The sequence below is a fragment of the Diospyros lotus genome, chromosome 2, assembly GCF_014633365.1.
Source record: "Diospyros lotus cultivar Yz01 chromosome 2, ASM1463336v1, whole genome shotgun sequence".
In the NCBI taxonomy this organism is placed as follows: domain Eukaryota; kingdom Viridiplantae; phylum Streptophyta; class Magnoliopsida; order Ericales; family Ebenaceae; genus Diospyros; species Diospyros lotus.
Window position 1 is genome coordinate 11,753,702 of NC_068339.1, and position 144,179 is coordinate 11,897,880.

Here is a 144,179-nt window from a genome sequence, read left to right on the forward strand (position 1 = left end):
TAATTTAAAATAAATATGAGATTTGTTGGGATTTTATTTGAGGTGCGCCTACGTAGGATTTTAGATGGTTAAATTATTTATATTACATGGTTAGATTTAATTAATGCCAGCCAGGATTTTATTAATCGCTATTAAACGTTTTACTTCATAGCGGGAGTGCAAGAAATGCAAGAAACGACCGTATAAATGTAAGCTCCTAACATTCTCTTCGTGTTCTTCAATTCTCGTGAAAGACCCTGTGATTTCTCGTATTTTATCATCCCCCTTACTTTAATTCGGCGCCTAGTCTTATTTGTTGAATTATTGTTTATTTGTTTTAAGTTAAATTAAATTCGAGATTTCTAGAGTTTTATTTGTTGAGTGCCTACGGGGGTTTGTATCGCCCCCATTCTTTTCGGAATGATGCTAGACCCAGATTGGGGGACTAGGTTCTTAGACGTGTGAGTTTATTCACTATTTTTTTTGGATTTATTTATGGTCCGGTTAGAGCTATTGAGCAGTAGGGCAGGGGTCGGTTGTTGGTGACGTTGGAGTACACTATTGTACGGCCCTGAAGTGGACCGTCGAGTGGACACTCCTAGTCACTGACCGTTGACCGGTGCCGGACACTGCTGACTAGCTCTACCAGTATGTGATTTATTGCACGTTTAGATTTATTATATTACTGTTCATGATTTGATATGCACATGGGTTTGGGCTGCATGTTGGGATATTCATTTATTGAGTATGCTTGGACACGGACATTCTAGCTTGGTCAGGTTGCATCCAGCACGGGCATATGCATCGCGTGTGGTTTACTATGTGGGCGGAGCATGACCTGATGCCTGGATGTATGGGCACCGGTGTATCACGTTGATGCTCACTATACCATTACATTATTATGTGCATTGCATGGTTACCGGTAGTTATTAGTTCTCGGACAAGAGTACCATTCCGAGGGAGCCTATGGCTCGAGTGTTGGGAGTACCGACATGGACGGGTGACGAGAGTATCGTCCCGAGATGGCGCACACGGATTTGCTGGAGGTATTTGTTATCGTCTAGGGCAGCAACAAGTTGGTATGAGTTTTGGGTGCCAAGTGTCTTATGTGGGCCCCAAGGACCGGTATATGTTTTTATTATACTATACAATTGTGTTATAGCATCTCATGGCTTGTGTGTATTTGGGGGTTGGTGTTCTGGGAGAAGTTTATTGGCTTTGTGCAGCCTTCAGCCTTTCTTGTCTTATGCTTGCTGAGTCTTTTGACTCACCTTATTTTTCCATCATTCCAGGTAGTGGCAGCGTGGACCATGGCAAGGGAGTCAGTGCCTAGTGGCAGAGTCGGTATGGTGTACAGGCAGTCCTGTCATGTCCCTGTCAACTCTGATGGTTGAGTAGGATTTACTTTATTATTTTGTACTGTGCCAGGTCTTTCCTCGAGTCTCGTGTATGTCGGCACAGGAGTCTGTGTTTATTTATTTATCATGTGACTGCTGTGATAGTAGGGTACCCGTAGTGCATGCATGTGTTTAGCTTTGTTTCCACTATTCTTATTTTTGTGTATATATGCCAGGGTGATTTTTGGTCATGTGTCTCATTCTTTTTCCCTTCTGTAGACGCTCCCGTTCGGGTAGTCCGGGTGGTTGAGAAATTCGGGCGGGGTGCTTACAATATTTATTTTGAGTTTACATTTTTGCCCTTCAACTAATCTTTTGGTTTAAAAAATTTTGAAGGCTTAGGTTATTACAGTAATTTTACTTATAATTCCAATTCATCCTAAATATCTTCTTTCTCTCTTCTCACGTTGTTTAACCCTTTCTCCATTTCTATTTTTTCCTGTCTACTTTATTTCTTCTCTTTGTCTCCCAAATTTCTTTGGTATTTCATTTTTATCTCTTAAATTTTGTTAACAAATTAAGGAGTATTGAAAATAGGTTTTTAATTTTCTTAGTTTTAATGAATATTTTTCTTAATTACAGGTAAAATCCTCTTCTTACTTTTTATTTTTATTTTTGACATTTTGATGGTTTTAAAATAGATTAAAAGTGATTTAGCTTAGTTTCCTAATTTTAATTTGTTGATTAATGATGTGAATTGTAGATTAAAAATGATTTTGATTTCTACTTATCTTGGTCTCATGGCTCATAGTTTGTTTTTATAATTTATGTGTCTAGACAGATGAAATTTAAATCAATTAGTGGAGTTCAATTAAACAAATTGAACTATATCATTCAATTCTGAAGATGATCTATTAAAGTTGCCGCTTTTTGATTATTCACCTTCTGACTTTATTGAATTTGTTGTAAGTACATTATTTATGCTTTTGAAACTAAATAATTTTTTTGAGAAACATGTGTTCGAGTTTATGTAAAAGTACTATAATAATGTTTGATATAATATATTTTGATGTTATATTACAATATATTTTTTTTTTATCAATGTAGATAATTGTTATATAACTTTAAGTTTTGTTTTTTTTTTTTCATTATTGTTTGCCCTCGTTACTTAAATATCTTGGCTCTGCCTCTATGCTCACCCTTTTGAACTGTGCGTGATTTCATGTGTGGTATTGATTGGATAATGAAGTGCATGATGAGTCCAAAATTCAGACTTCAAGTGTGTAAGGTCCCTTCGAAGTTTAGGGGCACAAATAGTTAAAAGCCCCAAGTTCAAGGGCACAAATGTGTCTTATGCCGTAGGTAAATAAGAAAAAAATACTTTAATTTGATAGAAAATGTATCAAATAGTGTATTTCTCACATTAATTTGTTTTAATACTCCTTACCCAATCTAGAACAATATAAAAATAAAAAATGAGAGTGGATAGTTATGATCATTGGTGGTGTGAACAATCTAAATTGATAAATAAATCTAGAGTTATAATTAGACAAACTATTATTATGTTATATTTGTAAATTAAATTTATTATAATCTATTTTCTTTCCCAGAAGATAAAATATATAGTTTTTAATAAATTCTAATTTATATACTCCATCCATCATATGATAGGTTTAATTTGACTTTTGGTGAAAATAAATCTAATCTATCTATAGATCTGAATCTACTATTCATATAACACCCAATTTAGTTAATGTGTTTTCATAATTTAAAGAAATATTTTTTAAATTTTAAATTTTTTTAAAATTAAAAATTTTAAAAGAAATTATAACCATAGAAATAAAAATACCATTTATGATAGTAAATTTTATAAAAAGATAAATTCTTTTCTAAATGTATGGATAGGTACACAATACTACTAACCATTTCTATTACTATAGTTTCAGAAAAAAGATTTTTTAAAAAAAATTAAAATTAATAAAATTTTATTTATGTTCAATTATGTCATAAAAAATTAAATAATTTGATTATATTATTAATTAAAAAAATTATATTATAAACTTGAATATAAAAATTTAATCAATAATGTTGTATCTCAAAAAATAAGAAAAATAAATTTTTAATAATTTTTATTAATAAAAGACCTCTAAAATAATTATAAGCCCACTTAATCTTCAGTCAGCCCTGCGTATGTACAAATACATTTCTTTATAGGATGCCATGTTTACTATCCTAAACATATGTTTTTGTCTTTGGAACTCGTGTTGCTGCTCATAGAGCTTTCCAATTATCGAACGGGGGAGCACAAAAGTTTGTCCTGAAAAGGTATATTTTCTATAATTAATAGGTATATTCTCTATAATTAATAATTATGTAGGACTTCTTAGAGATGTCCGAACTTCGGTACATTCTAAGACAAAAATTACAATGCTCTGGAACACTCCAATTTGGCTCATTCTTAAGACGGCTAATTTACTTTCATTGTCTAGTAATTAGGTCATGTCATGTCAAGCATACAAAGCATTGACTATTGACTCCGTATTCCTAAGGTTATAATTCCATTGGTTAGTAGTGCAATACTCTGGAAAAGAAAGCATTGGTATCATCAAAGCAAGTTATTATATAATTAGCTGAAAGCCAGCATAAAATTTAGTCGGATCAAAATATGAATTCTAGACAAACTATTTATTGGGATGTAACTCACATAAAAGTCTAGAATTTATGTAGCCAACCCCACATAGTGGGATAACGGCTGGATATGTTGTTGTTTGCTGCTCTGAATGGAGTCTCATTGTTCAAGATTCTTGCTATTCTTTCTATTCAATTCTCTAATCAAGTCCTTCACCATCACCTCCGGTGATCCATCAGCCTTCATAAAATGTTATTGTTCAGAAGCTGGTAACTATACCATTGGTAGTCCTTTCAAGGAAAACCTCAATCTTGCGCTCTCCTACCTGCCATCAAACACCAGTTTAAATAATGGCTTTTACAATGTCTCAGTTGGCCAAACTTCTGATATAGTTTATGCAATCTCCTATTGCAGAGGAGATGTGTTATCGGATATCTGCAGGAGCTGTGTTTATGATTCTGTTCAAGAGATCTTCCACTGTTGTCCCAACCAGATGGAGGCTTTGGGATTTTATGATTACTGCATGTTAAGATACTCAAATCGCTACATATTTGGTGTCTTAGAGACTCAACCACGTTTTAATTGGAGCTCTGAAGTAATTGTCAACAGCACAAATCAGTTTGAACAGGAACTGGAAAGCTTGCTGAATCGTTTGGTTGCAGAAGCAGCATGGCAATCTCAAGGAAAGAAGTTTGCTGTCGGACAATTAGATATGACATATGCTCTTGTGCAGTGCAGTGAGGATTTATCATCACTAAATTGCAGCGTATGCTTGGACTCGGCAACTAATGATATCTTAAATTTGTATGGATGGGAGACAGGAGCACAAATTCACATGCCCAGCTGCAATATAAGGTTTGAGGTTTATAAATTCTACAATTCTACCCCAGGTGGACCAGCCATCCGACCTCCCAGCAATGCACCCCCGCCGCCTCCAACAAATTTTAATAACTCAACTGGTATGTTTTGTTTATGAAATACCTAGCTAGCTACCAAATGCATGTTGATTGGGACTTTTGATTGAACTTAGATCTCCTGATTCCAGTTTGCCTCAAATTATGCTTTTGTAAATCAAATGAAAAATTAAAAAACACACCTGCTAAAGATCACTGTCTTTCTAGCTCTAATTATACAGTTACTGTACTAGGATAGGGAACCTAATTATATAATCGATCAAAATGAAGTTAATTTTTGGCACACATCATATTAGTGCAAGAACATGACATGATGGAAAACAACATCATGTTAATTAAGTTTGAAATACTTCCCTTAAATGGGGAAAGAAAAAAAGACATATTTTCTTGTTGGAATTTTAGTAATTGATGGAAAGGTTTAAAGGAAAAGAAGTTGGATTGAAGTAGTTTAAGGTTTCAGAAATGAAAAATTAATTGTATTAATGGAAGTGATATTACAATGGTTGGGTTGAAGCCCTTGTCTCCAAAATTAGAAAGATGGTAGAGAATTTTGGTAGGAAGTTTTGGGAGGCGATTGGTTTGTAGTTTTTATTTTTATTTTCTGGCTTGCCTTATGTATGGCCCCCATGGTTGTTTCACCAATTTTCTTGAGAATTTTTCATTTTTCTTAGATAATAATTCTTAGTTAGTTTTAAATCTAGATATTTTCTTAGGTCTTTCTAAATTTCTACTTAAAGGAAAAACTAGTAGTTTCTAGACTTTTCTTTACTTTTGTATGGATATTTTCCTCCAAGTCTCTCTAGATTTCTCTCTTGAAATTATCTTCTCTTAATTTCTAGAATGTACATCAATTTTCAACATTTTAATTAGATGTTTTTTGGTTTAGTAAAATATAGTCATTAGACATTGGACTCCCATTAGCATGGACAATGTGCAAAGCACGATGCTTTTGTTTTGCAACAATAGATAAAATATTGGGCTAACTAATTTGAGCTTTTGTTCCTTTCATAGCAAGCAGCAGAATAGTTTCCAAGTCATTTGATATCAAGTATGAATACCACAAATGTGTTTCTCATGTTAGTTCACAGACTGTTTCTATTTTTATTTTCTGATGTTGGACATTGAAATGGTAAACTTCTAGGATATCCAATATCAAGCAACTTTCTTCATTTAGCTCTTAAATGTACTAAATGTTTCATGGTTGTTGCAGGAAAGGGGGGAAGCAAGATTTTGGTTAAGGTAGCTATTGGTGTTGGTGCTTGTGCTGGTGCTGGAGGTCTACTAGCAGTACTTATTCTTGTTCGGTCACGTATCCGACCTTGCATCAATAAGATGATGAAACCAATCCAACCTTGTATCAATAAGATGATGAAACCAAAAAAGAAAGCATTAAGTAAGTAAACTGACGTTTCTTCTTGTTTTCAGACAAAAAAAAAAAAAAAAAGAAAAAAAGAAAAAAAAGAAGAAGAAGAACCTTTATTTTATACAAAATATCCCAACAGAGATAACATCATTGTTTCCTTGTTTGTTCTTTTTTGCTAAAGCAGGAGACAATAGTATCGATCTAATTGCCCGAACCGAATATGGAAACATTAGTTCTCCATTCACAAATATTGAAAGTCCTGAAGCTAATGGGTCAGGTCGTGGTTCAGAAGCCCAGTTATATGATGATAATGCCATTATTGGTGCCGAGGCAAATCCACCTTCTGAGCCTGATGAAGTTGGTAAAGTTCTAGAAGCCCAGCCATCTGGAAATCATGTTATTGCTGGGGAAATTAAACGATTCCAACTTTCCAGTATTAAGGCTGCCACAAATGATTTTGCTCAGGCTAATGTTCTTGGTCGAGGTGCATATGGTGTTGTTTATAAGGTAATAGAACATCCTCGTAAAGCAAATAATGATATTTGGAAGCAACAAAATTATTGAAAGAAAATGTGAATTTCCAGCTAGCCTTTAATAATGTGTTTAAATTTAGAGTCCTCTTTGAGGTGGTTTTGACTTGTCTTGAATTAATGATTCTATCCAATACATCTTCTTCAGGCTACACTTCCAGATGGACAAGAAATTGCAGTGAAGCGGCTGAAGCTAAGTTCCTGCAATGATGATGAATTCAAAAATGAGTTGTCAGTACTGGCGAAGCTTGAGCACGAAAATCTGGTGAAATTTCTTGGTTTCTGCTTGGAAGGAACGGAAAAAATCCTTGTTTTTGAATTTGTGAAAAATGGAAGTTTAGATAAGTTCATATTCGGTAAGTTCTCGTTGCCTCTATTCGTGAATGAGGTTCATATTAAAGTTTTATATAGAAAATTTACATCCTTAAATGATAATTTAAGGCACATTGATAATTTTTTTGATTAATTCAAGAGTTATCTTAATTAGACATTGAAACGTGAATGAGTTGCTTAATTTGATTTTAGTAAAGTTGAAATCGGACTGCAAATGAAAAAAATTATATAAATGAGTGGTCAAATCACCACTTTAGGAACCTATTTAAGAATATAATTTCACTCTACTCTTTAAGAATTCATAAAAAAAAATATATATAAAAGAAATCTTAGAAAGAATACTTATTATTTTATTTAAATTGATAATAAAATTATTACATAATATCTTTATTTATATAAGTCTATTATAAATTAAAAAAAATTCTAATGAAAATAGAAATTCAACTTCAAATAATAATAAGAATCTGAAAAAAAAAAAAAAATTACCCCACATGGTTGCCCAGCGGTGGTTGGGGGAGATGGACTAGTTTGGGTATTCAAGTTCGAATCCTTCCCTAGTGTAATTGTTGGTGGATCAAATTCGGGTTAAACTTTTCGTCACAAAAAGGGACATCGTGGTTAGACGTTTGTAAAGGGATGTGATCCAAAAAATTTTAAAAAAATTAAGAATCCTAAAGAAAGAAAAATATAATATATTTTTTAAATAATTAAAAATTTTAAACCGTATCAATGTCGAATATGCATGATAACTTGTCTTGATTTGTTTGATCGTGTAGAGAGAGGACATCGACAGTGGGAGAGACTTCACAGTTTCATACTGGGAATCGTTGGAGGACTTCTTTATCTGCACAGGGATTTCGGAACTCGCATAATCCACCGCGACATAAAACCAGCCAACATACTTTTAAGTGAAAGTATGGAACCTAAAATTGCAGACTTTGGGATGGCTAAATTGTTCAGAGACGACCAAACTCATTGTGAATCAAGCAAAATTAAAGGAACATTGTGAGTATGAACCTTAAATCTCTTTCTGTTTAGGACCTTGATTCATTTAACTCTTTTTAAGTTAAAAAGTGATTTAATTAATGGGTGAAGTGAAACGATACAGTGGATATTTGGCTCCTGAATATGCCAATTGCCGGCGTTTCTCAGCACGGTCAGATGTATATAGTTTCGGTGTGCTGGTACTGGAAATTGTGAGCGGTCGAAGGAACAATTCTGCTGATCCTGGGGTTCACTTGCTTAGCTGCGTAAGTATTTTTTCTCATATACCAAAATTACACAAATTATCTTTTTTCCTCTCTCTCTCTCTCTCTCTCTCTCTCTATATATATATGTATAGTGACTTGACTTCTGCTAATTTCTCGTAGGCATGGATAAGTTTGATGAGGAATGACAGAGTTTCAGATCTCTACGATCCATCAATATTGGGAAGTAACCCATCAGGAGCTATTGATCAAATAAAGAGATGCATCCACATTGGGTTGTTGTGTGTTCAAGCAAATGAAGCTCTCAGACCAGAAATGGAGGAAATCGATACATGGCTCAAGGACTCCTCTATCCAACTACCACCACCTTTGAAGCCACCTTTTTTTGTGCCAAGTGATTCTGAGATGCAAATGTCTGTGCCAATTGTTGGTTCATCCACATCGTCGTCAACATCGGGCTATCAATCACTACCCAGCCATACCTCTGGTAGTAGCTAGTTAAGTATATTTGTATTTATATATATATATATATACGTATATGCCTAATGTGTATGCATGCATGACGGTTGCTGAGACCCAGCAAGTAGTTAATTCATAGTTGTTTCGATACAATTCTTGCATTGTTGAAGATGTTTGGAAAAGCTAGCTAAGATATATGCAATTTCAATTTGAGACATATTTTCAGTAGTTAATCCGTTCGTATAATCTCGCTGTGTGTTTATTTCTTGTGTTACGTGCTATATATTTTTTATTATAATTTTGAAATAAAAGTAATGTGATTATTTGTAATACATTTATTCTCACTTTCGCAATTTTGTTCGAAAAACTAGAGTCACTCACTTTACTCCAATATGCAGTAGACCGTTTCTTTTGCATAACAATTTTGTCACTGGCTGACTTTAGAAGGTTGGTCTAGTTTGTTCCTTCACTTATTTATATTTTTAATTTTTAAGGAGGTAAATAAGCTTTCAATACCTTTCCAGTAAGGTGTGAAATCATTCCATACATGCACGTACAAACAATGATATTGGTTTTGGATTGAGAGGCAGAAAACACAAAAAAAAAAAAAAAAGTCAAAAAACTCCCTTGTTTGTGAAAACCAAAGTGTGTTCGATGATTTTGCAATCGGTTTCCCTGTTCGGCCTTGCAGTTTGGAAACAATATCACTGTCTTTATTGTTTGTTGTTCTTGATCTGGAGAAACTATGAAATATATAGGAGGAATGTTGGAAGAAAAACATGCAAAATCAATAACTTATAAGAATGTTTGAGTATTTTGTTCTCTTTCTTGTGTGAATCAGTAGAAGTTAAATGAGTAAATAGAGAATAATATGAAATATGTGCAGCAATCACTTAATCACAAGAATATTAAAATTTCGCGTGAAAACTTCTACTATCAAACAAATAATGAGAATATATCAAAGTCTTCTCTAATTGTCAATAACTAGAGGCATATAACAATATATCTTCACGAATAATTACTTTTAAAAACTAAATAACTGCAACCAGAAATAAGAAAGATCTTACTAAGTAGAAACTTGAAAACTGTTGCAAAAACCTATTAACAGAGAACTATAAAACTGTTTTTCACTGTTTAGATTGTAGACCCATGTGTTGTGAACACGTTGATCAAATTTTAGCGAAATGGGACCATAGATCGAACACCAAACTGCCTCCTGATCAAAATTAGATAAAATTAGACTGCAACAACAACTACTGCAAAAACCTGTAAACGAAGAGTTCCAAAATTGATCTCCACCGATCATATTGAAAATCCGTGCGTCATGAAAATGCTGACAGAATTTCAGAAAATCAGACCACAGATTTTACCCCAAACAGCCTCTTGATCAAAACTGGACAGCACCTCTTATATTCAATTTTTTGCACTTTTCTTCTCTCCTTTTTCTTCTTGTACGGCTGCAACTTAGAGGGGTTTAAAGCCCTTTTATATTTTATACTTTATACTTTTAGGATAAAAATACCCCTAGTCTTCCACATATAAACCCTAAACTCATATGGGCTTTAAAATAATGGGCATCTTCAGAAAGGAGGAAAACTAGCCCAACAAAGAATTCATTGAGGCTTCAGAAAGAAGGAGGGAACATGGAGAGCCTCGTTAAAGATATATGCATCCATTACTGTTGATTTATCAATAACTACAACCCAATATCATGATCTCAACTTAACAAGATAACACATTTCTTTTAATATCCACACCTTAATCTTATATTGATCACAAATTCATTTCTATTCTAGCCAACCACAAGGATCATAAGCAACACAACAAACAATCAACTATCATTTTTGCACTCTACCGGAAAACGGGACCCCTAAGCAATGCTGGAAAATGTCTTTGTCAGAATTTAGGGGTTGACCAAGAAACCCACCCACTAAGAGAATATGTTATTGCAGAATAGGTAATGATAAGAACAAGTGATAAGTAGATATTTGATAATTGATACCTGTTAGTATTCAAGGCCATTGATACTCTGTATTATGCAAAAAGTGTGACATAAATGGTGTATTGGACAATATAAAGGGTATATTATACATATGAAATGTCTCTACATGCATGGTAGTATATAATAAACTTTTTGTGTAAAATGTACTTATTCTAGGTATATATTACACCATTTGCATTGTACATGATATTTGTATCCATACCCGTAAGTACCATAGAATATCCCCTGGTGGAGTTAACTAAAACACCATTTTTTTAATAGGAAACAAAGTAACATTAGTAGCAGATAGATTAAAACTAAACTTTGTTTTGAGATAAATTAACGAAGCCCATGCAAAAACAAACAGTGCAAAGTTTGAGAAATAAGACAACTCTCTGATGCATTCTTAACTTAAGACGGCTAATTTACTTAATCTAGTGATTTGGCCACATCAGAACAATGAAACATCGACAAATTGACTATTGCAATGTTCTAGAAAACAAATGGTTGGTATCAACGAAGCAAGGTATTAAATATATAGGATCGATTATAAGGTCTATTGTGACAATAATATAATCCATAAGCCTAGATTTATTGCCTGGTAACTCGAACATTGGCTCGAGGCATTTTCAGGCAGGCGGTTATCAGGATGTAGTCAAGGAAGTAGGCTTAGAACCTGATATTTCCTTCATTCTTCCTCTATGTTGTTTACGAAGTCGGCATTAGCCCCGTTGTTGGAGGAAGAAGCCTTAAGACAAGCACACAACCTTAGTTTTCTCATCATTTTCTATGGGGTTTAATTCTGGAAACAGATTATTGCTATTACTTCTATCCATTTCTCTAACAATCTCCTTCACCATCACCTCCGGTGATCGACGATACTTCATAAGAAACTTTTGTTCGGAAAGTGGGAACTATACCCTTGACAGTCCATTCAGGAAAAACCTCAAGCTTGCCCTCTCCAACCTCCCATCAAACACCAGTTCCAACTACGGCTACTACAATGTCTCAGTTGGCCAGGCGTCTGATAAAGTCTATGCAATCTCTTATTGTAGAGGAGATGTATCCCCGGATACCTGCAAGAGCTGTGTTGATGACTCTATTCAAGAGATCTTCCAGTGCTGTCCCAATCAGATCGAGGCCCTTGGATTCTACGACTATTGCTTGCTACGGTACTCAAATCGCAGCATGTTTGGCCTCCTGGAGACTCTGCCGAGTTTTAATTGGACCTCAAAGATAGTTGTCAACATCACGTATCAGTTTAAACAAGAACCAGAGAATTTGTTGAATCTTTTGGTGACACAAGCAGCCTGGCAATCTCCCAAACATAATTTACGAAAATTTTAAAATTAAAATTAATAAAATGTTATTTATGTTCAATTATGTCATAAAAATGATTAAGTAATTTAGTTATATTGTCAATTATTTTTTTTTTATAAAAATTTGAATCCAAAAATTTAATTAATGATTTTTTATCTCAAAAAATAAAAAAAATCATTTTTGAATAATATTTATTATTTATCTATATTAATAGAGAAACTCTAAAATAATTATCACTTACGGCTTACCTAATCTTCAGCTGGCCCTGCGTATGTACAGATACATTTCCTTATTGGACGCCATGTTTACTATCCTAAACATATTTTTTTGTCTTTGAACTTGTGTCGCTATGCTCATAGATGCTTTCCAATTATTGAATGGGGGAGCACAAAAGTTTGTCCTCAAAAGGTATATTTTTTATAATTAATAGGTATATAATATTCTCTATAATTAATAATTATACAGGACTTTTTAGAGATGGTTTCTGTTTGGAAGGAACAGAAAAAATCCTTGTCTTTGAATTTGAGAAATGGAAGTTTAGATAAGTTCATATTTGGTAAGTTCTCGTTGCCTCTATTCGTGAATGAGATTCATATTAAAGTTTTATATAGAAAATTTACATCCTTAGATGATAATTTAAGGCAAGTTGATAATTTTTTATGATTAATTCAAGAGTTATCTTAGATATTGAAACATGAATGAATTGCTTAATCTAATTTTATCAAAGTTGAAACCCCACTGCGAATGTAAAAAATTGTGTAAATGAGTGATCAAATCACCATCGTGGTAAGCCATTTAAGGATACAATTTCACTCTACTCTTTAAGAATCCAGAAAAAAGAATATATAAAAGAAATCTTTTTATAAAGAATACTTATTATTTTATTTAAATTGATAATAAAACTATTACATAACATCTCTATTTATATAAGTCAGTTATAAATTAAAAAAATTCTAATGAAAATAGAAATTCAACTTCAAGTAATAATAAGAATCTAAAAAAAAAGAATCCTAAAGAAAAAAAATATAATATATTTTTTAAACAATTAAAAATTTTAAACCGTATCAGTCTCGAAGATGCATGATAATTTGTCTTAATTTGTTTGATCATGTAGAGAGAGGACATCGACAGTGGGAGAAACTTCACAGTTTCATACTGGGAATCGTTGGAGGACTTCTTTATCTGCACAGGGATTTCGGAACTTGCATAATCAACCTCGACATAAAACCGGCCAACATACTTTTAAGTGAAAGTATGAAACCTAAAATTGCAGACTTTGGGATGGCTAAATTGTCCAGAGACGACCAAACTCATTGTGAATCAAGCAAAATTAAAGGAACATTGTGAGTATGAACCTTAAATCTCTTTCTGTTTAGGACCTTGATTCATTTAACTCTTTTAAGTTAAAAAGTGATTTAATTAATGGGTGAAGTGAAACGATACAATAGATATTTGGCCCAACCACATGGGAAGAGTAATCTCCCTAAAGGCAATATCATCACACCAACACATTCACATAACATAGTCCTAGCTTAAGAGGGGTAAAGTCAATGCATCTTCCCGACACCTCGGGAACAATCGTTAATTATTACTTTCGGCACAGGAGGGTTAACATCAACGCAGAAACTCGGCTAATCATAATTATGTCAAGAATTAAGTTCCAATTGAAAAGCATTTCAGAAACATTACCCATTCCCAACTTATATCTCACATGAACAACCGATTGTCCTAGTGTAACTTCTCTAGTCATATGGTCCGGCACGGAAATCTAGGCGACTATCCCGACATGCACACCAGCACAAGATACCCCTATACGTTATTCTGGCACACCCTTGAGGCATTATGACTACACTATCTAGACAACATGCTAGACTGATATCCCATATGAACAACACAAAACGCATGACAATGCCATATGTCACGACTCAATGCATCATATAAACATATTTTATGAACACCATTTATTGCATAAAATACAATGCACATGTACAAAACGTTTTGAGACGAACCTTCCACATGAAACCAATCGTCATCGGTTACCGTTTGCATGCAACAAAACTATTTTCCATGAAATCATAACACGTTTATATAGAAAAAATATCAATTTTTTAGGGTAGGAACACTCACTTTGAACGTATTTAGATTGCCTTGATTCTCATGCACGATCTCAATTTGCGTGCCAAACCTCAAACACTTATACTTATACTCAACCTCGAGCCACAACACTCCCTAAACATCATATTTATTTAAGAGAACATCAAAATCCATTTTTTCTTAATTTTTCACAATTTATTTTATTTTTTTCTTATTTTTTACCTCGATAATTCAAAAATAATTATCTCCTCAAGTATTTTTTCAAATTTCTCAACACAATAATTTCTAAAATAATTTTAAAAAATATTAAAATTAATTTCAGAAAATTCCCTTGGCCCATGCACCTTCACGCGCCCAACGTGTGTCTACGAGTAAAGGGTGGTGTATGCAATTCACGTGTCGATCTTCTTTCTCACTTCCAATCATCAGTAGCTGCTTCGATGCCTAATCTGATCACACTCCCTTGAAGCTCTTTCTCAGTCGATCCTAATGGCATGCTTGGTTACTCAAAACATCATCTGAAAAAGCCTCAAAAGGCCAGTTGCAGGTCTGACCCCAACGTCCACATCGCATTTTCCAGCCAAGCTTCGAACCAGCTTTAAACCTACTCCAAAATGCACCAAAATCTCCAAAATTCCTCCTTTTGATGCAAGGATCAAAAGCCCTTTAACCACTTATTCAAAAAACTCAAAAACATGGCCAATTTGTGTGCTAAGTTTTGGCCAAAACCCTTGCTATTTATAGGCGAAATACGACCATTCTTCAACCAATCAGAGCCCAAGGCTTGGACCCCAAGCTTCCCTCGTCGAATACGACATTCCCCAGCCCTCCCTTGACCGTCCTATAGCCGAAAATGGCCGCAAGAAAGTTGGTTGACGATTTTGCAGGTTTCACACATATTTTTACTTTATTACACTTTGACCTCCTTGATTCTTTCAAATGCTATTTTGACCATTTTCCATAAAATTCTTGATTTTTCCAATACTACCATTAAAGCCCACAAGTTTTGTACTTTTGATTTGATCCTTGAAATTTTTGAAAAACTATCTTTTTGACCTCCCTCAGGCAAAATTGGCAAATTACACTTAAGCCCGATTAATTAATTTGACCCTAAGTCCTTTCATTTCAACCCGATATCACTTAAGGGCGTTGTTCCACATATAAAATATAGGTTCTTAGGACACTCAGTTGAGTTTTCGGAAGTTTCCTACGTCGATTCAGTTTCTCAGCCTGATCCACAACTGTATCGAAAACTGTTCCCGATCTAATTTCTTTTGACACTTAAAATCATGCCTCGAATCACTTGTCAATACTATATTATTTTTTCTTAAATATCTAGGGTTCAGGACATTCCTTAAGGTCGATTCGGTCATTTAGAACTGTGATAATATATCCTATAGTGATATTCTTCCAAAAATTTTACTTATACCCTTTGTAAAATTTTATTTATAACCTCAAGAATTTTTCGAGTATTAGAGTATCTGTGCCAATTATTGGTTCATCCACATTGTCGTCAACATCAGGCTATCAATCACTACCCAGTCGTACCTCTGGTAGTAGCTAGTGAAGTATATTTGTATATACACACACATATATGCATAATGTATACGGTTGCTGAGACCCAGAAATTAAGTAGTTAATTCATAGTTGTTTTGATACAACTCTTGCATTGTTCAAGATGCTTCGGAAAAGCTAGTTAAGATTTATACAATTTCAATTTGAGACATATTTTCAGTAGTTAATCCGTTCGTATAATCTCACTGTGTATTTATTTTTTGTGTTACGAGCTATATATTTTTATATATAATTTTGATATAAAAGTAATGTGAGTATTTGTAATCCATTTATTCTCACTTTTGCGATTTTGTTTGAAAACCTAGATCGAGTCACTCACTTCATTTACTCCTCCAATATGCAGTAGAGTGTTTCTTTTTCATAACAATTTTGTCACAGGCTGATTTTAGAAGGTACGTTGCTCTAGTTCGTTCCTTCACTTATTTATTTTTTTAATTTTTGAGGAGGAGAATAAGCTCTCAATACCTTCCCAGTAAGGCGTGAAATCTGTTGGAAGAGTTTGATGAGCCCCAAACAAAACTCAAAGTAAATTCACTCAAATAGGATTGGAATTTAAGGGAAGAAAATTGTTTACTCAACTTCTTTTCTATGGATCATGAAACTACAGATGAGCAACCCTTTTCATGCCACATTTGGTACATAATAATTAATTGCTAATACATGAAGTTGTATAAAATTTAAGGATAATGCTATTTGTACAGTAACACTTTAACATGTGGGTTTACAGAATGATAATATCACGATAAATTGAGGACTTCTCGCGATAAATTTACGATATTATCTTTTCTTCTCTCCTCTCTCCCCTTCAACACTACCTCTGACAACCTTCATCTCGTCGCTGCCTCTGCCCTGCCGCCTGTTGCTGCCTCACCCTCATCGCTAGCCACCGCTACTGTCTCACACTCACTGCCCGACGCCCGTTGCTGCCTCACCTGGCCGACGACCACCGCCTCTCCTATCGCCTGCTTTATCGCTACCGCCCCGCCTCTCGCCCGTCCGACCGTTGCCGCCTTGCCTCTCGCCTAGCTAATCGCTGCCTCGCCTCTTGCGGCGGCAGTTGGCCAAGCGAGAGGCAAGGCAGGGACCGATGGCGAGCGACGAGAGGCGAGGGTGAGGCAAGCGTTGGCGAGCAGTGCTAAAGAGGAAGAATATGAGAGAAAGGAGAAGAGATGAGGGGGGAGAGAGATGATAGAAAGGGGTAAAATGGTCATTGAGATATTGTCATAATTTACGAAAATTTATGAAATTAAAATTAATAAAATGTTATTTATATTCAATTATGTCATTAAAAAAGATTAAGTAATTTAGTTATATTGTCAATTAATTTTTTTTATAAAAATTTGAATCCAAAAATTTAATTAATGATTTTTTATCTCAAAAAATACAAAATCATTTTTGAATAATATTTATTATTTATTTATATTAATAAAGGACCTCTAAAATAATTATCACTTACGGCTCACCTAAGCTTCAGCTGGCCCTGCGTATGTACAGATACATTTCCTTATTGGACGCCATGTTTAGTATCCTAAACATATTTTTTTGTCTTTGAACTTGTGTCGCTACGCTCATAGATGCTTTCCAATTATTGAATGGGGGAGCACAAAAGTTTGTCCTCAAAAGGTATATTTTCTATAATTAATAGGTATATAATATTCTCTGTAATTAATAATTATGTAGGACTTTTTAGAGATGTCCGAACTTCGGTACGTACATTCTAAGACAAAAATTACAAGAAACGAAATTTTATGTTTTTTTATAAAATACTTGATGAATCACATACAGAATCAGAAGGCAAAGCATTGACTATTGACTCCGTATTCCTAAGGTTATAATTCCATTGGTTACTAGTGCAATGCTCTGCAAAAGAAAATGTTGGTATCATCAAAGCAAGTTATTATATAGTTAACCCAGCACAAGAACATTTTCTCATCAGTGCTGCTCTGTATGGAGTCTCATTGTTCAAGATTCTTGCTATTCTTTCTATTCAATTCTCTAATCAAGTCCTTCACCATCACCTCCGGTGATCCAGTAGCCTTCATAAAATGTTATTGTTCAGAAGCTGGTAACTATACCATTGGTAGTCCTTTCAAGGAAAACCTCAATCTTGCGCTCTCCTACCTGCCATCAAACACCAGTTTAAATAATGGCTTTTACAATGTCTCAGTTGGCCAAACTTCTGATATAGTTTATGCAATCTCCTATTGCAGAGGAGATGTGTTATCGGATAGCTGCACGAGATGTGTTCATGATTCTGTTCAAGAGATCTTCCATTGTTGTCCCAACCAGATGGAGGCTTTGGGAATTTATGATTACTGCATGTTAAGATACTCAAATCGCTACATATTTGGTGTCCTAGAGACTCAACCACGTTTTAATTGGAGCTCTGAAGTAATTGTCAACAGCACAAATCAGTTTGAACAGGAACTGGAAAGCTTGCTGAATCGTTTGGTTGCAGAAGCAGCATGGCAATCTCAAGGAAAGAAGTTTGCTGTCGGACAATTAGATATGACATATGCTCTTGTGCAGTGCAGTGAGGATTTATCATCACTAAATTGCAGCGTATGCTTGGACTCGGCAACTAATGATATCTTAAATTTGTATGGATGGGAGACAGGAGCACAAATTCACATGCCCAGCTGCAATATAAGGTTTGAGGTTTATAAATTCTACAATTCTACCCCAGGTGGACCAGCCATCCCACCTCCCAGCAGTGCACCCCCGCCGCCTCCAACAAATTTTAATAACTCAACTGGTATGTTTTCTTTATGAAATACCTAGCTAGCTAGCTACCAAGTGCATGTTGATTGGGACTTTTGATTGAACTTAGATCTCCTCATTCCAGTTTGCCTCAAATTATGCTTTTGTAAATCAAATGAAAAATTAAAAAACACACCTGCTAAAGAATAAAGATCACTGTCTTTCTATCTCTAATTGTACAGTTACTGTACTAGGATAGGGAACCTAATTATATAATCGATCAAAATAAAGTTAATTTTTGGCACACATCATATTAGTGCAAGAACATGACATGTTGGAGAACAATATCATACTAATTAAGTCTGACATACTTCCCTTAAATGGGGAAAGAAAAAAAGACATTTTATGTTGAAATTTTAGTAATTGATGGAAAGGTTTAGAGGAAAAGAAGTTGGATTGAAGTAGTTTAAGGTTTTAGAAATGAAAAATTAATTGTATTAATGGAAGTGATATTACAATGGTCCTTGTCCCCAAAATTAGAAAGATGGTAGAGAATTTTGGTAGAAAGTTTGGGAGGCAATTGGTTTGTAGTTTTTATTTTTATTTTCTGGCTTGCCTTATGTATGGCCCCCCCATGGTTGTTTCACCAATTTTCTTGAGAATTTTTCATTTTTCTTAGATAATAATTCTTAGTTAGTTTTAAATCTAGATATTTTCTTAGGTCTTTCTAGATTTCTACTTAAACGGAAAAACTAGTAGTTTCTAGACTTTTCTTTACTTTTGTATGGATATTTTCCTCCAAGTCTCTCTAGATTTCTCTCTAGAAATTATCTTCTCTTAATTTCTAAAATGCACATCAATTTTCAACATTTTAATTAGATGTTTTTTGGTTTAGTAAAATATAGTCATTAGACATTGGACTCCCATTAGCATGGACAATGTGCAAAGCACGATGCTTTTGTTTTGCAACAATAGATAAAATATTGGGCTAACTAATTTGAGCTTTTGTCCCTTTCATAGCAAGCAGCAGCATAGTTTCCAAGTCATTTGATATCAAGTATGAATACCACAAATGTGTTTCTCATGTTAGTTCACAGACTGTTTCTATTTTTATTTTCTGATGTTGGACATTGAAATGGTAAACTTCTAGGATATCCAATATCAAGCAACTTTCTTCATTTAGCTCTTAAATGTACTACATGTTTCATGGTTGTTGCAGGAAAGGGGGGAAGCAAGATTTTGGTTAAGGTAGCTATTGGTGTTTGTGCTTGTGCTGGTGCTGGAGGTCTACTAGCAGTACTACTTATTCTTGTTCGGTCACGTATCCGATCTTGCATCAATAACATGATGACAGCATTAAGTAAGTAAACTGACGTTTCTTCTTGATTTCAGACCAAAAAAAAAAAGAAAAAAAAGAGGAAGAACCTTTATTTTATGCAAAATATCCCAACAGAGATAACATCATTGTTTCCTTGTTTGTTCTTTTTTGCCAAAGCAGCAGACAGTAGTATCGATCTAGTAGCCCGACCAATCGAATATCGAAACATTAGTTCTCCATTCACAAATATTGAAAGTCCTGAAGCTAATGGGATCCCTCTTGATTTAGGACTCCGATCATATCAAAATGGCCCGGCAAATCCATCCTCTGAAGCTAATGGGTCAGGTCGTGGTTCAGAAGCCCAGTTATATGACAATGCCATTATTGGTGCCGAGGCAAATCCACCTTCTGAGCCTGACAGAGCCGGCCCTGGGCCAGGGCTACCAGGGCCACAGCCCAGGGCCCACAAGTGAGGGGGCACAATTTTTTTTTAAACTTACGTATATATGTGTATAAAAAATTAAAAAAAAAATTAACAAAAGAACTTGCCACCTACACCCTGTCAAAAAAGAATTCATTATTATTTTTATTTTATTGGTACATGTGATGATTGTTTTTAGTTCGATTAATTGTGGAGAATAAAAGTAGTGGTGTCAATGATTCGGATTGATCTGATTTTATAAAAATCTAGTAACTGAACCATTACATATATAAACCAAACCATGACCAATCTGACACACCGGACCGATTCCGGTTCGATTTCGATTATCTCTAATTAACATTTAACTTCTAAATATTTTCGCGAAATATGAAATTACAAACAAATTTGTTAATTAAAATAAACTCATAACTTCATTAATGTTTCAAGTCTTGAAGTAAAAGTAAAACAAAATAATTCATAAACTATCTCATCAAATGAGATTACATCAACTATTCAGTATAGTAATAGTGCATAAAAAGTTAGAAATAAAAGAGTTTATGAATCTTGCTAGTTTCCTAAGAAGTGATACTATTTATACATATCTATATATATATATACTTAAAAAATTATAATATATATATATAAGTATAATATCGGTTCCGGTTCGGTTCGAACTATGGTTTGAAAAAAAAAAATCACTAACTAAACTAAATATATTGGTTCTTAATTTTTTAGAACCAGGACCTAACCATTGAATCTTAGAACCAATCTAAAAGGCATGGTTCGGTCCGGTTTGGTCCAGTTCATCAATTTTTGGATATTTTTTGACAACCCTAGATGAAAGGAAGATTGATCAAATCAAGAAATGCTTACGAAGATTTGAGAGGAAGTATGTAGAATCAAATATGTTGTTTTCGTTTTTTAATACAATATTTACAATACAAGATACTCTTTTTCGTTCATTTGAGGTTTTGTCCCATTGGATTTTTCTCAAATAAGGTTTTATTGAGCCCCAAATTATTTTTTCTTATTTTTTTGTAAATTCTTATAATTTTAATAAAATTAATTAATTGATAATTTTTATTTTTTTTATTTAATTTATATAAAGGGCATACTTGAAAAAATTTATCCCGACCTCTGAAAACCCAGGACCGACTTTGTGTGCCACAAATGATTTTGCTTAGGCTATGGTGTTGTTTACAAGGTAATAGAACATCCTCGTAATGCAAATAATGATATTTGGAAGCAACAAAATTATTGAAAGAAAATGTAAATTTCCAGCCTTTAATAATGTGTTTAAATTTAGAGTCCTCTTTGAGGTGGTTTTGAGTTGTTTTTGTTGAGTTCTAACTTAGTCAAGAGGGGGGGTGAATTGACACATTTTAAAACTTTAATGCAAAACTTATGCACGTATATATATGAGAAAACAAATTTAATATAAACCAAAATTGTAGTTGAGAGTACGGGAGCACTTAAATACTAGATGGATAATATGATATCCGCCAGCTGTGCTAGTATGTGCTTAGATCCAATATACTCTTCAAATTACAACTTGGTGAAAAATATGTGATTTGAACAATAACAAGACTTTAAATAAACCAAATGGAATATTGAATGAGTACAAAGAATGATCAATTAAAGCAAATCAGAATATAATAGCCAACAAGAATGTAGGCCTTAGGATTTGGCCACACAAAAGCAAAAACAAACAAGTATAATCAAGCAAGAATAAGTAAAGAGTGAAGAGAAGAAGGACACAGCGATTTATAGTGGTTCGGCCCTTATGGCTTACATCCACTACCTAAGGATTCCCTTCCTTAGGATTTTCAATCAAATCCACTATATGAAACTTTTCTTACAACCACCAAAGCCTTCACTTGGCTTCACCACCACCAAACTATTTCTGGAGTCTCACACTCACTAGTTTGGATTTTGTACGCTCTTTACAAGATAGTAGAGATTGAGAAATAGGGTTCTCTCAAAAATAATACAATGAAGTGTAGAGAACTCTCTTAGTTTTCTCTCAAGAAGATAGAGGAAAAGAAAGACTTGGAGAGAATGAAAATCTTGGCTAATGATGTCAAAAATGATAGGGCTTCCAAAAGTTGTTCCAAAGCCTTCAAGAGACCCTTTTATATAGTGCTAGAGTAGGCTTTCCTTGATCAATCTCAGCCCTCCATGTGTCAAGTCTTCAAGCCAATCTCAGCCCTCCATGTGTCAAGTCTTCAAGCCAATCTCAGCCCTTCATTTGAATTCTTGATTTACCTTCCATAATCAGCTAACTTGATTGATCATCAAGATCTTTGACTTTTGTTGATCTCCAATCAGCCTTAAATGAGCAAATCAATTCCAATAATGCATGACTGATTTTAAGGATTAAAATATCATCAAAATCCTTCATAATTCGTGAAAAATCGACCATAAATAAGAAATAATAAATTCTGACTTCTAGTTGAATCTTCAATCACCTTTGATTGTGTAATTGGCTCCTTAGCTTCCATAACAAGCATAGCTAATTTGAAATTTGAATTTAAACCTCCAAATGGTGGAAAATCCATCCAAATATTCTCAAATAATGAAGCAAATTTGTCCAACAATGAAGATATCAATCATAACTTCAAAAGCCCTTAATTAATCAAGTTTCCATACTAAAAATGTTGATAATAAGAAGAGAATCAATTGGTGTAGTTGAATATATGCAAGATATCTTTAGAATATTCTCCCATAATGAAGATTTCAATTAGCTATAATGAGGATATCAATTATTCATAATGAGTAGGATAATTGATTCCATGATTTGAGTAGAGGATCCTTTTAATGAGATAGAATCAGCAATAAAGGAAAGTAATATCAATCAAGGTTTAACTTTCAAACCTTAATTTCCTCCATTAATGTTGAATAATAGGGCTGAATCTTTAACTTCTCCATTTGAATGCAATTCAAAAATTCTTCCATATTTAACTAAGTAAAGAAACTTCTAAGAACCTTTAAATTTACTCCATGATTCTCTTACCATATTTAGACCAACGAGAAGATGTAACCTTGATGAGTGTGCTCCACGTGGCTGCCATGTCAACAAAATGCCACATTAACAATGCCATGTCGCCAAGTTACATATATGGCAACTCCATATAGTGGACTACTCCAATCTCCTCAAAAACTTCCATATATATCTTTTGAACTTCCCATATATGAACAAGGATTCAATATATCTTCTAGACTTTCCATTCTAAGAAGAACTTTCCATTCATAGCTCAAATACTCAAATTTCTAGAAAGCTCTCTAAAAACTTGTTTCCATATATAATGAAATCTCTATATAAGTATAAGAAGTTTCCATATATAACCTGTGTCATGAAATCACTAAAGAATAGTTTTGTAAGCCTTATGAAGGCTTCATGCTTTGTTAGAACATAAAATATAAATTCACATTCACACATGCCAATCATCAATCATCAAAATCTACATTCAACAGTTTTGAATAGGGGTGAGCACAACTTCGGTTAAACCGAAGTAATTGAACCGAACCGACAAGTTTGGTCAGTTCGGTTCGGTTATTTTTTTTCAAAATTTCGGTTCGGTTAAATTTTTTGAAAAGTTCGATTTTCGGTGTTCGGTTCGATTTTTTATTTGAAATAACCGAAATAATCAGAACCGAACCGAACCGAACTTCCAAAAACGACACAGTTTTGGGTTTACAATAAAAGCAAATGAATATATCCCCAACCCCAAGTGACAAACAGAGACTCAGAGGAGAGGAGATAAGACCCGATTAGAAGGCGGAAGAATCGACCTTTCCGTTCGCTCCACTCTCTTCCTTCCATCTTCTTCGATGCTCTGGCACCGTGGCACGGCTGGACCATTGCCCCCTTCGATGCCGAGGTCGACGCCGCAACACCTGATGTAGAGACTCGCTCACCTGGGAACTGGAAGGCTGGACCGAGATGGATGCGAGACTCCAAGAGAGACCAAGACCGATACAGAGAGAGACCCTTCTCTGTCGCCTCCACCTTCGATGCCTTTCCTTTTGCCGTCAGCAGTCGGCTGGCCCCAGCCTTTCCCTTTGCCGATCGTCGTCCCTTTCGTCGAACCCAGACCGACGCCTTTCCCTTGGCCGATCGCTATCCCCTTCGTCTCATTGTTTCTTCTTTTCCTTGTACTTGGATGATCAACTCATACCAACATGATCGGCCGTTAGATAGAGGTTAGTATGACGTTAGGTTAGGGTTTTAATTTTTCAATTTTTTTATAGAGGTTAGTATGACGTTAGGTTAGGGTTTTAATTTTTCAATTTTTTTGACTTTCAGTGAGGTTAGTTTCTTGATATATCTTCGTTTGCATTATGGGTTTTTTGTTTGTATTTCTTTCTTTTGCACAAATTGATTCGTGATATCTCAATCTCTAAATAATTTTGCATTTTTCTGTATCAATGGATGTTGTTCTATACTGATTTTGCACAAATTGATTTGATTTTCAGTGAGGTTTGTATTTCATTTTTGCAAATCGGTTTGTTTCTATACTGATTTTGCACAATCGGTTATCGGTTCGGTTAATTTAGTTTAGATTTCGGTTAGTTCGGTTTTGGTTAGTTAGAATTAATCGGTCGATTCGGTTCGGTTATTACATGCGATTCGGTTCGGTTCGGTTCGGTTAGTATTTTTTGATCAGTTTGGTTCGGTTATAACCGATTGCACATCCCTAGTCTTGAATTAATGATTCTATCTGATACATCTTCAGGCTACAGTTCCAGATGGACAAGAAATTGCAGTGAAGCGGCTGAAGCCAAGTTCCTGCAATGATGATGAATTAAAAAATGAGGGTAAATCACACTAAAGGTCACAAAACTTTGGTATTATTTTCAATTTGATCACTAAACTTCAATTTTTTGCAAAGTGATAATAAAACTTTAAAATGTTTTACAATGTGGTCACTAAAGTGATTTTTTTATGATTTTTAGCCGAAAATACTGGTGTGGCGATGATGTGGCCATTGCCACGTCAGCAATTTTGGTGACAAATTATCCAAAAATCATTTTAGTGACTATATTGCAAAACATTTTAAAGTTTTGTTATCACCTTATAAGGAATTGAAGTTTAGTGACTAAATTAAAAAGGATGTCAAAGTTTTTGTGAAATTTAGTGTAATTTACCCCCAAAAATAAGTTGTCCGGCGAAGCTTCAGCACGAAAATCTGGTGAAATTTCTTGGTTTCTGCTTGGAAGGAACAGAAAAAATCCTTGTCTTTGAATTTGTGAAAAATGGAAGTTTAGATAAGTTCATATTCGGTAAGTTCTCGTTGCCTCTATTCGTGAATGAGGTTCTTATTAAAGTTTTATATAGAAAATTTACATCCTTAAATGATAATTTAAGGCACATTGATAATTTTTTTTGATTAATTCAAGAGTTATCTTAATTAAAGATCAAAACGTGAATGAGTTGCTTAATTTAATTTTAGTAAAGTTGAAATCGACTGCGAATGAAAAAAATTATATAAATGAATGGTCAAATCACCACTTTAGGAAGCTATTTAAGAATACAATGTCACTCTACTCTTTAAGAATCCAGAAAAAAATATATATATAAAAGAAATCTTTCTATAAAGAATACTTATTATTTTATTTAAATTGATAATAAAATTATTACATAATATCTTTATTTATATAAGTCTATTATAAATTAAAAAAAATTCTAATGAAAATAGAAATTCAACTTCAAGTAATAATAAGAATCAAAACAAAATTAAGAATCCTAAAGAAAGAAAAATATAATATATTTTTTAAACAATTAGAAATTTTAAACCGTACCAATCTCGAAGATCTTGTCTTAATTTGTTTGATCATGCAGAGAGAGGACATCGACAGTGAGAGAAACTTCACGGTTTCTTTCATACTGGAAATTGTTGGAGGACTTCTTTATTTGCACAGGGATTTCGGAACTCGCATAATCCACCGCGACATAAAACCAGCCAACATACTTTTAAGTGAAAGTATGGAGCCTAAAATTGCAGACTTTGGGATGGCTAAATTGTTCAGAGACGACCAAACTCATTGTGAATCAAGCAAAATTAAAGGAACATTGTGAGTATGAACCTTAAATCTCTTTCTGTTTAGGACCTTGATTCATTTAACTCTTTTTAAGTTAAAAAATGATTTAATTAATGGGTAAAGTGAAACGATACAGTGGATATTTGGCTCCTGAATATGCCAATTGCCGGCGTTTCTCAGCACGGTCAGATGTATATAGTTTCGATGTGCTGGTACTGGAAATTGTGAGCGGTCGAAGGAACAATTCTGTTGATCGCGGGGTTCACTTGCTTAGCTGCGTAAGTATTTTTTCTCGTATACCAAAATTACACAAATTATCTTTTTTCCTCTCTCTCTCTCTCTCTCTATCTATATATGTATATGTATAGTGACTTGACTTCTGCTAATTTCTCGTAGGCATGGATAAGTTTGATGAGGAATGACAGAGTTTCAGATCTCTACGATCCATCAATATTGGGAAGTAACCCATCCGGAGCTATTGATCAAATAAAGAGATGCATCCACATTGGGTTGTTGTGTGTTCAAGCAAATGAAGCTCTCAGACCAGAAATGGAGGAAATCGATACATGGCTCAAGGACTCCTCTATCCAACTACCACCACCTTTGAAGCCACCTTTTTTTGTGCCAAGTGATTCTGAGATGCAAATGTCTGTGCCAATTGTTGGTTCATCCACATCGTCGTCAACATCGGGCTATCAATCACTACCCAGCCATACCTCTGGTAGTAGCTAGTAATTAAGTATATTTGTATTTATATATATATATATATACGTATATGCCTAATGTGTATGCATGCATGACGGTTGCTGAGACCCAGCAAGTAGTTAATTCATAGTTGTTTCGATACAACTCTTAAATTTTTCAAGATGTTTCGAAAAGCTAGCTAAGATATATACAATTTCAATTTGAGACATATTTTCAGTAGTTAATCCATTCGTATAATCTTACTTATTTATTTCTTGCTATTTTTGTATATAATTTTGGAATAAAAGTAATGTAATTATTTGTAATCCATTTATTCTCACTTTCGCAATTTTGTTCGAAAAACTAGAGTCACTCACTTTACTCCAATATGCAACAGAGCGTTTCTTTTGCATAACAATTGTCACTGACTGATTTTAATTAGAAGGTTGGTCTAGTTCGTTCCTTCACTTATTTATATTTTTAATTTTTGAGGAGCTGAATAAGCTTTCAATACCATTCCAGTAAGGTGTGAAATCATTCCATATATATATGCACGTACAAACAATGATATTAGTTTTGGATTGAGAGGCACACACACACACACACACACACACAAAGATAAAAAAACACCCTTGTTTGTGAAAACCAAAGCGTGTGTTCGATGATTTTGCACAGTCGGTTTCCTGTTCGGCCTTGCAGTTTGGAAACAATATCATCATCTTTATTGTTTGTTGTTCTTGATCTGGGAGAAACTCTCAAATACATAGAAGGAATGTTGGGAGAAAAACAGTCAAATCAATAACTTATAAGAATGCTTTTAAGTATTTTGTTCACTCATTTCTTGTGTGAATCTAAGAAAAGTTAAATCAAGCAGATATAAAATAATATGAAATAAGTGCAACAATCACTCAATTATAAGAACGTCAAAATTTTACGTGAAAAATCCTCCACAATGTGAAGAATAAAAATCACGAAATTGGAATCTACTCAAAACTTTCACTATCAAATAAATAATGAGAACATATGAAAATCTTTTCTAATTATCAATAACTAGATACATATAATAATATTTCTTCAAGAATAACCACTTTTGAAACCAAATAATTGCAACAAAAAATATGAAAGATCTTACTATGTAGAAATTCAAAAACTGCTATAGAAATCTATTAATAGAAAACTTTAAAACTAATCAAATAAATAATGAGAACACGTGAAAATCTTTTCTAATTGTCAATAAGTAGAGGCATATAATAATATTTCTTCAAAAATAACCACTTTTGAAACCAAATAAATGCAACAAGAAATAGGAAAGATCTTATTATGTAGAAATTCAAAAACTGCTATAAAAACCTATTAATAGAAAACTTTAAAACTAATCTTCACCGTTCAAATTGTAGACTCGTGTTTTGTGAGCACGCCGATCAAATTTCAACGAAATTAGACTATAGAAATGGAACCCCAATTTCCCTTTTGATCAAAATTGGACAAAACTGGACTGCAAGGACAACTAATGCAAAAACTTACAAACAGAGAACTCTAAAATTGATCTCCACAGTACATATTGTAAATCCGCGCGTCATGAACATGCTGACCGAATTTCAGAAAAATCATACCATAGATTTTACCCCAAACATCCTTTTGATCAAAACTGGACAGCACCTTAATTCCAATTTTCTGCACTTTCCGTCTCCCCTTTCTCTTCTTGTACGGCTGCAACTTAGAAGGGTTTAAAGCCCTTTTATATTTTATACTTTTAGGATAAAAATACCCCTAGTCTTCTACATGTAAACCCTAAACTCATGTGGGCTTTAAAATAATAGGCATTTTCACGAAGGAGGAAAACCAGCCCAACAAGGAATTCATTGAGGCTTCAGAAAGGAGAAGGGGATATGGAGAGCCTCGTTAAAGATATATGCATCCATTACTGTTGGTTTATCAATAACTACAACCCAGTATCATGATCTCAACTTAACAAGATAACACATTTCGTTTTCCGATAGAGTACAAAAATGATAGTTGATTGTTTGTTGTGTTGTTTATGGTCCTTGTGATTGGCTAGAATAGAAATGAATTTGTGATCAATATAAGATTAAGGTGTGGATTAGAATATGTTAGTGCAGAATACCAACAGGTATCAATTATCAAATATCTACTTATCACTTGTTCTTAGTGGGTGGGTTTCTTGGTCAATCCCTAAATTCTGACGAAGACATTTTCCAGCAGTGCTTGGGCAATTGATACTCTGTATTATGCAAAAAGTGTGACATAAATGGTGTATTGGACAATATAAAGGGTATATTATACATATGAAATGTCTCTACATGCATGATAGGTATATAATAAACTTTTTGTGTAAAATGTACTTATTCTAGGTATATATTACACCATTTGCATTGTACACGATATTTGTATCCATACCCATAAGTACCATAGAATATCCCCTGGTGGAGTTAACTAAAACACCATTTTTTTAATAGGAAACAAAGTAACATTAGTAGCAGAGCTACCTAACAAAGCTGTTGGAACGTAACTTCGTTGTTTTATGAATATTTTGAAGTCTTTTTTTAAAGGATGTCCGTGAAAACACCACCATATTTTGTATGTATTTTGTTGTTCTTAATCCAAATTGGTGAATATTGAGGTGGCTTTACAAAATGAACTACAAAAAACTAAACTTTGTTTTGAGATAAATTAACGAAGCCCATGCAAAAACAAACAGTGCAAAGTTTGAGAAATAAGACAACTCTCTGATGCATTCTTAACTTAAGACGGCTAATTTACTTAATCTAGTGATTTGGCCACATCAGAACAATAAAACATCGACAAATTGACTATTGCAATGTTCTAGAAAACAAATGGTTGGTATCAACGAAGCAAGGTATTAAATATATAGGATCGATTATAAGGTCTATTGCGACAATAATATAATCCATAAGCCTAGATTTATTGCCTGGTAACTCGAACATTGGCTCGAGGCATTTTCAGGCAGGCGGTTATCAGGATGTAGTCAAGGAAGTAGGCTTAGAACCTGATATTCCCTTCATTCTTCCTCTATGTTGTTTACGGAGTCGGCATTAGCCCCGTTGTTGGAGGAAGAAGCCTTAAGACAAGCACACAACCTTAGTTTTCTCATCCTTTTCTATGGGGTTTAATTCTGGAAACAGATTATTGCTATTACTTCTATCCATTTCTCTAACAATCTCCTTCACCATCACCTCCGGTGATCGACGATACTTCATAAGAAACTTTTGTTCGGAAAGTGGGAACTATACCCTTGACAGTCCATTCAGGAAAAACCTCAAGCTTGCCCTCTCCAACCTCCCATCAAACACCAGTTCCAACTACGGCTACTACAATGTCTCAGTTGGCCAGGCGTCTGATAAAGTCTATGCAATCTCTTATTGTAGAGGAGATGTATCCCCGGATACCTGCAAGAGCTGTGTTGATGACTCTATTCAAGAGATCTTCCAGTGCTGTCCCAATCAGATCGAGGCCCTTGGATTCTACGACTATTGCTTGCTACGGTACTCAAATCACAGCATGTTTGGCCTCCTGGAGACTCTGCCGAGTTTTAATTGGACCTCAAAGATAGTTGTCAACAACACGTATCAGTTTAAACATGAACTGGAGAGTTTGTTGAATCGATTGGTGACACAAGCAGCCTGGCAATCTCCCAAACAGAAGTTTGCTGTTGGAGAATCGGATGTGATCTATGCTCTTGTGCAGTGCAGTGAGGACTTATCATCGTTAAATTGCAGCATATGCTTGGACTTCGCAACTAATAATATTTTAGATTGTTGTGGATCGAATACAGGAGCACAGTTTCACATCCCCAGCTGCAATGTAAGGTTTGAGGTTTACAAATTCTATGATTCTACCCCAGGAGGACAAGCAATACCTCCTCAAAGCAATGGTATGTCGATTCTTATCGTGCTTTCTCTTATGACGCACTAGCATAGATGTTCCTATTTAAAATAGAAAAACAGAACAGCTAGGCCTGAGAACAAAAAGGGCCCTGCTCTAGAGGATCATGAATCTTGATATATCCTGTTTTTGTCCTTTGATTGAATGAAATTTTCACTTAGGACAAAGAAAATCAAAATGAAGCTGATTAAGTTTTTCCTCTTATATAAGACTAACTCGTTGCAATTTCAATTCATGGTTATTCCTTCTATCATTTAGCATGGTTGTCTAAACTTTTGGCATCAAGTCTGACTAATGATCACAAATGTCTTTCTCATGTTAGTTCACAGATTCTCTTGTTTAGTACTGAATCTAACTTATATGATGTCAATAAGCCTTTTCATTTAGCTTTAACAAGTACTAATGCATGTTTCACGGCTGTTGCAGGGGAGGGAGGAATTTCAATTGGCATTAAAGTTGGATTTGGCATCGGAGGTTTACTATTTATTGTTATTTTGTTAACTGTCATTGGATATTGTATCCATAAGAAGTGTCGAAAGAGGACAACATTAAGTAAGGAAAATGACGTTTCTTCTTGTTTTCAGGATCAAAAAAAACTTAGAGCAGTAGTTGCTCTAACATATGTATCCCCACGCAAATAACATCGTTAATTGCTTGCTTGCTTGTTTGTTCTTTGCTCAAGCAGAAGATGATAGTATCAATCTAGTAACCCGACAAACTGAATATCAAACAATTAGTGCTCCATCCGCAAATATTGAAAATTCTGAAGCCCATGAGATCCATCAAAATGGCATTATTGATGCTAAGGCAAGTCGGCATTCTGAAGTTCATGAGGCTGGTAATGGTTTGGAAGTCCAACAATTTGAAAATCGTGTTGTTATTGAAGAGACAACTCAAAGATTCCAACTTTTTACTATTAGAGCTGCGACAAATGAATTTGATGTAGCTAATGTTCTTGGCCGGGGAGCATATGGTGTGGTTTACAAGGTAGGATCCTCATAAAGCAAATTAAGCTATAAAGTGGCAGCAAAATTACTGAAAGAAAAATGAGCATTTTCAACTTTTAAAAGAGTTTCATTTAGAGTTTTTTCCCAACTTGTTTTGAATTAATCGTGGAATGATTCTTTAGGCTATACTTCCGGGTGGAGAAGAAGTTGCTGTGAAGAGGCTGAAGACACAATATTCCTGTAACGAAGATGAATTCAAGAAGGAGCTGTCAGTACTGGCCAAGCTTGAGCACATTAATCTGGTGAAATTCCTTGGTTTTTGCTTGGAAGAAACTGAAAAAATCCTTGTCTTTGAATTTCTGAGAAATGGAAGCTTAGATCGCTTCATATTCGGTAGGTCACATATACAGATTGTGATCCTTCTTTGTAGCTAACTACTCACTTTGAAAATTAATCTTTTTTATGCATAATGAGGCCAATAATTTAATTTTATTGCATACAACTAAATATTAATTCAGGAGAGCTCTCTCTTTCTCTCTCTCATAAAAACCCTGATATAATTGTTTGGTATTTAATTCCCGTAGATAGTGCACATCGACCGCAGTGGGAGACACTTTACAGTTTCATATTGGGAATCGTTCAAGGTCTTCTTTATCTTCATCGGGATTCTGGACTTAGTATTATTCACCGGGACATTAAGCCTGCCAACATACTTTTAGATGAAAACATGATACCTAAAATTGCAGACTTTGGAATGGCAAAGTTGTTTGGAGAGGACCAAACTCACTGTGAATCAAGCAAGATTAAGGGAACACTGTAAGTTTGTATGAGCTTTAATTAGTGTATATATTGTTTTAACTTTTAACTATGTAAGTTGGAAAGTGATTAATGAATGGGGTGAAACAATGCAGACGATATTTGGCGCCAGAATATGCCAATTGTCGGCGTTGCTCAAGAAGGTCGGACGTATATAGTTTCGGTGTGGTGCTTCTGGAAATTGTGAGTGGTCGAAGGAACAATTCTGCTGATCCCGGTGTCCACTTGCTTAGTTGTGTAAGTGTGTGTGTGTGTGTGTGTGTGTGTGTGTGTGTGTATGCACGAGGTTTTGCTTAATTAATGGGTTTGGATTCTCATGTACCAAAACACGAATCTTTTTTTCCTATGTAGGCATGGACAAGCTTGATGAATGATAGAGTTTCAGATGTGTTTCATCCATCGATGTTATTAGAAAGCAGCCCATTAGCCATTGATCAAATAAAGGGATGCATCCACATCGGGTTGCTATGTGTTCAAGCAAATGAAGCGCAGAGACCAAAAATGGAGGAAATCGATGCATGGCTCCAGGACTATTCCATCCAACTTCCACCGCCTTCACAGCCTCCATACTTCGTGCAAAGTGACTCTGATGTGCAAATTGCTGCGCCGATGATTGTCGTCACTTCATCGACAACTTCGTCAACATCGGGCTATCAATCATTAACTAGCCAATAGGCCATAGCAGCCATATATATGGCTCAGGTGGTGGCTAGCTATTCATGTATAAAGCAGATTATAGAGACCAAGAAACTGCTGATTCAATAAAGTTTTTGGTGATATAACTCTTGCATGGATAAAGATGTTAGAGTGCTGCTAGATGCACTTACACTTTGTGAGACATGTTTAATAGTGATTGAGGCGGTAGCTTAGTGGTATTCATTTAGGAGATCTTGCTTTTGAATCATTTATATGCTTGAATGAATTATCAATACACCCCCCCTCACTTAAATCATTTAAGTGAGGGGGGTGTATTGATAATTGATTAATGGGGTGTTAATATAAGTGTCAATCTAGATGTGCAAGTAACATTATTCATTATAATAAATATGACTCAAAAATTTAATTGATTTATGATTGGATTTTCTAATTTGACCTAGATTAGGACTTCCAATTTAATTATAATTATAATGTTGTTAAATTCAATTTTAAGTGAGATTTATCTCATCTGGAGAAATATTCTCTTGAATTGTCTTCTGATTAGAATATGATTTCTTATACACATTTATAAATGATTTTAGTTCTATAAATAGGTGTCTAATATCTTAAAATTAATTTCAGTTATATCACTATTATTGTATTAATTAATATCAGATTAGTGATATTTTATTCTTTCTTTAATAGTTATTTTTTTTTCTGATTTGAGTTTTTCATTTTAAATTTTGTGTTCATGTGTGTGGTTGATGGTTTGTTTGTGGTTTGTTTTTGAGACAAATTCACATATTATTATCGTTGATTTTAAATGGTGAAAAAACTTATAATACTGTTGCTAAAATATGGCAAGAAATGCTGTCTGCTCGTTAAATAACACTTGGTGCAGCCTAAATTAGTCCTTTTGAGCCTTAGACTTGCTCAATATTTTGCACAAATATCTCTCATTGTTTAGACAGTTTAAAAAAAGGGATAAATTTCATATACACTTCCTGTGGTTTAATGTATTTTTTAGTTAAAAAATAATTAAAAATTAAAAATAAATTTAGCTAAAATTATAAAAACAAAAACTAACATAAGAAACTAGAAAAAGAAAAGGGCTATTGGATTGTTCACCATCGCTGGAAGTTGATGGTTCCAGCATTATTGTTTCTGATAATAATGCAAAAGAATGATCAAAGAAGAAGATGGACTGAAAAAGAAGAAGATGGATTGAAAAAGCAAAAGAATGATCAACGAAAAAGATGGATCGAACCTAGATGAGTTCGTTCCAAAGGGGTTCGAATTGAACCCGACCCATCTTCTAACATTGGAGAGAGAGAGAGAGAGAGAGCGAAGAAGAAGAAGAATCGATTTCTACTGTCATTAATCATCATCTTCATCTCTTAGCCTCCATTGTTGCTCTGCTTTGCCATCTCACTAATCTAAAGGGAAGTAAAATCCGAGTTCGTTTTAGGTTGTTCCAATTATCTATATAAAACGAACTCAGATGAATTTGAAGATCTATACTAAATTCATTCTAAATTTGGAACGAGTTAATTCTTACGGAGTTAGTATCGAAAGGAGTGTCTTCGCCCAAAGATTAACTATGAAAACTAGTAAAAATATTTCAAATTACAGGAGATATCTTGACTATAAAGGGGTCTGGGTGCATTTTACCTCTAATTAAATATATGTCACCAAGTTGCATGAGTTAAAAAATATATATCATATATGTCTCTATTTAAAGGGTGACTCAAGCGGTAACTAATACCATATGAAATGTAAGATTGTGAATTGAAACATTTTCATGTCCTTTTACATGAATATTAAAAATGGTTTTTCATGTATTAAAAAGCACCATATGTAAATATATACTTTGATTTATTAGAATGCTACTTTAATTCCATCACTATTTAACGGTTTTGGGGATGCGAATAAATTTCCAATTGCCTACAAAAAAAAGAAGTTTCCAATTCCTATATATAATCCGTATCCTCATTCTTTAAGTGGGATGTGGGATAATTATGTGCATATATATATATATATGTCTACACTTTTTATACAAAAGTGGTGTCAGTGCTATGTGAATTGTGGGCCTATTAAGTTATAGTAAGTTTTGAATGATGCTAATTAATTTGTTATTGACCTTATAGCAATGGAAAGGTTAAAAATACAGCATTGAATTTGAAGTAGGTTTGAATCTGCAGGGCATCTGATTTATGTGGTTGGGAGGAGTTGTAGCCAGTGCATGTAAAAGGAGGCAATTTTCATGAAAAAATTATTATCTCAATAGAGAGAGAGAGAGAGAGAAGAGAAAAGGACTTACACTGTGAATAACAATAAATGGACAGCAATCCAATCAGCAATGCGATGGATGTACGTGGGCAGCGGAATGAATGGGCAATGAGGTGGATCAGCATTTGGAACAGTAACCACTGTCGAGGGAGGGAGGGTGTTTTTGGGATTGAAGGCTAGCTGCTGCTGTTGTTTCTGATTGCATGGTCAAGTAAGTATGTCCGTGGGCGTGGCAGTTTTTCTAATTTTTCATTTTTTATTTTTTATTTTTTTCAAATAGCAGAGCTCATTTATAATTTTTATTCTTCAATCTAATCATTCTTTGGCCTACTAAATATATCCATATGAATTGCACCACATATTGTTGCACGACAATAATGGTAGTTAAAATTCATCATATGTAATAAATAGTTCCAACTTGATCTACATAAGTGGGATATGCTTTCCATATCCCACATATAGTTGTTAAAAACGTTGCTCAGAGCAGTCTCATGAAACAATTCCTATTGGTTTTCAAAGCAATGAGGTGAGGAGAGAGGAGAGGAGAGGAGAGGAATATGTATGTGGCTTGGAAAAGAGTAGTAGATCAGTGGTGGTTATGTTTATGTATGTTGGTTTCTATCAACCATTACTGAAGAGGAGGTTATGAGCAACGTATGGATCCCACAGATCAATTCTAATACGCAAATTGATGATATATGTCTAGCATAACTACTAATCTAGCTACTTTAAATTCAAATTCTTTTATATAATTCTGGAGGCATGAGGCAATTACTTGGTTACATTCTCAACTCTGTTCAAAGCCTCACCATTCAGCATGGAAGTGTTATTTTCGTTTTCGCAGAAACTGACATGACCCACAAATTAAACTTACCTTTAATTAATTCATTAAAAGATAAAAGTGATGGCCAAACTCCTCTATTTCAATTGCAGGGCATGCATGTGAAGACAAAAGTGTTTGTTTGAATATTAATTAGTTGGTCAGTGAGTGATGAGTTTTATGTTGCACCGGTGTTGGCTTCTTAATTATTCTGTTGACAGACAGAAACTTCAGAAGTTGATATCAAAACTCAGCTTCTAACTTCTCTTTTATTCATTAAAATCAGCTTTTTTATCAGAGAAAATGTTCTTATTCTCTGTTTCTTTTCCTTTAATTTTTCATTCTTGGTTCTTATGTAAAGTTAAAACTTTTCACGTGACGTGACAATGGATACCTTATTCTATTGTAATGGCTATTATGTAATGTTTTATGGGTATTCGTTAATTAAAACTCTCTTAAATAAAAAATGTTTAAATATTAACAAAATATTAATGAAAAGGTTACAAAATATTAAAAATACTCCCTGAGTCTGGGTAGGTGGCAGGGATGGATGGAGTCCAATTCTCCACTCCCCCCCCCCCCCCCCCCCAAACTCTCCCACATGTATAAGTATGGAAATGAAAATTTTAATAAAATAGCTTAAGAGAACGAGTATGAGTACAAAAACAAAAACAAAAATAAAAATAAAAATTCCGAATACAAAACCAAGATTAAGAAATCTTCCTACCCTAGTGAGAACCTACCTACATATATATATATATATATATAGTGCTGCCAAATTAAAGACCTCTCATTGACATTCCGATCATCAGTTTAGTAGTATCTCTTATATATGAAAATAGCCAAAATTATTCATTTCATGCCATTCAACCAATGTAGACATTTACAGTAACATTTGAAAGTGCCGCAAAGATTAGACTGCCAACAGCCAAAACATGACAAAGTATCTGGTGGGATTTGAAAGATGCTGCTATTCATTAGAAAAGACTTGTTGTTACATAACTTTTTGAATTTAAATAAAAATAAACTCATTTGATAAATTCAATTCAATTTAAAAAGGAGATGAATTCTTTTAGTAATTTAATTTAGCGTAAGTAAATAATAAAGGGAAGGGACACACTTATTACTAACTGAGTTAATTTCTGCTACAAACCATATATAATTAAATATATAAGTTTACATGACATATAATCAAGTTTCTATTTCTTAATTTATTCAGTTATATATATATATGCTTGTGTCATCCGATCCTCCTTATAAATTAGTTACTTGTTCATGTAAACAAGTAATTGCAGCAATATTTTTCTTCCAATATATTAATTAAGGTTGTCTGAAACGGAAGAAGACACACAACTTATATAATTTGGGCTTGGTCAAATGATGATAAAGAGACTAGATCTGCAGTATTAATTAGTCTGTTATAATTAAGTTTTAACTTTTTAAATAATTTTTTGTATAGTTATTATTTTAGGGTTATTGAGTATATATATATTTGCTTGCTTATTTACTTGTTACCCGGCCCCATGTCTCATGTATGTATGGTTTTAAGACAAAATTAAAGGTTGGTGGGCAGTGGATCCTAGCCGTCCATGTAGACCGACAGATGAAGGTGGCTGGCGGCGGGCATCTAACGTTGAGAGGAGAGAGGCGTCGTCCGATGGCTGACCAACCGTCTCGCTCTTGCGTGCGCACGAACAGCTTTGCTTTGTCACATACGAGACCAAGTCAAGTGGCCACTATTATTATTATTATTATTAATTAAAACATAACTCTCTCGATCTGGCTAGTCTCTAACCCCCTAATTATTTGATTAATTTAGCACTGTTACTTGTCATTGAAAATTTATTATTTCATTACATAATTAATGATTCAATTTATTTAACACCTAAATAAGTGTTATTTTTAAACAACATATATATAGAATTCAAAATACCATCATTTAAAATCACTATATATATATATTTTTTGTAACTCTCTTGTGAATTCTCTGATTTGCCCTTACAGCCATCTATCTGCCCCTGCGTTGGAGTGTTTGGAAACACTCCAGCTGTCTTAGTGCACCCTAGTTGGGGCGGATTGGGTTTGGTGAGATTGCATTAGGTTGATTTGAATGTTGTGTATTTTGTTAATAAATTTTAATTAATTAGAAAACAATGTATGAGTCATAAATTTTTATTTATTTTATAATTTTAACTCATCTTGGCTCATGAATTGAGCAAACTAATTAAACTCACATCGACTTAAGACAAAATCTATATTAAAAAATTATTATTATATTATTGTGTGCACTTTCAAATATTTAATATTGAGTAATGTTATTCATCTCCAATATAAATAAACAATATTGACGTGACAGTTTATGCGAAAGTATTCAATAGGCATTATACATCTATTTAAAAAATAAAATCTATAAAGTATCGTTTTATCTTCTCTAGATAAATATTTTTACATGCACTATTATCACATCTCTACTAGAGACGAATAACATTATTTTTTGAGGCTTAATTAATTGCAACACCATCTTAATTTAACTATTCTTAGGTGGGATTGTTTTAATTAAAAACAAATCTTTTAAAGATAGCAATTTAATTATAATTTCATAGTTGTAGGGAAATTAAAGAAAAAAGATGGCAGTCGGCGGCCGGGATCCGAAACTTACTTACATGGGAAATGCGGCTACATGTCTGGGCTTGACTTTTCAATTGCTTGCTTGTTTCGGTATAATGTTCTTGTTTGTTAGCGATTCCAATCTCGATCGATCACAAAGGACAGCAAAACAACATGGAAACAAATTAAGGGACCGGAGGACATGCAGAGAATTAAAACACATATTAAAATATATATGACAAACAGTTTAAGAGCAATTGTTTATTTTTACATGTGGGATTTATATAAATTATCACCAGGTCAAAGAAGTATTCCTTTTAATTTGATTGGAGTTCAAAGAACTATTCCGATTAATTAAGTAAATTATTGCGGGTTTTTAAGACCCTTTCTCTTGCTCGTTGTTGCGCATGGAGAAGAGTTGTTTTCTGTGAAAAAGTCAGCGTCTCTCTCTCTCTCTCTCTCTCTCTGTTTGTTTCTCCGGAAACAAGCACCGATTTCAACCAAAAACTTGCTTATATATGCATTTTCTTGGTCTTTCTTTTCTTGATCATTAGTTCCCCTACAATTTAAAGCTTTCAAATCAAAGGGTCTATTCTCTTTCTTCTTCCAAAGTATGTGTAGCTACTTTCAGCATAGAATGGAGAATCATCAAGGTGATTTAACTGACATAGTCCGAGCCGCCGCCTCCGCTGCAGCTGCCGGTGGCGGTTCCCTTTCGATACCCACCACAAACTGGCAGTTTCCGGTCGATCCAATCATTTCTCCTTCCGGGTTGGAAGAATTACTGCCGGAAGATTTTGGCAATCCTTTCTCTAACATGAGAGATCCGATTCTTCAAGGAGTTGATCTAGCAAGCTCAGGCTTACTGAACAATATAAGTTCCGAAGATTCAGAAAGTTTTGGCTGTGGCGGCGGTTTTCTTTCTGAGAAGATTAAGTTGCCTGTCCCGCCGCGGGACATGCCGGTGCCGCCGAGGGGGATTACGGCTTCTCCGGTGCTTCCTAATAGCACGATTGGCAGTAACACGACAAAAACTCGCCTGGTTCAAAGTACTGACTTTCAGATCTCATCTCCGCCAATTACGGGTGCAAAAAGAAGGTGAGATTTTTGTTTTTAGTTTATTTTTCTCTTTTATGCTAAGAAGAAGGTGAGATTTTGTTTGAATTGACCGTGAAAAGGATTATTCTCAGAATGATTTGAACTGATATTATCTTTCAATCTAGTATTTGCAATTAGAATCGCGGAAATGATCAGTTGCCTTCATGGTTAAACCATAAGCATTAATGGTGAATATTATAGGTGTAAATTGAAACAACTTTAGGGTTTTAGGTACAGAGTTTATGTGTAAACTGAAACGAGGAACCACGCATTCTTCGTAAAGCAGGCATATTATTTTGCACCATTGACAAAAATTTGACGAATTCATCAGAAAAATGTAGGAAGTGCTTTGGCTTCTGATTTCGAAATGTGGGCAGGAAGAACCAGGCGAAGAAGGTGGTGTGTGTACCAGCGCCAGCGCCAGCGCCAGCACCAGCACACAACAGGCCAGGTGGAGAAGTGGTTCCATCTGATCTCTGGGCATGGAGAAAGTATGGTCAGAAACCCATCAAAGGTTCTCCCTACCCAAGGTATACTATACAAATTTAATCAAGTGTTCTCATGTACCCATAATTAATTGGATGAAGTTTTATCCATAATTGATCAAACCCCGGCCATTTCATTTGCATGCTGATCATAAGCACTATTATATATTCCACTTAGATTCCAAGCTACAGCCAGTGTTGCCTGCTGCACAGAAGATGGACTAGAAGCCCTGCAGGAATTCTCCACACTGAGTACTCAACCCAACATAGTTTTCTCTACATTGCATGATCAAAATCGACAATCTCCCCTGTGTGTGTGTGATTAGGGTGTTGATAATTTGAGACTGTTTAAAGTACCAACAAAATCAACTATATATATATATATAAATATATAGATTATGCCATGTGTTTAAAGAATAAGTTTTAATACCAATGAATTTATTAAAATGAGTTTGATTCGACACCATCTAATTCATTGATGGAGAGGATTTAAATCCCACTTTGTATACCCATCACCATTAGTTAGTGCATAGGCATATATGGTTTTGTTTCTTTGCTTTTTTTTAAAAAAAAAAAAAAATCTTCCTACATAAATGTTTTAGATAAGTACTAAGGAATCTTCATGTGTAACATGAGCCCAACTCGTTTCCCACCTTCGAGGGAAGGTATTGTGTGATGCTAATTTAACATTTTGTTGCTCTTGTTACAAAAAATAAAAAAACATCTAAGACACTGAGAAACCCTTGCTAAACCCTATACAAGAATCCCATCAACCCTTTTCACCCTTACTTTAAGATGTGTACGGAAAATCACCAACAAGGCATCTTGATCTTACGACCTTCGATTCGAGAACACGCTAATACTCTATTCTAGTTGGGCTATTACTCTCGTGATCATAAGCAATAGATTTCACATACTATACTCCTGGTGCACATACACACTTAACTTAAACTTTCAACATGAAAAATGCATTGTAATGGTCTCATAGAGATCTAAATATTAATTAGAATGAAGATTTTTTTCTCTTTGTTGGTTCATCTGTTTGCATTCTTCAAATTTTCAGGGGCTACTACAGATGCAGCAGCTCCAAGGGTTGCTCAGCAAGGAAGCAAGTGGAGCGGAGCCGGACAGATCCAAACATGCTAGTCATCACCTACACTTCGGAGCACAATCATCCATGGCCAACCCAGAGAAACGTTCTGGCAGGCTCCACTCGATCCCAACCAGCCAAAAGCAATGCAGCTTCCAAGAATTTACCAGGTTCTGTTAACAAATACAACATTTCCTTTTATACGTACATATTCTCCTATGTTTTGTATATATATTTTCTATATTAAAATAGAATCCCGTAATTAATAAATGTGGACAATTCCATATTCTAATGTATGTTTTCCTATGAATTTGTGTATGTTTTCTTTATTTTCATTATTAAAATCCATGTATATTTAGTTGAAGGTATTAAAAATATACATTCTTCAATGTATTTATTTCCACAGGTTCTGAAGGAACAGGCTGCACCAAGGAAGAAGAAAAGGAAAGCAACAATGATAACATGTCATGCTCGCCTTCCATTATCACCGAAAGCTCAACAACAAATGTGAAGGAGGAGATGGAAGAGCTTGAAGCCCAAATGGACATGGATGATGAAGGTGGATTCAGTGGAGGGTTTAACCCATTATTTGAAGGGCCTGCTAATCATTTGCAGTGTGAGGATTTCTTTGCGGATTTGGGCGAGCTGTTAGAGGTTGAACCAGTAAATCTCTTGTTCGGCCAGCAGGGATTCTCAGAAGACGAGGAGAGGGAGAACAAGAGCTTGGACCCAAGCAATATCTATTGCGGCTGGAAAAGTAGCAACTACACAGCATTTGGCGATCAACCTGGGACTGGGAGGGGTCTATAACAGGACCTTCAATGCAAAAAATCAAAATTGCCACGGAGTTAATTGCTTGCTCATGCTGCAATTTCATTCACTCAAGTTCATGTTGAAAACCTTGCCTAGCTAGCTATTCTGGTAATAATACTTCTCCGCTTAGTGAAAAATGATTTCTTCTTTAACGTCTTATTGGTATAGTGTATGTGTCTTGACCTCAGTAAACTTGTAATTTGTATGTATAAGTTTACATGTGTAAAGCACCATCAAATCACAAAAGATCTAAAAAGAGTTGCGTACAAGACTTTAACAATGTGATTTTTTTTTTTTTTTGACAAACAAATCCAACCATATACCACGTAACCTACCACCTGGCATTTTTTGTGAACCAATTTCTCGATTTTTTTACCTGAAAATCAGGAATATGAGAAAAGCAAGTAGGAAGCGAGAGCATGGTTTCTTGAGGGGAGGGAACGATGGGTGTCTTGTTCCTTTGCGGAATGGGAATTGGTGGATGGGACAGAAAGCTGGGGGAACAGAAGCTGCAACAGTATAAGCAAGCACATCTATCGGACATGAATTGAAAGCTCATGGAGGAGATTGATGTAATAGATGGGACTCTTTTTATCATGTTTCAGAGTGGGAAAAATTATTTATTCATCACTGGGCCCCCTGTCATGTTTGTTCATTTCAAACCAACAAAATGTTTTTTGGGATGCCCAACTTGCCGGCATTTGCTGTTCGGTTTTATAATTTTTATTAGGAAAGATAAATTTAAATTTAATTTATAATAATTATGAAAGAAATAAATTCGAATTTGAGAATTCAGATCAGCCATCAGCCACCAGCCACCAGATCTTATTGACCATTGAGACAACCTATGACACAACCTAAGAGACGACAAAATGTTGTGTGCTCTCTGACTTAGTGTGTTCATTAGCTAAGAAAAGTGCCATGCATGAGTAATTACAGGCAATAAGCACCTCTGTAGTTAAGGTTTCTTATTTTTTCTTTTCACTTTTAGTTATATATATTATCAACTAATTAATTAGGTAAAGAATTCCTCCACAATTAATTAGGTCGGTAATCTATAATCTTCGATAAGCATATATCAACTTATTCATGGCACCATATAGCAAACTGAAGTGTTATTCTATATAGCACCTTTTTCTAATTCATGAGATAAATTTTGAATTTTATATTTATGGACAATGATATTCAGGTTGATCGAGTTGCCATAAATAATCAGCTTTATTGTCATTGTTGTTTATTTTTATTTCTGAAAGCAAAGAGATCAATACAATTTTTTTATTAAACATTTGGATCCTGTTATTTTTGAAGCCAAAGAAAAATAAATGGAGATTGGATTATTGCTTAAATATATATAAATCATATTACGCTGGTAACTAATTATACAAGTTCAATCATCTTACTGGAACTTGTATTTCAAATGGGTCTGGTGGGATTGTTGTTGTATTGGTGTTATTTCGTTAATTATTTATCTAATTTCTTGTTGGCTTTGTTGTTTATCATTTTAGCGCCAATTTATCGTCGGTTTTGGGTAATTGTATTTTTATCTGTGCTTTAGTCAATTATATTTTAATGACTTTATTTAATGGAGTAATTAGTCGTGTTTTATTGGATTGTAATGTACTGCATCATGTAGTATAAAAAGAAAAGAATCAATTCATACATATTAATTTCCTAAGACATGGGAGAATATTCGAAATTTCAAAACCAAAAATTGTTGCGACAATTAATAATGGGTTTATTCCAATCATGACCCATTTTAAGGTATAGTAATGACACGTGTTATGATGGCCTCACATCATGAACATATATATATACACACACCCACACTCACAAATAACTTACTTGGATAGAACAGTGAACCTAATTAATATTTCTGCCAAAACCATAGATAGATAGATTGATAGATCCCGCTGTCTCTGTTAAAACATTTTCACACACCGTTGAATTGTAGCCACCTGTTTTGGAGCTAATGGGGGATGGGGTTCCTCATCTTTGATTGATGGAACTAGCTTAGCTAGGAGCCATTATACATATACAACTGAGTTTGTTGGACGCACTGTAGTTTATGATTTGGAATAAGAAAGAAGAATTAATTGGGCAACAGAGAACAAAATTACGTACGTGACAGATGGCCTCCCAAAGCAAACAGTGGGTAGAAAATGTTAAAAGGGCATTTCATACCCCCAACTTAGTTTAATTTGATTATCTAGTCATGACCTAGCTATATATTAATTGGGTTGGTGTGCACTATATATAATATAATTTTGGATATATATAGTCTGTTTATATTCATATGTCAGGATGGTCTCATGCAATTAAATATAGATATATTTTTTTGGTCTTCTGATTAAGAAAAGAAATACTTTATTCAAATTAATTAATTAAATGAAGCCTCGAAATAGCAGCATTTGCTTTGCGTCTATGCTTTTTTAAGCTGCAATAATTCTTTTGTTTTTGGTTCTTGGCATCTTAATTAATTTCCAATAAAAACAGTTGATGTTGAGTGTCTGGTCAAAAGCTAATCATAAGTGGGGTTCCAAAATTCATGTTACCACATTATCCACTGGACTTCTAGTGCTCTTAATTTGTTCTCGAATCTTAATTGGCTTTAGGGATCCCTTACTGTCATGTGAAAATTATATATTTGTATTCTTCTTCTGGATATATATATATATAGGTTTGGAAACAAATTAAGAAAGATTTGGTAGCAGTTTTCTACTCTCCTCATCACTTAAGGCTGGCATATATTACTGTGTCCATAAACTGTTATTTGAGGGAGGCGGGTGGTTAGGCAGAAAATATTTAATGTAACAGTGATTTAACTTCCCAATAATAATAATAATAAAAATAATAATATTTTGCATATCCACAAATTAAAATGATTTTTAAAATAAATTAATCATCTAGAATTTTTTGATAAATTTCAAAAATAAAAATAGAGAAGTTGAGCCTACAGTTTGTGTACTCTCCATCTCCATAAATGCGTTATTACTAAGATTAGTACAACTAAACTGTCTTTCAAAATTAATTTAATTAGAAATAGAATTTATCTCTTTACTTATTTTCGTTTATTGGTGATTTGTTCACATGAAAAATATTATTAAACTATGATATATCCATCTGGGATTCATTTTCCTGTTGAGGATTGGGAGATGGCGTTGGATTTGGGCCCATAGCCCATCAGATCTATGTTGTTGTGCTTGGTCACAACTCAAGTGGCCCTTATGGCCCAATATCTTTTGATCTGATTTGATGGCAACGAATGAAAATTGAAAAGATGTCCATTTTATGATGCCCATTTTTCACCAGAGCCCATGGCTACAGTAAGGCCCATAACTTCTCTCTCTCTCTCTCTACGTGTATATATATATATATATATATATATATTAAATGCTAATTATGATGTGTAATAAAAATATATGGATTTGTATTTTTGTTTTTTTTTTTTTTTTGGTTGAGTTTGCTAGGTATGGATTAATTGGTGGGACACACAAGTATAGGGGGCAAAGTTGCAACGGGCATATGTGAAATGAATGCGGGACACACGAGAGAGGCAGGTGGTGGCGCATGTGGAAGGTTTGGCAATGCGACAAAGATTTGCGCGTTCACATAATATATATCACCCTCCAACTTAAGTCTCAGGCCCACCGCCACAATCACCCAAACCGTTAATCAGCGGCGCCGACTCGCCTGCTCCTCCATCCTCCCCCTCCCCTCCACAATTATTGTTTCATACGCTACACAATGAAAAAGAAAAATGTTATTTGAATAATAGTTTCATATTTTTAATGATTATGTTAATGTATTATATTTTATATCATATTTATATATGCGTGTTATTAAAAGTGTCGTTCGATTAATTTCATCAAAGTTTTAGGACAGACTTATTGATGTAAGTATAAATCCTATATGGATAAGGATTTTGCACAATCCAACATATGTAATTCATCCATAATTAGCTATACATGCCCCCACTGATTAGTGGTTAATTTTGTAAAAATTTTGTTATAATTATAACATTCTTTTGATCTTAAAAATTGCTTAAAGTAGATATTAATATATATTTTATGGTTATATGCAAGTTTAAATCGAAAAATGAATGAAATGAAGTTCTAAAGTAAAATTTAAAAATAATAATAAGAAGAAGAATATATCAAATTATATATAATACATATACATCATTATATGTATGGATGTAATATATATATATAATATAATCTAATATATATATATGTGCCATGTGTAATATATATATATAATATAATTTATTAATAATATTAAATTATTATTATTTATTTTAGGAATGAAGAATTCAAGTCCATGAAGAATTCAAATCCATGAAGAATTTAAACTCATGAAGAATTCAAAGCCCATGAAGAATTCAAGCCCATGAAGAATTCAAATCCATGAAGAATTAAAGTCCACGAAGAATTAAAGTCCACGAAGAATTAAGGCCCAAAGATTATTTTTAATCCTAATGAAAATTAAAAAACCAATTTATAGAAATCTATTTTTATTTTTAATGTGAGTGCTTTATTAGGTGTGTTTTTTTAGCTAAAATCCATTTATCTATTAGGTGTGTATTATAGCTAAAATCTATTTAATTTTATGAGTGCTTTATTAGGTATGTATTTTAGCTAAAATTCATTTAATATTAGGTGTGTATTATAGCTAAAATCTATTTAACTTTAAGTGTGTGAGTGCCCATTAGATATAATTATGTCTAGTTGAATAATTGAAATTATGTGGTTTGTATTGCATCTTGTGGCCTATAAATAGGTCACTTGATTGCATTTGTAAGTGTGATTATTATTCTTGAATCAAAGTTTAGTTGTTTCTTTATAATTCTCTTTTTGAGAATTGTTCTTGTTCTTTCTCTTTTTTTTTAGTATTTTCTCTTGTGATCTTACTTCCTTTCTTTCTTCTTTTAAATTCTTATGTCATTTATTGTTACTTTATTATTCACCGCCTAAATGGACGGTTAGTTTATGCCTTTAAATTTCTGTAATTTTAATTCTTGTCATTTAATTGTTCATCGCCTAAATGGACGGTTAGTTTCTACTATTTTAATTCTCGTCATTTAAATTCTGTTATTCAAATTATGTCATTTAAATTCTTGTCAATTAATTTTCAAATGGAGATGAGTAGCTAAATCTAATCTTGGGTTAAGGCAAGGACAGTGTCCAATGCCAATAATTCTCAAAGAAAGCTGCGTTTTAAATGAGTAACATTAATTTAAATTTCAGTATGAGTGTGTCTTAATTATTAAGAAATCACTAGGTTTGGATTGGAGCGTAAGCCTAACTTAGAGCTTTCATGCCATGTATGAGAGTTACTAGAACTGGAAACGCTATCATACCCAAACCCGGATGATTAATTTAGTTGTTTTGTATATTAATTGTAATTGGATTTATGGTAGTTGCTTAAATTAGAATCCCGCATATCATGTATGGGGATTGCTTAAAGTAGAACTATCATTATCTTTAATTGCATTTAATAACAAACCCTCATATCTGAAATTAAATTAATGTTGCTAATCTTTTATGCTAAAATTTGGGAATCAACGGGTTGGTACTGAAATTGTCTTAACTCAAGTACTATCCAAATTCATATTTTTACGTTTAATGTTTATTTCAATTTTTTCCTTACTTTATTTTCTAGTATTTGTTGTCTAAAAAAAACCATAAAAAACCTTGTTGCCAATTTGTCCAAATGCGTGTGCGTGTGTGTGACATTCTTTTTCTTTTGTCATAAATAAATCTCTCAGTGGACGACCTGGATTCATCCAGAAAATATAAATTTAAATTTGGACTACAATTGCACTCTTACACTAGCGAGTATAAACCTCTCACTAAAATAAAAAAAAATATAAAAGTTTTATTATGATTTGTTTTTATTGTGTTTTAATTGCAGAGTGAGAGTGCAGCCACCCACCTCCCAAAATAAATAAATAAATAAATAAAAATACGTGACTTCTAACGACAAAAAATACTTAATACTTTTCTTGGCAACATAATGTAAAAAATTATAAAAAAAAAAAAACGAACTATATATGTCCCACGCCCCACTTGACTACATATATATATATATATACACACACCATCGTTTCTTTAGCGCCAGTGTTAGTGTTTTCTGCATGCTCAGAGAGAGAGAGAAAGAGATGAAGAAGAAGCTCATTGACTTGATCCTGCGGAAATGGAAGAGGCTGACAAGATCATCATCATCATCATCATCATCATGCTCATGCAACAGCAGCAATAGCAGTTCAAGATCCAAGGAATTAAAGCAGCAAAAAACGACGATTGTGCATGTGGAAAGCGCCAGAAGGCAGGCAGTACGAGATAAGCTCCAGGCACTTGAACCATCCCTTGTTGTTGAATCATTGAGACTTTACTTAGCAGATTTTATGGAAAAGCTGATTTAGTTTATTTTTGAATTTATTACTCAGTCAATGGTAATCAGTTCTTCAAATCCAGAAATATAAATAGCTAAATAAAATTGTTAGTTGTTGAGATTTTTATGGAGAAAATATCTGTAGTTGTGATCCTTTTACTTATATTTAATCAGCTTTTTTCAATAAAATAAATCACCTTCTACAGCAAACTTATTCTCTGTTCCTCAAATTTTACCTTGCACATTTATTCTTCTATTTTTTCTATCAGTGGTATCAGAACCCTCTTCTTAAGGGGCTGTGAGTGTCGTTTTCTATTAAGTGTGAATTTAAACACTTGAGAGTTAAAACACTTGTAAGTTTTGTGAGTACCCAAATTTTTTAGAATGTCATCAAGCAATTTTTCTGTTACTGCTTCTCCTCTCCTTACAGGAGAAAACTATCAATTATGGGCTATTAAGATGAAGTCCTACTTAAAAGCCATGAGTTTATGGGACGTCATCGTGAATGATGCTAATCCTGCTTCGCTTTCGCAAAATCCAACACTGGCGCAGATAAGGAAACACGAAGAAGATATGGCTAGAAAACCTAAGGCACTTACCTGTATACACTTAGTAGTGTTAGATGCAATATTCATAAGAATAATGACTTGTGATTTACCAAAGCAAGCATGGGATAAATTAAAGGAAGAGTTTGAAAGCAGTGATAGGGTAAAGTCAATCAAGATGTTAACTCTTAAAAGAGAGTTTAAAATGCTGAGAATGAAGGACGGGGATACAGTAAAGGAGTATTCTTCAAAACTCATGCAGCTTGTGAATCAAATTCGGCTTTATGGTGAGACATTTGAAGATTAAAATGTGGTGGAGAAAATGTTGATCAGCCTGGCAGACAAATTTGAATCCAAGATTTCAGCAATTGAAGAGTCTTGTGATTTGAAAACTTTGTCAATTGCAGAACTTATTAGTAAGCTGCAGGCACAAGAGCAAAGGACCTCTATGAGGTCAGAAGAGAACATTGAAGGAGCATTTATCATGAGCACAAAGACAAGAAAAATGGAAGGAAAGATGGGAAGAAATTTGCTGGTGACAAATAGAGCAAAGACAAAGCTCTAGAAAGCTCGAAAGAGTATTGTAAAAAGGGAAAGTTTCCACCTTGTGGAACCTATAGAAGAACAAACCATTTGGAGAAAGACTGTTGGTATTAAGGAAAACCTCAATACAAATGTAGAAATTGCAAGAGATATGGACATACCGAAAAGTTTTGCAAATTCAAGGTAGAGCACGCAGAACAACAGGCTGCGGAGCAGGCAAACCACACCCAAGATCAATTACAACCTGAGGAACAGTTATTTATGGTCAGAAAACCTTCTCAACCACTTGGAGCCAATGTTTGGCTTGTTGATAGTGGTTGCACAAGCCACATGACAGGTGATGTAAGCATGTTCACTTCACTTGACAAGTCCTATAAAGTCAAAGTAAAGCTAGGAAATGGAGATCTTGTATAGTTTGAAGGCAAGGGTTCTATTAATATTCATACTAGAGAAGGTACGAAGCTCATTTTTGGTGTTCTTTATGTTCCTTGCCTAGAACAAAACCTGTTGAGTGTGGCTAAAATGTTAAAGAATGGCTATTCTTTGAATTTCAAAGATAGTATGTGATAGAGTTGTAACCTGGGAGCCAATCATAAGAGTTGTGAGTTGGTTGCATTTCTAATTAATCTTGGACATATTTTGATTAATATCTGTATTTCTCTTATAATACATGGCAATACGTTCATCTTTATATTTTACTATTTAGATGAGTCCCAAAGAGTGTAGCAATGTCAATCGAGTTATGATGAAATCATACTATTAAGATCGAATGACTGATGCTTCATTCTTTAACTATTCCTGGTCATAGGACTATAGAGTGGGGCCTCTATAGTACTGTCAAGATCAGTACACACTATACATGCTCGTAAGGAGGGTAATTGATCTCATTGACTACTTGTGTGGTAACACTAATGCAAGTGTGTAGGTGCTCATTAGTGAATGAGTTCATTGAATGACCTAACTTGAGAACACCCAAATGGTAATTCTTACTAAATGTCAATTGGGAGTTCTATGTGGCGACAGGTGCTTGTAATCTCTTTTCTTGAGGTACCACAGTTATCTTGTATAAGGAATGTCATGTTTTAATGCCACTGTACGGGGTCCAATAAGATGGGTCCCTAATAGGGTGGTTATTGAATATGATCTGAATCATGCGAAGGTAGGTGAGTACGCAAGATGAAATCTATCGACCTTAGTAAGATTTAAAAGGTATATCCCCTATGTGAATGATGAAGTCACAACTCGAGGAGTCGTTGGTCAATGCAGATAGTTGAGAATTAATAAGAGTTATTAATTCGATTATATGAGTTGTGGACTTAACATTCGTACACATAGTGTTGATTATTAGAAGTTTGATATTTTACCATACTTCTAGACTATACCGGGGCATTATGATAGAGGGATCGAATAGTACTGAAACTTGTCACGGAAAGGTTCATTAAAAGTGTCATTTGCATTTCATTATGATATGAGGGCCATGATACGTTGCTAGACGTCAATCTTGGTCTAAGGGCAAGATGATAATTTTACTCATGTGATGAAATAAATTAAGGATCATAATGAAAGAGTTTTTATTAGGAGTAGGATTCTATAAATTGCCCTTTGCCATTTTCATAATGAACCTATAAGGTCACATACAAAAAAGGAAAAGTTTTATGAAAATTTTAGTGGGATCGAAAAATGTTTTTGGGGCCATAAGAATTCATGGATTTTGGGGGCGAGCTAGCACTCACGGAAAAGTCCATGAGATGTCGACAAAATGAGCAAAAAGTAAAACAAGGTAAGAAACCCACAAGTGGGTTTGGGCCTTGGTCCAACATGTTTATAACATGTTTGAGTTTTCTTTAAATCCCTAGTTTGACTAGGTTTTGGGTTGGGGCTTGGCCCAACATGTTTATAATATGTTGGACCAACTATAAATACCTAGTTTGACTAGGGTTTGTGTATGGCTCTCCATTTTGTCTCATAATCCCTTTGGTTTTCTAGAGAGAGAAACTTGGTTTTTAAGAAAAACCAATCAAATCTCCAAGTGTTGGATTAGATCTTGCATACTTAATGCAAGGAGATCGAAGGGGCATGCTCATAGACATCAATTGAAGCTTCTCTTTGGTGTGGATCACTTATAGAGGGTGGGTAACACCTTGTGGAACAAAGATTCATCCATTCTTCATCGAACAATCAAAAAGTTTGATTTTTTGTTATATATTTATATTCTTGAAGTGATTATATATTTGCAAACTAGATCCGTTTATTTTGGGTTTCAAGATTAACCAAAAAGTTTGGTTGATTCAAATAATTTTTAAATTTTCGCTGCGTTTGGATCCAAGAAACCCAACAGTATGTGCATTATTCATGATCCCCCGGGGTGTGAAATTGCAAATGTTAGAATGGTAGATGATAGTTTTCCTTTGGATTTTGGTATGGCTAAACAACATGTTTATAGTGCCAAATCTAATGAAACTTGGCTGTGGCATAGAAGGTTTGGGCACTATAATCAGAAATCCTTGAAGTTTATGGAAGATAATGATACGGTGATAGATATGTCTACTATTTATGTGAATGATGATGTTTGTGGATGTTGTCAAAAGGGCAAGATGCATAGAAAAGCTTTTCCTATCGACAAAACTTGGAGAGCAACCAACAAATTTGAATTGGTCCATACTGATGTTTGTAGTCCAATGAGCATTCCATCTGTAAATGGAAACAAATATTTTTTGTTATTCATTCATGATCTCACAAGGATGGTACGTATGGGTTTATTTCATGATTAATAAATTTGAAGTTTTATCTCTATTTAAGAAATTCAAAGCTTATGTAAAAAATCAAAGTGGATGTAGCATCAAAACTTTGAGGTCAGATAATGGTATGGAGTACAACTCTCGAGAATTTGTAAAATTTTGTGAAGTTGCAGGTATTAATTATCAGCTGACAGTAGCTTATACTCCACAACATAATGGGGTATTAGAAAGGAAAAATAGGACAGTGATGGAGATGGCCAGATGCATGATTATTGAGAAGTGATTGCCTAAGCATTTCTGGGCTGAAGCCGTAAACATAGCTGTTTATCTTTTAAACAGACTCACTACAAGGTCTGTGAAAGGTATGACACCATATGAAGCATGGTTTGGGTTGAAACCATCAATTAAGCACCTGAAAGTCTTTGGTTCAGTGTGCTTTTTTCATGTACTAGTAGTGAAAAGAAGCAAGTTAGATGAGAAGGCCGAATTGGGTATCTTATTGGGTTATGCAGCTAACTCCAAGGGGTACAAAGTTTACAATATGGAGACTGAGAAGATTACAGTTAGCAGAGATCTTCTAATAGATGAGATTGCTTTCTGGAATTGGGAGAAAAATTCAGTTGAAAAGCAATCCACAATTTCAGATTAGGATTCAAGCTCAGGAGGAGCAAATGAAAATCAAAAGACCTCTGCTCAAAGTGAAGATGGAAATGATGATTCAGACCTGGAGTCTCCAAACCTAAAAACTAAATCTCTGTCTGAGATTTATGCAAGGTGCAACATGGCTATCTCAGAACCAACAGATTTCATTGACGCTTCCGAATATGAAGAATGGCAGAAAGCTATGAAGGAGGAAATTGAAATGATTGAGAAGAACCAAACTTGGGAGCTCACTACCAAGCCAAAGGGAAAGAATGTTATAGGTGTCAAATGGGTTTATAGAACTAAAGCAAACCCTGATGGCTCCATTTTCAAGCACAAGGCCAGATTGGTTGTCAAGGGTTATGCACAAATGGCTGGAGTAGACTATGGTGATACATTTGCACTCGTGGCAAGACATGATACTATTAGAATGCTGCTAGCTTTTGCTGCTAAACATGAATGGAGTGTGTTTCATTTAGATGTCAAGTCTGCCTTTTTAAATGGCATTCTTGAGGAGGAGATATATGTGCACCAGACTCAAGGTTTTGTAATTTCAGGTTAAAAAGACAAAGTTTATAGATTGAGAAAAGCACTATATGGGCTGAAACAAGCCCACAGGGCCTGGAATGCTAGAATTGACTCTCATTTGATCCATCAAGGATTCAGGAGGAGCGAAAATGAAGCTACATTATATGTTAAAGGTCTTGAAGATGGTGAAAAGCTGATTTTATCATTGTATGTGGATGATATGTTGGTAACAGAAAGTAATTCTCAGCTTTTAAAGAAATTTAAAGAACAAATGCAGCAAGAGTTTGAAATGTCAAATTTGGGGTTGATGAATTACTTCTTAGGAATGGAGGTTTATCAGATGAAGAAAGGCATTTTTTTTTTACTCAAAAAAAATATGCCTGGGATATTCTCAAAAAGTTTAATTTGGATCAAGGAAAATCAGTTGCAACACCATTTGTCCAGAATGAAAAACTAACATTAGATGATGGAGAAGACAAGGTGAATTCCACTATTTACAGGAGCATAATCAGAAGCCTTCTCTATTTGACTGCTACACGACCTGATCTTATCTTTCCAGCTAGTCTTTTGTCAAGGTTTATGCACTCACTAAGTCAAACTCACCTTAATGTTGCTAGAAGAGTGTTGAGATACATTAAGGGGGCGTTTGGTACAGGAGAAATTTTAAGATTTCTGAAAATGTTAGGTTGGGAATCTGTATTCCTATGTTTGGTATAACTTTTTTATAAAAAGAATCATGGGAAATAGGATTCCCGAAAATGATTTTTAAGCAACTTTCTCACAAAAAGATTTTCACGGGGGGATTGAAAATCCAAGTTTTCCATGGACTTGAGAATGTTTTTAACAAATAAAAAGACTAAAATACCCCGTACGCTTTTATAATCCCATACAAACATATTATATATATATATTATATATATGTAATATATTTATATATTATATATTAAATATAAAAATATATTATAATATATTTATATTATTTATTATAAAATATTATATATATTAAAGTAAATATTCATACAAACATATATATTATTATGTATATATATATTATATATATACATACACATGCATATATATACATAATGTGTAAAAAAAAATATTTTTTTTTTCTAAAGATATTGTGGGTCTCAATATTTTATATAGTAAAAGAAATTTATCATTTTTAAATAAGGATAATTTTGGAAAAAGAACATGAATTCTTAAAAATGTTACATTTAAACCAAATATAGGAATGTAAGATTCTCAAAAAAGAATACTCAACATTCCTAAGAATATTTAAATTTATCCAAACATAGAATTGCATAAATAATAGGAATCAAAGATTTTCAAGAACATTCCCAAGAATCATAAATTCTAGGAATTTAAAAACTTCTCCCATATCAAACGCCCCTTAAGGGTACTTTTGATTTTGGTGTGTGGTATGAGAAGAAAGTTGAAGGAATGTTACAGGGATATGTTGACAGTGATTGGGCTGGAAGTATGGAGGATTCTAAAAGTACTTCAGGGTATATTTTTTCATTTGAATCAGGTCCCTTCTCATGGAACTCTAAAAAGCAGGATGTGGTAGCTCAATCAACTGCAGAGACTGAGTATGTGTCTGCTGCTACTGCAACAAATGAAGCAATTTGGCTTCGAAAATTAATGACTGATTTTGGTGAAGATCAAGTTGAGCCTACTGTCATCATGTGTGATAACAAATCTGCTATTGCTATTGCAAATAACAGTCCAACATGGCCGGACAAAGCATATTAAAGTCAAATATCATTCCATCAGAGAAGTAGAAAAGAATCAAGAGGTTAAGTTGGTGCATTACAAGTTAGAGCTGCAAATTGCAGATATCCTTACAAAGTCACTCCCAAAGAATAGGTTTGAGGAATTAAGAGGCAAGCTGGTAGTTTCAGAGAAAAGTCTCAAGGAGAAGTGTTGAATCATTGAGATTTTACTTAGCAGATTTTAAGGAAAAGTTGATTTAGTTCATTTTTTGAATTTATTACTCAGTCAATGGTAGTCAGTTCCTCATATCCAGTAATATAAATAGCTAAATAAAATTGTTAATTGTCGAAATTTCTATAAAGAAAATATCTGTAGTTATGATCCTTTTACTTATATTTAATCAATTTTTTTTAATGAAATAAATCATCCTCTACAGCAAATTTATTATCTGTTCCTCAAATTTTACCCTGCACATTTATTCTTCTATTTTTCTCTATCAGTTGAACGCTCTCATGGAACACAATAATATTAACCACGGTCAAGACGACTACTACGCATTGGTGAGATGCGAGGTGGTACTGTTCGATCGTATCCTTTGGATGCTGGACAATGCCCAACCCCAACTCGCCGCTGATTCCGTACAAGAGCTTGCCCAGCTCTATATATGCAATCGATGATCGAAGATGCATTCCAATTTAGTCTATGTCCTGAATAAAATAATTTCGGACTGGGATTGCTCCCGTGCAGGTCTGTGACTGTATATCATGAATCATGATCATGTGTTGTAATATTTTTTAGTTAATCCTACTACCATATATATCAACTCTTCACCATCTTTTTGCCATGTCTATACATCCATGCATGTTGCATTTATTAATTAATAGACGAAGCCACTATATATATATATATATATATCATCTTATCACTAAACCAGTCCCTGAATTTCATTCTACAACAATTAAATTCTTTTTTTTTTTCTAAGCTACAACTATTTAATTCAATTTATCGCAATGTCTTACGAATTGTGTAGCATCAGAGAACCCCAAGTAATGTGTGTAGTCTGTACAATTACATATATATATATATATATATAAAGATATTCTCTCCTCCTATCCGATTGATTTTCTACCTTTAATTTGCTGTTGGCAATATAAATTTCGTGCTTATTTTGGACTGTGCTTCATATTAAGTAATAAAAGAAGATGAAAAAAATTGTGGGATGGGAGGTCATCCTTTGAATCAAGCTTAGATTAATCCCTTGTTAAGTTGGCTGCTAGATGATGGTGCAAGATGCCCCACACTTCATCCGAAAGAATATCGATTAATGGTAAGTATAAAAAAAAAAAAAAAAAAAAAAAAGGGATTCACCAGTTAGCCGCATCAATTGGGCAGAAATTTAGGACATACAATTAAAATGAATCCAAATACTATTCCTTTGTGCGGGAAAAAATTCAACATGGGTGGACAATAAATGTACAAAACTTGAGATGTGACACTAAAGGTCATCGGGTTAAATGATAATTTTCACCTTTTAATAAATGGTATAAAGGCTAAGGTGATTATTCCACATGATACAACAAACTCTTCCAAAACTCGTGTGCATTCACAGGTTTTGAGGATAAAAGGAGTAGCAAAAAACTAGAGATGAACCCAACAAAGTAGCAGCAAAAGGAATGATTGAAATAGCTAATGATTTTTCATATGTTACAAGTGCAAAACGACACTAATTTTATATGCGATGAATGTTAATGTTGAGAGTAAATAGTAGGTGGGAAGACTGATTCAAATATATAGAAGAAAATGAGATAAAGAGAAGAGAAAAGATAAGAAAAGAATTGGTCAACTAAAAACTTATTTTTTGTCCAATGATGAAGACTGATTCAAACTTTATTCTCTCGAGTAAGACCAATTTAAGACAAGTTTTGCAGAGAAGGAAATAAAAAAAAAAAAAAAAGCCAACAAAAAGTTGCAATGAAACGAAGGCCTGATGAGTGTGAAACAAACGAGGTGAAATAGATAAAATGATCGTGGGAGTAAAATGATAATTCCATACACTCAGAGTTGGGACCTTGCCTTGCATGATAAAATGCCAAAAGTTAGAAATAAGTAGGCAAAGACTTTTAAGGGCTAACGATCCAGTTTTATACATGAATTTAAAGTAAGAACAAACCCAAAAAGAAGATTGGGCTGTCTGGAAAAGCTAGAAAACCGGACTGGACTCAAATGTGTGGGCTTAAGGCTTGGTGAGCTAGCTAGTCTTGTTCAATGTGGCAGAAAACTGGGCTAGATTCAAATATGTGGGCTTTCAATTGTACATATTAACCCGGATAGAACCATAATTTTTTAAAATAAAATGGTTCTATGATTCTATCAATAGACTTATGCCTAATTTTGTCGCTTACAGATAAATTTTTAACAAAAAGTAGATAATCCTAACTCTTTGAGAGTCAATGTTGCTGTGTTTAATGTTTGAAATTATACCCTATCCACCCACCCGTCCATTGTCAAGTGGTGGATGGATTGAATGGCCAAGACAAAGATTAATTTTGGTAAATGCAAGTCGACTATAGGGAAATTATTTGATAAAAATATTGTGATCTACAGGGCTTCATTTTATTATCACTGTTCGCTAATTCTATTTATATGCAAAATTTGCACATTCAATAAATTATAAATATTTTTTATTAAATTTATTCATCAATTTTAAAAAATTAGTTAATAATTTTGTGAAAAAATATCACTATTTCTTCCAGATGTACTACTAATTATTTTTTAAATAATATTATAAAAATAATTATTTGATTCTTTGTTTTCAATAAAAGAGGAGAAAAAAGAGGTAAAAGTCGTACCATAAACGATATTCATATTTATTTGTCAGCATGTTCACCCTAAAAGAAGAATAAAAAAGCAGAACCAAAAACAAACAAAAAAGTAAAACCTCTTTGTCTATGTGGACTATGGAGCCTTGCTGATTATTAAAGTTGACAAAATGTGAAAGATGGAAACTGTAATTAATAATAAAAGCATTATATTATCTATCGATTTGTCATGTACGTACCAGTGCAGATCTTAAGTTTATTTTTGATGACACATCAATCTTATTTCTTAGTTTTTTAATGGTTTGTCATGTACGTACCAGTGCAAGTCACTCAAAGAGATGTCGAATAATAGAGATATTTTAGTTAATAAGTTATTTTGATATTATGTACTTGAAATTTTATAGGACACCGAATGACTAAATTATAGGAGTTGTTAATATTTTTTTCATATATTGATCACTCATAATGAATTATTTCTCTTAAATAGTCGGGATTTTTCTCGAATTAAATTATAGGAGTTGTCAAAGAGACTCTTGCCGAACTATTACCAGAAGGCAAACTCTCCCACGACATGATCCTTTATCAATATCTTAATTATATATAGAAAATTCGTGATATTTCTTGCAGAGAAAGATGACAATGTTTCTTCTCCTTCTCTTAGCAATCCCTATAGTTTTCTTCGTCCTCCAAAAACTAAAGCAAAGTAAAGGAAGATTTCAGCTCCCACCAGGGCCTCCAAGGCTCCCCTTCGTTGGAAACTTGCACCAGCTTGACAAATCGGCTCTCTATCGCCATCTATGGCAACTCTCCAAGATTTATGGCCCCCTCATGTCTCTGCAACTCGGTTCTCGACCCATTCTTGTGGTTTCCTCAGCAAAGATGGCCAAACAGTTCTTGAAAACCCATGACGCTCAGTTCGCCGGTCGGCCTTCTATGGTTGGACAACTGAAGCTGTCTTATAATGCTTTAGATTTAGCTTTTGCACCTTTTGATGACTACTGGAGAGAAATGAGAAAGATTTGCAATCTCCACTTATTCAGTGCCAAGAGAGTTCAGTCCTTTCGTTCCATTCGAGAGGATGAAGTTTCAAAAATGATCAAGAAGATTAACAAGCTTGCCTCTGATTCAAAACCCATCAATTTGAGTGAGATACTGCTTTCTTTGACGAACACCATTATTTGTAGGATTGCTATTGGAAAAAGCTATGATGACGACAACTGTGTGAAAAGTAGGTTTCATGATGTTCTTGGCGAAACCCAAGAGATGGTAGGAGGCTTCTTCTTCTCAGACTATTTACCATGTATGAGTTGGGTTGATAAACTTACAGGACAATCAATTCGGCTTGAGAGAACTTTCAAGGCATTAGACGGATTCTTGCAACAAGTCATTGATGAGCATCTGATAGATAAAAAGAGTGGTAAGATTGGAGGAGAGGATATTATTGATGTCTTACTTCAGTTAAAAGATGATGGCTCGTCAATCAAGCTCTCAATGGATCACATCAAAGCAGTTCTTATGGTTGTTCACTTTTCTCTTCTCTTTTTAGTTTAATTTTCTTTACATGAACCAAGTTCATAATTAATGCAACAATTAATATGCCCTATATGTGCTTTGCTATATATAAAATTTAACAAGTTTAATTTTTAGTTTAATTTTCTTATGGTTGTTCACTTTTCTCTTCTCTTTTTAGTTTAACAGCTAGTTCTTAGGGAGAACTAGCTGTGTTGCACGTTGTATACTTGGCTTATTCTACGAACACTGCATCTAAACGAATTTAGTGAAATCGATGTCTTGGTATTGAAATGTCTATATATATATATATATATGTGTATGTGTGTGTGTGTGACAGTGTGTGTGTGTGTGTGTGTGTGTATGTACAGCAAATAGTGTTTGTGGTTTGTATTACATTTTTGCTCATTTTCTTTTTTCTTTTTTCTTTTTTTTTTGTGATTATTGAATAGGATATATTTGTCGCTGGCACAGACACAAGTGCAGCCACGTTGGTTTGGATAATGACAGAGCTAGTAAAGAATCCAGAAGCCATGAAAAAAATTCAAGACGAAGTAAGAAACATTGACACGGAGAAAGAAATTCTGTATGAAACTGATCTCCAACACCTTCCTTACCTTGAAGCAATAGTGAAAGAAACATGGAGATTGCACCCTCCAGCTCCATTGTTAGTTCCGCATGAAACAATTCAACAATGCACCATCGGTCCCTACACAGTTCAGCCAAAAACCATAGTTTTCGTGAATGCTTGGGCAATTGGAAGAGATCCAGATTCTTGGGAGAACCCAGAAGAGTTTCTCCCGAATAGATTCATCAACAGTTCTATTGATTTTAAAGGACAAAATTTTGAATTGATTCCATTTGGCGCTGGAAGAAGAATATGCCCCGGAATTCATTTGGGAGTTGCTATGGTGGAGCTTGCTCTAGCGAATCTTGTTCGTTCCTTTAACTGGGAAATTCCTTTTGGATTGAAAAAGGAGGATATTGATACAGAAGTTAGACCTGGAATAACTATGCACAAGAAAACTCCTTTATGTCTCTTAGCCACCAAGTATTAGAGAGTCATTTGTATATTGTGCAAAAATATGTTCTATATGTATATAGTTATCTATCTATATATATATATATATATGCAGTTTCAAGATTCAGTCGTAGTTCAATTGTGGCAAGGAAGAAAAAGAAAGTTCAGTAATATATAACAAAGTTTGATGTTGTATTTTTTGTATTTTGTTTATGTTATATTGTTTTTTTTTATGTTACTGTTGTTAGTTAGTATTGTTGTATTGTTAAACCAATGAACCAATGGCACTATTGTAATTATATATTGATTTTAGTCTAGGTATCTAACGCTGAGACCCATAAATAAAATGGTCAATGAGGCATTTTAGGCATTTTATATTTTCCTCCCCCCCCCCCCCCCCCCCCCCCCCCCCCCCCCCCCCCCCCCACTCTCTCGAATATGGTATCAGAGCAATTTTGAAAACCTAAGGTTTTCGTCGGTGATTTCCGCCTCTTCATTCCTTCTTCTTTGACAACAGCAATGTTCTTCTTCTCAGTCGTACTTCTTCTCTGGAGGTTTGTCATTTTTATTGATTGTTTGCAGTTCTTCCTTTTTCAGAGATCTGCAACCGAATAGTTTTTTTTTTATTGCTTACAGTTCTTCCTCGTTCAGAGATTTGCAACCAAATACTTCTGGTAATCGCTAATCTTGTGATTTCCTTTGATCTATATCTTTCTACTCTTCTTCAAAATTTGTTCGTCTATCTTTGATATATGGTGACAAAAAATCTATCTTCTTCCTCATAAAAGCACAATTCAGCCATTGATGACGAAACAAGTCTTTTTTTCTTACATCATTTCGACAGTCCTGGCCTAGTCCTGGTGTCTCAATCTTTGACAGGAGATAACTACGCCTCTTGGAGCCAAGCAATGTGGATCGCATTATTGGTAAATAATAAGGTAGAGTTTGTAAATGGTTCGATTTCTCAACCATCAGGTGATACTCTTCTTCTCTATGCTTTGATCATAAATAACAATATGATGATTTCTTGGATATTGAACTTCGTTTCTAAGGAGATATCTGCAAGTTTAATTTTCTCTGATTTTGCTCATAATATATGGACGGATCTAAAGGAAAGATTTCAACAAAGTTGTAATACTTCGTATTGGCATAAGATTGCCACGTAATTTCGAGGAGCTTGTGATATCGAAAAGTGGGTTTGATAGTAAAATAAATCACCGAATCAGCTGCAGGGAATGTCTCAAGATATTATAGTAAAATAAATCACTGAATTGCTAGTAGGGAACGCCTTGGAATTTAGATGTTTAAAAGAAATGATATATTAGATTATAGTTGTTTTTAATAAAAGATATTATAGTTTATCATCTTAAAAAAAAAAAAACCAGAATTGCAGCAAGAGGTATGGCCGCCATAGCTGTCACCGTCTGTCAAATCAGCAAGTAGGGCATGGGCGAGCCTGGCATGGACGTCGGGGTGGTCTCTAGCTCACGTTACCCTTTGTGATTGGTTGAGAGAGGCTCGGATTTGCATCAAAGATTTTACTTCAGATTTCTCACATTTGGGAGCGAATCAGAGGTCGAGGATAAGGGGCTTTTGTTCCCCACGTTGTGAGAAGCAATTTTGGAAATTTTGAGAGTTTTTGGAGTAGTATAGGGGGTGTTTTCGCATATATATATTCAGCCGCCTATATATATACATATTGCGTGAGTGTTTAAATCGGGTTGTAAAGTAATCGATCGAATGATCTAATAATGGGCTTTTGGTCACGAGGCTATGGGCAACTAGTCTGAAAATTTTCATGTCAATCGGAATTCGAATTGGAAGTCAATTTGGTTCACCGGAGTTCGGTGGCGAGCGACTTGCATGGACTGTTTTTGGCTAAATCAGATGGCTTCCGGTGGTGTTTTCCGACAAAGAAGGGTACCATTGGGATCAACTAAGGGATAGGAGCAGCCTGGTGTCATCGGTTCGATTTTCTGGTGTGCCGTTGACAAAGAAGATGACTGGAGGTAATTTCTGTATTTTTAAATATTAAAAATATAAAAAATTTAAGAAAAACTATAATTAAAGGAAATACAATTCTGAAAAAATATTCAAAAATTCAAGAAAAAGGAATAGTTTATTTTGATGAATTTTTATCTTGGAAATTTCTTGAGAAGATAATTATTTGGATTTTTTAAAGGAAATGTAAATGGAAAATAAATATGAGGGATTTTTATAAAATTATGAGAAAATTCCAGAAGGATAAGGAATATATTTTATGAGTTTTGGTGATTTTTCATGGAGTATATTCGAAGTAAATCAAGGAAAAATAAATTTTCTCAAGGAAAAGTAATTGTGGAAATTGGAGAAAATAGGAGAAAAATATAAAAATTTTCCATAAAATTCCAGAGGCTTATAAATATTGTTTTATGAATTTTTGTGGAGAAAAATTTATAAAAATTCTTGAAGAGATATTTACTTGAAATTATCGAGAGAAAAATAGGAAGAAATTAGAGAAAAATTATGAGAAAATTGAGAAAATAGATATTGATTTTATTTTGAATGCATATGATTTCTAGGGTATCGTTGAAACTTGAGGTTTAACTATAGAGCGCCTGACACGAGAATCAAGGTTGGGCACGCATTTCGAGTAATTTTGAACTTAGCCCCAAGGTGAGTGGTTCTATCGGAAAAACTTGTTTGTGGCATGTGAATGGTTTCCTATGAGTTGTTCAATCCAATTCCTATGCATATTCTTGTTACTTTTGATCACTTTTGATTTATCGTGAGTGGTTTGGTTTCTTACGATGGTTCGTCCAAACAATTATTTATACATGTATTGAATTTTGTACAGTAAATTGCATACATTGAAATGTTGATTTTATGTTATACATGTTATGATTTTCGGCATTGACATGTTATGTGTTGTCCATGTGGGACGTGGGTTGTTAACCTGTGACATAGCCCTTGAGTGACAGCACTCGGGATGCGTGCCAAGGATTAATGCTATGTGGCCTACTTGGGATGGGGTTGAAACGGACTTCACCTTATGGTACTCAAGTGGCGGGACTGAGAATGGACACCACCCCGGTTGTTGGCTCAAGTGGCGAGGCTAAGAGTGGACACCACCCCAGGTTCCTTTGAGCAATAGCATTAATACCGAGGTATCATTGATTCCGGGGATAATGCTGATGTGATATTCTTGGGGCTAGGGTTGCGTTGGGTTTTGGAATGCTTTAGAGTAGGAGCGTAATGCCTAACAATGACAATGGGGTGATTCCTGGATTCATATATCGAGATTGTCCCTCTTAAGCAGGATTGTGTTTGCCAATGGGTTGATGTGGTTGTGTCGCCTTTAGAGAGATTGCATTTTCTCCAGTTAGGATTAAGTGCTATGTGGGATTCTCTTAGGTTAAGGCATGTCAGGATTTGTCGATTTTATATATGATTTTACATATCTTCATAAAAATATTTTTGAACTCTCACTTAGATGATTCAGCATCTAATTTGAACTATGTCATTGGAATATTCAAATATTCCAGGTGAAAGCAGTGGCGCCAAGGGAAATGAAGTCATCGAGATGTAGCTGCTATATTTAATTTTCGTAGGTCTTTGTCTATGATTACGATGTTCAGAGGTTATGTAATATTTTGATATTTTCATGTGAAACATCGATTTGATTATTTAACTATAAAAGAAATTATCTATTATATATCATTGAGGTTTCGATCCTTACTTCCGCTGATGTGATTGTTAATACCTGTCTTAGTCTGTTAATTTTTAAATTTTGATATGCTGAGAAGGTATAATCGAGATTGTTGGGAAATAATTATGATGAGGGTATGTATATCAATAACTTATGTTGTGTGTATGATGTTGAAAAAAAAAATATTTTCGAAATCTCGAGGTAATGCGCGTTCTGGGAAAATGAGGCGTTACAAAAGTAACGGACCCCAAATTTTCTAGCTTAAGAAAGAATTGATGAATTTGAATCCGGGACAGTTATCTATGATTACATATTTCACAAAACTTAAGACTCTTTGGGAGGAACTTAGTAACTATAAGCCAGGGTGCTCGTGTAGGAAATGTACATGTGGTGGTGTTAAATCCCTAGCTAAACATTACCAAGTTGAGTATGTAATTTCTTTCTTAATGGGACTAGATGAGTTTTTTACACAAGTTAAGGCGACAACTGTTGCTTATGGATCCAATTCCCCCAATTAACAAAGTGTTTTCCCTAATTATTCAAGAAAAAAAATCAGAGGACTATTCTTAATGCAAATGGTTCCGATCCCGTTGCATTTTCTATTAAGCATAATGTGAGTAAGCCTAGTCAAAATAAATCTTAGAAAAGACCTGTATGCACTTACTGTGGATATAATGGACACACACTAGACAAGTGCTATAAACTTCATGGATATCGCCCGAGGTACAAGCCTAAGCAACAGAATAATCCTAACCAAACAAATTCTAATGTTGTCAATCAAGTTTCTGATTCAAGTAGTGGTAATTCTCAAGAAATTGAAGGGTTTATCCAGTCTTTGAACCCAAGATAGTATCAACACTTGTTGAATATGTTGAGTTCTCACCTAACAATGACTAAAACAAGTACAAAGTCTGATACTTCTATTGATCAGGTGTCAAGTACTTGTCTCTCTATATATAAGAATGTGTTGTTTAATCCTAAGTATTGGATATTAGATTTTGGAGCCACTAGCCACATTTGTTATTGCAGATCCTTATTTGTTGAACTACGGCCCACTAGAAATGCTAATATCTCCCTTCCTAATCATACTAGGTTATCAGTAAATTTTATTAGCACTGTGAAGCTTACCCCACATATTATACTAAAAAATGTTTTATATGTTCCTCAATTCAAGTTCAACCTAGTCTCTATAAGTGAATTGGTTGGAAAAAATGGCCTAAGTTTCAATTTATCTTCTCGTGCATGTATTATTCAGGACACTCACAATTTGAAGATGATTGACAAGAGTGATTTGATTGATGGCTTGTATGTTTTTGATGCACCAAGGATGCTTCTAGGGATAGGATGACTACTAAAGGATGTATTCAAAACTTTACTATTGCTCATATGATTGATAAGAGTACACGACATAATAGGCTAGGGCATTTATTTAAGAAAATTGATACTCTAAAAGATCAATTGCATTATAGCAATGCTAGACTTGATTTTTTTTTTTTTTTGGTATGCCCTTTAGCTAAACAAGGCTTTCTTTTATTTCAAATAATCACATGTTTTCATGTGCTTTTGACCTTGTGCATTATAATATTTGGGGTCCTTATACTACAAAAAAATTAATTTTTTGCAGCAGTTTTTAAAGCAGCAACAAAACATGGTATTTTGTGCGGTAGTTTTAACATTTTGCGGCGATTTTTCAAAATCGCTGCAAAATTCATTAAAACATTTAATTTAGTAGCAGTTTTCAAATAACCATGGCTAAATTAAGAAAATAATTAAATAATTAAAAAAATTAAATTAAATTTTGCGACGATTTCTAAGAAATCGTCGCTAAATTTAAAAATAATTAAATAATTAAAATTAAAATAACATTTGCACCAATTTTAAAAAATTATCGCAAAATTTATTAAAAAATTGAATTTAGCAGTAGTTTTTGAGAAACTGTCGCTAAATTTAAAAAATAATTAAATAATTTAAAATTAAAATTAAATTAACATTGGGCGATTTTGAAAAATCACTACAAAATTCATTAAAAAATTGAATTTAGTAGCGATTTTTGAGAAACTGTCGTTAAATTTAAAAATTAATTAAATAATTTAAAATTAAAATTAAATTAACATTTGTGGCAATTTTTAAAAATCTCCACCAAATTCATTAAAAAATTAAATTTAGCGACGGTTTCTCAGAAAATGCTGCTAAATTTAAAAAATAATTAAATAATTTAAAATTAAAATTAAATTAACATTTTCAGTAGTTTTTAAAACAGTTGCAAAATTCATTAAAAAATTAAATTTTAGTTAAGAAAATAATAAAAAATTAAATTAATAAAAAAATATAAAATATTAAAAAAAAATTAATTTAATTTAAATTAATCTCAAAATTCATTGAAAAAGTTAATTTTAAAAAAATAAAAAAAATTAACAAAATTTTAATATATAAAATTTTAATAATTTTTAAAAAATATATAAAATATTCTTTTTATTTTTTAATCAATTAATTTATTTAATTTAACTCAATTAATTTATTTTTAATTTATTCCTTTATTCTTTTAAAAAATAATTAATTAATTAATTTTTTTAATTTATATTAAAAAATAAAAAATATAATTCTAAAAATAATGGTTGGATCAGTATATAATTTATATGCGCGCAAATATAACAAGGAGACTTCAGAAAACTTGTTACAGTCAAAGTTTTTACTTGCTATCGCTTCTATGAAACAGTGGATTCTCGTTCAATTATATGTCAATAATGTTTTTTTAAATGGAGATCTTTTTGAAGAGGTCTACATGGACTTGCCTTTTAGGTATAAACCTCAGGTTTTATGGTATTAAGGGGAGAAATTGGTATGTTAATTACATAAGTCCATTTATGGTTTAAAACAATAGTTTTCAAAATTTTCTCATGCCCTTATTCAGTTTGATTTTCAACAGTTCAAAGCTGATTATTCCATGTTTACTAAAGGTAATGGTTCTTTTGTGGCTCTTCTTATTTATGTGGATGATATAATCATCACCAATCCAAATTTGACTGTCATCAATTCTATCAAGACATTTCTACATAGTCAGTTTAAATTGAAAGACCTTGGTAGTTTTCGATATTTCATTGGGTTAGAAATTGCTCAATCTAAGAATGGTATTTTTCTTTCCCAAAGACATTACATTTTGCAATTCTTGAAAGACAGAGGTTTTCTTGTTAGCAAACCTACATCTCTACCATAGTTCCTAATCTCGAGTTTGCATGAGAGTGATTTACTTGAGGATTCTTCTCTTTATAGACGTCATTTCGGCTGATTGCTTTACCTAACTATTTCTCGGGTCTGATCTCACTTTTGCGGTTCACAAACTTAGTCAATTTGTATCTCGCCTTAGAAAACCATCTTGATGTTGTCCATTATTTGTTGCAATACCTCAAAGCTACTCCGGGCCAGGGATTATCTTTTCCATCTTTTCTCTTCTTTACAGCTTCAGGCTTTCTCGGATGCTGATTGGGGTTCTTGCTTAGATAATTGTCAATCAATTACTAGCTATTGTATTTTTCTTGGTAATTCTTTGGTCTCATGGAAGTTTAAGAAACAGACTACAGTGTTCTATTCTTTAATTGAAGCATAATATCATGCTTTAGCTTCTACTGCTAGCGAACTTACTTGGCTTACTCAGACTTTGGTGGACTTTCAGGTTTCATCTTTATCTCTTGTTTTGCTTTTTTGTGATAACCAAGTTGCTATGCATATTGCCAACAATTCGGTATTTTATGAACGTATCAAGCAAATTGAGCTTGATTGTCATTTTATTCGAGATAAAGTTGTTGCTAGTCTTGCCAAACTTTTCCCATCGAACACATCAACAATTGGCTAATATGTTTACCAAGACTCTTCCACAGCTCAATTGTTATTCTTATTGTCTAAGATGACCGTTATCAATCCTCATGGTCCATCTTGAGGGGGAGTAACAAAGTTTGATGTTGTATTTTTTGTATTTTGTTTTTGTTATATTGTTTTTCTTATGTTACTGTTGTTAGTTAGTATTGCTATATTGTTAAACCAATGGCACTATTGTAATTAGATATTGATTTTAGTCTAGATATTTAAAGCTGAGACCCATGAATAAAATGGTCAATGAGGCATTTTATACTCTCTCTCTCTCTCTCTCATAGGGTCTCTGTCTCGAATAAGTAATTTGTACGTATGTAACATTAATGCCAAGCTCAATGGTCCATAATTGCCATAATGCCTTTGATCAGATGACTTGAACAGAATCGGCACCAAGATTGTTGACATAAAGATATTACTTATGGAATTCTTGTGTGGTGTAAATGGATCCTCCCCTATATATGTGTAGTGTAGCCAGTTTGCAGTCAACTCTTCATATACAGTGAGAGCCAAGATCGATGATGGAGTGTCTTCTCCTCCTTTTACCTATCACAATTTTCTTTCCCCTTCTCCAGAAATGGAAGAAAAATGGAGGAATTGATGTTCCACCAGCAGGCCCTCCAAAGCTATACCCTTGATTGGAAACTTACATTAGCTTGACAAATCCGTGCGCTATCTTCGTCTATGGAATCTGTTCTTGCGGTTTACTCCGCAAAAACGGCCAAAGAGGTATTAAAAACATAAGACCTTAATTTGTGTTCACAAAATAATAAGAGAAATGGTATTAATTAGATGTTTTAAGTTTGATTTTTTTATTAATTTTTTAAATTAATATTTTATATATTTATTTGTAATGATATGACACGTAATATAAAATATTAATTAATGTAAAGTATCAAATTTGAGTGTCCAAATAATTTTTTATTCTTTAAATTATCTATTTAAACCTAACACGTGATTGTTTAAAGAGAATTTTTGATGGAGAGAAAAGATAATATATTATTATTAAAACAAAATAATAAGTTAGATGTTGTTTTTAAAAAAATAAAAAATTTGAATTAAAATTAACGTTTAGTATTTTTATAAGTCATCAAAAAAAGAAAAAGACTGAGAAGAAGAAGAAGACATAATAGAATGATGATTTTTGAGAACTTAAAAAGTTCATAATTCTAAATTGGTATTTAGTATTGACCCCTATTCACAGACCCTACTCAGCAACTTGAAGGCGATGTTTGGATAACATCCATACGTCTTATGTGGACAAATTCACATTGAACTCTTTCTTTCAATTATTGATCCAAAATAAAATTAATCCATTATGTATTTTAAAATACTAATAGAACACAACAAAAGAAGTCCATTTTTTAATTATACATACGTAACACCCCCAATCTTCTCCTAGTTATATATATATGTAATTAAAGTCTAGCTAGTATTACCTTTATTTTTATATGATTCTTTTCTTTCTTTTATGCTCAAAGAGATTTCTTTAATTAGAAAACAAGATATAATAATAATAATCATTAGACAAAGAGATGATAAACAAAAATTTTCTACCTACGTTCTTAATTTCCAGGTTTTTTATTTTTAGGGCAATTTAAAATTAAAATAATTTCTAACTCAACCAAGCTGCTCCTTAACTTACCAACCATATAACTCCTATCACTAGGGGTATAATTATGATAAAAGCAACTAATCTTACCTTAAATAAATCGCTGCATCTGGCCTTGTATGCATACTATACCAGCAATATACCATGTTAAATAAATTATACATATTATAATAATTAAGACATGCAAATCAACAATATACCATGTTAAATAATATTATTTTTTTTCTTCCTCATCCTTAATTTACTTGTCAAATACTCCTTAAATATGACAAAAATTGTCAATTCCAAGTTTTAAAATTTAAAGTCAGGCCTTTGTTCCCACTACACTGAATCTAATGGAGCTGATGAACTGATCAGTACAAATCATGGAATAGATGTGGACAAATGACGTCTGTGCATAATTGAAGAAAGTGGAATGACTGATGTAACAATTTAAATTAGCCATCAGGATATATTTGTGTTTGAATAATATGGGATATATAATTAATGCTACACAACTAAAATTTTATAAAAATGCCTATATACAATAATTAAAGTTGTTTAATAATTAGAAATTGAAATAATAGAAAAAAAATTGAACGTTCAAACTTTCAATAAAAGAGAGAATTCACTAATCTATAAGGTGTTAATATATGCTAATTTATAATATGTGCATTGAGTTTACGAATTTATATTGGTGAAAGCTCTAGTTTCTTAATATCCACCAATTATGTCCATGGAGAATGTTACATCCACAATTTTTTTAGACAATTGATTTGATAACTCTACTTCAAATTATAATTTTATCCTTTATTTCAATTACAAATCTACCCCCCATTTGCTTTTGCTACTTACTTTCTCATACTTTTTCTTCATACTCTCTCTCTCTCTTTCCCCATTTCTCTCTCGTTCTTGTTCTCGTCATTGTTGTAACAGTTGTCGATGCAGTCGCTTTTGCCGTCATTCGCCATCGATGCAGCTACCTCTGTTGTTGTTGAAGCCGTTGTTCACTTCCGTCACCAACGCTTCTATCCCATTTCTCTTTCTCTCTCTTCTCATTCTCAGTTCTGTTCGCCTCCAATGCAACCATTACTCGTTGTTGTTGAGCGGCCTCCATCAATGCTTCTAGTCGCTATTCCAGCCGTCTCTGACTTCTCTATCTCTCTTCTCGTTCCACTAACGCCTTCATCTCTTCCCACTCTCTCTTTATCTTTGTGTGTGGGTTTTCTCATTCTCGTCCGCAACTTCTCCTCTCAGTTTGCTACTCATCGTTGTTTGTCACCGTTTACTGAAAATGTATATTCTATCTAAATATAAATATACACAAATTAAGTACATATTACACAAAAGATTTACATATATATATAATTATACATAAATATATTTTTTAAATACAACTAAAAACAACAAACATATTATACAATATTATCTAAATTAAATTAAACTCATTTTATAACTTCTAAAAATTTTAACTTGTAACATGTTAAAACTTTTAAGAGTATAGTTTGGCTTGCTATTTTAAAAAAAAAAAAAATTGTAATTTTGTAATTATCTTATATTAATCACAATATAATTATATTTCTTCTCTTTATCATTCATACAAAATATAAAATTTTATGTATTTTATACTTATCTTATATATAAATAATTATATATTTTTATGTTATTATTTATTTATATTACTTGAAATAAAAAGTCAAAAATTATATATAAAGGTGTATCAAACTATTAGTATATACTTTTGTTTAACATATATATATATATATATACTTAACCCGAAATTATATATAAATATACTTTCCATAAATATATTATATATTTATGTGTTAATTTAAAATTTTAAAAATTATAAGCAAAATAATCAATTCATACAATCTGTTTTGAGTGTTTTTATGATTTATGATAAGTTAAAAATGAGTATTTTTTTTGTCAAAATTTTTAAAATATTAAATGTAATATAATGAAAAATAAATATAAAAAATAAACTGACCACTCAATGGTGAGAACAAGAAGAGAGAGAGAGAGAAAGAGATGAGATAGAGGTATCGGTGATAGTTGGAACGGAGGAGGCGAATAGTGGTGGAGGCGAATAGCGGGTTCAACAACAATGAAGGTACTTGTGTCGATGACGAACGATAATATGAATGAGAACGACAATGAGAGAGAGAGAGAGAGAGAGAGAGAGAGAGAGAGAGAGGGGGGGGGGGGTGGAAGTAGGCAAATTGAGGGTAGATTTGTAATTGAAACATATGATAAAATTGTAATATATTGAAGCAGAGTTGTCAAATCAACTGTCTAAACAATTGTGCAAGTAGCACACTATCGACAAATGGCCAACAATATTGACCGGGAAGCAATATTGGTATGGAAAAGAGGCATGCGTGCATGGATGCATATATATACCGTAGCCTGCAGTTCCAAGTCTTCAAAGTGAGAGCCAACAAGACGATGGAGTTTCTTCTCCTTTTATCTATGATCACCATTATTCTTTTTCTCCTCCTCCGAAAAGGGAAGAAAAATGGAGGAATTCATGTTCCACCAGGTCCTCCACAGCTACCCTTAATTGGAAATATACACCAGCTTAACAAATCGATTCTCTTTCGCCATCTATGGGAACTCTCCAAGACATATGGCCCCCTCATGTCTCTGCAACTCGGCTCTCTACCTATTCTTGTCGTTTCCTCAGCAAAAATGGCCAGAGAGGTCTTGAAAACACATGATGCTGCGTTTGCCGGCAGGCCCCCCATGGTTTGCTTCCGGAAGCTATCTTACAATGGCTTAGATATAGGCCTTTCGCCTTACAGTGACAACTGGAGAGAAATGAGAAAGATTTGCATCCTTCACATCTTCAGTTCCAAAAGGGTTCAATCCTTTCGTTCCATTCGAGAAGATGAGGTTTCAAAAATGATGAGAAAGATTCATAAGTTTACGTCCGAATCAAAACCCATAAATTTGAGTGAGATGTTGATTTCTTTCACAAACTCGGTTATTTGCAAAATTGCTCTTGGAAAGAGCTATGATGACGGGGTTTGTGGGAGAAGTAGGTTTCATGAAGTTCTCGATGAAGTCCAAGATTTGACAGGAGGCTTCTTCTTCGCGGACTATTTTCCTTGTATGAGTTGGGTTGATAAACTCACTGGACGATCATTTCGATTGGAGAGAACTTTCCGGGCATTGGATGTATTCTTCCAAGAAGTAATTGATGAGCACCTCGACGAGAAGAGTCGCAAGACTGGAACAAAGGATATTATTGATGTCTGTCTTCGGCTAAACAATGATGGGTTGTCTGCAATCGACCTCTCAATGGATCACATCAAAGCAGTGCTTATGGTTGGTTTACTCTCTCTCTCATTTAATCTTACAAATGAGCACAATGGAATGGCTGTGAAAAATCATGACTCATTTTTATTATTATTTTTTATGCTGGTTGCATCAAAATCTTTGTATATATTATTGTGATAATTATGTCTCAAAATTTTTATTTATTTGTAACTGAATTTTTTAATTTAATCATGATTATAATTTTAAATTTGACTATGATTAGCATGTTGTCAAATTCGATTTTGATTAAAATTTATCTTATTTGGAAGAATATCTTCATGAATTATCTTTTCATCAAAATATAATTTTTTTGTGTATTTTTATAGATGATTTTAAGTTTATAAATAGGTACTCAAAGTCATGAAATTTATGTGTCAATATTACTTTTATATTGATAATTATTTACTTAGTGATATTTTATTCTTTTTACTTATAATATTTTCAATTTGAGGTTTTTACATAAACTGTATTTAGATATTATCGATAGTTTTATCGTGGTGATTTATATTCAATCCAATTTTGTAACATATTCTATTTTGGTGATTGTTGCATCAGGATATCTTTACCGCTGGTACGCACACAAATGCAATCACCCTAATCTGGGCAATGACACAGCTAGTAAAACGTCCAGAGGCCATGAAGAGAATTCAAGAGGAAGTAAGAAACATTGCCGGAGATAAAGGAGTTATACATGAAACTGATCTGCAAAATCTTCCTTATCTAAAAGCAGCGGTGAAAGAAACATTGAGATTGCACCCTCCAGTTCCATTGTTACTTCCACATGAAACAATTGAACCATGCACTATTGCTGGCTACAAAGTTCATCCGAAAACTGTAGTTTACGTGAATGCTTGGGCCATTGGTAGAGATCCCAAATCTTGGGAGGACCCTGAAAAGTTTTTTCCCGAGAGGTTTTTGAACAATTCTATTGATTTTAAAGGGCAAGATTTTGAACTAATTCCATTTGGCGCTGGTCGAAGAAGTTGCCCAGGTATTCATCTGGGAGTTGTGACTGTGGAGCTTGCACTTGCTAATCTTATATGCGGCTTCAACTGGGAGCTCCCAGCTGCTACTGGGATAAAGAATAACGAAGATATCGATACAGATGTAAAACCTGGAATATCTATGCAGAAGAAAATTCCGTTGCGTCTCTTAGCTAGGAAGTACGTACCATGGTCGTATGCTTGATGAGTAGAAATGCTTTAAATTAATTTATAGCTATATAAATAAGTACACGTAGCTTCATGATCTCATATACCAGCTCTTTCAAGGAAATTAAGGGTTCAAAAAGATGAAGGGTAGTCCTTCATCTTATTATTACTTATTAGTCTGATCTTGAAATTATAGACAATGTGATTTTCCTAATCGATCTATATCTATTGACCATGCTCCCTTTAAAATTGCTAGCTGCATATCGTGCGAATTTGGGAGAGTGAAATTAACCTCCTCGGTCTCCAATTGTTTTTCTTTTTCCTCGTTGGGATCCTTAATTGCTAATTTGCATTTTCTTTCTTTTCTCATTAAGTGAAAACTTTCTTTTAAGTGAAAACTTCAATGGGAGTGATGGCCAGAGGAATCAACCAAGGGATCCTGATCTAGCAGTCGCTTGAGAAACAAAGAGAAGAGAAGTAAGAAACATTACTGTAGACAAAGGAAAACTGTGCTTGCTTGCAAATGATCTCCAAAGCCAACCTTCCTTATCTGCAAGCAGTAGTGAAACGATTCAACAATGCACCATTGCTGGCTATTCCGATCAACTGTTCTTAGTGTCACGTTAGCATTTTAATAGTAAAAACTAATTGAAAGTAACATATTTCACAATTAAAATTAAAAAGTAAGTTAATTATATTATTTAAAAAATTAAAAATCTATTTTAAAATTAAAACTAGATTGGAATTTTAGTATTTTCTTAAAGTGCAGTAAATATTGGTTGTTTTTGAAAAAATACATTGAGTACGCTTTATTTTCAACTCAAAAACACTCCTTTGTATTAATGATAAGATTTCATGTTTTACAATATTTTATTAATTAATAAAATTATTTTATAACTGTTACTACCGCTCTACACTATGTGGATTGGACCTAATTCAATGGGTTGGCCCAATCGCTTAAGATTCGGGAGACCTCAAGCTGAGCCCATCAAAGCGAGCTCACACGCTGCTGGTGCCCATGCACAGCTAGACATGGCCAAAATTGAACCGGACCGGCGGTTCGAACCGGAACCGGACCGGCCGGAACCGGACCCGGACTGAACCGGCGAAATTCGATTCGGTTCCGGTTCAAGGTTCCGGGGAACCGGAACCGCCGGTTCCGGTTCCGCGGTTCCGGTTCCGCGGAACCGAAAAAAAACCCCTCCGTGCCCCCCCTCCCCCCCTCCCCCAACGGTCCAAAATTGGACCGTTGGCCCCCCCTCCCCCAACGGTCCAAAATTGGACCGTTGCCCCCCCCCCCCCCCCCCCCCGCCGCCCGTGCCCCCTCCCCCCCAACGGTCCAAAATTGGACCGTTGGCTGCCACCCCCCCAAGCCAATTTTATTAATTTTTTTTTTAATTTTATAATTCCTATCTATATATACCCCTCCCTCCCCCACTCATTTTTCACACTTTCTCTCTCTCTCTCTCTCTCTCTCTCAAGTCTCAAGCTATTATTCTCTCAATTTTGTCTCTCATTTAATATTTCAATTTCAATTTCTTCAATCTTCTCATTTTGTTATTTATCAATTTATTCAATTATATTGTTAATTATTTATTACTTGTTACTATATTATTTTATCATTATTATATTTTTTTATTATCATACTTTTTTCAAAAAAATGGCAAGTGAAGGTAGAAATTTTGAAAATGTTGAAAATGTTGAGTTTGAAGCTCAAAATTTTCAAACACAAGAGAGTGAAACTCAACAAAAGGGAGGTGGAAAAATTTCTACTTCTGATATTTTTAATATTCATTTCAAGAAAACACCAAAAGGAGATGGTAAATTTGATGTATCTTGTAATTATTGTAATCAGGTATACAAATTCAAGCAAGGAGGTGGATATGGTACTTTCGCCCGACATTTGCAAACAAAGCACCCGCTCAAGGTTGGATTGAGCCGCGATCAAACACAGATATCCGGGTTTGCTACCTCTTCAAACTCTCCTCAATTATTTCATTATAATGAAGCTAATTGTAGATCTGGTTTAGCTGAAATGGTAGCAATTGATCATTTATCTTTTAGTTTTGGTGAAAAATTAGGTTTTACTCGATTTTGTCAAAACTTTGTTAATCCTAGTTTTAAATCAATTCCTAGAAATACTTTGAAAAGGAATTTGTTAAAATTGTTTAAAAACTCAAAAATTGAATTGATAACATATTTTCAAAACAATAATATTAATGTTTCTATTTGTAGTGATATTTGGAGTGATCATTGGCAAACTCATTCATATATGGGTATTACTTGTCATTGGGTTGATGAAAATTATGTTTTACAAAAAAGAATTCTTGCGTATCGATGTTTTGATGAAAGTCATAATGCTGAAAATATTTGTAGATTAATTCAACAAATTTTACAAGAATATAGATTAGTTAATAGAATTTTTTCAATTTCTTTTGATAATGCATCGGCTAATACTGCTTCTATTAATGAATTGAAAAGAATTTGCCAACCAAATTTTGGTGAAAGATTTTTTCATGTTAGATGTGCATGCCATGTTTTAAATTTATGTGTTCAAGATGGTATTAAGTCACTTAATTCTTATTTAGATCCAATTAGAAATGTTATTTCTTATATTTGGGTACACCCTCGAACTGCAAAAACATGGGCACATTTTTGCACCTCCAATGGTCAAACCCCAAAACGTTTTTCAAAAGATGTCCCTACTCGTTGGAACTCAACTTTTAAATTACTTAATCAATCTTTTGAATATAAAGATTTATTGTGTTCTTTTGCAGCAAATTATATTCCACAATATGCTATTTTTCCAACTATGTGGAATGTTTGTAGTTCAATTTTGAATATTTTACGAATTTTTAATGATGCTACTCATACACTTAGTAGTGTTTATAAACCAACTTCACATCAATTTTTAATAGAAGCAATGAATGTGGTCGGTGTATTAATGGAAGGAATTAATGTTGAAGAAATTTGTCATGCTGTTTTAGAAATGAGAGAAAAATGGTTACGTTATTATCAATTTATTCCTGAAATTTCTCTTGTTACTATGGTATTTGATTCTAGGTGTAAATTTGATGGTTTAATTGAGTGTTTGTCTAACTATTATTCGTTGTTAGGATTAGAAAATAATGAAGAAATTGATGTGAATATTATAATTTCTAAGGTTAGAACTTTATGCAATCAATTATATGAAGCATATGTTATTGCTCCTAGTAGTAAAGAATCATTTCCATCCATGGCTTCGCATTCCTCTTCCTCCCAACCAATGAAATGGGGTCATAAATTTTTAGATCAAAGGAGGAAAAAACCTAGATCGAGCTCACATTCGGAGCTCGAAACTTATCTAACCACAGTTTTTGAGTTTGGTGATGATACAAGTTTAAATTTTAAAATTTTGGAGTGGTGGAAAAGGCACAAGGAGACATTTCCAACTCTTGCAATTATTGCAAGTCAACTTCTTGCAGTTCCAGCTTCAACTGTAGCCGTTGAACAAACATTCAGTAGTGGAGGCAACATTTTGGACGAAAGAAGATCAAGATTGGCTCCAGAATCATTGGAAGCTCAAGTTTGCCTCGATGATTGGGAAAGAGCTAACATGCGACGTCAAGAAGAACTTATCCATTCATCATCATCTGACGAATGGCTTAATGATGGTTCAACAACGGCGACTTCCGACTCCAATGAAGATGCGTAGGATCCAACTCATCCAAGTCCATATTTTATTTTTTTTCACATTTGTAAAAATTAATTTCTTGTATTACATTTTTGTTGTAATTATTTTTTAATGAAATTAAGTCTAATTCTATTTTTTATTTTTCACATTTGTAAAAATTAATTACTTGTATTACATACTTGTTTAGTTGTTTTAATTATTTTTAATGAAATTATTACTTATATTTCTTCAATTTTTAGTAGTGTTTTTTTATTAAAAATATGGTTGAGAATATTTATATTTACAATTACATTTAACAATTAAAAATCGAAACCAAACCGAACCGAACAACGGAACAAGGACCAAAATTGAATACAACAATATTTAAAAAAAATTAAAAAAATTCGGTTTGAACCGGTACCGGAACCGTTGACCGAACCGGCTCAAACCGTTGACCGAACCGGTCCAAACCGTTGACCGAACCGGCACGAACCGGAACCGGAACCGAACCGTCCCAAACCGCCCTTGGGCGGTTCGGTTCAGGTTCAAAGATTTCTTGAACCGGAACCGGCGGTTCATGAACCGTGGCCATGTCTATGCACAGTCGATCAGCTTGCGTAACAGAAATGGTGTATGCCACGGATATCATTCGGCCAGAGGGCCACCCCAGCTGGACTATTTAGGCCTATTTGGCCGGCCCACGCCGGTCCCATTTTGGCCCTTTTTTTACAACATCATTACAATCGTATCTGGGTTTTCGCGCGTTCACCTCAGATCTCATCCTTATTAATGACGAATCCCATCCGCATTAATAGGAGTCGCGTCGACACCTTGCTGTTGCATGGCCGTCCCCGCCAACGCCGACTATCACATCCAATCGTCTGTACACGTACAGGAGAGGCAAGGAGGCATGTCCTGAGATATATATTAGCCAGCTCTTCTAAGAGCCAGGGTATGTTTTTCTTTGATCCACGAACAAATATTTTAGACATTTCCTTTCTCGCTAACTGACTTGGGCATCAGAGTACTTTACAGGGAAGGGCCGGTGGATCAAGGCGTTGAACCAAGCATTATGTTTTCTCTCTCTCGAATCTACCACACCAGAACAGGCCAACGAATCACCGTCGACCAATTCCGAACGCCGACAACAACTTAACTTAAAAATATATATATATATAAGTAAAATCTTATTTACCACAAATTAATTATTACCCTCTAATAATTTATCAATTAAATTGGCACAATCCAGTTAATAAGTAACTTACAGGGATAATGCTACACAAACAAATTGGTGGACAAGTTGATCCAAGAAAATTACATATCAACCATCAGTTTAAAAGACAACTTCACGATTGACCTCTCACTTCTTTTTTTTCACTCTCACCTCTCACTCTCTCTTTGGAAACCCTGTTACCGACCGCTCCATCTCCTTATCTCTTTCTCTCTTTCTACTTCCCCCTTTCTCCCTCCCTCACTCTCTCTTCTCATTTCTTGCCACCATCATCGCAGTCACCATTCGCCTCGTTCCAGCCTCTATCACTGTCTGCCTTCACCGTTCCAGCGACCGCTGACGCCTCCATCTCTTCTCTCTTTGGATCTTCTATCGCTTTTCTCCACCGTTCTAGCCTCTCTCCACCGTCAGCCCCTTATCGTCGCTGCATGGCACCATTTGAATATACATTTATATATTTTTAATTTTTCTGTTTACTTTTGTTATTTTTTTTATAGTGATTTGATTGTTGAAATGAAAATTAAATAACATAATTTATTTTGAGTTGTAAAAGAATATGATTTATTTTGGTCGTATGTTTGACAGGCAGGATAGAAAATATTGTTTATATTATTTTTGCAAAGTGGGTTTCATGTTTTGTTATTAATTTTCTTTCAATTTGAGGACATTAATCAAATTAGTTATTACTTAATACGATATGTTTATTACTGTTTATCATATGTGAAGAAAATCTCTCTTTGAGGAGGGTTGGCTACAGGATATTTTTCATGTATAATTATATATTTATTTAATTATTTTATAAAAATAATATTTTTTGAAATTCATATTTAGGTCACAAGAGATCAAAATATTTTACAATATGTTCAATAGCGATGATTATCCCCTTAGGCTTATTTTATTTTTTAATTTTGTATTTGATGCTTCAAGTATTCATATATTAATTTCAAAAATATGTTTTTTTTCTATTTGAAGGAAACACTATACAATATTTTAATTAATATATATTTGCATGGAGGGTCAAGAGTAAATTTTACAAATTTGACTATTACACCAAAATAATTACTCAAGGAAAAATTATTTTAAAACTAAAATAGACTCAATTCACACCCCCCTCTCCTTGAGTATACAGAAGAGGAGGACCAACACTTTACACTTACAAATAGGAAAACTTCTCACATACCTATATTAATTAGGTTCTATGCCAAGATCACTTACCAATTTATTCTCTATACTACAATAGATGTTTGCCCATTTAACACAAACAGGTTCAGGGTTACAGATTTGAGTTGAGTACTACTGGACATAATAAGATCATAAAAAAAATTTAGTCATATATCAAGGATAATTTTACAAGTAAGCATTTAATAGAGTTGAGTTCAAATATAAATAAATGCGCCCAAATTTGGATTAAACCAATAACAAGTCTTAGTATGATCCTTAATAAACTTGCAGTATATGTGCATGACGACGGTTGCTGGAGAAGGTCAGAGGAAAGTGATAGTTCGAGAGGAAAGTGAGGCGGTAGCAGTGGTTGCTGGAGAAGGTGATGCAGCCACTACAAAAAAATCAGCATTTAGCGGCGGTTTTTAACTGACGCTAAGTATTTTAGCGGCAGTTTTCAAAGTTTTCGTTTTAAAAACCGTCGCTAAGTCAGCCGTCGCGGAGCGTTTAGTGGCGATTTTCAACAACCGCTGGAATAACCGCCGCTAATTTTAAATTTTGCGGCGGTTTTAAAAATTGTCGCTAAATAAGTAATTTAGCCGCGGTTACGATAATATTTAGCAAACCGTCGCTAAAATTAATAAAAAAAAATTAAATTGTTAATTTTAGTGCCGCCGCTAAAATAAAAAATTTAATTTTTTTAAGGCCCGCACAAGCCAACCCGCCCCGCGCCCGACCCACCCGCCCTTGCTCATCACGTGGCGATGCTGGAAATTAAATCCCAGCATGCTCTCCCCAAATTTCAAACCCAAGACCTCTTGCGTGCGCACGCGAACTACCTAATCTACAAAGAACTCTTTAACATATATGCACATATATATATTATATACTAATCTAACAACTAATTTCTAGAATTATATTTTATATTTTTTAATATATATTAAAAATATTTATTAATTGATTATTTTTAAAAGAATAATAGAATAAATTAAAAATAAATTAATTGAGTTAAATTAAATAAATTAATTTATTAAAAATAAAAAGAAGATTTTATATATTAAAATTTTTTTAAATTTATTTTTATTTTTTAAAATTATATTTTTAGTTAATTTTGCTATTAATTTAAATGCAATTTTATATTTATTTTTAAGATTTTATATTTATTTAATTTTTAAATATTTTCTTAAGCAAAATTTAATTTTTTTAATGAAAATAATGAATTTTAATATTTCAGATTTTTATTTAATTTTAATTTTTTTTTCAATTTAGTGGCGGTTTTCGAAAACCGCAGCTAAATTTAATTTTTTAATGAATTATTTTATTTTATTTTTATTTTTTAATTATTTATTTTTTTTAAATTTAGCTGTGATTTCTCAAAAACTGTCGCTAAATTTAATTTTTTAATGAATTATTTTATTTTAATTTTAATTTTTTTTAATTTAGCAACGATTTCTAAGAAACTGCCGCGAAAAAGAATTTAATATTTTTATTATTTAATTATTTTTTTTAAATTTAGCAACAATTTTTTAAAAATCGTCGCAAAAAAACATGTTTTACTAAATTTTGCGATGGTTTTATGAAACCGCCGCAAAATTTTAAGAAAACCGCTGCAAAAATCATATTTTATGGCGGTTTCAAAACCGCCGCAAAATACCATGTTTTGCGGTAGTTTTTAGAACCGCCTAAAAAAAATCGCCGCAAAAAATCATTTTTTTTTGTAGTGAGCGGTACGAGGGGAGAGGAAGAAGGCGGTTGTTGGAGAAGGTGAGGCGACGGTGACAACAAGAGGAAGGTAGCAGTTGCTGGAGAAGACGATGCAGCTGTTGTAGCGAGAGAAAGTCTGCGGTTGCTAGAGAAGATGACGCGGCAACTGTAGAGGAAGTTGGCGGAGGTGAGAGAGAGTCGGCAGTTGCTGGAGAAGGTAACATGGTGGGGGGCCAGAACAGAGAGAGAGAGAGAGGTAGAGGTGGAGGCGGACGACGGCTGGAATGGCGGAGGCGAAGGCGGGGGCAGTGACTTCAATGAGCAGAGAAAGAGAATGAGGAGAGAGAGAGAGGGGGGAAGGAGAGAGAGGGGGGGAAGAAGGATAAAGAGAGTATTGGCGGGCATTCAAAAATTTGGATATAAAATATCGCGATATTTTGATGTCAAAATATCGTTAGAAATTAGAGTTGTCAACAAAGTTGTTCACCAAGTTGTTCGTGTATCATTGTCCAACTTATAGTAAATCGCTCACCGTCAATCATCAACCGTCAAAAGGAGCTGCAGGACAATTGTACACGAACAACCTGGACAACTTGTTTGACAACTCAAAGAAAATTACAGATGTACCCTCAGTTTAAATTACAAATTTACCCCTAACTTTTCAGCTCAAATTAATACTCACCTAAAAGCTTATTCTTCTTTGCCTACTTTCTTTCTCTCTTTCTGATATCTTTCTCTCCCCACCGCATTCTGTCTTCCACCTTCAACCACCCAACTTCTTCCCCATTCTTTCTCTCTCGTCTGCTACGCTTCTTCTGGTTATCATTCGCCGCCATTCGCCTCCGACGTAGTTTTATCCGTCGCCGCCTCGATCACGTTTTCCTTCATTGAAGCCTTCGCCATCAACGATTCTTGTTGTTGTTCGCCTCTGCCATTCCAGCTACCATCGACATCTCCATCTCTCTTTCTCTCTCTCTTTGAGTCTTCTCTCTCTCTCTTGCTTGCAGCTTCTCGTCTCCTATCCCCGTTCGTTGTTTCTTGCCATTTATTGCCATTGCAACAATCGCCGACACCTCAATCGTCGATTGCCTCCACTGTTCTAGTCGCTGGTACCGCTATCAAAACATATATATATATTACAAATATATAAACCCAAATATTAAATATAACTTTACATAATTTTTTATCTTATAATTTAAGTAATACAAATAAATAATAATATAAATATATAAATAATTATTTATACATAAAATAATTATAAAATACATAAAAATTTATGTTTTGTATGAATGATAAAGAGAAGAAATATAATTATATTGTGATGGATATATGAATATATCTTTTTATTAAAAATAAATATTATAGTTTATAGTTTGTTTTTCATTTTGTAACTTAAAAAGTGAAACAAAACTATAAAATAAGTTTTTTAAAAATAATAAGGCAAACTATGTTCTTATAAAAGTTTCAAGATCCAAAATTTTTAAAATTTTAAAATGAGTTTAATTTGATTTAGATAATTTTGTATAATATATTTTTAATTTATAATTATATTTAAAAAACATATTATATATATTTATATTTAGATAGAATATGTTTGGTCTATATTTAAAAAAATATGTATATTTAACCCAAAGTTGCAAGCGAGAACAGAAACAACAAATTCAACGACATTAAACAAGTAGTCTATATAATATGTATAATATTAGTATTTAATGATATTATGGCATTAAGTACGAAGTTGTTTCCACATACACACATTCTCATAATGAATATGTAAGTGTTACAATAAACAACACTTGTATATTACCAAAACTCCTTTCTAACTAATACAATAACCAAATCCATTAATAAAATGAATGATTAAGAGGGGCAAGGAGAGCTTGACGAAGCAGTTAGTGGCCACATACATACCCAGAAAACTAAGATGACTCCCATAAGAAATCAGTATGAATATATCTTGATAAAGCTTAGTATTTTTAACTTTCATAGAGATTTTGTGTACAACTTATATAATAAACTCATCATTAAAAATAAAAAGAAAAAACAAAGATTCAAAGGAACCCATCCATCATCATCATTAATAGCAGCAACAACACAAGAAGAATAACCCAAATAAACCCATTGAAATATTCAATTCGTAGCATCCATCTGCGCCTAATCTCTTCGGCTCGTTTAGTCTTCACCCCGTACAAGTTTAGCTTCTCCATTGCTCGAACAAACGCCTCAAAGAATGCACTTAGATTGGTTATTAAATTCTCAACATATTGCCTTGTCATCGGACTTAAGAATAAGGCCCCATCCGTCACCAAGAGCCCCAACCCATTTGGCAAGTTTTGGAAATACATGTTGTCGAACTTGTTGGGTGATAGGAGAGGAGAAGTCACGGGAGAGAATGAGAAGACCTAGAGAGAAAAAGAGAGAGCGAGAGAGGAGATGGATGAGTTGACGAGGGTTGGAACGATGAAGGCAAACGACATCGGTTGAAACGACAGCAAATGGTGACCAGAAGGAGCGTAGTAGACGCTGTCAAAAACAAGAAGAAAGAGAGAAATGGGAAAAATAGAGAGAATAGATAGAGAGAGAGAAAGAAAAAAAAAAATGGACTAACGGCGCAACCACTACAAAAAAAATGATTTTTTGCTGCGATTTGTTTTAAATTTAGCGACGATTTTGAAAAACTGTCGCAAAATTCATTAAAACATTTAATTTTGCTGTAGTTTTCAAAAAATCGTCGCTAAATTTAGAAAATAATTAAATAATTAAAAAATTAAATTAAATTTAGGGACAATTTTTAAGAAATTGTCGTTAAATTTAAAAATAATCAAATAATTCAAAATAAAAATTAAATTAACATCTGCGACGATTTTTCTAACCTGCTGCAAAATTCATTAAAATTTTGAATTTAGCAGCCGTTTTTGAAAAATCGTCGCTAAATTCAAAAATAATTAAATAATTTAAAATTAAAATTAAAATTTTAATTATTTTTAATAAAAGGGAAAATAATTAAAAATTAAATTTTAATTCATTAAAAATTTAAATTTTACTTAAGAAAATAATTAAAAATTAAATTAATAAAAATTAATTAAAAATATAAAAATAAAAAGTAATTTTTCAAAATTTTAATACATAAAATTTTAATAATTTTAAAAATTAAATTAAATATTTTTTATTTTTTAATCAATTAATTTATTTTATTTAAATCAATTAATTTTTTTAATTTATTCTTTTATTCTTTTAAAAAATAATAAATTAATTAATATTAAAAAATATAAAATATAATTTAAGAAAATAGTTGTTGGATTAGTATATAATTTATATGGGCAGATATATAATAAGGAGGCTTGGCAGATCATACGCTTATATGCACGCACGTGCAATGAGAGGTCTCTTTTTTTAAGGGGAAGCTGAAAATTCAATTTCCAGCATCGCCATGTGGTGCGGGGACATGCGGCCACGTGACGCACAGGTCTAGGCGGGTGCGTGAGCCCGCGCTGACGCGAGCTGCTGGGTGCACTCGCGAGCCCGCACACAGGTCTAGGTGCGGCGCAGGCGACCCTTGGGAGAAATTAAATTTTTAATTTCTTTTAATTTTTTCAATAGTTTTAAGAACGACCACTAAAATTAAAAATTTTAATTTTGCAACGATTCTAAAAATCGTCGCTATAATTAAAAATTTTAATTTTTTTAATTTTAATGGCGGTTCAAAAATCGTCGCTAAATATTTTAAAAACCGCCGCTAACTCACTAAATGTAAACCACTGTAAAAAAATATAATTTGCGACAGTTACTCCAGCGGTTGCTAAAAATAGCCGCAAAATGTTTCGCGACGATTGATTTAGTGACAATTTTCAAAAAAATCGTCGTTAAATGCCATTTTTTTGTAGTGAGCACCGCAACATCATGTCGAAGGTAGACACATGGTGGAGAAATAGAGTGAGAGAGACAAAGTAGGTGAATGGCTTAGTGAATGAGAGATCAACGATGTTGGGGATGCACGGGAAGCGAAGATGGTGGTCCTTACTGGTGAGGACCAACAATGGCAGTACCGTGACATCACGTTGGAGGTTTTCAAGCAATGGAGAAACGGAACGAGAGAGATCTCCGATACAAAGAGAAAAGGGAACAAGCTGAGTGAATCGAGGAGAGAGAGAGAGAGAAATAAATGGGTAGAGATTCAAATTATTTTATTTTCAAATCATCGCGATAATTTAATTTCAAAATATCATGGTAATTAAGATCGTAGACAAAGTTGTCAAAGTATTTGTTCATTTAGCATTGTCGGGTCAGATTGGTTAAATATACGGCGATAGATTTTGCGCCAGGATGCGGCCAGGCCTTTCTGATAAATTTTGAGAATTTTTCTTCCCTTTGTTTTGCCTTTATTTTGAGATTCTGTGTTTCCATTGAGATATATTTATATAAGATAATATTAATTATTTGTTTAAGAATAATAGTTACATTTTAATAATTATATATTAATTTTAGATAAAAATATATTGATTTTTAGTTCTAAAACAATTTTATTAGTATATCATGTTTTCTAATATTTTATCAATTAAAAAAATTATTTTAAAATTAAATATATCTATATATATATTTTTTTAAATTACGCGCTATCTCGCATTCCTGTCGAACCCGTCCCAGGGTCATCACAAGGGAGATAAATCAGGGATATGTCTGGGTAATTAAGATTGTTTTTTTTTTTTATGAAATTGCGTCCACTATTACTTACCATAGATCACTTCCAAAAAAAGATAAATTTTTACTTCCCCAATAATTGATCCCACGTTAACAATCTCTAACATAATTGATCTCACATTAACAATCTCTAACATGACTTTACAACCCCTCTTTGGCCACCAGCTATGCCCCTGGCGAATACCGATCCATATATTATAGCATCCAGATATTGGCCCTTGTATGTAGAGCTCATCAGATGGTTGAAACCTATTGAATAATCAAACGTGGACAATGGACATAGTCAGCTAAAAAAAAAGAAAAAAAGAAAACAAGGAGTCTCATTTCCCTCTCCCTATCCCATCCTGTGGGTCGCCCCATCCCCATCCCCGAGACCCTAAACCCAAATCCCAATGCCTTGTTGGCGAGGGTTTTCAACCCATAGTCTTCCCCTAGGAGGGCGCAGTGCGAGATTAGAGCATCCTAAATTTGATGTCTTTTCTATTAAAAAAAATTAAAATATCATGTTATATATGCGAATAGTTTCTAAGATAATTTAGTTTAGGGGTATATCTCAAGTATGCATGTATGAATAAAAAAAATGAATTTAAAATCATATTAGTATAAATTTTTATTTTTTAAGTAAAATAAAATAAGATATTTTAAAATTCACCTTATTAGCAATATTTCATAATTTTAAAGTGACTTATTTAGTTAATTAATAGAATATATAATATATATTCACATATATAATATATGTAGATAGATAATATTTATTTATATTTTCATATATTTTTCTACATTTATTAGAATAGATAATGTATTTATATATTAATATATATATATATATATATAGAGAGAGAGAGAGAGAGCGCTCATTGGGACAAGACAGAGTGGGATAGAACAATCTTGGTTGCACAGAAAAGGAATAAAAAATATTTTTGATACAAAATAAAAATAAAGAAATGATATTTTTTTTAAAAAGTAAAAAATGAAAACGTTGGATAAAGTGTAAATTAACAAAAAATATAATTTTTAATATAGAAAACTATAAAAAACTAAGAGTAATTCTACACTGCCCAACAAATCTTACCGACCGCCTTACCGAAGCCACCTGCTTTGACAAAATTACCCCTCATCCCTTAACAATATTACCAAATTGACATTGAATTTCCATCAGGTTCTTCCTCAAGCTTCCTCTCTCCACTATCTATTTCTCTCTCTCTCTCTCTCTCTCTCTCTCCCTCTCTCTCTATCGTGACAAGCATCCCCTCCACCTTTGGCGTGCATCTCTTCTTGCAATCGATGCTCCTCACCAGCAATGGTCTCTCTCGCGAACGCGTGATTGGGCCTCCAGAGTGCCTTCGGCTGATGATATCTCCAACTATCCAGCACAATTATTTCTTTCTTCCTCCATTCTTTTTCATTTGTTTTCTTCTTTTATGTGAGAAGTAGAACTAGTTGTGACTATGATGTTATGAATAAGAAATTTTAAAAACTCTCATCTTTAATGGATATACCTCTCACAAATTTTTTATTTATATATTTTTATCTTTTTTAAAAAATTTGATGATATGTCAATTTGGATGCCTTTGCATCGCCACCCAAATTTTTTATTCTAAACAAAGGCTTCGCAAATAGCAATCCTAAGTAACGAACAAACATGACGACGGTAGCAAATAATGGCAGAAAATACCAAGGAGCTCTATCCATTTTACACAAACAGATTAATTACCATGAACGTTGAGCATTAAAAACCACATTCCATTGCCATCACTACATAAGAAATTATTTGGACCAAAAACAAATATGCAATTTATTAAATTCAAGCACCTTCAACTCTAGCAAGAGAAGAATAACCAAACAAAAAACTGTAAGCGGGTGGAGATTTCAGATCGGTGGTGTGGCGGGTTGTGGCTGTTGGCGAGGAGAAATGAGGAAGAAGGATGCTGTCGCGACTGTAGACTGGTGGAGATTTCAGATCGATAGTGGATGTTGGCGAGAAGAAAGAAGGAATAAGGACGCTGTCGGCAAGAGGTTGTCGAAGAGGAGGAAGGAAGAAGGAATAAGGAGGCTGTCGGCAATGAGAAAAGAGAAAGGAAGGAGGAGGGAGGACTGAGGAGGAGACTCTGCTTTTTTTGATAAAACCTGCTCGTACTTTGCTGAATTGCTCAAGATGGTGATATTTTGAAAGTCAAAATATCGCATAAAATTGGCTTCAGTAAAACTGTCGGTAAGTTTTGTCGGGCATTGTAGAATTACTCAAAAACTAATAGTTCAAACATAATACAGACAATAAATATAAATTCCATAATGCATTCAAATAAACATAAATATAAAATCCACAATGTATTCAAATAATCAATATTTACAATGAGAGCCAACTATTAAAAACGCCGAGCCAAGGGGGTCAACATATACAATAATGCGTTAGATTTAACAGTTAGATTTCTGTAGATCTGACATGTAAATTTTCAGTCAAAATAGAAAATGCACTACCAATCGTCACAAGCCACTGCAACCAGTGGCTTTTGACAATCAAAGGCACCTAACACTCTTACCCTCAACGATCAATATTGTAATACCCCAACACTACAAAAAAAATTAGCCTTTAGCGACGATTTTTTTTTTTTTTTTTTGCATTTAACTGCGATTTTAATTGTCGCAAAGAGATTTGGCGGCGGTTTTCAGCAACCACCGCTAATTATATTTTTTGCAGTGGTTTTTAAACCATCGCAAAATAATCAATTTAACCGCGATTTTTAAAATATGCCACAAAAATTAAAAAAAAAATTTAATTTTGGCGGCAGTTTCAAAACCACCGCAAAAAATAAAATAAAATTTAAATTTTTAAATGCCGCACCCCGAGCAAGCTTGGGCGGCCAGGTCGCACGCCTGGCTACCTGGGCCCAACACCTGTGCGCCACGTGGTGATGTTGGAAATTAACTTCCCAGCCTTCCCCTCCCCCAATTTCAAACCTGAGACCTTCTCTAAGTGCTCACACGAACCATTTGATCTAAGAAGCCTCCTTGTCATATATGTGCGCATTTAAATTATATACTAATCTAACCAATATTTTTAAGAATTATATTTTATATTTTTTAATATAAATTAAAAAAATATTAATTAATTGATTATTTTTTAAAAGAATAAATTAATTGAGTTAAATTAAACAAATTAATTGATTAAAAAATAAAAAGAAGATTTTATATATATTTTAAAAATTATTAAAATTGTATATATTAAAATTTTGTTAAATTTCTTTTTATTTTTTTAAATTAAATTTTTTAATGAATTTTGCGATTAATTTAAATTAAAATTTATTTTTTTAAGATTTTATATTTTTTTATTAATTTAATTTTTAATTATTCTTTTAAGTAAAATTTAATTTTTTAAATAAATTTTGGGAGAAATGTTAATTTAATTTTAATTTTAAATTATTTAATTACTTTTTAAATTTAACTACGATTTTTCAAAATCGTTACAAATGTTGATTTAAGTTAAATTTTAAATTATTTAATTAATTTTTGAATTTTGCGACGATTTCTCAAATTCGCTGCAAATGTTAATTTAATTTAAATTTTAAATTATTTAATTAATTTTTGAATTTAGTGGCGATTTCTCAAAAATCTTCACTAAATTGAATTTTTTTACAAATTTATTCGACGATTTTAAAAAGTCACTATAAATGTTATTTTGATTTTAATTATTTAATTATATTAGAATTTTGTGGAGGTTTCTCATAAATAGTCGGGAGATTTAATTTAATTTTTAAATTATTTAATTATTTTCTTAATTTAGTGACGATTCTTTAAAAACCGTCACAAAATTAAATGTTTTAATGAATTTTATAACAGTTTTGGAAAACTGCCGCAAAATGTTAAAAAATCACGGTAAAAAATTAATTTTTTTTGTAATGCAAAAGCCCATAGAAAGGTAGTATACACTACAAGAAATTCGGCATTTAGTGACAGAATATTTCCATCGCTAAAGCCCAAAAATCTGTCGCTGAATCAGTTTAGTGACGGATTAGGGACGGAACATATCCATTACTGAATTCCTCATCACTAAATTTTTATAGCGACGAATCCATCGCCAAAATAGTAACGGATTAACAACAGAAATTTTTTCGTAGCTAATCGAAGTTTTTTAAAGTTTAGTGACAAAAAAATTTTCGTCGTCGATGCTGTGATTCTTTAAAAATTTAGCGATGTTAATTTTTCTTCGCTACATAATATTAAAAAATAAATAAATAAAAATAATTATTTTATTAAAAATATTTAGCCACGGAAAATTTTCATTGCTAAAATATAAAAAAATTAAAAAAATAAAAATATTTTTTTATCAAAAAATAATAATTAAAAATTAAAAATATTTAACGACGAAAAATTTCCATCGCTAAACATTTAAAAAATTTTAAAAAATAAATAAATAATTATTTCATTAAAGAATTTAAAAGAATATTTTAACAACAAAAATTCTTAAAAAATAAAAAATAAATAAAACATTGAGAACTTGTAAACATTATGCCTTCAAAACCAACAAATTTTTAATTATCAATTAGAATTGATATTGAAGTTGCAAACATTATTTTATTTAAATTTCTAATTATCAATTAGAAATTTAAATATTAATTGGATACTATCTCCTAACATAAATAATAATCAATGGAGATGTATAGGCTTACTTGAAGTAGGAATTGTTAAAGATTAGTGGATTGGTGGTACAAAATCAGGCAAACCAAGTTTAGAGTGCTTCTTATGACACCTTTCCTATTGAATAAGGCAAACCAAGTCAAGAATAGCATGGTTTACCATCAGAACAATTGTAACAAAACCATAACACGAATCAGATAGCAAATATGCGTGAGTCATTCTCGATAATTAACTCAATTCTAATGTTTGAATATTATTCATCAATTCACAGCATTTCTAGGCCAGCCCTTCGACACATGTTTTCAACATTCATCATGTGGACTATACATACAAAACAACATTCTTTCATCTCATTCAATCAGATATACATTCAATCAGAGCACTAAAATCTAAATGGTTAATAAAAGCATTCAATTTCCATACCATATTGCACATAACATGGCATAATATGACTCCTATATTAAACTTCATCGCAAATACAAAAATTCTAGCTTGCTAGTTCAAACTTCAAACCTCCACTCCATTCTACTTTCTTTGTTTCCACAACTTCACTTAAACTCAATAGGGTTTAATAGACAATTCCCAAGAATTTCGGTAATAATACTTCTATATGGCTCCGAAAGAATAACAACCACAAAGGTATGACCTTCTGAAAGACTTAAACTTCAAATATAATAGGTACCTCTAGTCTCTTCTCCCAATCTGTACCATATTGGTTACTTAAATTGGACCAGCCTTGATAATAAACTGAGGTAATTCTTTTAAAAAATCCACAATGCTGTAAAAAGAAGGATAGAAAAATAGAATTAAAAAAGCAAGATTATAAAAACTGACTACAATAAGGGAATAAGAGAAACATACTTCAGTTTTGCAACTCTCACTATATGACATAAGGTGAGTCCATTTTCACCAACCCCCTGACTTGAATCATCTGCATTGCTCTCACTTAATCTTTTCACATAATACAAAACAAACACAACCCAGTAGTTTTCTGCATCTTCTGCCTGAAGCAACAATGCAATTAACTTATTTAATTGTACATAAGTTACCTACAGTTGACCAGCATAAAATTAGGTAAAAATGGTTAGTAGACAAGGGCACGTACCGTTCCAGTGCCAATGGCAGACATAGTTGCAGATAGAAGGTGTTTGGTTTTGTTAAACAGCTCCATAGCTTCTATGCAAATTTTATCGTTTAAAGAGAGTCCAGTTTGCAATGACATCTTATTGTCAAGAGAGAAGAAACTTCCTCAAAGCAAAGAAATTGAAAGTCCACTAACCTTGACAAGAAGAGTTGCACACAAATAAAACAGAATATTATTGGAAATAAAAAATACAGTAAGTAACTGAGAAATAAATACACTCGTAAGAACAAGAATTAAACAGAAAAAAGAAGAAGCGTCTAAAAAAGAAACAAACCCCAAGAATAAGTAAGGAAAAAAGGAACGACCTTGCAAAAATCAGCAAATCGAGTATCGCTGGAAGGTGCCCCTCCATCGTTCGAGACAGAATTGCCGGTGGCTTGGTATCTTCCGTATTTAAAGTATATATATACATATATACACACAGAGAATATATATACATATACCTTTGATTTAAAGTATATACATATACATATACAAACTATACATAATTTTATAGTTCGATTTTGTTTGGTTTCACCGATAAAAAATCAAAACTCTAACCTTTAATCACAAAAAATCTCCTAAATCATATAAAATCTAAATACAATTTAGCCTTTCTACTTGCAATTCATAGATATTCTTCATTACTCATTAGCCGCGCATAATTATTTTTACTTTCAAATAAAAAATAAACCTAACCTACATATTTAATTGAGAAAACATCATCACTTAACATTCTATTTGAATTATAGCAAATAAACCGATCACTTATAATGACTACACATACTCAAATTCAATTCAATAATATAAATTCCAGCGATCAAGATCCCACCAATCAAGAACATACATACATTCCGTCCTAGAACATACATACATACATTATTGAATTCAATAATATAAATTCCAGCAGTCATATATAAATTTAATAATATAAAAAATGAAATCATATATAAATTCCAGCAATCATATTATTGAATTTATATTATTGAATGACGATCTAGAACATACATACATTCCGTCCAGTTTAGATTTCATCATTTCAAAATGCTCATTCGCCATCTTAAAACCACACTACCATTTCTACGGTAAAAATATAGAAAATAAAATAAAATGAAATACCTCTCCAGCTACAAGCCGAGTGCGAGCGAGCAAGCGAGAGAGCGAGGACGAGGGTGAGGCAGCGAGTGAGGGGCTATGTCAACAGCAAGGGCGAGGGCGAGAGGCATCGAGGGAGAGCGAGAGGCAAGGGCGAGGGCGAGCCAGTGAACGAGGGCGGGGGCGAGCCGCAAGAGGCGAGAACGAGGGCGGGGGCGAGCCGCAAGAGGCGAGAACGAGGGTAAGAAAGGGGACGCAGAAAATAGAGAAGGGAGAAGTGAGAAGAGTTTATGGGGAAAGAGGGGGACAAGGGTTTTACGGGGGGAGGGAAAAAGGCGGGGAGATTCCCTGCCTCTTTAATTGATAAAATTTATTTAATATTAAATTTTATATAAATTTATGTAATATTAAAATTATTAAAATAATAATAATTATTATTTAATTGATAAAATTGATATTAATGTAAAATTATAATAATGAATAAATTGATATTAATTTAAATTATTGTATTTCAAATTAATATTTATTTAAAAATTTAGTTATATTATAAATCTAATAATTATAATAAATTAATTTGATATATTAAATTATTTATTAATAGTTTGTTATCTTAAAATTTTAATTTTTTTATAAATAAAAATTATATTAAACGAAACCTACATAACATCTATAATTTACTAGGGTAAATTTTGAGTTTTATAAAAAAAATTTAAAAATAAAAATCCAAAACTTCTACCGCACTTAGGATTCCCAATTACAGATCGTAGAACAATGCTAATGACGAAACCCATCTGATCAACACGGTGGATTTTAGATTATTGAATTTCATCTATAACTCAAAAATAAAATTAGATAGGACAAATGATAAAGAGATATATTTATCTTTTTCTTGGTCAACATTAATGTTTTATACATAACACTTAAACTTCAAAAAAAAAAAATTTACCCTTATAGTTTTTTTTAAGTATAACTATTAAGGGGGAAAATCATTCCACATTTTCGTCCGAAAACTATTTCGGACTTATCTTGATACTCCCTGATCAACACATGTCACTTCTCTAGTTGTTTATTATGAATAACTTCTTTTATTTTTATCGAAAGGTAAATATATAGATCAAAAAATGTACAATGTACACCGGGCATACTCGGGCGCAAGGCCGAAACCAACAAACAACTAACGATCACTGGCTAAAGCCTCAAAATGAATTAAAACCTGGGAATACATAGTGAACATTACTTTAAATACAAAGGTTTTAATCCTACAAACAAGACTTTCGACGGTAAGACGAATGCCATAAAAAATTAGACGATTCCTAGCTGCCCAAATTTGGTAGGCTGAGTAAGTTAAAGCCATTCTCTTAACTTTGCAAATCCATGAAGAGCCCCTAGCGTCCTTGCTAATCCATTTAATGGCGCTTGAAATAGATGACATGGCTCTGGACATCCCAAGTCACACTTTAATCTGCAACCAAACAGCTCTACTGAAAGAACATTGAAAAAATAAATGGTCTGAAGACTCCTCAGCCACACAGCAAAAAGGGCAGGCCCTATCAATATCCGGGAACAGCAACCTGTCACGAGTGAGTAAACGAACCCTAACGCATAACCACAGCAAAAAGCTATGCTTCGGAATAAGGCACAGGTTCCACACGAATTTCGCCCAAACTTTGACTTGACCCTTCACTTGAAGGATCTTGTAGGCAGCATGCAAATCAATCGCAACACCATTGGACCAACTTCCAATCAGCCTCCCAGCAGCCTCCATTGAACCAGTCACATCATAAATCTTGTCTCTAATGAACAACAAATTCTTCATCAGGGGAGAATCATCTCTCCTTATCCGGCTCTGCCATATAGATCCCGATTGAAAGATCTCTTGATGGATCCATTGCACCCAAAGCGTATCTTTCTTCCTATGAATATCCCATAAAGTTTTAATCAGAAGGCAAGAATTCCAACACTTCAAATCCTTCAAGCCCAGCCCTCCCTCACATTTTGGCAGACAAATATCTTTCCAGGCGACCAAGGAAAATTTAGAGCACCATAAAAGCCGCCTGCACAACCATAGATCTTCGCTAACTTAATTGTACATTTAATTGTGTTACAATATCTATATATTAGATAGTGACATATGATATTATTATCAAGTATAAGATACAATGTCATCCATATATTATGATTTTTAATCTTTTTAACTTAGCGAAAAATTCTCCTATTTATAGAGAAAAAGAGATTGACAAATAGCTCATAGACTCATTTCTATATAACGTAATCCCTCAATATTGTTTCATTTTTATGATTTCTAAAATTTAAAATAAAGAAAATTTCAATAATATTATGTTTTTTAAAGTTTTTATTTATTTTTCAAATGTAGTGTTTGTTTACATTTTGTACACATTTAATAAATATTACAAATAATTAATTATTATACATTTAATATATTTTTTATTTTATGCACATGAAATATATTAATTGATATAGTTAGAATTTAGAAATATTATGATTTTTAATATTAATATATTTATTTAAATTTTATAAATTAATTTTTTTATATTCATCTTATGTTTAAATGTATATTTAATTTTTTTTATAAAATTTAAATATTTATATATTTAAATATTCATCCCAAATTTAAATATTTATAAATTAATTGAATAAAAAAATTAAAAATTAAACTGATTGAATATTCCATTGCTAACTTTAATTTTTAATTTTTAAGCTAAATTTAATAATAAAAAAATTAAAATTAAAATTTTATTTCAATTATTTAAATTCATATTAAAATTAATTTTTTATTTTTAAATTTTGGGACAGAATTTATTTTCTGTCTCTAAAATTAGTGACAAAAATAAATTTTGTCGCTATATAAAAATATAATTTTATTTTTATTATTATTATGAAAATTTAGTGAGGGAAATAATTATTTGTCACTAATTTTAGAGATGGATTATTGTTTCTGTGGCTAAAAAAATATTTTTATTTTTTTAGCAATGGAAATAATTTTCTATCTCTAAAATTAGTGACGGATAATTATTTAAGTCACTAAAAAATTAATTTTTTTATTTTTTTATTTTTTTAGAGATGAAATTTTTTTTCGTTGCAAAATAGCGAAGGAAATGTCCGTCGCTAAATCTCGAATTTTTTGTAGTGATATATTCAAAACCCAGAGAATGATAGTATATATCAAGGATAAGTAAGAAATAAAACAACACTAGTTGGATACATTTTGAGCTGAATATAGGCAAGTAACTCTCGGGTTAAGCGTGCTTGAGCTAGAAAAGTTCAAGGATGGATAACCCTCTGGGAAGTTCACATAGGCCTATCATTGTAAGTTTCCTATCACTCGATACAGGATGTTACAGGTGGTATCAGAGCCTATCTTTAGTGAAAGCGGTCCAATGAGGGCGGGGAATGGCGCCGAGGCTCGAGGGCCTGTACAAGGAGTGGCTTCTAGTAGGCTTCTAGAATGGCAGCCCCATAAGGGAAGAAAATTTGGAATTAGTTGTAAGGTCGCATGATGAGAAAGTCATGTGTTCAAGGGGGGTAGAATGTAATACCCCAAGAGTCCAGAGAAGGGAAGTATATATCGAGTATAAGTATGGAAAAAAATAATACCACCTGGATACCTTTTGGACTGAAGGTAGATATAGAACTCCTGGATTAAGCGTGCTTGAGCTGGGGAAGCTCAAGAATAGGTAACCCCTGGAAAGTTTGTATAAACTCATCAGGGTAAATTGTTATGATCCTTCCTATCACTCAATGCGAGATATTACGAACATATCCAAAATCCAGTAAGATCTGATAGCCAAATCGTTGTAGATCTAAGTTAAACTTTCATGCCAAAGACTCAAATATGTGTATATACATATATATTAATGGATCTTGTTGCAAAAGTAGATAATAAAATTGAAAGACTTATATTACGTTCTCTTTGATTTTTAATTTTCAGTTTTGAGTTTTGAATTCATTTTTAATTTTCTGTTTTGGTAGTTTATTTTTATAAAATTGAAAACGCATTCTCTTTGTCATTTTAAAAAACTATTTCTCAAAATAGAAAATTAGAAAACACGTTCTCTTTGAAATTTTAAAAATATTTTTTAATAATATTTTATTCAATAAATTTGATTATTCAGTAAATTATAAATATTTAATGTTAATATATTATTAAAAATATATATACATTTTAAAGTTAATGAATTTTGTAATATTTTTTTCCATTACAATAATAAAATATGAATAAATAAATGTGTTTTGAGTTTAAAGTTTATTTTGGATGAAAACACTCAAAATAACTTTTTATTATTTTGAGTTTTCTTTACAATTTTTTTTATTTTTAAAAATGCATTTTTAAAAATAGTAAAGAGAACGCGTTTTCATTATTTTAGAAAATTAAAAACTAAAAATGACTTGAAAACAGTAAAGAGAACTCAAACTTACCTTCTTGTAGATCTAGCTAGGCCATTTTCATAGTGAAAATGTGGTCGAACCGAAGATCGAATGGTCGGATTTTATTTCTTGAATTTAGAAACGGTCTTGAGATAGTGTTGTAGAGAAAATTAGAGAGAGAGAAAGAGAGAATGTATAGATGATAAAATTTTGGCAACTAAGAATGAGAACAACTGGCAGCAAGGGAACGATGATCTTCGGTGAATGAACGACGAGATAGCAGTAAGAAGAAATGGCTATCGAAAGTGAGGAAATAGTGACGACTAGGAAGCATCGAGAGCATCAAACTCTAACGATTGAGAGAGGAAACTTCGGGATTTAGAAAAAAAGCTGTAATACCCCATGATCATATGAGGATGCCACGTAATTTCAATGAATTTAGGATATCGAAAAATTAGGTTGATAGCAGTTATAAGTATCAAATCAACTGTAGGGAATGCCTCGGAGTGAAATTGTCAAAGGAAAATTATATGGTCTCGACAAGCGCATCGAATAGGATTTATGGTATCGAAAGAAATCGAATTCGAAACGATTTTCAGTACAGCTAAAATACAGTTGCCATTTAGGCTGGAAAACCGAATAGTTGTAGGAGGTTCTCGAAAAAATCAACGGAACCCTAGGGGGCTCCAGTTTTGCGTAATGAACAACCCTTCAATGGTTTCGGGATGAAACAATAGCCCAGTGAAGACACTGGGGCGAAATCGTCATTTTTAACTAAGCTTTGAATTATTAATTTTAGATTTTCAGTATCTGAATGCAATCTAATTCAGTGTTGGAAGATGTAATTGCAATTAAGCAATTGTTCTAATGAATTTAAGATGAAATATGAGACTTAAAAGTATAATTTATTTATTAATATAGTGCAATATATATATATATATAGTCTGAGCGTAGCAGTGTGCCGCATGAGAAGCCATGAGTCTCCAATTGCATCCCATTCCCCTGCAAGTTTCATGGATTAAATGGTGTGATTTCACGCAACATGTATGGGACAAGTAAGGTGAGCTTGATTTGATTTAAGTGATATATAATATATATATAAATATAGATATGAGCATCCGTGCGCGTGTGGGCGTGAATGGCAGCTTCCATATAAAGCTTTATGTTGTTGCAAGTGGGATTATTCAAATGTTAGAGTGATGGACTCTCTGCAAAAATTCATGATTGAGATTTGCGCAAAATGGGAAGATTGTGGGAGCGTAAATTCTGTAAAAGGTATGGAGTAGATTTGGAGCAATTAATGTGTATCCGAATGGAGTAGCGGCCAAGGCAGGGAGGTCTATAAATTGGGATGCATTTGGCCGATTGAGAGCAGCAAGCAAGGGAGAGAAAGAGAGAGAGAGGGAGATTGAGAGGGAGCTGGGTGGTAGCCAAAGGCTACCGGGTTGGCCGCACAGGAAGCTCCCATGCACGGCCATGGCAGCTCGAGCAGGTGGAGGACGCGGCAACAAGCGACGCAGAGAAGACCAATTGCGGCGAGGGGCGACGCGGCTGGCCGGTGGCAGCCGGAGAAGGCCGCGGTGGCGGCTAGCAGCGGTGGAGGCAGGCGGCGAGTGGCCGCGGTGAGGGCGCACAGTGTCTGTGCGCAGGGTGCGGAAGAAGAAGAAGAAGAAGAAGAAGAAGAAGAAGAAGAAAGAAAAGAAGAAAAGAAAAGAAAAGAAAAGGAAGAAAATAAGAAAGAAAAAGAAAAAAAAGAGAGGAAGAAGAAGCTGGTTCGTGGAAGCAGGAAGAAGATGATGAATAGTGGAAGAAAAGAAGAAAGAAAAGAAAAGAAAAAGGAAGAAAATAAAAGAAATGGAGAAAAATAGAAAAAAATAGAGAAAAATCTTAGAAAAATTCTGAAAAATAGGAAATTATGCTTCGATGATATTTCAGAGATTTTGAGAGAGAAAATAGTTCGGACACACATTTCGAGAATATGACATGCATATCGAGAAAGCCAAAGATGCTAAGTTAAGGTGAGTAAAATTTCTTAGAAAATTTCATAAATTCAAGAATATTATTTTATAAATTTTCATAGTGAATTATTTGAGAAAATATTTTAGGAATATTTAGTCTGGATTTATTGAGGAAAAATAGGAAGAAATAGAGAAAAAAATATAGAAAATGCCAAAAATTATGGAAAAATAGGATTTAATGTTTATTTAAATAATTATGGTGATTAGGATGCCTTGAGGAATAAGTTGAAGTGATTTGTCAAATTTTGAGGTTGGCACGTAAATTGAGACGATGCACGAGGCAAGACACGGATATCGAGGTAGCCCAATAAGCTCTAGAAGGTAAGTGGTATTCCCCAATTAAATTTAGTTTTATAAAAAATGCTTGGTTAGTAAGTGGTTTATGTTTCTCGAAAATATTTTCATCATATTGACATGCCCTGATATGAATCCATCACGTAGATTATATACATGACATGACTATGAAATGCATAAATACACGTTGATATCATTGATCACTCGCATTTGAGGCCATAAGGAGTACGAACTGGCACCGCTGCTTTACCAAGGGTGCACCCATACACCTCGGCTTCGAAAGAGGGGGCCGCAAAAATGGTAGGTAACATGAGGGGTGCAATTGACACCTACGATGAAAGACATTGCATTCATGCACGAAATATGTTTTCTGTACCTTTACTTAAATGGTTCATCATCTAATTTGGGTTTTGCCCCTGGAATATTCAAATGTTCCAGGTGGAGATTGTAGCAGATTCGAGGATAAATGAGGCATGAAATGGCACTTAACAGGGTGCATGAAGAATGAAATGTATGTAGCTCATGTATTTAAGTTCTGCTACTTTAGATTCTGAACGTTTTGAGAAATGTTGAAGATGTAAGACTTTATTTATGATTAATGTTAAGATATTAGGTTTCGATCATTGCTTTCGCATTTGATGTGTATAATGATTCTCTTTCGAGATTAACGTATGGAAATTCTGGGACGGATTCGAGATATGATGCGGTTTAGTTTAGTGTTTGAAAGAAAAAAAATTTATTGTCTCAGAATTGTCCCAATTTATAACACACCCGAGAAAGCGGGGCGTTACAAAAGCATTGAAGAAGAAGAAGAAGACTGAAAAAAGAATAGGGAACTTCAGGATTCGTGATATTGGGTGGCCAAAAACGCATTTTTGACCATTTTATGTAATTTACAAAAGGGCTAATATTTTTCAAATTACATAAATAACTCGAAAAATATTTTGGGCTATTTTTATCGTTTTCGAAACCAAAAAAGATTCAAAAACACCGAAATGAAGTCTCTGAACCGTTTTAGTGCTTTAAAGGGGGCCATCTCATCTAGATTGAAAAACAATTAGGGATTCTTTAAACTTATCACAACTTTGATTAAAAAGGTTGATTCCACTCAACCAAAACAAAATTAAAACAAGTCCCCACGAATCATTTTGCCAACCCTAATCCACATATGCGTTTCCACATTTAATCACTACGATTTATTCAAATCTCCTAACATTTTCACATTTAATCACTTCTTATATTATTTATTTCTTATCTAACAAGTTGTATGACTAAATTTGGAAGGTTGGTTGATAGTGACCAAATTTTAGCCATAAGTGATGAGTGAGCCTAAATATTTTTTCATAAACTTGCACTAATTAAATTTCACACTCATTGATGTAAGTAAAAATCTTACATGAATAAGGATTTTACATAATACAACATATGTAATTCATCCATAATTAGCTATACAACCCCCCCCCCCCCCCCCCCCAAAAAAAAAAAAAAAAACGTTACTTCTAACTACAAAAATACTTAATACTTTTCTTGGCAACATAATGTAAAAAATCATAAATTATAAAAAAAAAAAAAGCGAACTATATATGTCCCACGCCATGCTTGACTTATATGTATACACACCATCACTTCAGAGTTTGTGCTTTCAGCATGCAGAGAGAGAGAGAGAGAGAAAGAGAGAGAGAGATGAAGAATAAGGTTATTACAGTAATGGAAGGATCCAAGAATCATGTCCCCAACAATTAAGCAAATCTCCTCAAATCATAATCACATGATTTTAGGCAATCCCTTGATGGTAGATTATGGTGTAGATGGAATGTTTGACTTTGTTATTACCTTGTACAGAATATTGTATAAATTCAATATGAATATCACCACTAGAAACTGTGGTGGATTTTCTCATTACCTTCTCATGATATCAGAGCATTTTGGATTAACCTCCCTCGATCCAATGGCTTCCAGCACCTCTTCCTCCACTTTGTCTTTCAACACTATGGTCCATCTCTTGACCATCAAATTATCCTTCTCCAACTATCTTCTTCGTCGTAGCTAAGTTATTGACTTGATCCTGCGGAAATGGAAGAGGCTGACAAGATCATCATCATCATGCTCATGCAGCAGCAGCAGTTCAAGATCCAAGGAATTAGAGTAGCAAAAGATGACGACTGTGCTTGTGGGAAGTGCCAGAAGGCAGTACAAGATAAGCTACCATCCCTTGTTGAACGTTCTCAAGGAACACAATAATATTAAGGACCGTGCTATTCATACAGAAGGAGTTCATAGAACCCTTTTATAGGTGCGATAAATCTCGATATATCGCGATATTTTGACATTAAAATATCGCGATATGTCGCGATTTGTTCACCCCCTTCTCTCTCTCTCCCCTCTCTCCTCGCCCGCCTCACCCTCGCCTGCAACCTCACTGCCTTGTCGCCTTTCGTCGCCTCGCCTCTACACCTTGCCGCCTCGCCTCCTCACCACTACAACCTCCAGCAATTGACAACCACCCAAACCAACTGAGGCATAGCGGGCTGTGGTGGTCGGCAAACGGTTAGAGCGAGGGTGAGGTGAGAGAGAGACAGAGGAAAGGAGAGGCGAGGCGAGAGAGAGAGTGTTTTGGGTTGAACAAATGAGGGGTAATTTGGTCATTTTATTATTCTGTAAAATTTTTTGTACACCCTCTTCTATACAAATAGCTTTATCCTAATATTAACCACGGTGAAGACGACTACTGCGCATTGGTGAGATGCGAGGTGGTGCTATTCGATCATCTCCTTTGCATGCTGGACAATGCCCAACCCCAACTCGCCGCTGATTCTGTGCAAGAGCTTGCCCAGCTCTATATATGCAATCGATGAGGGAAGATGCATTCCAATTTAGTCTATGTCCTGAATAAAATAATTTCGGACTGGGATTTTTTCCCGTGCAGGTCTGTGACTGTACATCATGAATCATGATCATGTGTTGTAATATTTTTTAGCTAATCCTACTACCATATATATCAACTCTTCACCATCTTTCTGCCATGTCTATACATCCATGTTGCATTTATTAATTAATAGACGAAGCCACTATATATATATATATATATCATCTTATCACTAAACCAGTTCCCTGAATTTCATTCTACAACAATTTAATTATTATTTTTTCTAAGCTACAACTATTTAATTCAATTTGTTGCAATGTCTTACGAATTGTGTAGCATCGGAGAACCACAAGTAATGTGTGTTGTCTGTACAATTATGTCTATATATATAAAGATATTCTCTCCTTCTATCCGATTGATTTCCTACCTTTAATTTGCTGTTGGCAATATAAATTTCATGCTTATTTTGGACTGTGCTTCATATTAAGTTTAAAAAGAAGATGAAAAAAAATGTGGGATGGGAAAAGGTCATCCTTTGAATCAAACTTAGATTAATCCCTTGTTAAGTTGGCTGCTAGATGATGGTGCAAGATACCCCACACTTCATCCGCAAGAATATAGACTAATGGAAAGTACAAATCGAAAAAAAAAAAAGGGGATTCACCACTTAGCCGCATCAATTGGGCAGAAATTTAGGACATACAATTAAAATGAACCCAAATACTATTCCTTTGTGTTGGAAAAAATTTAACAGTGGTAGATAGTAAATGTACGAAGTTTGAGACGTGACAAAAACGTCATTAAGTTAAATGATAACTTTCACCCTTCAATAAATGGTGTAAAGGCTAAGGTGGCTATCCCACATGATACAATAAACTTTTTCAAATCTCGTGTGCATTCACGGGTTTTGGGGATAAAATGAGTAGCAACAAACTAGAGATGAATCCAACAAAGTAGTGGCAGAAGGAATGATTGAAATGGCTAATAGTTTTTCCTATGATACAAGTGCAATAAGAGATTATTTTTATAGGTGATGAATGTTAAAGTTGAGAGTATATCGATAGGTGGGAAGACTGGTTCAAATATATAGAAGAAAATGAGATAAAAGAGAAGAGAAAATATAAGAGAAGAATTGGTCAACAAAAGACTTATTTTTTTGTCCAAGAATGAAGGTTGGTTCAAATCTCATTCTCTTGACTAAAGCCAATTTAAGAAAAGTTTTGCAGAGAATGAAAAAAAAAAAAAAAAGCTAACAAAAAGTTGCAATGGAACGAAGGCCTGATGAGTGTGAAACAAACGACGTAAAATAGATAAAATGATCGTAGGAGTAAAATGATAATTCCATACACTCAGAGTTGGGACCTTGCCTTGCATGATAAAATGCCAAAAGTTAGAAATAAGTAGGCAAAGACTTCTTAAGGGCTAACGATCCAGTTTTATACTCGAATTTAAACTTTAAAGTAAGAACAAACCCAAAAAGAAGATTGGGCTGTCTGGAAAAGCTAGAAACCTGGACTGGACTCAAATGTGTGGGCTTAAGGCTTGGTGACCTAGCTAGTCTTGTTCAATGTGACAGAAAACTGGGCTAGATTCAAATGCGTGGGATTTCAATTGCACATATTAACCCGAATAGAACCATAATTTTTTAAAAATAAAATGGTTCTATGATTCTATCCATGGACCAATGCCTAATTTTGTCGTTTACTCAAATTTTTCACAAAAAGTAGATAATCTAACTCTTCGAGAGTCAATGTTGGGTTTAAGATTGAAATTATGTGTGGTCGCGGCCCCACCCACCACCATTTGTTAAGTGGCAGACTAGATTCAAATGCGTGGGCTTTCAATTGTACATATTAACCCGCATAGAACCATAATTTTTTTAAAATAAAATGGTTCTATAATTCTATACATGGACCAATGCTTAATTTTGTCGCTTACACAAATTTTTCACAAAAAGTAGATAATCTTAACTCTTTGAGAGTCAATGTTGTTGTGTTTAATGTTTGAAATTATGTGTGGTCGCGGCCCTACCCACCCATCCACCCTTCCTTTGTCAAGTGGCGGATCAAATGGCCAAGACAGATTAATTTTGCTTAATGCAAGTCGATTAGGGGAAATTATTTGATAAAAATATTGTGATCTACAGGGCTTCATTTTATTATCACTGTTCGCTAATTCTATTTATATGCAGAATTTACACATTCAATAAATTATAAAGATTTTTTTAATAAATTTATTCATTAATTTTTAAAAATTAGTTAATAATTTTGTGAAAAAATATCACTATTTCTTCCAGATGTACTACTAATTATTTTTTAAATAATATTAAAAAAATAATTATTTGATTCTTTGTTTTCAATAAAAGAGGAGAAAAAAGATTTAAAAGCCGTACCATAAACGATATTGATATTTATTTGTCACCAAGTTCACCCTAAAAGAAGAATAAAAAAGCAGAACCAAAAACAAACAAAAAAGTTAACCTCTTTGTCTATGTGGACTACGGAGCCTTGCTGATTAATATTAAAGTTGACAAAATGTGAAAGATGGAAACTCTAATTAATAATAAAAGTATTATATTATCTATTGATTTGTCATGTAGGTATGTGTCCAAATTTTAAGTTTATTTTTCATGACACGTCAATCTTATTTCTTAGTTTTTTAATAGAGATTTTATAGGACACGGGGTGACCAAATTATAGGAGTTGTTAATAGATTGTTCAGGTTTGTCTAATTCTATAAGACTGGGCACATATCAACTTCTAGACCTACATCAGCTCTTCAAACTCAATTCTCTTTCCTGATCAATATTCAAAGACTTTCCACTTCTTAGACTTCTCAAAAAAATTCATTTTTACACCTAAGAAAGAATTTCCAAAACCTTTACAGAATATTTATCAACAAAGAAAAAAAAATTATTATTAAGCTCTTGATAGAAAACAAAGACTTGGAAAAAACCCACAACAAGAGAAAGCAACATGCCAACAATGGGATTTACCCATACCTCAGGCATCCATGGGATCCACCCATAACACAAGGCATCTATTGGGATTTACACAACCCACAGGATTCACACAAAAGAAAAAACACTAGGTTATCAACCTATCCGAATCCAATCATGCCTAACATGCTTAACTCTAACAGCCCTCTTATGACCAATGTGCCATAGTCTTTTCATGCCTAGAGTCCAAAGATAAACTGCTCGTTCCCACTCTCACATCCCTCTAAGAGATTTGCATTTTCTTCCTTATTTTCTTTCTGCATCGAAGAACAGTTTCTCTTAAGATGACCTTCTTTCTTACAAAACCAACAAGTCACCATTTTTGAATTCTCTTTACCCTTTGAATTTGACTCACCCTTACCTCTAGAAAAAGATTTCTTATTTGACTTATCCTTAACATATAAACCTTCAACAAAACTAGATTTTTTTTCACTCTTAGTTTCAAGGTCTCTCGATCTTAAGGCTGATAAGACATCTCTAGAGTTAAAGAAGTTCTATCATATTCTATTATAGTTCTTAAATCTCTATAGGATTTTGGCAAAGAATTCAACAGAATAATTGCCTGATTTTCATCTGATATTACCTCATCTATGTTAGCCAAACCTATGGTAATTACATTGAAGTCATCTAAATTTTCTTCTAAAGACTTTGAAGAGTCCATTTTAAAACCAAATGGTCTTATTTTCAAATTAATTTTGTTAGTCAAAGATTTTACCATATAAAGGGACTCAAGTTTTGACCATACCTTTGCAGTAGTGTTCATACCAGTGTTCACACCATTTACCTGTCGTAGTACTTTGTCAGCTAGGTTTAGGATGATAAGGCTATAAGCTAATTCATCCATTTCCTGGCTTTCCACGGAGAGAGTAGCATCCTTCTTATCCTTTTCATCATTTGGCACAACCAATGCCTTTGAGCACCAATTTTGGACCAAAATGGCCTTCATTTTCTACTGCCACAGCCCAAAGTCACTGTGACCATCGAACTTTTCAAGTTCCATCTCCATATGTGCCATCTTTGGTTCTATTCTTGCAAGGAAAACAAAAAATGACCAACAACAATGGAACAAGAATAACACAGGATGAACAGTGTACACAGAACACAAATAGCAAGGAGAAAAAAAAAAACATAGCCACAAGAATAGTATATGGATCAGATTACAAAGCTTCAAGAACACTAAGCAATACAACCAACCTAACTAATTTCTTAGAAGTAATCAAGTGATATACACTTACAACAGGAAGTAATAGAAACGACACTAAACTGAAACAACAACAACAGGAAACAGCAGCAACAATTAATGATTGAAAGAAATAATTCAATCCAGAAACTACAAAACTGTCTCTCCAAATCCTATCTTGATTTAAAAACAAATTCAAGAACACAGTAAGGATTACGACAAAAATAAACCTGCTCGTTACAATCCTAACTAAGTTCAAGAACAACAAGAAATCAACAGAAAGGAACAAATCTCATAAACAAAATTAGCAAGAATAGTAAGCAGAACAGGATATCAAAAAATCAATCCAAGATATCTCACCGAACAAAGAAATCAAAGGATACCAAATACTTACAGAATCAAATAACCGATTGCGGCCTCCGATCTTCCGTAAACGACACGACCTTTCAGATCTTACTGATCTCCTCCAAAATCAAGTTCTCGGATCTGATTGTCGATGGGTCTGGTTCGCCCTCGAGTGGCTCTGATACCACTTGTTGAGAAATCACCTGTATAAACCAACACACAACCACACGGCTAAGACCAAGAAAAAGTACCAAGATCCACAAGTCGAAACAAAAAATAAAGAACAACCATAACACACACACACACAGAACACCGCGTATACGTGTTCGGATCGAAAGATCCTACTCACGGCAGAGAATCCGCCTCTAGTCAATCCACTTGTAATATATACAATGAGATTACAAAGATTACAAGCAATCAATAAGAAATAAAGAAACCATTTACAGTATCTACAATTAGCGAAAAAATCGAGTACAAAAGCTTCACAGAAATAAACTATTCACAGCACTCACTCTCGCCATTGTCTCACTATCACAACACTTTGATTTCAAGATGAAAGAGAAGATACAAAGCTAGGGTTTCTTTCTTGCACTATTGCTTTCTCCTTTGTGTTATGTTTTCTTCTTGCACATTGGAATTGGTGACTGTTCAGCTGCCCCATTTGACTTATATACACGGGCAACTCAATATGGCAGACTTGGGCTTGGGCTCAATTTGCTTATAAGATACCAACGGCCCATCACTACAAAAAAACTGGCATTTAGCGGCGGTTTTCAAAACCGTCGCTAAACCAGCCGTCGTGGAGCATTTAGCGGCGGTTTTGACCAACCGCTGGAATAACCGTCGCTAAATCACTAATTTTGCGGCGATTTTAAAACCGCCGTAAAATCAGTGATTTAGCGGCGATTTTTTTAATTTTAGCGGCGGTTTTAAAAATCGCCGCTAAAATTAAAAAAAATTAAAATTTTTTATTTTAGCGGCGGTTTTTCAATCGCCACAAAAATTAAAAAAATTAAAATTTTAAAAAAATTAAAAATAAAAAAAAAATTAAAATTTTAAATTTTAGCCGGTTTTAGAAACTGCCGCTAAAATTAAAAAAAATTAAAAATTTTTAATTTTAGCGACGGTTTTTAAAACCGCCGCTAAAATTAAAATAAAATTAAAAATTTTACTTTCTCACTCGCCTGCGCCCACACGGTTGCCCACCCGCCCAGCCACGTGGCCGCATATCCGCGCGCCACGTGGCGACCCTTCCCTAGTTTCGAACCCACAACCTCCCATATGCCATTGCATGCTTGAAACTGCCTGATCTACCAACTTCCCTTGTTATATAATTACATATATAAATTATATACTACTATTTTTTAGAATTATATTTTATATTTTTTAATATAGAAAGAAAAACATTAATTAATTTATCATTTTTTAAAAGAATAAAGGAATAAATTAAAAATAAATTAATTGAATTAAATTAACTAAATTAATTTATTAAAAATAAAAAATTATATATATTTTAAAATTATTAAAATTTTGTTAAATTTTTTTTTATTTTTATTTTTTTAAATTAAATTTTTAACTAGTGGTGAACCAGCGTGATATGTGGGAGAGTTTAATTTAAAAATAAAAAAATAAATTTATTATTTTAAATAATTTTAACTAAATTGATAATTATAATTTTTTTAATCTTTAATCATATTGAAAAAATTTAAGTTTACTTAATTATTCACTATTCAATATGCTAATGGAGAACACTTTTAATTCAATATACTTATAATTTTTTTTATTATATTATATTTATTTATAAATAAATATTATAAAATCTATAATATTTTCACTTAAAGACGTTCGTTATTTTCTATTTATTATATTATAATTATAAATATAAATTAAAACTCTTAAATATGAGTAAGAATAAGTTTTTTCAATAATAACAAAATTTTAAAAAAATAAATTTTGATTTCTTCCATAGTCTTAAAAATGTGATACCTTAAATATTAATTAGCATTGAAAAACTCTAATACTTGACAACCCTAATAATTGACATTTGGCAAAATACTTTATTTGACTATCATATTTTATTATTATATAAATATACATAGAATAAAGATATAAAAATAATATATTAAATAAATAGATACTTTTCTATGACTTAATTAATAGTTTAAGTTGTCTATTAATATTTCTCATAAAATTCATGCAAATTTAATAGAAAACAATTAGCATTGAAAAACTTGTATATTTAAAATTTATTATTAATTTTACATAATTATTATATATTATTTCGAAACAATTGAAAGATTTAAATTATTAATGCAAATTACAAAATGTAAATTATTAATGTAATAAGTATTAAATGCAAGTTTTGGGGGAAAATTTTATAACTACTTATTATTTCAAAACAATTGAAAGATTTAAATTATTAATGCAAATTACAAAATGCAAATTATTAATTCAATCAGTATTAATTGTAAATCATTAATGCAAGTTTTGGAGAAAAATTTCTTTTTTGAAGACTATCCTATTTTTATATATGTAAAGATGCAAATTACAAAATGTAAATTATTAATGCAATAAGTACTAAACGCAAATCATTAATTTGGGGGAAAATTTTATTACTATTTATTATTTCAAAACAATTGAAAATTTTAAATTATTAATGCAAATTACAAAATACAAATTATTAATGCAATAAGTATTATTTGGAAATCATTAATGCAAGTTTTGGGGGAAAATTTCTTTTTTTGAAGACCATCCTACTTTTATATATATAAAGATGCAAATTACAAAATGTAAATTATTAATGCAATAAGTACTAAATGCAAATCATTAATTTGGGAGAAAATTTTATTACTATTTATTATTTCAAAACAATTGAAAATTTTAAATTATTAATGCAAATTACAAAATACAAATTATTAATGCAATAAGTATTATTTGTAAATCATTAATGCAAGTTTTAGGGAGAAATTTTTTTTTTGAAAACTATCCTTCTTATATATATATAAAGATGTAAATTACAAAATGTAAATTATTAATACAATAAGTATTATTTGTAAATCATTAATGCAAGTTTTGGGGGAAAATTTCTTTTTTGAAGACTATCCTACTTTTATATATATAAAGATGCAAATTACAAAATGTAAATTATTAATGCAATAAGTACTAAATGCAAATCATTAATTTGGGAGAAAATTTTATTACTATTTATTATTTCAAAATAATTGAAAATTTTAAATTATTAATGCAAATTACAAAATAAAAATTATTAATGCAATAAGTATTATTTGTAAATCATTAATGCAAGTTTTGGGGAGAAATTTCTTTTTTGAAAACTATTCTTCTTTTATATATATAAAGATGCAAATTACAAAATGTAAATTATTAATGCAATAAGTATTAAATGTAAATCATTAATGCAAATTTTGGGGAAAAATTTTATTACTACTTATTATTTCAAAGCAATTGAAAATTTTAAATTATTAATGCAAATTATAAAATATAAATTATTAATACAATAAGTATTAATTATAAATTATTAATGCAAGTTTTGGGAGAAAATTTCTTTTTTGAAAACTAAATTAAATATTTTAATGAATTTTGCGACGGTTTTGAAAAATCGCCGCAAATATTAATTTAATTTTAATTATAAATTATTTAATTATTTTTGAATTTAACGGTGGTTTCTGAAAAACCGCCGCTAAATTAATTTTTTTAATGAATTTTGCGGCGGTTTTGAGAACCGTCACAAATATTAATTTAATTTTAATTTTAAATTATTTAATAATTTTTGAATTTAGCGGCGATTTTTCAGAAACCGCTGCTAAATTAATTTTTTAATGAATTTTGCGGCGGTTTTGAAAACAGTCGCAAATATTAATTTAATTTTAATTTTAAATTATTTAATAATTTTTGAATTTAGAGACGGTTTTTCAGAAATCGTCGCTAAATTAAATTTTTTAATGAATTTTGCGGCGGTTTTCAAAACCGCGGCAAATATTAATTTAATTTTAATTTTAAATTATTTAATAATTTTTGAATTTAGCGACGATTTTTCAGAAACCGCTGCTAAATTAAATTTTTTAATGAATTTTGCGGCAGTTTTGAAAACCGCCGCAAATATTAATTTAATTTTAATTTTAAATTATTTAATAATTTTTTAATTTAGCGACGGTTTTTCAGAAATCGCCGCTAAATTACATTTTTAATGAATTTTGCGACGATTTTTAAAACCGCCGCAAATATTAATTTAATTTTAATTTTAAATTATTTAATAATTTTTGAATTTAGCGACGGTTTTTCAGAAATCGCCGCTAAATTAAATTTTATTTTTTAATTATTTAATTATTTTCTAAATTTAGCGGCGATTTTTTGAAAACCGCCGCAAAATGTAAAAAAAAACCGCCGCTAAAATAGTATTTTGCGGCGGTTTGAAAACCACCGCAAAATTTCATTTTTTGCGGCAATTTTAGAAATCGTCGCTAAAAATCAATTTTTTTTGTAGTGCGTGGCCAATATAATATTATATTGCATGACCCAAATCCATATTACCATAATATAGAATGCCAAATGCACATGTAGATGAAATGGAACCCAACTGAAAAAATATATTAATTATTTAACATCAAAATGTAACACCATATGCCACATGACAATTACATGAATTTATTTATTAAACATATAACATATCAATTAATTTTGAATCACAAATATTAACAAATATCTTAATTTTATATAGAAAACTCGTAAGATTCCTACCGAACTATTACCAGAAGACAAACTCTCCCACTACATGATCCTTTATCGAGACCTTAATTATATATAGAAAATTCGTTATATCTCTTGCAGAGAAAGATGACAATGTTTCTTCTCCTTCTCTTAGCAATCCCTATAGTTTTCTTCGTCCTCCAAAAACTAAAGCAAAGTGGAGGAAGATTTCAGCTTCCACCAGGGCCTCCAGGGCTCCCCTTCGTTGGAAACTTGCACCAGCTTGACAAATCGGCTCTCTGTCGCCATCTATGGCAACTCTCCAAGATATATGGCCCCCTCATGTCTCTGCAACTCGGTTCTCGACCCATTCTTGTGGTTTCCTCAGCAAAGATGGCCAAACAGTTCCTGAAAACCCATGACGCTCAGTTCGCCGGTCGGCCTTCTATGGTTGGCCAACTGAAGCTGTCTTATAATGGTTTAGATTTAGCTTTTGCACCTTTTGATGACTACTGGAGAGAAATGAGAAAGATTTGCAATCTTCACCTATTCAGTGCCAAGAGAGTTCAGTCCTTTCGTTCCATTCGAGAAGATGAAGTTTCAAAAATGATCAAGAAGATTAACAAGCTTGCCTCTGATTCAAAACCCATCAATTTGAGTGAGATACTGCTTTCTTTGACGAACACCATTATTTGTAGGATTGCTATTGGAAAAAGCTATGATGACGAGAGCTGTGAGAAAAGTAGGTTTCATTATGTTCTTGGCGAAATCCAAGAGATGTTAGGAGGCTTCTTCTTCTCAGACTATTTACCATGTATGAGTTGGGTTGATAAACTTACAGGACAATCAATTCGGCTTGAGAGAACTTTCAAGGCATTAGATGGATTCTCGCAACAAGTCATTGATGAGCATCTGATAGATAAAAAGAGTGGTAAGATTGGAGGAGAGGATATTATTGATGTCTTACTTCAGTTAAAAGATGATGGCTCATCCACAATCAAGCTCTCAATGGATCACATCAAAGCAGTTCTTATGGTTGTTCACTTTTCTCTTCTCTTTTTAGTTTAATTTTCTTTACATGAACCAAGTTCGTAATTAATGCAACAATTAATATGCCCTAATATGTGCTTTGCTAAAATTTTTTATCCGAACTATTGTTGGCTTTGTGTTTCCTAATAAGGCCTAATATGGTGATGGCGATTTTTTTGGGTGAGTCTAATCTTCATATGTCTCAACCCGTGATTAAAGTATAATCCAAGTCCACATCGCTACTTATTAGTAGTCCAAAATAGAAGTCGGACCGCAAGTCCATTAACCATCACTTGGAGGAGAAATGGGCATCCTGCTGTTTGCCCTAGCTATCCACACACACACACACACACACATATATATATATATATATGTTGTTTGCGAGACTCTTGCTCACACACTCTCTCTCTCTCTCTCTCTATCTCCTGTCGGTGCCATTTTGTTTTGCTGTCGGCCGATGCTTTCTTCTCTCAACCAGCGGTGCTTGACTTGCTACTTTGTGTCGCATATCTCGAATCTTTTTTGACATTTTGACCGATCCAAAATACCTTTTGCATCACCTATTTAACCAATTCTTGGCCTCTCTCTTGGAGGAGGAAGACGTCGGTAAGGTGTTCTACGACTGATCTATCTTTGTGATTCTTGTTCCATGTGGACCCTACTTTTTGTAGAGATTTTGGTCTCTTTTGGGGTGAGTGGACAGATTTTGGGTAGGGCTTTTTTGTAGTATGGTGGTCCTATTCTCGGTGTTGGCAAAGTGGTGATACAGTTGCCCAGCCTTGTATGCCTCTATCGTGACTGTCATTGATAGGTATACCTAGAGTTTTCTATATTTTGTGTATTTTTGAATTTTTTGATTTTGATTAATACTTACACTAACCATCAATTTTTGTAAATCTTTTGCTCATAGCTATAATTATAGTAGAATAGTAGTAAAAAGTTTGACAAAGATGTGTATTTTCTACTTTATAACTAGTTTTAAATTTTATTTTCATTATATTACACATCAATATCAAGCTTCTGTCCTTTTCTCTTGAGTTTTTTTTTTTTTTCTTTTTCTCACACTCCCATTTCAGAGCGTTTTCTTCCAACTACCAAAAAAATGGGTGGGGGCCGACGCGGGCAACATATCTGATAATATATATGTATGTATCTGATAATATATATGTATGTATGCATGGCAAATAGTGTTTGTGGTTTGTATTTTATTTTTGCTCAATTTCTTTTTTCTTTTTTTTTTGTGTGATTATTGAATAGGATATATTTGCTGCCGGGACAGACACAAATGCAGCCACGCTGGTTTGGATAATGACAGAGCTAGTAAAGAATTCAGAAGCCATGAAAAAAATTCAAGACGAAGTAAGAAACATCGACACAGAGAAAGAAATTCTGTATGAAACTGATCTCCAACACCTTCCTTACCTTGAAGCAATAGTGAAAGAAACATGGAGATTGCACCCTCCAGCTCCATTGTTAGTTCCGCATGAAACAATTCAACAATGCACCATCGGTCCCTACACAATTCAGCCAAAAACCATAGTTTTCGTGAATGCTTGGGCAATTGGAAGAGATCCAGATTCTTGGGAGGACCCAGAAGAGTTTCTCCCGAGTAGATTCATCAACAGTTCTATTGATTTTAAAGGACAAAATTTTGAATTGATTCCATTTGGCGCTGGACGAAGAATTTGCCCCGGAATTCATTTGGGAGTTGTTATGGTGGAGCTTGCTCTAGCGAATCTTGTTCGTTCCTTTAACTGGGAAATCCCTTTTGGATTGAAAAAGGAGGATATTGATACAGAAGTTAGACCTGGAATCACTATGCACAAGAAAACTCCTTTATGTCTCTTAGCCACCAAGTATTAGAAGTCATTTGTATATTATGCAAAAATACGTTCTATATGTATATAGTTATCTATATATATGTGTGTGCGCGCGCGCGCGCGCGCAGTTTCAAGATTAGTTGTGGTTCACGTGTGGCAAGGAAAATTCAAAAAAAAGAAAGAAAAAGAAAGTTCAATCACTTGTACGTATGTGACATTAACGTCAAAGCTCAGTGGTCCATAATTGCAATAATGCCTCTGAAGGCGAATTTTGGTAGTTGGTATTGACCCGTATTCACAGACCCCACTCAACTTGAAGGCCATGTTTGGATAACGTCCATACGTCTTATGTGGACAAATTCAGATTGAACTCTTCGATGTCGTGTTTCAATTATTGATCCAAAATAAAATCCATTATTTATTTTAAAATACTAATTGATGATGGTTTTTGAGATCGATCACCACGTGCCACCTCTGCGAATGGACTTCGGCGGTAGGAGGAGACGCGATTGGTTAAAATATACAGAGAGAGAGAGAGAGCTCGTCGCCGGCAACAATGAGAGAGCTCCTCGTCGACAGCAATGGGGTTTCAGACGGTAAAAGATCGAGCGAGTGAGCGATCGAGCGATAACAATGGGGCAATAGAGAGATCGAGCAATAAGAGAGAGGGAGCGAGAGATCGAGCGAGCGATAGCATTGCCTTTTCAGTCGGTAAGAGAGAGCGAGCAAGAGAGAACCGTGCGATGGCAATGGGGTTTCAATCGTTCGTCCGTAAACCCTAAATCAGAGAGTGTGAGAGAGATTGAGCGAGCCAGAGTAAGTGCGTCCAATTTGAGGGTAAATTTGTAAATTTGAATGGAGGGTTAACTTGTAATTTTACTCAAGTTTGTCAAGCCGTGCGTCCAACCGTTCGTCCGTATAGCATAATCCTTGCAATAATGCCCCTGAAGCCGAATTTTGGTAGTTGGTATTGACCCGTGTTCACAGACCCCACTCAACTTGAAGGCCATGTTTGGATAACGTCCATACGTCTTATGTGGACAAATTCAGATTGAACTCTTCGATGTCGTGTTTCAATTATTGATCCAAAATAAAATCCATTATTTATTTTAAACTACTAATACAAAACAACAACAAAATAAGTCCATTTTTTAATATATGTAATTAAAAAATATATTAATTACATATATTAATATAGTTTTGTTCCCAATCTGAATTTTTTAATATATTAATATATGTAACACCCCCAATCTTCTCCTAGTTATATATATGTAATTAAAGTCTAGTATTACCTTCAAATCAAGTAGGTAGAGGGCATTACAACAGTAACAAGTATTTTTGTTTCTTCCTCATCCTTAATTACTTGTCAAATACACTGAATCTAATGGAGCTGATGAACTGATCAGTACAAATCAGGGAACGCAAGTCGACAAATGCATCTGCATAATTGAAGAAAGTGGAATTACTGATGTAACAATTTAAATTAGCCATCAAGATATATTTGTGTTTGAATAATATGGGATATATAATTAATGCTACACAACTAAAATTTTATAAAAATGCCTATATACAATAATTAAAGTTGTTTAATAATTAGAAATTGAAATAACAGAAAAAAAAAAAATTGACCGTTCAATCTTTCAAAAAGAGAGAATTCACTAATCTATAAGGTGTTAATGTATGCTAATTTATAATATGTGCATTGAGTTTACAAATTTATATTGATGAAAGCTCTAGTTTCTTAATATCCGCCAATTATGTCCATGGAAAATGCTACTTCTATGATGCTTTAGACAATTAATTTGACAACTCTCCTTCAATTACAATTTGTGAAATTATATTTATAATAATACTTTTTGCTCTTCACAACTCACTTGTAATATTCTTAAAATACCTTGAAATGAAAACTCATATTTGTTTTTCATTTAAATCCTTTACGGTCAACCACCCACCATTATTCATAAAGTACGTGCACTCACTTTCTCACCCACCATCGCCATAGTCACTTTACTCACCCACAACTGAACATTGCGTAGCCACTATTATTCAACACTAAGCATTGCACAACAACTATTATTCAATATCGAAGATTGCTAAGCACAATTCTGCTCGCCATAGGCAATTACGTGTTACTGTCAGGCGACATGGAAAATTATTATAGACAAACGTTTACACCGAAGTTTTACAAAGAAGACAATAAGTATTCCTGTTTCGACGAGAAACAGCACAAATGGTTTGAAGATGAAGTCCATGTGGTATTTGAAATAATACTTTTTGCTCTCTACAACCCACTTGTAATATTTCTAAAATACCCTGAGATAAAAACTTATATTTGTTTTTCATTTAAATCCTTTACGGTCAACCACCCACCATTACTCCTAAAGTACATGCACTCACTTTCTCACCCACTATCGCCAGTCACTTTACTCACCCACAACTGAACACTGTGCAGCCACTATTATTCAACACCGAGCATTGCAGAACAACTATTATTCAATATCGAAGATTGCTAAGCACAATTCTGCTCGCCATAGGCAATTACGTGTTACTGTCAGGCAGCATGGAAAATTATTATAGACAAACATTTACGCCGAAGTTTTACAAAGAAGATAATAAGTATTCCTGTTTCGACGAGAAACAACACAAATGGATTGAAGGTGAAGTCCATGAGGTATTTGAAATTTTTTTGTATTTCTAAAATTTTGTTTTATCATCAACAGGCGAGGAGTCGGGACACTTGGAGTTCCGACCAAAGCTCAAGGATCCCCCAAATCCTGGAATTTGGGGAAATCTCGGACCGCCCAAACCCCGACATTCTGGGTGTTCGGGGAACTCCGAACCCCGGGGTTGGGTTTGGAGGCGGCCGATCGTGCCTCTGAATGCTGGAGGTTCCACCACCTCTGCCATCAAATCAAATTAATTAAATCTCGTTAAAAGAAATTACTTACCTGGTTCTGCGATTCTGGGGGACTCCAACTAAGAGGGTGGGCGAGGCAAGCGACTCTGGAGAAAAGGACGGCGGCAAGAGGTCAGTGGTCTGTGACGAGGGGTCTGAAAAAGAAAAAGAAAAAGAAGATGAGGCTTTAATGCGCGTGGGGTGTCTTTTTTGAGGGATGGGTGTTTGAAAGGTATGTTTGGAATATAAATGGTTGCAGAAAATAATAAATGTGGTTATAAATAATAAAATATAATATTTTACTTATAGTGGTTGTGAAGAGCAAACAGTATAATTGCAAATAGAATTTCCCTTACAATTTTATCATCTATTTTAATTACAAATCTACCCTCCCCATTTGCTACATACTTTCTCACGCTTCTTTCTCATACTATCTCTCTCTCTCTCTCTCTCTCTCTCTCTCTCTCTCTCCCTTTCTCCTTCCCCCTCTTCGTGTTTTTGTTCTTGTCATTGTTCTCACCGTCCCATCGTAGTCGCGTTTCCACCCTTGACGCAATCGTCTCTGTTGTTGTTGAAGCTGCTATTCGCCTTTGTCGTTCTAGCCACCGCCACCGCCAACGCCTCTATCTCCTCTCTTTTTCTTTCTCTCTCTCCTCCTCCTCCCCTCCTCCTCTCTCTCTCTCTCTTCTCGTTCTTGGTGTTGTTCACCTCCAATGCAGCCATTTTTCGTCGTTGTCGAGTAGCCTCCATCAATGCTTCCGGTCGTTGTTCCAGTCACCGTCGACGCCTCTCTCTCTCTCTCTCTCTATATATATATATATATGGGGGGGGGGAGAGGGGTCTTCTCATTCTCGTTCGCGGCTTCTCCTCTCCGTTTGTTGCTCGTTCGTTGTCGTTTACTGAAAATGTATATTTTATCTAAATATAAATATATTTAAGTATATATATTACACAAAAGATTTACATATATAAATATACATAAATATGTTTTTTAAAAACAACTATAAACTACAAACATATTATACAAAATTATCTAAATTAAATTAAACTCATTTTATAACTTTTAAAAATTTTAACTTGTAACATGTTAAAACTTTTAAGAGCATAGTTTGGCTTGCTATTTTTAAAAAAATATTTTGTAATTTTGTAATTATCTTACATTCATCACAATATAATTATATTTCTTCCTTTTATCATTCATACAAAATATAAATTTTATGTATTTTATTATTATCTTATATATAAATAATTATATATTTTTATGTTATTATTTATTTATATTACTTGAAAAAAAATTCAAAAATTATATATAAAGTTGTATCAAACTATTAGTATATACTTTTGTTTAAAAAATATATATTTAACCCGAAATTATATATAAATATACTCAGTAAATATATTATATATTTATATGTGTTAGTTTAAATTTTCTAAAAATTATAAGCAAAATAATCAATTCATACAATCTGTTAAGTGTTTTTATATATGATTTATGATAGGTTAAAAATGAGTATGTTTTTGTCAAAACTTTAAAAATATTTAGTGCAATATAATAAAAAATAAACATACATCTTTCTAACTATTCAACGACGGCAAACAATGACAAATAGTTATAGGAGAGGAGAACGGCGATGAGAACAAGAAGAGAGAGAGAGAGAGAGAGAGAGAAGGAGATGGAGGCGTGAGCGACAAATGATGGTAGCGTTGGTTGTGTCGAAGGCGAACAACACCGAGAACAAGAATAGAGAAAGAGAGAGAGGGGGAATGAGAGAGAAAGAGATGAGATAGAGGTGTCGGCAGCGGTTGAAATGGCGAAGGTGAAAAACAGCTTCAACAGCAATGGAGGTAGTTGCGTTGATGGCAAACAACGGCAAAAGCACGCGGTTGTGTCGGGGGCATCTACAACGATGGTGAGAACGAGAATAAGAAGAGAGAGAGAGAGAGAGAGAGAGGGAGAATATAAGGAAGAAGCACGAGGAAGTAAGTAGCAAATCAGGGGTAGATTTGTAATTGAAATAGAGGTTAAAATTGTAATTAAAGCAGAGTTGTCAAATCAATTATTTAAACAATTGTGCAATTGTAGCATTCTCCATCGACAAATGGCCAACAATATTGACTAGGAAGCAATATTGGTATGGAAAAGAGGCATGCGTGCATGGACTCATATGCATATGAGTTATGTTATTTGTATAGATGGGCGTTTACAGATTGGTTTACAGGTGTGAAATATCGCGATAAATTGGCGATATTTTGGTTTTATAAAGGAAGCAATTTATCTCGATAAATTGAATTTAAATGGAAATCGACAAAGCCCATCCTTCTTTGCTCTACCCACCTGCAATTTCATTAGAAATTTCTCGCGACCACCGACGAAGCTACCATTCTTCATCAATCACAGAGAAAGTAGCACAAGCCAACTCGCCATTGGATCATTGCCATTGTTCCAGCTGATTTGCTGCTCTTGACTACTCCCATCTCCACTGGTCCTATAGCCTACAACAATGACACAACTGGTCATGTGCTTCAGGCTCTATTCTATGAGCTGCTTTCTTAACCTTCTATCTTCGGCTTTCTTAAGACCCCTTTCCTGATCGCAAGCTGTAGTACCATCGTTCTTCTCCCTATATCGCCATAGCCACTGCCTCTAAACTCCCCGTGAAGGTGTCACCACTGTGGAACCATCGGTCGTCTCCGTCACCAACCTTTTCCTTTCCATCTCTCTGTGGATTCACCTCAAATGGCCACTGATGCCCTTTTTCAATTGACACCACAAGGCTGCTGCTGCTTGACAATTCATATTTGCCTCCCTCTAATCATTGCTTGTGGATAAGTTTTGTATTGTAATCAATATTATTTTTACATTGTTCTTCAAAATTTTAGATTGAAAATAGCTCCACGTTCTTCAATATTATTCTTTTCAACAAAAAAAGAAAATAGCTCCTTATTTGTTGTCCATTTTTTTTTTCTTGATCTTTTTACTTATTAGGAATTTGTTTATCAAATTTGGTGTCTCTCAAATATATTTTTGGACGCACTCAAAATTTAGGAATAAGTTGATTTATGGTATATTTATGCAAAAGTAATGCAGGAGATTTAAGGATTCGAAGAATGCAATTTGGAAATTGAAACTGATCAAAATATTAATGAACTTTATGACGGTGTTGTTCAATGATTTATAGAGCTGTTCTTTGTTTTTTTTGGATTACGCCCCATTACTAGCGTCCTCAACCACACTACCCTTAGAGCTATACTGAAGAGATAAATCAAGGGATGTGTCTGAGTGACCAGGGTGGTAGGCCTTGGCATCACTAATGTTACTCTCAAGGTCTTCTCCTAAAAGGAAGCATTCTATTTTCCCCAAAAATCGAACCCACATTGGGATCCCCCAGACAAGTTTTCAGCTTACCCCTTTGCCACTCGACTATGCCCATGGGGCTTTATAGAGCTGTTCTTGAGAAAGTGAAAGAGGGAGAGATATTGTAGTGAGATGTTAGTCTTTCTGCAGATTTTGGGAGGGGAGTGAGAGACTTTACACAAGGGCAAAATGGTCAATTTCTCCCCTTTGTAAACCAATTTGTAAAAGTCCTTCTCCATAACCCTATGCATATATACCGTAGTCTGCTGGTTCTAAGACTTCAAAGTGAGAGCCAACAAAACGATGGAGTTTCTTCTCCTTTTATCTATGATCACAATTATTCTTTTTCTCTTCCTCCGAAAAGGGAAGAAAAATGGAGGAATTCATGTTCCACCAGGTCCTCCACAGCTACCCTTAATTGGAAATATACACCAGCTTAACAAATCGATTCTCTTTCGCCATCTATGGGAACTCTCCAAGACATATGGCGCCCTCATGTCTCTGCAACTCGGCTCTCTACCTGTTCTTGTCGTTTCCTCAGCAAAAATGGCCAAAGAGGTCTTGAAAACACATGATGCTGCGTTTGCCGGCAGGCCCCCCATGGTTAGCTTCCGGAAGCTATCTTACAACGGCTTAGATATAGGCCTTTCGCCTTATAGTGACAACTGGAGAGAAATGAGAAAGATCTGCATCCTTCACATCTTCAGTTCCAAAAGGGTTCAATCCTTTCGTTCCATTCGAGAAGATGAGGTTTCAAAAATGATGAGAAAGATTCATAAGTTGACGTCCGAATCAAAACCCATAAATTTGAGTGAGATGTTGATTTCTTTCACAAACTCAGTTATTTGCAAAATTGCTCTTGGAAAGAGCTATGATGATGGGGGTTGTGGGAGAAGTAGGTTTCATGAAGTTCTCGATGAAGTCCAAGATTTGACAGGAGGCTTCTTCTTCGCGGACTATTTTCCTTGTATGAGTTGGGTTGATAAACTCACTGGACGATCGTTTCGATTGGAGAGAACTTTCCGAGCATTGGATGGATTCTTCCAAGAAGTAATTGACGAGCACCTCGACGAGAAGAGTCGTAAGATTGGAACAAAGGATATCATTGATGTCTTACTTCAGCTAAACAATGATGGGTTGTCTGCAATCGACCTCTCAATGGATCACATCAAAGCAGTGCTTATGGTTGGTTTACTCTAAACTCTATTTACCCCCCCCCCCCCCCCCCCCTCTCTCAATTAATCTTATAAATAAGTACAATGGAATGGCTGTGAAAAATCATGACTCATTTTTTTATTATTTTTTTTATGCTGGTTGAATCGAAATCTTTGTACATATTATTGTGATAATTATGTCTCAATTTTTTTTTTGTCTTTAATGGTGCTTATGATTTTAAATTTGATTATTATTAGGATATTGTCAAATTTAATTTTGATTAAAATTTATCTCATTTAGAAGAATATTTTCATAAATTATTTTTTGTTTAAAACATAATTTTTTGTGTATATTTATAGATGATCTTAAATTTATAAATAGGTAGCCAATGCCATGAAATTTACGTGTCAATATTACTTTTGTACTAATAATTATTGACTTAGAGATATTTTATTCTTTTTATTTGTAATTTTTTCAATTTGAGTTTTTTCTATATTCACATGTGATCGATGGTTTCATCGTGGTGATTTATATTCAATCCAATTTTGTAACATATTCTATTTTGGTGATTGTTGGATCAGGATATCTTTACCGCTGGTACGCACACAAATGCAATCACCCTAATCTGGGCAATGACACAGCTAGTAAAACGTCCAGAGGCCATGAAGAGAATTCAAGAGGAAGTAAGAAACATTGCCGGAGATAAAGGAGTTATACATGAAACTGATCTGCAAAATCTTCCTTATCTAAAAGCAGCGGTGAAAGAAACATTGAGATTGCACCCTCCAGTTCCATTGTTACTTCCACATGAAACAATTGAACCATGCACTATTGCTGGCTACAAAGTTCATCCGAAAACTGTAGTTTACGTGAATGCTTGGGCCATTGGTAGAGATCCCAAATCTTGGGAGGACCCTGAAAAGTTTTTTCCGGAGAGGTTTTTGGACAATTCTATTGATTTCAAAGGGCAAGATTTTGAACTAATTCCATTTGGCGCTGGTCGAAGAAGTTGCCCAGGTATTCATCTGGGAGTTGTGACTGTGGAGCTTGCACTTGCTAATCTTATATGCGGCTTCAACTGGGAGCTCCCAGCTGCTACTGGGATAAAGAATAACGAAGATATCGATACAGATGTAAAACCTGGAATATCTATGCAGAAGAAAATTCCGTTGCGTCTCTTAGCTAGGAAGTACGTACCATGGTCGTATGCTTGATGAGTAGAAATGCTTTATGTTTATAGCTATATAAAAAAGTAGACGTAGCATTATGATCTCATGTACCAGTTCTTTCAAGGAAATTAAGGGTTCAAAAAGATGAAAGGTAGGGTAGTCCTTCATCTTATTATTACTTATTAGTCTGATCTTGAAATTATAGACAATGTAATTTTCCTAATCTACGTACATTTATTAACCACCTTTTAAAATTGCTAGCTGCATATCGTGCGAATTTGGGAGAGTGAAAATAACCTCCTCGGTCTCCAATTGTTTTTCTTTTTCCTCCTTGGGATCCTTAATTGCTAATTTGCATTTTCTTTCTTTTCTCACTAAGTAAAAACTTTCTTTTAAGAGAAAACTTCAAGGGGAGTGATGGCCAGAGGAATCAACCAAGGGATCCTGATCTAGCAGTCGCTTGAGATACAAAGAGAAGAGAAGTAAGAAACATTACTGTAGACAAAGGAAAACTGTGCTTGCTTGCAAATGATCTCCAAAACCTACCTTCCTTATCTGCAAGCAGTAGCGAAACGATTCAACAATGCACCATTGCTGGCTATTCCAATCAACTGTTCTTAGTGTCACGTTAGCATTTTAATAGTAAAAACTAATTGAGAGTAGCATATTTCACAATTAAAATTAAAAAGTAAGTTAATTATTTTATTTAAAAATTCAAAATCCATTTTAAAATTAAAACTAAATTGGAATTTTAGTATTTTCTTAAAGTGCAATAAATATTCGTTTGTTTTTTAAAAAATAGATTCAGTATGCTTTATTTTCAACTCAAAAACATTACTTTGTATTAATGATAATATTTCATGTTTTACAATATTTTATTAATTAATAAAATTATTTTATAACTTAACTTAAAAATATATATATAAGTATAATCTTATTTACTACAAATTAATTATTACCCTCTAATAATTTATCAATTAAACTGGCACAATCCAATTAATAAATAACTTACGGGGACAATGCTACACAAACAAATTTGTGGACAACTCCATACAAGAAAATTACATATCAACTCTCAGACAACTTCACCCTTGACCTCTCATTCTCTCTTTCACTCTCATTTCTATTTTTTCACTCTCACCTCTCTCTTTCTTTGGAAACCCCATTACCGACCCTGCATCTCTTTCTCTCTCTCTCTCTCTCTTTCTACTTTCCCCCCTCTCCATCTCTCACTCTTTCTTCTCATTTCTCGCCACCATCAACGCACCATTCGCCTCTGTTCCAGCCTCCATCACCATCTGCCTTTGCCGTTCCAGCGGTTGCCGACGCCTCCATCTCTTCTCTCTTTTGATCTTTTGCCGTTTTTCTCCACCGTTCCAGCCTCTTTCTCCACCGTCAGCCCCCTATCATCGCTGCACGGCACCATTTATATATACATTTATATATATTTATATATTTTTCATTTTTCTGTTTGCTTTTGTTGTTTTTTTATAATGATTTGATTGTTGAAATGAAAATCAAATAACATGATTTATTTTGGTTGTATGTTTAATTGGCAGGATAGAAAATATTGTTTATATTATTTTTGCAAAGTGGGTTTCATGCTTTGTTATTAATTTTCCTTTAATTTGAGGACATTAATCAAATTAGTTATTACTTAATACTATGTGTTTATTACTGTTTATCATATGTGAAGAAAATCTCTCTTTGAGGAGGGTTGGCTACAGGATATTTTTCATGTATAATTATATATTTATTTATTTATTTTATAAAAATAATATTTATTGAAATTCATATTTAGGTCACAAGAGATCAAAATATTTTACAATATGTTCAATAGCTATGATTATCCCCTTAGGCTTATTTTATTTTTTAATTTTGTATTTGATGCTTCAAGTATTCATATATTAATTTCAAAAATATTTTTTTTCTATTTGAAGGAAACACTATATAATATTTTAATTAATATTTGCATGGAGGGTCAAGAGTAAATTTTACAAATCTGACTATTACACCAAAATAATTACTCAAGGAAGAATTGTTTTAAAACTAAAATAGACTCAATTCACCCCCCTCTCCTTGAGTATACATAAGAGAAGGACCAACACTTTACACTTACAAATAGGAAAACTTCTCACATACCTATATTAGGTTCCATACCAAGATCACTTACCAATTTATTCTCTATACTACAATAGATGTTTGCCCATTTAACATAAACAGATTCAGGGTTACAGATTTGAGTTGAGTACTGCACATAATAAGATCATAAAAAAAATTTAGTCATATATCACGGATAATTTTACAAATAAGCATTTAATAGAGTTGAGTTCAAATATAAATAAATGCTCCCAAATTTGGATTAAACCGATATCAAGTCTTAGTATGATCCTTAATAAACTTGCAGTATACGTGCACGACGACGGTTGCTGGAGAAGGTGAGAGGAAAGTGATAGTTCGAGAGGAAAGTGAGGCGGCAACGGCAGTTGCTGGAGAAGGCGATGTAGCGGTATGGGGGGGAGAGGAAGAAGGCGGTTGTTGGAGAAGGCGATGCAACGGTACGGGGGGAGAGGAAGAAGGCAGTTGTTGGAGAAGGCGACGCAGTGGTGGCAACAAGAGGAAGCTAGCAGTTGCTGGAAAAGACAATACGGCGCTTGCAACGAGAGAAAGTCGGCGGTTGCTGGAGAAGATGACATTCCGACTGCTGCTAGAGGAAATCAGCGGAGGTGAGAGAGAGTCGGCGGTTGCTGGAGAAGGTGATGCGGCGGGGGGCGAGAACAGAAGACCCAGAGAGAGAAAAAGGTAGAGCCGGAGGCGAATGACGATTGGAAGTGCGGAGGCGACGGCTTCAATGAGTAGAGAGAGAGAATGAGGAAAGAGAAAGAGGAAAGGAGAGAGAGAGAAAGGGGGGAAGAAAGATAAAGAGAGTATGGGCGGGCATTAAAAAATTTGGATATAAAATATCGCGATATTTTGGTGTCAAAATATCGTTAGAAATTAGAGTTGTCAACAAAGTTGTTCATGTAGCATTGTCCAACTTATAGTAAATCGCTCACTGTCAATCGTCAACCGTCAAAAGCGCGACAAGACAATGCTACACGAACAACCTGGTGGACAACTTGTTTGACAACTCCAAGAAAATTACAAATGTACCCTCAGTTTAAATTACAAATTTACCCCTAACTTTTTAGCTCAAATTAATACTCGCCTAAAAGCTTCTTCTTCCTTGCCTATTTTATTTCTCTTTCTCTCTAACCTCTTTCTCTCCCCATTGCATTCTATCATCCACCTTCAGCCACCCAACTTCTTCCCCATTCTCCACTACAAGAAAAACAGAATTTAGTGACGAAAAAATCCATCACTAAAACATCAAAATTCATCGCTAAAAAATTTAGCAACAGATTTAACGACGGGCATCTTCCCATCGCTAAAAATGGTGTCGCTAAATTTCAGCGAAAGGGAAAATTAGCTATGAAAATTTTCATCGCTGATTAAAAAATAAAAAATTAAATTTATTTAAAAAATTAAATATTATTTTAGCGACGGAAATCGTTTTGTCGCTGAATAGCGACGAAAAACTTTTCGTCACTAATACACAATAAAAATTAGAATATTTAAAAAATTAAAATAAATTATAATTAGTGACGGAAACAATTCCGTCGCTAATCAGCGACAGAACTATTTCCATCGTTGACTTTAATTTAAAAATAAAATGATATAGCTTGCACTGGAAGGATGCGCTTGCGCTGCCTTGCAGCGCTACGTGGCGTCGCCTTGAGGCGTCACGTGTAGCACTGCGATAATTTTCCAGTGCATTCATTCTTTCCTTCCTTAGTTTCGATCCCTGGTCGCCTGTGCGCGCGCATAATTGTCCGAGTTGTGAGTTTCCTTATGATATACACTGCATATATTAACTATATACTATACCTAGCTGCTAGTCATTTTAATTTTATTTTAAATTAAGTTTTTAAATTTTAAATCTTTTAAATTCATAAATTAATACTTACAAAAATAAATATTGTAAATTTTAACTCAACTAATATACCATTTAAATGTTGTAATTAATTTATCTCCTAAATATTTAAGTTTTATTTTATTAAAATTAGTTTAATACATATTTGTTATTATAAATTTTACAATATCATCTCAATTTACATATTTTTGGTTTGTAAATAAAATACATAAAATATTCATTTAATACATTTTAATATTTATTTAATCTTTGTTTAATACATAATTAATTTATGTTATTTTTTAATTTATTTTTTAATTTATTTTTTTCGTTTATAACGACTAGCTAAATTTTTAATTATTAATTTAATTTTTTTAATTATTTAGTGATTTTTTATTTAATTTAAATTTAATTTTTTTATTAATTAGCGACGAAATATTTCGTCGCTAAATATATTTAATTTAATTAAATAAAAAATATAAAATTTAGCGATGGGGTTATCCCGTCGCTAAATTTTATATTTTTCCCTGTCGTTAAATTTTATATTTTTATTTAATTTATTTTTATTTTTTAGCGACAGGGGTTATCTTGTCGCTAAATTTGGTATTTTTATTTAATTTATTTTTATTTTTTTAGCGATAGGGCTGTCCCGTCTCTAAATTTGGTATTTTATATTTAATTTAAAAAATAAAAATAAATTAAATAAGAATAGAAAATTTAGCGACTGGTCACACCTGTCGCTAAAAAATAAAATTAAAATAAATAAAAAATACAAATTTAGCGACGGGTCACACCAGTCGCTAAAAAATAAAAAATAAAAATAAAAAATTCAGCTACAGGCAACCCTCGTCACTAAAAAATAAAAATACAAATTTAGTGACGGGGTCACACCCGTCGCTAAAAAATAAAAAATTCAAAAATTCAAAATTCAAAATTTAGTAACGAGGCAACCCGTGGCTAAAAAATAAAAAATAAATTAACTAAAAATGCAAAATTTAGCAACGAGTTACTCTTCGTTAAAAAATAAAAAATAAAATAATTTTTTTTAATTATTTAGCGACGGAATATTCTGTCGCTAAATTTTAAAAAAAATAAAAAATTTGGCAATGGAATATTTTATCGCAAATCCAAATTTTCGTCTCTAATTAGCGACAGAAAAATTTTGTCTCTAAATGTATCACTAAATTACAGATTTTTTGGAGTGTTTTTTTTTTTTCTCTCTCTCTCTCTCTTTGGGTCTTCTCTCTCTCTCACTTGCAGCTTCTCGTCTCTTGTCCCCATTCATTGTTTCTTGCCATTTGCTACCATTGCAATGGCAGCCAACACCTTAATTGCCGGTCGCATTGGCAGCCAACACCTTAATTGCCGGTCGCCTCCGCTGTTCTAGTCGCTACTACTACTATCAATATATATATATATATATATACCCAAATATTAAATATAACTTTACATACTTTTTTATCTTATAATTTAAGTAATACAAATAAATAATAATATAAATATATATATATAATTATTGAGTTCTTCTAAGAGTCAGACAAATTGACAAACAGGCTTATAGAATAGGGGTTAAAAGACTAAAATGTCCTCACCCACATTGCATTGAAAAAAGTGCAATGCAATGTGAATGATGACACTTTAGTCTTTTAGCCCCCATTCTGTAAACTTGTCAACCTGTTTGACTCTCAAAATTTTTTCATAATTATTTATACATAAGATAATTATAAAATACATAAATTTTTATGTTTTGTATGAATGATAAAGAGAAGAAATATAATTATATTGTGATGGATATATGAATATATCTTTTCATTCAAAATAAATATTATAGTTTATAGTTTGTTTTTCATTTTATAACTTAAAAAGTGAAACAAAACTATAAAATAAGTTTTTTAAAAATAATAAGGTAAACTATGTTCTTAAAATTTTCAACATCCAAAATTTTTAAAATTTTAAAATGAGTTCAATTTGATTTAGATAATTTTGTATAATATATTTTTAATTTATAATTATATTTAAAAAATATATTATATATATTTATATTTAGATAGAATATGTTTAGTCTATATTTTAAAAAATATGTATATTTAACCCAAAGTCGCAAGCGAGAACAGAAACAACAAATTCAACGACATTATTTCCACATACACACATTCTCATAATGAATTTGTAAGTGTTACAATAAACAACACTTGTATATTACCAAAACTCCTTTCTAACTAATACAATAACCAAATCCATTAATAAAATGAGTGATTATGAGGGGCAAGAAGAGCTTGATGAAGTAGTTAGTGGCCACATACATACCCACAAAACTAAGATGACTCCCATAAGAAATCAGTATGAATATATCTTGATAAAGCTTAATATTTTTAATTTTCATAGATATTTTGTATACAACTTATATAATAAACTCATCATTAAAAATAAAATAAAAAACAAAGATTCAAAGGAAGCCATCCATCATCAACAGCAGCAGCAACACAAGAAGAATAACCCAAATAAACCCATTAATGAAATATTCAATTCGTAGCATCCATCTGCACTAATCTCTTTGGATCATCTAGTCTTCACCCCGTACAAGTTTAGCTTCTCCATTGCTCGACCAAACGCCTCAAAGAATGCACTCTGATTGGTTGCGAACTTCTCAACATATTGCCTTGTCACCGGACTCGAGAATAGGGCCCGATTCGTCACCAAGAGCCCCAACCCATTTGGCAAGTTCTGGAAATACATGTTGTCGAACTTGTTGGGCGATAGGAGAGGATAAGTCACGGGTGAGAATAAGAAGACCTAGAGAGAAAGAGAGAGAGCGAGATATGAGATGGATGAGTCGACGGGGGCTGGAACGGTAAGGGCAAATGACATCGGTTGAAACGGCGACAAATGGTGACTAGAAGGAGCATAGTAGACGTTGGCGAAAACAAGAAGAAAAAGAGAAAGGGGAAAAATAGAGAGAAGAGAGAGAGAGAGAGAGAGAGAAAAAAAGGGATTGATGGCGCAACACCGCAACGTCATGTCGGAGATGGACATGCAATGGAGAAATAGAGTGAGAGAGACAGAGTAGGTGAAGGGTCAAGTGAATGAGAGGTCGGCGGTGTTAGGGATGCATGGGAAGCGAAGATGGTGGTCCTTGCTAGTGAGGATCGACAACGGCAACACCGTGACGTCACACTAGAGGTTTTCAAGTAGTGGAGAAACAGAAAGAGAGAGATCTCTGGTGGAGAGAGAAAAGGGAACAAGTTGAGTCATTCGAGGAGAGAGAGAGAGAAATAAATGGGCAAGGATTCAAATTATTTTACTTTCAAATCATTGCCAAAATTTAATTTCAAAATATCATGATAATTAAGATTGTCAACAAAGTTGTCAAAGTATTTGTTCATTTAACATTGTCGGGCTAGATTGGTTAAATACTTAAATGGATAATGCTACACGGACGAACAACTTGACTAACAGATTGACAAACCCTTTTAAATTACAAATTAACCCTCCAATCAAAATTACAAATTAACCCTCAGCTTTAACTTTCTCTGTTACTCTCAGTTCTTCTCATTCTCTTTCTCTTTCACTTTCACTCTCTCTCTCTCTCTCTCTCTCTCTCTCTCTCTCTCTCTCTCAAAACCACCATCTCAAACCTATTCTATCTCTCCCCCATTCTCTTTCTCAAACTTGCAGTGTTTCTCCCCCCTCTCAAACCCACCTTATCTCTCACTCAAACCCTTGCAGTGCCTCCCCCTTCCCACCATTTCTCAAACCCACTTTATCTCCCCCCATTCTCTTTCTCAAACCCCAGCGTTGCAGTGTCCCTTCCTTCCCAGCACACTACTCTCGCACCGTTGTCGCCCAAGGATGGCCCCACCATCGTCGCCCGCCATCAACCCCTCGCGTCGCTCGGACTGCCATTGTCAGGCCCCATCAAAGCTGTAAAAGACAACGTTTATATATACAGTTATATTTTTTATATTTTTACATGTACATATATACATTTATATATATTTATATATTTTCTTTTTTTCTACTGTTATTTTTTTTGCTTCTGTTGTTTTCTTATGCTGATTTAGCTGTTGAAATGAAAATTAAAAAATATAATTTATTTTGAATTATGAAAGAACATAATTTATTTTGATTGTATATTTAACAATTGAGTAAAAAATATTAGTTGTGTTATTTTCACTTATTTCATCTGTTATTAATTTTTCTTCAATTTGAGGGTATTAATTAAATTACTTAATTTACATTATTTACTTGTAAAATTATAACATTTGTCTAAAATAAGATTAATATTTTACTTAAATCAGATTGGAGTAAAATTACTTGGTAAAATTTTGGAGTAGTGTAAGCCAGTGTAAAATAAGATTGGTAAAATTATAACTTGCTAAAATTACTTAAATCAGTGTAAAATAAGATTGGAGTAAAATTAATATTTTTAAGATCAAATCTAATATATTTAGATATATTTTTTTATTTTTTTATAATTAAATATAACAATAATTTTTTTATTTTGCAATCAGATATAACAACAACAATTTTGATAGTTGTCATTAAAAATGTTAATATTAATATATATATATATATATAATAAGATCACACAAGTAATTAAATAATTTATTTTCTCAATCACTTTAAATATCAATTTTTTTGCAACAGTATCAATTCTATCTTAAAATTATCTCTTCTTTTATATTAAAATTACATTTCTTAAATAAAAAAAAAAGTGGGTGAAGTTTGGGCGGTTCGACCAGCGCGGCCGCCGCTGGGAGGAGACGACGCCATCTTTGGGCGACGGTGATGGGAGCAGTGGTAGCGCGTTCCTCCCTCAAGGCCGAGTATGAGAGAGAGAGAGGGTGAAGTTTGGGCGGCAATTGTTCGCGATGGCGGGTAGGGGCGAGACAGCGCGAGAGGCGGTGTGGGGGGCGGGCGACGGTGGTCAGTGGCCGGTGGGGAGTGATTAGTGGTTAATTTTATAAAAATTTTGTTATAATTATACCCTTCTTTTGATCTTAAAAATAGTTTAAATTAGATATTAATATATATTTTATGGTTATATGCAAGTTTAAATTGAAAAATAAATGAAATGAAATCTTAAAGTAAAATTTAATAATAATAATAATAATATATAAAATTATATATAATACATATACATCATTATATGCATGCATGTAATATATATATATAATATAATATAATATATATATGTGCCATGTGTAATACATATATATAATATATAATTTATTAATAACATTAAATTATTTTTATTTTTTTTTATGCATGAAGAATTCAAGCCCATGAAAACTTAAAGTCCATGAAGACTTAAAGTCCATGAAGAATTCAAGTTCATGAAGAAATCAAGCCCATGAAAAATTAAAGTCCATGAAGAATTCAAGCCCATGAAGAATTAAGACCCAATTTGAGCAACCCATGGAAGATATTATTTGGAGAAGACCCAAGGATTATTTTTAATCCTAATGAAGATTAAAAACCAATTTATAGAAATCTATTTTTATTTTTTATGTGAGAGCTTTATTAGGTGTGCTTTTTAGCTAAAATCCATTTAACTATTAGGTGGATATTATAGCTAAAATCCATTTAACTTTATGAATGCTTTATTAGGTATGTATTTTAGCTAAAATCCATTTAATATTAGGTGTGTATTATAGCTAAAATCTATTTAACTTTAAGTGTGTGAGTGCCCATTAGATATAATTATATCTAGTTGAATAATTGAAATTGTGTGGTTTGTATTGCATCTTGTGGCCTATAAATAGATCACTTGATTGCATTTGTAAGTGTGATTATTATTCTTGAATCAAAGTTTAGTTGTTTCCTTATAATTCTCTCTTTGAGAATTGTTCTTGTTCTTTCCCCTTTTCTTTAGTATTCTCTCTTGTGATCTTACTTCCTTCCTTTCTTCTTTTAAATTCTTATGTCATTTATTATTACTTTATTATTCACCGCCTAAATGGCCAGTTAATTTGTGCCTTTAAATTTCTGCAATTTTAATTCTTGTTAGTTAATTATTCACCGCCTAAATGGACGGTTAGTTTATGCCTTTAAATTACTGCAATTTTAATTCTTGTTATTTAATTATCCACTGCCTAAATGGCCGGTTAGTTTATGCATTTAAAATTTCTTGTCATTTAAATTCTGTTATTTAAATTACGTCGTTTAAATTCATGTCAATTAACTTTTAAATGGAAATGAGTAGCTAAATCTAATCTTGGGTTAAGGTAAGGACAGTGTCAAACGCCAATGATTCTCAAAGAAAGCTACGCTTTAAATAAGTAACATTAATTTAAATTTCAGTATGAGTGTATCTTAATTATTGAGAAATCACTAGGTTTGGATTGGAGCGTAAGCCTAACTTAGAACTTTCATGCCATGTATGAGAGTTACTAGAACTGGAAACGCTATCATACCCAAACCCGGATGATTAATTTAGTTATTTTGTGTATTAATTGCAATTGAATTTATGGTGGTTGCTTAAATTAGAATCCCGCATATCATGTATGGGGATTGCTTAACTTAGAACTATCATCATCTCTAATTGCATTTAATAACAAACTCTCATATCTGAAATTAAATTAATGTTGCTAATCTTTTATGCTAAAATTTGGGAATCAACGGGTTGGCACTGAAATTGTCTTAACTCAAGTACTATCCAATTTTATATTCTCACTTAAAGTATTTATTTCAATTACTGCCTTAATTTATTTCCTAGTATTTGTTGCTTAAAAAACCATAAAAAACCTTGTTGCCAATTTATTCAAATGCGTGTGTGCTTGTGTGACATTCTTTTTATTTTGCCATAAATAAATCTCTCAGTGGACGACCTGGACTCATTCAGAAAATATAAATTTAAATTTGGACTACAACTGCACTCGTACACTGACGAGTATAAACCTCTCACCTAAACAAAGAAAAAAATATAAAATTTTTATTGTGTTTTGTTTTGTGTTTTAATTGTAGGGTGGGAGTGCAGTCAAATTTTGGCGCCGTTGCCGGGGAGATTGAGGCAAAAACAAAAAGGAAAAAAAAAAAATATAAGAAGAAGCATCTCCTGATAAATTCGGTAACTCTGTTTCTTTTTACTTTATTTTTATTTGTGCATAGTGTATGATACTTAGGTCAGGTAAAACTGTAGAAAATCAGTCACTTATGTCTCAACACAATGAGAACATGCCACTTCCACAGAACATGTCTGCACGTGGTAGTGACCACGGTGACCCTGATCCCATTGATCAGGAGATGATCAGACCCCTTAGGGAGTATCTTCATCCTCCTAGGCCGACAACCCCCTCATGCATTATTCTTCCCATCAATCATCATAGGTTTAACTTCAAACCTGGCACAATCCAATTGTTGCCAACTTTTCATGGCATGGATTCTGAAAATCCATATACTCATATGAAAGAATTTGAGGAAGTATGTAGCACTTGCATGGACCATACAGCAAATGAGGATGTCATAAGATTAAAACTCTTTCCATTCTCACTGAAAGATAAGGCAAAAATATGGTTAAGCACTCTCCCACCTAGATCTATAGGAACTTGGAGAGAAATGCAAACAACTTTCTTAAAAAAATACTTCCCTGCCAACAGAACTGCTACTCTTCAAAGACAAATCATGAACTTTGCATGTAAACCAAATGAGAATTTTGCGCAAGCGTGGGAAAGGTTTAAAGACCTTCATCACACCTGTCCGCACCATGCTTTTGAGCAATGGAGAGTGGTCAGTTTCTTTCATGATTCACTCACTCCCCAATTGAAAATGCTAGTTTCTACAATGTGCAATGGAGAATTCTATGAGAAGACTCCATAAGAAGCTTTCCACTTCTTTGACACATTGGCTGAGAATACAAGGAACTGGGAAGTTGGTCCAACATCTGCTCTTGATTCAAGAGAAAATCCACAACCTAGAGGGAGATACCAACTGAGTGAGAGTGACGATTTAAATGCAAGACTAACTGCTTTAACAAAGAAAGTTGAAAACATGCAACCCAAAAAGGTGCAATCTGTTAATCAAGTGGAAGTAAAGTGTGCTGTGTGTGATGCAACAGATCATTCAACTGAAGAATGTCCTACCCTACCTGCTTTCAAGGAGGTATTGTATGGGCAGACTAATAACAATCATTCACACAACTTTGAGGGGAGACAAAATCAAAATCAGAGTGGAGCCTATTATGAGAATAATTAGAACTACAATTCATACCATCCCAATAATAGAAATCACCCCAATTTTTCTTGGAGAAATGATTCTGGAAATCATTCTCAACCTCCATTCCCTACACAACAACATACCTTCCAACAAAATCAAGGTTCTTCATCCAATACTTACCAACCTCTTCATAGGAGATCTTTGGAAGATACCTTGCACCAGTTCATCCAAAGTCAAACAGGTATCAATAATCAGGTTGCTCAGCTTGTCAAAAATCAAGACCAAACAAACAGAGCCATAGAAGACATTAGGAGCCAGTTGACCAAGATAACACAAACATTGAGTGTGAGAGAACCCGGGAGGTTTCCATCCCAAACTAATCCTAACCCAATTAGGCAAACCAACCAGGTAGAAGCTTCAAATAGTGAAACCAACACTCATGAACAAGTGCAAGCAGTGACTGCCCTAAGAAGTGGAAGAATAATTGAGAAACCAACTGATCCTAGGATAAACCAACATGTTGATGAAGAAAAAGAACCAAAAGATCATGAATCCACCGTGGAAAAAAATGAAAAAAATGAGAAAAATGAGAAAAATGAAAAAATTGAGAAAAATGAAAAACAAAAAGAAGATGAGAAAGAAATTCAATACAGGCCCAAACCACCTTTTCCACAAAGGTTGAATCATTTGAAAAAAGAGCAACAAAATGCAGATATATATGAAGTGTTTAAGCAAGTGAGAATCAACATCCCGCTGTTGGATGCAATCAAACAAACACCTTCATATGCAAAGTTTTTGAAAGATCTGTGCACTGTCAAAAGGAAAACAAATGTGCATGAAAAGGCATTCTTGACTGAACAAGTCAGCGCCATTCTCCAATTGAAAACTCCTCCCAAATACAAAGATCCAGGCTGTCCAACCATTCCATGCATCATAGGAAGTCAAAAGGTTGATCGGGCACTCTTGGATTTAGGAGCTAGTGTCAATTTGTTGCTATACAGTGTGTATCAACAGTTGGGATTAGGTGAACTTAAACCCACTAGAGTGACCCTTCAGCTGGCTGATCGATCAGTCAAAGTTCCACGAGGAATTGTGGAGGATGTTCTGGTACAAATCGATAAGTTCTACTTTCCAGTGGACTTCATCGTTTTGGACACCCAGCCGCATCAGGGACCTCAACCTCCTGTGCCAGTCATCTTAGGTCGACCATTCCTTGCCACATCAAATGCCATCATCAACTGTAGGAATGGTGTGTTAAAGCTATCTTTTGGGAACATGACTGTAGAAATGAATATCTTCAGGGTAGCCAAACATCAGGACACTGAGAGTGAAGTGGAAGAGGTAGACTTGATCCAAACACTGACCAATGACTGTTTTGAAGAGTTCATGAGAAGACCCAAAGAAGGAAATCAAGATCTCGAAGAAATAAAAGAAGTGGAAGTCATAAGCAAAGAAAGTGAGAAGCCTACATGGATGCCTGGTTTAGAGCCATTAAGGAACTTGGACAGTAAGCTCATGGCTCCTGATAGCCATCAGTCCACGCATGAGAGAAAGCCATTGCCCAGTGATTTGAAGTATGTCTTTCTAGGAGAAAGGGAAGCATTCCCAGTGGTGATCTCTTCAAGTTTGACACCTCAGCAAGAGTAACAACTGATAGAAGTTCTAAAAGCACACAGGAAGTCATTAGGATGGACCATTTCAGATTTGCAAGGTATTAGCCCTTTGATCTGTACTCATAAGATATTCTTGGAAGAAGGAGCAAAACCAGTTAGGCAAATGCAAAGGAGATTAAATCCCAACATGAAAGAAGTTGTCAGAAAAAAAGTGCTTAAGCTATTGGATGCTGAAATAATTTACCCAATCTCTGATTCTAAGTGGGTAAGTCCAACACAGGTAGTACCCAAAAAGTCTGGAGTCACTGTTGTAAAAAATGAGAACAATGAACTGATTCCCACGCGCATCCAGACAGGATGGCGTATGTGCATTGATTATAGAAAGCTCAATTCTGTGACAAGGAAAGATCATTTTCCTTTGCCTTTCTTGGATCAAGTTCTGGAGAGAATAGCAGGCCAAGCCTACTATTGTTTCTTAGATGGCTACTCAGGGTACAATCAGATAGAAATTGCACTAGAAGATCAAGAGAAGACAACTTTCACATGTCCATTTGGGACATTTGCATACAGGCGCATGCCATTTGGGTTATGCAATGCTCCAGCCACCTTTCAAAGGTGTATGATGAGCATTTTCAGTGAAATTGTTGAGTAGATTGTTGAAGTATTTATGGATGACTTTTCTGTTTATGGAAGTAACTTTGAGGCCTGTTTGGAGAATCTGAAAAAGGTTTTAGCAAGATGTGAGGAAACAAATCTGATACTCAATTGGGAAAAATGTCACTTCATGGTGAAACAGGGCATAGTCTTGGGGCACATCGTTTCATCTAGGGGGATGGAGGTAGACAGGTCAAAAATTGAAACAATTCAAAAACTCCCCATCCCTAGGAATGTGAAAGACATCAGAAGTTTTTTGGGACATGCAGGGTTTTATAGGAGATTCATTGCTTCCTTTAGCACCATAACAAGACCCTTGTTCCATTTGTTGTCTTAAGATGTTCCATTTGAATGGAGTCCTGCCTGTCAAAATGCTTTTGATAAATTGAAAGATGCACTCATTTCAGCACCTATCATTCAGTCCCCTGATTGGTCCCTCCCGTTTGAACTTATGTGCGATACTAGTGATTACGCGGTAGGAGCTGTGTTAGGGCAGAGGAAGGATAAGAAACCTCATGTGATATATTATGCTAGCAAAACTCTTAATGAGGCACAAAAGAATTACACCACTACAGAGAAAGAGTTACTAGCAGTTGTCTTTGCCCTGGACAAGTTTCGATCTTACCTCGTAGGGTCACTAGTGATCATTTTTACTGATCACGCTGCTCTGAAGTATTTGTTCACAAAGCAAGATGCAAAACCCCGTCTGCTCCGATGGATCTTACTCCTGCAAGAGTTTAACATTGAAATCAGAGACAAGAAGGGAGTAGAAAATGTGGTGGCTGACCATTTGTCAAGGATTCCAAGTCAAGATCTCACACAATTTGATGAACCAATTCATGACAATTTCCCTGATGAGCAACTGTTTAAAGTGAATGTTATTTGTGCATCATCTGTTGTCCCTTGGTATGCCGACATTGCGAACTACTTGGCAACTGGTCTGATCCCAGACCATTGGAGTAAGCAAGATAGGCATAAATTCTTCAGAAAAGTCAGAACCTTCTTTTGGGATGAGCCTTACCTCTTCAAATATTGTCCTGACCAAATCACCCGTAGATGCATACCCGATCATGAGCAACAAAGTGTCATCAATTTCAGTCATACTCTTGCATGTGGAGGCCATTTTTCTGTCAAAAAAACAGTTACAAAAATTTTTCAGAGTGGATTTTATTGGCCGACACTATTCAAGGATGTGTACAAGTTCTGTTCAAATTGCGATCGATGTCAAAGGTTAGGAAGTCTGTCAAGGAGAAACATGATGCCATTACATCCGATCCAAGTGTTAGAAGTTTTTGACTGTTGGGGTATGGATTTTATGGGCCCATTTGTCAATTCATTTGGTCATGAATATATCTTACTTGCTGTTGACTATGTGTCCAAATGGGTAGAAGCAATCCCGGCCAGAACAAATGACCATAGGACTGTCGTGAAATTTTTGAAAGAAAACATATTCAGTCGATTTGGGATGCCACGAGCAATCATCAGTGATGGGGGTTCCCATTTTTGTAATAAAGTTGTGGCAGGATTAATGAAGAAATATGGTGTACTGCATAAGGTTGCAACACCATATCATCCCCAAACCAATGGTCAAGCCGAGCTAGCCAATAGGGAGATTAAGCGCATATTGGAAAAGACTATTGCTGCTAATCGTAAGGATTGGTCCTTAAGACTAGTAGACGCTCTTTGGGCGTACAGGACAGCTTACAAAACAATTTTGGGAATGTCTCCCTATAGGCTAGTATACGGTAAATCTTGTCATCTGCCGGTGGAAATTGAGCATAAAGCATATTGGGCAATTCATAAGATCAACAAGAGTCTAACTGAAGCAGGCTTATCTAGGAAGCTCCAATTGAATGAACTTGAGGAAATTCGGAATGAAGCATTTGAAAATGCACGATTGGCCAAGGTTCGCATGAAAGAGTTACATGATCGGCACATCATTCGAAAAAGCTTTCAGGTAGGGCAACGGGTACTCTTGTATGATTCTCGATTGCATCTATTCCCAGGAAAATTGAAGTCTCGATGGGTCGGCCCCTTTGTAATCAAGTCCATCTCAGGATATGGGGCATTTGAGATAGAAAATCCGGAGTCAGGACAGCTTCTAACAGTCAATGGTCATAGGTTGAAACCATACCAGGGTAGTGTTGAGGAGAATGAAGGAGTTGTGGATTTGGATGATCCATCATCATCTGATGAGTAGGGAAAGTTTTCTATCGTCTGGGAATCTGACGTTAAAAGACCACCTTTCCATTTAGGTTAAATGGATGTTTATAGATCTGAAAAAAAAATAAAAAAAATAAAAAAATTAAATAAAAAAAAGAATAAAATAAAATAAAATAAAAATAAAATAAAATAATAAAGAATTATATATATAAGTTGTTCATTTTCTGCATTACTTAATTAACTTTGATTCAAATAGTGTTTCTCTGTGTGCAGTCTAAATAAATTTTTTTTGCATACGAGTTCATGCATTGAAGACCACCAGGTATGCCTATCTTCTATCCTTTTATTGTCGATTGAGGACAATGTGCAATTTAAGTTGGGGGTAAGGTGTACTTGATTTTATTGGTGCTTGAAACTGATTTATTGTGCAAATAATTTTGTTAGACTCGATAAGGTGTACTTGATTTTTTGGTATGTATGATTTTATCGGGCCCCTAAAACAAAACATTTATTAAAAAAAAATCAAAAAAAAAAAATAATAATAATAATAAGAATAAGAATAAAAAAATTTAAAAAAACAATAAAATAATAATAAATAAATAAATAAATAATTTTGAATTGAGAGAGACAGAATTGACGCTGGTGGTAGCTATCTTTTCTTGGGCAGTGCAATCACACTGCCCTATAAAAGATAAGGCACACTGCCAAATGTTGAAAAATGAGGCACCAAGCGTTGAAAAAGAGACGCCAAGTCTGACCCTGTAATTATGGCATGCCTCGAGCCGAGTGTAAAATAGTGATGGTCATTGCTCTATAAGAGACTCCATATCTATATAAGGCAAGCCACCCTTCTTGAGCTCAGTCTTCTCTCCTTTGTGTTATTCTCCGATCAGGTACTCTCATCCCTTTTGTAAAGTTTATAGTTCTTTACTTTCTTCTTAGTATAGTTAAAAAAAAAAAAAATGGATCTTTATCTCTCAAAAATTCATAAGTACTATCCATCTCTCCCGCAGAATGATTTGAAAAAAATTTATGTTGCTAGGTGTGAAAGACTTAGGTTGTTGATGCTTAATAACATCCCTGAAGATATTCGTTGGCTGATCGAAGCAAAAGTTCGATTAGCTGGTGAAACTTCACCTAGTTTTAAGCATTTTCCAGGCTTAGGGAAGAGTAGTTTTGCGAAGAAAAGAAGAGCGAAAAGAGTGAATGGTTGTTACAAATGTGCTCGATGGACCTGTAACACACGATGCAAATCTGTGGGGTTTACGTCCATAAATCGAGAAGATAAAATTAGTTTCATAAAGGATGGACTGAGTAAGGAGTCTCTGGATGATATCCGATTGACTCTTGAGACGCATCCATGTGGAATAGTGCAAAGAGAACTTCTTGCTTTATGGACCTAGTTCAGAAGTGACCACCAACGCTATAGTCTTGGGAATCTGACTAAAAACGACCCTGTTTGCCAATCTATAAGAAAATTGGATGGGAAGCTTATCCCCGCTTCATAGAAAGTGTTTAAGCCGTTTCTGGTCGTAAAACCAGAGGAAAATGTGAGCCACAATCACAACTACTTATACATACGCATGATTTTTGTTTGTATTTATTTCTTGTTGAATTGTTGTATAGCTACTTTTAATCGCCAAACTTCTTTTCAGGACATACAAAAGGAATAAACATGGAAGGCCAGTTAGTTCGTCGAATCAATACCATATGTGTACTTTGTGGCTCTCAACTTGGGAGCGATATTTGTTACGCACTTGCAGCGAGCGAACTTGGTAAAAAATTAGGAGAGAAAAAAATTAATTTGGTATATGGAGGGGGAAGTCGTGGATTGAATGGTATGTTTCACAAGCTGTACATCTTGGAAATTCATCTGTGGTAGGTATAATGCTAATCCCTTTAGCTGAACCACATATTTCCGGGATTACACGCGGTCAACTTATAGAAACGACTTCTATGTCTGAGCGCATGGCTTGTAAGATTTATCAGTCAGATGCCTTCAGTGCTTTACCAGGAGGTTTTGGAACACTTGAAGAAATCTTTTGTATAATCTCCTGGGCCAAGAGTAATCTCCATACCAAACCTATTGGACTTTTAAATGTTAACCATTTTTTCGATGGGTTACTCTCTTTTCTTGATCAGGCTGTGGACCAACAGTTCATTTCTCGTTCAGCAAGAAAGATTCTCATTTCTGCATCCACCATTGATAAGCTGCTAGAGAAATTACATGCTTATGTTCCACAGTACGATCCTCATGAGCCTCGGATAGACTGGTCTAAGGCAATTAGTAACAAGCGCCAAAGGGGTCCGATTAATTTAGATTTATCACTGTAAGAAATGCTCTTTATTAAGATGGCTGAGTAAGGAGTACTTTTTGTACTCTTGAGACGCATCTAGTTATTGTACAACTTGCAGAATTTTTCTTGGTTGTGTTCTTTAAAAAAAAAAAAAAAAAAAAACAAAACAAAACTGTGAAATGTTGTTAGCAAAGTCTTTGATAAGATGGCTGAGTAAGGAGTACTTTTTATACTCTTGAGACGCATTTTGCTTATCTTATGACTTGCATGAAATTTTTATTTTGGTGTGAAAATATAAATATATATATATATGGTGTGCTCATTTGTTGTTTAAGTTTTAGCAGTTCACAGCAAATCTATGGACTTGTGGAGTTACAGGTATTCCTAACAACCCTGATTTATTACTGCAATTCAAGTTGGGGGGTGTAAGGTCTAGTCATGAATCATCTGGTTTATATTTAACTGTGAGTTTGTAATTACTAGTTTGTAGTCTTGTGGGAATTGATTATCTTTATCTGCTCTTATAAAAAAAAAAAATTATTATGTGTTTTAAATAATGCTATTCCTAAAGCTTTAAAGTTATGCACTGATAGCCGGTTAAGTTTGCAATACGAAACATGAATGCATTGATTTCTCATTTGAAAACGTTTATGCATGAGAATAAGTAATTTACATTCACCAGGGATTCAAAATTTAGAAATTGGTTATCGGTCATAAAGTCAAAGGTAACAGTAATTAGCTGATTAGTACATTGTATGATCCCTCAACAGAAGTGGAGACTATTACCCAAGCAAGTGTTTGAGCCTAATAACCGTTAATTCTGAGTGAAATAACACTTACTCTAAATATGCTCTCTTGTTTATCTTATCTTTTCAATGGCTTCAAAATATCAATTCGCTTTGAATGTCTAGTATGATAGCGGATGAATTTGACTGGTTTCAAACTATGAATTAGATGACTGAGAAGCATGATAGGGGGATCAATTTCTTTCATTTTGAGCCTATTTTTTTCTTTAAATCAACATCTTGTTAGCCCATTTGAGCCATTTGTAGTACAATTTCTTTCGTTACCCTTGTTTAACCCATAACCATATGAATTTTATCCAACCTGGTATGATTTTGGGAATTAGTCTGTTTATCTATTGTCATATTTAAAAAGAAAAAGAAAAAAAAAGAAGAAAAAAAAAGAGAAAAAAAAAAGAAGAAAAAAAAAGTGAAAAAAAATGGGGCAAATTCTCTTAGTTATTCAGCATAACTGTTTCAAAATAAATGCTAAAAAAAAAAAAATCCCGATACCCTTTGCACACTCTACCTTTTCTTTGACAACCCGTATTAACCTTATAGCCCCATTA

The 144,179-nt window shown here is 33.6% G+C and overlaps 10 protein-coding genes across 13 annotated transcripts; all 10 read left to right on the plus strand.

The window, feature by feature from the left end:
- The first annotated feature begins 4,096 nt into the window (after positions 1 to 4,096).
- LOC127794633 (cysteine-rich receptor-like protein kinase 29) lies at positions 4,097 to 8,791 on the plus strand. Its single transcript, XM_052325882.1, has 7 exons — positions 4,097 to 4,904; positions 6,070 to 6,168; positions 6,407 to 6,729; positions 6,901 to 7,108; positions 7,862 to 8,090; positions 8,194 to 8,335; positions 8,456 to 8,791. The coding sequence occupies exons 1-7, from the start codon at positions 4,097 to 4,099 to the stop codon at positions 8,789 to 8,791; spliced, it is 2,145 nt and encodes a 714-aa protein (XP_052181842.1).
- Positions 8,792 to 11,522: 2,731 nt separating this feature from the next.
- Positions 11,523 to 13,263, plus strand: LOC127794635 (cysteine-rich repeat secretory protein 1-like). Its single transcript, XM_052325883.1, has 2 exons — positions 11,523 to 12,029; positions 13,168 to 13,263. The coding sequence occupies exons 1-2, from the start codon at positions 11,523 to 11,525 to the stop codon at positions 13,261 to 13,263; spliced, it is 603 nt and encodes a 200-aa protein (XP_052181843.1).
- A 4,406-nt stretch (positions 13,264 to 17,669) lies between these two features.
- LOC127794636 (cysteine-rich receptor-like protein kinase 7) lies at positions 17,670 to 26,935 on the plus strand. Its single transcript, XM_052325884.1, has 9 exons — positions 17,670 to 18,477; positions 19,642 to 19,782; positions 19,921 to 20,209; positions 24,638 to 24,641; positions 24,898 to 24,979; positions 25,382 to 25,476; positions 26,004 to 26,236; positions 26,340 to 26,481; positions 26,600 to 26,935. Exons 1-9 carry the CDS (start codon positions 17,670 to 17,672, stop codon positions 26,933 to 26,935), a joined length of 2,130 nt encoding a protein of 709 aa, XP_052181844.1.
- Positions 26,936 to 29,868: 2,933 nt separating this feature from the next.
- LOC127795673 (cysteine-rich receptor-like protein kinase 29) lies at positions 29,869 to 33,438 on the plus strand. The gene is made up of 7 exons (XM_052327491.1): positions 29,869 to 30,800; positions 31,238 to 31,363; positions 31,497 to 31,798; positions 31,941 to 32,151; positions 32,343 to 32,574; positions 32,670 to 32,811; positions 32,926 to 33,438. The coding sequence occupies exons 1-7, from the start codon at positions 30,029 to 30,031 to the stop codon at positions 33,247 to 33,249; spliced, it is 2,109 nt and encodes a 702-aa protein (XP_052183451.1). The 5' UTR covers positions 29,869 to 30,028; the 3' UTR covers positions 33,250 to 33,438.
- A 5,911-nt stretch (positions 33,439 to 39,349) lies between these two features.
- LOC127795345 (probable WRKY transcription factor 14) lies at positions 39,350 to 42,706 on the plus strand. The gene is made up of 4 exons (XM_052326961.1): positions 39,350 to 40,024; positions 40,402 to 40,554; positions 41,573 to 41,769; positions 42,006 to 42,706. The coding sequence occupies exons 1-4, from the start codon at positions 39,540 to 39,542 to the stop codon at positions 42,407 to 42,409; spliced, it is 1,239 nt and encodes a 412-aa protein (XP_052182921.1). The 5' UTR covers positions 39,350 to 39,539; the 3' UTR covers positions 42,410 to 42,706.
- A 6,579-nt stretch (positions 42,707 to 49,285) lies between these two features.
- LOC127794637 (uncharacterized) lies at positions 49,286 to 50,307 on the plus strand. Its single transcript, XM_052325885.1, has 3 exons — positions 49,286 to 49,637; positions 49,758 to 49,885; positions 50,077 to 50,307. The coding sequence occupies exons 1-3, from the start codon at positions 49,286 to 49,288 to the stop codon at positions 50,305 to 50,307; spliced, it is 711 nt and encodes a 236-aa protein (XP_052181845.1).
- Positions 50,308 to 58,933: 8,626 nt separating this feature from the next.
- Positions 58,934 to 61,061, plus strand: LOC127794427 (cytochrome P450 71A1-like). Its single transcript, XM_052325489.1, has 2 exons — positions 58,934 to 59,854; positions 60,298 to 61,061. The coding sequence occupies exons 1-2, from the start codon at positions 58,970 to 58,972 to the stop codon at positions 60,901 to 60,903; spliced, it is 1,491 nt and encodes a 496-aa protein (XP_052181449.1). The 5' UTR covers positions 58,934 to 58,969; the 3' UTR covers positions 60,904 to 61,061.
- An 11,318-nt stretch (positions 61,062 to 72,379) lies between these two features.
- On the plus strand, positions 72,380 to 74,750 carry LOC127794423 (cytochrome P450 71A1-like). The gene is made up of 2 exons (XM_052325481.1): positions 72,380 to 73,339; positions 73,886 to 74,750. The coding sequence occupies exons 1-2, from the start codon at positions 72,395 to 72,397 to the stop codon at positions 74,516 to 74,518; spliced, it is 1,578 nt and encodes a 525-aa protein (XP_052181441.1). The 5' UTR covers positions 72,380 to 72,394; the 3' UTR covers positions 74,519 to 74,750.
- A 37,908-nt stretch (positions 74,751 to 112,658) lies between these two features.
- On the plus strand, positions 112,659 to 115,664 carry LOC127794424 (6,7,8-trihydroxycoumarin synthase-like). Of its 4 annotated transcripts, none has more exons than XM_052325486.1 (4): positions 112,659 to 113,229; positions 113,413 to 113,606; positions 114,677 to 114,745; positions 114,858 to 115,664. In XM_052325486.1, exons 1-4 carry the CDS (start codon positions 112,719 to 112,721, stop codon positions 115,461 to 115,463), a joined length of 1,380 nt encoding a protein of 459 aa, XP_052181446.1. In that variant the 5' UTR covers positions 112,659 to 112,718; the 3' UTR covers positions 115,464 to 115,664. The 4 variants fall into 4 exon arrangements, with proteins under 4 accessions (XP_052181446.1, XP_052181444.1, XP_052181442.1 ...); XM_052325484.1 differs by having other exon boundaries at positions 112,660 to 113,313; XM_052325482.1 differs by having other exon boundaries at positions 112,665 to 113,606.
- A 6,273-nt stretch (positions 115,665 to 121,937) lies between these two features.
- LOC127794425 (6,7,8-trihydroxycoumarin synthase-like) lies at positions 121,938 to 124,261 on the plus strand. Its single transcript, XM_052325487.1, has 2 exons — positions 121,938 to 122,856; positions 123,408 to 124,261. Exons 1-2 carry the CDS (start codon positions 121,975 to 121,977, stop codon positions 124,038 to 124,040), a joined length of 1,515 nt encoding a protein of 504 aa, XP_052181447.1. The 5' UTR covers positions 121,938 to 121,974; the 3' UTR covers positions 124,041 to 124,261.
- The last annotated feature ends 19,918 nt before the right edge of the window (positions 124,262 to 144,179 follow it).

Coding starts and splice junctions, on each gene's coding strand:
- LOC127794633 (XM_052325882.1), top strand. CDS start 4,097: ATGGAGTCTCATTGTTCAAGATTCTTGCTATTCTTTCTATTCAATTCT. Junction 6,169..6,406: donor ACTTATTCTTGTTCGGTCAC/GTATCCGACCTT, acceptor TTGCTAAAGCAG/GAGACAATAGTATCGATCTA. Junction 8,091..8,193: donor AGCAAAATTAAAGGAACATT/GTGAGTATGAAC, acceptor GAAACGATACAG/TGGATATTTGGCTCCTGAAT.
- LOC127794425 (XM_052325487.1), top strand. CDS start 121,975: ATGGAGTTTCTTCTCCTTTTATCTATGATCACAATTATTCTTTTTCTC. Junction 122,857..123,407: donor ACATCAAAGCAGTGCTTATG/GTTGGTTTACTC, acceptor TTGTTGGATCAG/GATATCTTTACCGCTGGTAC.
- LOC127795673 (XM_052327491.1), top strand. CDS start 30,029: ATGGGGTTTAATTCTGGAAACAGATTATTGCTATTACTTCTATCCATT. Junction 30,801..31,237: donor AATACCTCCTCAAAGCAATG/GTATGTCGATTC, acceptor CGGCTGTTGCAG/GGGAGGGAGGAATTTCAATT. Junction 32,812..32,925: donor GTGTCCACTTGCTTAGTTGT/GTAAGTGTGTGT, acceptor TTTCCTATGTAG/GCATGGACAAGCTTGATGAA.
- LOC127794424 (XM_052325482.1), top strand. CDS start 112,719: ATGACAATGTTTCTTCTCCTTCTCTTAGCAATCCCTATAGTTTTCTTC. Junction 113,607..114,676: donor ACATCAAAGCAGTTCTTATG/GTTGTTCACTTT, acceptor CTCCCATTTCAG/AGCGTTTTCTTCCAACTACC. Junction 114,746..114,857: donor ACATATCTGATAATATATAT/GTATGTATCTGA, acceptor ATTATTGAATAG/GATATATTTGCTGCCGGGAC.
- LOC127794423 (XM_052325481.1), top strand. CDS start 72,395: ATGGATGCATATATATACCGTAGCCTGCAGTTCCAAGTCTTCAAAGTG. Junction 73,340..73,885: donor ACATCAAAGCAGTGCTTATG/GTTGGTTTACTC, acceptor TTGTTGCATCAG/GATATCTTTACCGCTGGTAC.
- LOC127795345 (XM_052326961.1), top strand. CDS start 39,540: ATGTGTAGCTACTTTCAGCATAGAATGGAGAATCATCAAGGTGATTTA. Junction 40,025..40,401: donor ATTACGGGTGCAAAAAGAAG/GTGAGATTTTTG, acceptor AAATGTGGGCAG/GAAGAACCAGGCGAAGAAGG. Junction 41,770..42,005: donor AGCTTCCAAGAATTTACCAG/GTTCTGTTAACA, acceptor TTATTTCCACAG/GTTCTGAAGGAACAGGCTGC.
- LOC127794635 (XM_052325883.1), top strand. CDS start 11,523: ATGGGGTTTAATTCTGGAAACAGATTATTGCTATTACTTCTATCCATT. Junction 12,030..13,167: donor AGAATTTGTTGAATCTTTTG/GTGACACAAGCA, acceptor TTGATCATGTAG/AGAGAGGACATCGACAGTGG.
- LOC127794637 (XM_052325885.1), top strand. CDS start 49,286: ATGAGTTTATGGGACGTCATCGTGAATGATGCTAATCCTGCTTCGCTT. Junction 49,638..49,757: donor GAATCAAATTCGGCTTTATG/GTGAGACATTTG, acceptor TGTCAATTGCAG/AACTTATTAGTAAGCTGCAG. Junction 49,886..50,076: donor AGATGGGAAGAAATTTGCTG/GTGACAAATAGA, acceptor TGCAAATTCAAG/GTAGAGCACGCAGAACAACA.
- LOC127794636 (XM_052325884.1), top strand. CDS start 17,670: ATGGAGTCTCATTGTTCAAGATTCTTGCTATTCTTTCTATTCAATTCT. Junction 24,980..25,381: donor TGATGAATTAAAAAATGAGG/GTAAATCACACT, acceptor TCTGCTTGGAAG/GAACAGAAAAAATCCTTGTC. Junction 26,237..26,339: donor AGCAAAATTAAAGGAACATT/GTGAGTATGAAC, acceptor GAAACGATACAG/TGGATATTTGGCTCCTGAAT.
- LOC127794427 (XM_052325489.1), top strand. CDS start 58,970: ATGACAATGTTTCTTCTCCTTCTCTTAGCAATCCCTATAGTTTTCTTC. Junction 59,855..60,297: donor ACATCAAAGCAGTTCTTATG/GTTGTTCACTTT, acceptor ATTATTGAATAG/GATATATTTGTCGCTGGCAC.